Source organism: Botrytis fragariae (genome assembly GCF_013461495.1).
Source record: "Botrytis fragariae strain BVB16 chromosome Unknown tig00000075, whole genome shotgun sequence".
NCBI classification, from domain to species: domain Eukaryota; kingdom Fungi; phylum Ascomycota; class Leotiomycetes; order Helotiales; family Sclerotiniaceae; genus Botrytis; species Botrytis fragariae.
Genome location: NW_023500995.1, coordinates 42,556 through 155,567, shown reverse-complemented (window position 1 = coordinate 155,567; position 113,012 = coordinate 42,556). Strand labels below are relative to the sequence as shown.

The following is a 113,012-nucleotide window of genomic DNA, read 5'->3' as shown; positions in this document are numbered from 1 at the left end:
TTATCCTCCCGCTTGCTCGCCCCTTTGATTTCCAACGGAGGCATCTCCGTTGCTTTCAGCACCACAAGACGTATCTGTGCTACTAGACGTCCAATCACTTGTCAATTTCTTGACTGATAATCAGGGATTCCATCTACTAAAGCATAGGAGCAAACTCAAATTGGAAGATCTCGCCCATATCATATATACGATGGCAGGATTTGGCGGCGCAAATAAGACATTGAAATCGCGAGATCTTCAAGAAGAATTAGGTTCTAGACACATATGTCGGTCAAGGTTAGTGTGATCGTACAAAGATCACGGGACTATTGCAGATTGAGTTTGAACTAACCCTTGGATTTGGGTTCAGAGATCTTCTATCAGGGTACAGGTATGTTGAAAGCATTTAGAAGGAAGTGGTGCTTGTCACGGTCAATTCCCATAGGATCTTCGCACCAGAAGTAAGCCAACATGAAACAAGCTCCATTCACCTTAAAAAAACAAAAAAGCCTCAGGGTGGATATGATGTAAAGATCTTTTATTAAGAATTAAGTAATGCAAGGCTTACAACCAATTAAAATGCCCAGGCAGTATATAGTAGATAGATAGTAAAATTAATTTATTCTTTCATCTCATCTCATCTCGTCGATCTCCTCGTCATTCCCATCTAATCCATACTCAACTCTCTACCGAGCGAGATCTCTCATTCCCTTCCCATTAAGATCTCGCGATACCATACAGATGTGTACCCCGTAATTCCACAAAAAATCAAAACCTTGCTTTAGTCCAAATCCCGCAAAATGTATCCAGCATATCCATCCGACCCTCCCAAACCAAGCCACATCAGACCCAAACAAAAGAATGAAAAACACGGATTTTTTGGTGACCGAACAACTCCTCTCCTATGCGAACCTATAATGCCCACTGCGGCTTGGCCCCTACCGCCCTTGTGTCCAGTCCAATACAAATGGAAAGTGATTGATCCGCTAGCTATATAAACCCCGAATGACAAATAAAACTTAAAGGAAATTGATATAAATGAAAGGAAAACAAATTGATGTCTCAACTAATTCGACGAACTCGCTCAAATGGTATCTAATAACGATAAAGATATATCTCTCCTCAACACCTCCGCTACGCAGCAGAATGCAGAGCAAATCAAAGCAGGCTAAGTGGTAATAGACAAGTTGTAAAGGAACCAGAAGACTCAAGATCTGTTCTGGCTAGATCAGAGATAAAGCGGCAGCGAAGATGAACCGTGACAAATCTGCAAGCCCACCCTCTTATCGTAAAGAGCTGACTGTGGAGCAATAAAGCCGATCTATCGATGGACTTTCAAAGTAATGATAGCTCGTTATTGACGAGAACACAAGAGTTACGCATGGGCGTTCTTGTGTCCAATGTATTGCAGAGTATGGTATATTGGCCAATCCACGCGAAATAGGCTAAAATCCGTGATGCTCGGGAGTTATTCGCATGCAAGCAATATGCACAATGCAATGCAAGCGGTGCATACTTCTCCAAATCGTGCAAAGATATGCCAAGCAAGCAAGGGTAGGTTCCATAGCTAGGGATGATTTCCAAGATAGGTAGGTAGGTCTTGTTCATTTGATATGCGTGCCGGTGATGATGCCATATGATGATATGAAACAAGATCTTTTCGGAATGCCAGAAAAGCCATCGAATAAAGCATATGTAGCACTGATACGAATAACAAGTCCAAAGCAAGAAAATAGGGAAAAAACGCAAGGTAAGTGGCCAAAGGGAATATTGGTATATGCTAGTAGGATAAGATGCAGTAGATAGCAACTGGATTGATAAACGCCACACCACCAATGATTTTTAATAAGTCCAGCCAGAGCCATCCGTTTCGCCCCCTCCCGTCCAGAAAAACCATACGCAATGAAGTCTAAATTAAGTATTGAGAGAATATTCGAATCCGGGTGTGGTAGTGTCGTAGTGCATCAGGTGATACACGAGTAAGATAGATAAGGAATCTGAAGATAGATAGTCATGCATGTAAACAGTAAGAAACAAGAAAATAAGCGGGTGGCGGTAACATGGTGGTATGGTGGCTGTGTTATAGAACGAAGATGATTGCGTAGAGTGGGATGAATGGATTTGAAGAGGGTGTGGAGGATGAATGTAGCCATCAAAGGATCCAGCTGTATATCGGTATAACAAGGTAGTAGAATTGTGGAAGCTGTAGGTAATAGTGGATATTAAAGTCGTAGCAAGCCATGGTAGCATGCTTGGATCCATCGAAAGCAAGTATCATCGAAAGTAACGAATGAACAAAAGTGTTTCGTGAGACGCAGGTCGCTTAGAGAAGCAAGTATAACGACAAAACAACCAAGATGTATTTTTGTATACCTTGAATGTAGATAATAGTCGTTTCGAAGGTAATGAATATGTTGATAGGTCGATTTGTCGATTAGAGATAAATTGATGTGCAGCAAGGGTTGTCAGGGTGGTAGTGCATGGATTTGTGCAAGGTATGTTGATGCATGAATGTGCATGTGAGGGTAATACGAGATAACTTCTGCCGAATGAGCATCCATCATCTTGCGCTAACCCACTTTCATGCCCCATGTTAAAAGAGAAACAACACCCCATGACCAATGGATTCCATCGCTCGAGAAACGGTAGAGAAAGAATAAAAAGCACCACAGCACAAGACACCCACTCAACGCTCTCATACACACCCACGGAATCCCAGGTTCCCTATCAGATGTGATGCAATGAGCCCATAATTTGACTTCATCAGCTTACATCTCCCATCCAATAGGACCGCGTAATCGATTCACGATTCAAGTACGCGGTATCTGCTGACTCTGCTGTTGATGTTGAAGCGAAGATAAAGCGCGATTTCCATTACCCCCACCAGCCATTGAAGCATCTACAACGTTTCTCGGCGTCTGATGTTGTTGACCTTGACCTTGATAATCAACCCCTGTACCCGAAGTGCCGGCGGCAGTCGCGGAACTATTTTCAAGATAATTCGATAAGTCCCATGAGCTTCTAGCGCTTGCTGCTACGGCTGCCGCATTTCCAAGTTGTGCTTGATATTGTTGTTGTGGTGTAGGCATGTGATGTGCAGTTCCTTGTGGCCAATGACTCGATTCTTGTGCACCATGTGGTACTGCAATTCTTAGATCAGGGGGACCACCCTGATAACCTATTGATTTTTGACTTTGCGGTGAAATTGCTCTTTGTGCGGGAATGTTGGAATTGTAAGATGTAGAAGTGGTTGATCCTGATATTGATCGGGGTGAGATTCCTCCATGATGATCACTTGTGTACGGTAAGCCTGCAGTCGAAGCTTCCGTAGCGTAACCAGTGGAGCTAACAGGTGTCAGAAGGGCAGGAACATGTGTGGGTGGAAGAGTTGAAGCAGGACTGGCGGACTACAATTCATTGTTAGTATTCAGTTCGGACCAAGAATTAATTATATCGTGATGCGTGCTTACATATTTGCTGATAATTTTCTTCAAAGCGGGACCTAAATCCTTCCAGTGAAAGACCTTGACATCCTTTTCAATGTTACGAGGCTTAGGGTTAGGGAACGCCATGATGACTTTGAAAAATTCCTCGCTGTCAGGCTTTCCTTTGGATACAGTTGCAGGTCGGAAACCTTCCAGATTTCTCCGTATCCTGTTCTTTTCCTCCACTGTAAACTTGGCCGCGACTAGTGATTCCAGTAGAGTAATGGTATCCACGCTTGTGACATAACAATCATTCTTTTCTTCCCAGTATATGCAGCTGATTACAACGGATTGAGGCGGTCGTTCATCGGCTGAGATAGCGTTGAAAGTTGTCGTAATCGTGCAACCAGATTGTGATCGTTTGAATTGAACAAGTCGCCTCTTTGATTCCCATTCTTCTGCACTCCAATTATTTACCATCATATCACCCAAATCTCCACTAATCTCCAATTTCGCCTTATTTGCGTACATTGGATAAGGGTTGTATGTGTGGCCTGCATGAGGTGTGGCACCCGGACTTGAAGATTGCAAGGTCGAAGTTCTTATCAAGGCTGGGTTGCCAGGAGATGGCAAGGATGACATATTTGATCGCTGCATTGAGTTGGATGGCAATCCAGGGCTTCGCGCCATACTTGAACCAATCGTTGCGTAGCCAGAATTCCAAGAAGATACGTGCGGAGAATGAGCTTTTAGGGTGGGTGGTGACGCTGTTGAAGAACTTCCATATCCATAACCCATATTCCTGGGCGCTGACTGGGTTGAGTAGGCCCCGGATCTATTATACTGAGGCATCATGTTACTGTAGGCAGAACTTGCTTGAAGGTATGGTGAGTATGAGGATGGCGAGCCATCGCTTGAAGAGAATGCATAAGGAAATTCCTCCTTTGGCTTTAGCTGTTGGGAGTTTCGTTTGGGTGGGCTCCTCATCAATTCCGCGGATTCAGTCGAAATTTTCCGCTTCCTAGTTCCCTCAAGTGAGTGTACATCACTTTCGAAAGTGAAATCCCCGACATCAACCTTGGAAATAACATCTCCGTCACCTTCCATGAACATTGAAACTGGTACTCTAGAAGAGGACCAATTTGTAGATGCGAATTGAGGAACTTCACAGGCCACAATATAACTGCAGACCCCTCCTGACTGATTCATTTTTCTGACTGAGGCCTGGCATTTTTGTTGTCCAAACACCAGATAAAAGGTCGGCGAGTTCGAGGTTAACAGCTCGTACAAAGTCGTTATGTAGACGCTCACTGGAGTACCCTGACTTCCCCGCTGGGGCGAGAACGATGTAACTTCGGGTATCGGCGTAGACCCAACATTCAAGTAAGGTCCCGATTGCTCATCGTAAGTAGTACGTGTGCTACCCGATCCATAACCTAGTGGAGTCATCTGCCCGGCATTATGGTAAACTGGTGCCGGAGTAGATGTTGGAATTGAAGATTGCGTTACATAAGAAGGGGTTTGGTATGGAAATGCATTCTCTGGATATGATCGAGCAGTTTCGTAGCCTACTTCAATGTTAGTGATTTCATCGTTCGCATAACTATTTTTCAAGGTATGAAGCTGTTCTTCGCTGTACTAACCATGAAGCTGAGGTGGTTGCGGCTTCCCGTAGGCAGACATTGACAGGATATCTGTCGGGGAATCCGCCCGGGGCACAAGGGCTCCCTCGTACCCTCCTTCGTGTAAGGCTGTAGTCTCTGGTGATGGATAAGTTTCGTCAATTATTATCGGTCTACCAGAAGATAGGTGTTCGGACTGTATGGAAAGCATTGTATTAGCAGGAAGAATATCTTTGACAGTGTAAAGTTATGGAATACACGTACGTCGAACAAGGTGTAAGTTGAGTAGGCCAGTTTGGCGGTGGGAGGGGAATAAGGCTAAAAGATGCTATCGACACCACAAGAACACTGAGTAGAAGCTTTCACGAATTGAGAAGTTCTACTGTTGATTATCGAGAATATTGTAGAAGGCTTGGTCCATAGAAATTGTAGAAAACTTAAAGTGATGAAGTTGTGAAGTCGAGCGAGAACTTGAGTGTTGTTACGCTGCGTATCTATATGAAGATTCGAGGAAATGGATTATAATCGGTCAGAGAACTCTCGATGGAAGTGGAGTATCTTGAAAGATAGACTTAGGTGACAAAGTATTGGGTGGATAGTGGTAGTCTGTTAGATAGATCTTGGTACCCTAGATCTCTTAGGTAGAGTGGCTCCTTTTCTGTTTCCGTTATTGGGAAGAATTAAAGTTCGATCGACAACGACTTAAAACGATTAATGATGAGATGCCGAGTTTAAGTAATAGAACTTGAGTAGAACAGGCTAGTCGAAGAAATAGTTTCAGAGCTGAATGCTTTTTCAACAACGCTTGTTTTCCAAGATCTTGACTAGCGATCTTAAGTTCCCGCACTCTAGATATAACTAGGGCAGAGGCGTAAATCGTCTGAACAAAGTCTCGGGAGCATGAAACTAAAATAGTAAGTGTCGATAACGATTCTAAAGGAAACTCTGTGGGTCAATCAGCCTGAGTAACTTTACAAATGATGAGGAGAACAACAGTATTCTCAAGACGGCTTGACGAGGGCGTTCATAGCTTAGTCGCATTCATAGTGAGGGTAGGGTGCAGGCACGTACAGGACAAAGAATTTGAAGTTTCTTGGATGTTCGATAGGATTTACGGATTGCCAGAAGATATGCAGCCACCCGAATGGTCGAACCTTTTAACAGAACCTGTTCGTTGCGAGGCAAATGTCAGTCTTCGTATATCAGAAGCAAGCCGTCATGATGAATGTGCTGGTGACAAGTTGTTAAGAAGGTGGTGTAGTAGTGAGTAGGTAGTAAGTAGCATGTGCACATCAACGAGTGTATACCAAGGGTATAACGATAGTCTAGTGGTAAGGTTGCGTGGTGATTGAGGTGGAGGTTATGAATTCACCATCCTAGTCCCGTATATAGAATAGCACATATGACTTCCCAGATGCAAGGATGAGGATGGTGTGAAAATAAGAATAAATAAAAAGGGTAAAGCGTGAAATACATACAAATGGTGGGTCTAGAAGGCACTTGCAGGTTTTATGAGTAACTTAAGTAACTTGTACTGGGCAAAGAAGAATGGCAGTAGTCAGCTAAAAAGGTAAAGCGTGCGTGTGGCCTTTTTCTTGATTGCTCAGATCTCGTGTATGGTGCAAAGGCGGCTGATGGATGGCTGATCTGCTGAATGTGGTCACACCAATTTCAACGATTCAGGGAAATGCTTCAAACGCCTGGAAAAGGCTGGGCCGAATCCAAGGCTTTCTAACTGGTTTGTTTACTCTCCACGGAAGAGAACGCGATCAAGTCCGTTGATCGGATCCTCGGTATAGTTTCGAACCTTTGATATACTATTTTCCGGCTCTAAATTTTATCCGATTGTGTATTGTATAATTCAAAAAAACGGTTGACGTGTTGTTTGGGATTAAAATGAAGGCTTCGAACGGCAGGATTCGGATGCAGGCTAGACACGTTCTTGATATTGGTAGTTGAGTGTGGCTGCTGCCTTCAGAGGATTGGGAATGAGGCACTGGTGCTTCGTTGACTCCGAGTCCGGGCAAGATAACTTTGTAAAGGTTGAGAAGATGCGGTCGATATTTTGGTGCAATGCTGCGCAGTTTTGGGTGCTTGCTAAATTCTTGAAACTGTAGGTTAAGACGTAGTGGGGAGAAAAGGGCTGATTTGAATTTTAAAGGCTGTAAAAAAGATATATTCTTAACGCAGAAAGGAATATATGTAAATGGTATGGTATAGTAAAGAGCGTGTCGGAAGTGAAGTGGTAGTGATCACCAATTAGTATTTTTATCGAAGGTTGAATCTGATGGGCGAGATATGAAAGATGCGAAGTATGCAAAGCTTTTTCTTGTTTTAGAAAAAAAGAAACCAAAAACGTCGAGATTTGTGCATATGTGTGAAGACCGAGGTGCACAGTATAGGATCAGAGTAGGAACATTAGAGTTTGGCTGAGAGCTTTTCTCGAATCCGATGCTGACTTCGAATATGGCTTGGGTAAGGGAGAAGAGTGTTGTTGTTTGAACTGAGATGTAGGATGAGTACTAAATCTATGACATGCATTCCCTGATGGAGGGGATAACGAATACGTTTTCTTGCATACGACCGGGTTTCTTTCTAGGAGGAGTAAAGACGTGGAGTGGATTTTGGACGTAGGAAAATGATGATTTCCTTAGGTTTGAGGAATATGAGAGCTAAGGTCAAATCTAATCGGGTTTGATCGTGTGCTTCATTCGATGAAAGTAGATATCGATACTGTAGGTCGGCGACTGCGGCTTGAATTGATGATGAGATCGAAATGTGAATTGTACTGTATGCCGATTTGTTCAGAATGTGGAGGGGCTTTCGACATCCAGCTTCGGATTAGATTGGACAGAAATTTGCTTGCTTTTTTCTCTTTCTTTTCTTTTTTTCGTTCTTGGGATCGTGGTGGTATGAATTAAAAAAAATTGATAATTAATATTATTTATTATTTATTTTTGAGGGAAAAAACAAGACTGGTACACAATTCACAGGAAAAACAATGGTGTACCAAAAATTCATGATGGGAATGTAAATGACGGAACTTTACTCTAAGAGGCGGTGACATTTTTCCCTAGGGAGGTAGTGGAATGAAGACAAGCCTACAAGGAAAGCAAGCCCACTCAAGCTCAGGGTTACAAGTTCGAATAGAATTCTAACGAGGACCCTTGCTCGGAAGAGGATTATGCTTTGGGTATAGGAGAATTTCCGCTTTTCGGATGAGTTTCCTCTTTCTTACAAGTCCTTGTCGAAAGATCTTTTTATTTTCCTTGAGCTTACAGGGAATTATATGGGGGTGATCGTTCTATTACAAGGGTAATCGAAATTTCGAAAAGGAACTTCTACCCTGTTCATCATTTGCTACTTGACACTTCCAAGCTTGGCTACTTGATAGAAGTATTTCGGTAATCAACTCTACATGGAATAGATCCACGGGTGAGATGGATGGCCGCGAGATGAGATGTTATTGTCGTACAACGTGCCTAGGTCGTTGCTGCCCCTGCTAGGCCCATCGACTCAATTGCGGCGAAGCTATTTAGTGGATCAAATAGGGCCACGACTAATATAAAAATAGTGACAAATTAGAGGCTTTTCTGTCTCTATAAGCCTTTTGAAAGCCAATGACAAGTTGAGGGATCCCTTCTAACTCCCTAGAGCTCTACCCTGTAAACTCTCTTTTCTTCCCTGAGCTTCCCTTGTTTAGAAGCTATTTAGAAGCCACGGGTACAAGAGAATCCACTGTCCGGAATCCCCCAGAACCTTGAAATAATATCCTGCTCCTCCGCTTTCGTAGAATGATCGAATGAGATGCATGGGAATTTTATAGTAGAAAGATAGTAGAACGAAAATCGAATGGATTGATGATGATTGAGGGGCAGTCGTTTCATACTTTACTTCGTTTCCAATTAGGGCTCAGGAATTATTACTTTTTGTTTGGGTCGATGAAGGGGCATTCTCGGTTGAGCAAATGGTGTTTAATCTTGTTCTCAGCATAACACAAACAAGTACAGTAGAAATCAATAGCGTTACTCTTCGTTATTGCGACTACACGTATATACATCATTTCCATTTAATTATATTCAATCTTTCTACTGCATTTCCTATCCTATACACATTCACCATATTCCGCATCGAAACTCGTGGGAAATTAAAGAAGTGTGAGTACCTAGCGTAGGTAGGTACTTGGACTCGAAAGCCCACGTAGTTCCACTTACACTATTCAGAACTGTACAATAAATGTTCTTCGTACAAAGAATACCAAAAGTGCGGTACGTACCGTTCATTCATGCCCAAATGAAATATTCCGAAGAAATTATCATCTGCCCTTTGGCAACTTGCATCTTGCGTACAATGCTTGCATAAATGAGCGACACTAGACTTTGTACATACTGTATAAAAGCACCCTTCATTAATATTCATGCTTGGTCAATTGTGAAACTTATTCCCTTCCTTTGCTCGGCACTTGAGAAGATCATTCATTTATCTGAGAGACTACTTTGCTACCTTGTTAATAACTCATCCCTGGCTATCAATTCCCATTTTTCGATATAGCATCTCGGGTCTATCGATTACTATCTAAGTCCGACGATCTCATCATCTGGATCCGATTTTAGTTTCTGGTGAGCTCATCGGAATCGTCAATTTGAACTTCATTTACTACTCTCTCCCGTAGTGCTGGGTCTGCTTACTATCGGTCGTAGTATAGGTATGGACAGTCCCCTCGGGATAGACGCTAATACCGAGAAAGTTTTTGCGCAATATTGTACAGCAGCTCGAGTTTTTCGACATATTCTCCTGGCAACACAAGCACAAATGACCACTTCGTCGGAGAAAAAATTCCTGCTCTTCTTTGTTCGTTTTCATCGCTTTCGTCGGGTTCGGTCCAGAGCTGGTAAGGCCAGCGGGATGGGCGTGGGAGGCTCGACTCTTTCAGGAATTGATGGCTGTCACTTCTCATGCTGAAATGCTTGGAGCGAGAAATGGTGTTTTAAGAGGCAATATTACTGCTGAACTATTTAATCACGACGTGGATTTTCCCGACCAAGTTTAGATGGTTCTAATTGAGATTTTTTGATGAATACATTTTCCATCATCAGTGTAGTTGAAGATGCCCTTAATGATGAATAGGCGTTGGGGTTTTAGTTGACGAATCACGGCAGCAGTGTGAAGTTGCTGCAGACAGAAGATCGACACTTGGATGTTCGGGAGTGTCATAATGTAGATGACCTGAGCGAGTGCTATGCCTAGGTAGGTGTGCATATTGTGCATGTTAAACAGGGCTAGAAGAGTAGAGTCACTAGGCACTGGACGCCACAAACGACAGGCCTATTCGGAAAGGAAATCCGAATTCTCATTTCAACGAACAATACGTACCTCTTTTCCCTTTTTGTGCCCGGTGTAGCCAGATTGATATTCTGACTCTTTCCTTGTTTAGTTAGAGAGCTGGGATAGATACTGGGGAATTCATATCGACTGTTGCTCAACCATGGAAAGCTTTTCGCAACCTTACGAGAAAACCGCAAGCCTCCCGTCGTGACCGTCGGAGCACAGATTAAAATCGTATTCACCGCTGCTGTGAAATCAAAGAAAGGGAGGAATAATTACACTACCCCGTATTTTAGTCCTCCTGGCACTGCAGTGCTTTCTCTTCCTCGTTACACTCATGTAGATTTACTTCTTTTCCTATCCAAAGGAAGCAAAGAGGAATGCGCACTACAATGGTCAAAATACTTGCGACCGCCTCTTCAATCCTCGTACCTCATCATCCGTATACCTAACCCGAGTTATTTCGTCTGCTATTCAATCATGTGAACTATTTATAGAAGGAGGACCATCACAACAAATAGCTCGATCTTTGTGGTGAAATTTATGAAAATATAATATCGATACATTTTCTGACATAATAATGAGATAACTGACCAGATCATGCGGAAATTCTCCCAAAGTAACCCCGAACTAATCCTAGTCAAGTAGTAAATTCAGGAGATGTGGATGATGCTCCCTTTGGTCGTTTAGATAACTGAATTGTACGATTGGATGAACACCCTTGATATCAGTCGTGGCTGTGCTTGTTTGGAAATGATTGACTCCTCTGGTGTGGTTGAATAGATGGGATTGGACAGCTGCTTATAGATATCAGCATTACAAGGGCAAAAGAGTACGAGTACGTGATTAGTCACGAAAAATACTCAGGTATGAAGTAGAAGAGAGATGAAAGGCTGCTTTTACATAAAATAAAAAAAGAACCCAATCTTACCTCCTGTTCGAACTCTTGGTCGTACTGTACATATGAAGCGATCAACAATCTAAGTAGAAATGTTGTCATTTGGGATGTAAAGTCAATCTGCCCAGTTTCATATATTCCGTTTCAGGGGAGGTATCATCTTGCTAAAGAATATTCCCTCACTCCTCTCAAATTTTGAAATGGATAATCTACTTTGTACTCTATCTATTAAGCCTATCTCTAAAGTGGCAACAATATAGGGCTTTTCACATAAGAACATCAAGATGCAGCCACTATCAAGGTACTTACTTGACTTATTTTTCTTTTACTTCCTATCTCATTCCCTTGCTCGCCATCTTCATGCATTAACTTGAGAAGTCTTCAAACATTTGTCAATCACTTCAGTATCTATCATATTTTTCCAACAAAAAAACGACGGGTTTCCAGGTACCAAGGAATAATAAGCTTTACTTCATATGACAGCTCGCGAGTTAATTATAATCCCAAAACTAGGGACTAACATAGATAACATTTCACTCTTCCTTGAGGTGTGGCTTCAATAGTTTGAGTTGCTAAAGAGGCCCCCAAGCAGAATCATTAAAATAACAATATTTCGAGTGTTTCCTTGCTTCATCTCATAATCAATATCAATCATTTCATAATCACTGGGCATGAGAATCCGTGACTCCATCGTTGTAGTACACGATATTGTCGAACCCATCCCATTGTTGTACTTCGTCCTACCTCATGCAAGGTCCCATACTCATACCTCATTACCGACTTGCCTCGAAAGCTAGATTGGCCTTTCGGGTGTGATGTGAAATAAAGTTACGATCATCTACTAGGTTTTCCTGTACTACCTACGCTTGTATTCCATTATATGCCAGGGAGCAGGCCAGGGCTATACTCGTCGCTTGCGGCACCGAATCACTGGACCAACACCACACCACACACAACAACGTTGACGAGTGGTCCAATGAATCAGATGGAGCCACGATACCAAACTTAATAAGGCTCACATAACCTTCAGTCAGACCAAATATCAGTCTTTATTGCGCCACCCAACTTTTGGCTGACAGTTCTCAATTATTTTAAGCTCCTCTTTCTACTCTATCTTTATTTTCTATGTAATGCGTAGCTCGTTCAACTAAGCGCGCCTTCTTAAGATACTTCGATTACTACGCCACCAAGGGAAACTCCGTGCAATTTCCCATATGGCTACCTGCATGACCTACTGCCTTGCACAAGACTTTTCATTTTTGAGAAAAGTCGGTCGGCACCATCCGGGCCTCAAAATATTTCTGGTAAATTTGCCAAGAATTGCCATATATCGATTCTCATTTTCAGCTGATCTCGTTGATATCCATCAGCATCATTTCCATCAGCTGCTATTTTTTTAATCTTCTCGTTGCATGATCTAGTTGTTGCAATAATGCCTCTTTTTAATATGACTGTATTGATACTTACCAGCAAAGAATATAAAACTCAGAAGGCTTACTTTCCATCTTTGGTTCTATTTGTGTGTTTTCTTCCATGCATGGACAGGTAACAGGGCCTTACATCCTTGTATCACAGCAACATCTTACCAACCACGGTTCTGGATCCTTATTTGATCTTTTTACCCTTGGCTTGCTGCATGAAGCTGAATTTCGGTTCCTGGTCGTCGGGTTGATCACAATTTCATGTACGCGCCTGTTGGCAAAGTGTTGGCCTAGACTACCATTGTGCTGCATAACATCTAAAACAGCAAGCTGGACTAACGAACGACCTTGCATTGAAAACGATCAAAGGCTAAACTGTTTGCGAGAGGAAAGAAGCAAAAGAAAGAACGCTTACCCTGTCCTGTACAAAGACTCCACGTGGCGAGGACGGAAATGGAAATTTGATGACGATAGAATATGGATGTGTTCCCGCGCTCGCCACGTGGATTTAAAGCAATATCGAGATATCAGCAATTCTTTCAGGCCGCTCCGGACGAAATCACAACGGGAAAAGGGCGGTATACGAGAGATAATTTCGAGAGGCGGTATGGGTACACGGTATGTGATCACCCTTTTCTTTCCTGTCCACTTGGCATGTGCATAGATGATCGATCCACGAAGCATAACCGTCTTCACGGGAAGGGAATAGGGCTTTGGGCTTACAAATGATAGAGTGCCACCAATATCCCTATGGACATTACGGGTGATTCATATTTCCTTCCCCGTGGGGAATCACTCGGCTTGCTGCGACTGCGACGGGAGGTGAAGATGGAATAAAGGTATCACAAATTATCAAGGCTCTCAGCGACGACGGGGCATTGAGAGCATCGGAGCGTATCACGCTTGCGAATTCTGTAAGATCATTTCAGTAGGTGCCACATAATTATCAAGTCAAAAATTTACTTGACCGCGCACCTCCAAGTACAAGTCTTTTAAACAAGTGTAAGGCTCAAGGGAGGAAAGTGCAATCCACAGCAGAAAGCAAGTCAATGACATATTGCACACGTACCTACGATGTACTCTATACAAGTGATGTACTTCATACATCACATATTCATTCCTGCGCATGATGGGGAGATCTCAATTCACTGCTATAAGATGGATTTCAAAGCTGTGAATTCCAAATGTGCAACCAAAGGTCTCACTCTTGACTCTACCGGCTCAATCTTCTAGGTATAGTGAATTGACTTCCGTTTCCGCTTCATACTATCTATTCATAAAACAGGAACGGATCGGCGAGGATATTTGGGGAGGTCTCGCCATGATATTATCTCATCTTACTTCAAAACTACTTATCGTACTTCGGACTTCTTGCCTCGGTATAGACGAGCGAATGCGAAATAGATCTGGTGTAGGTAAACTCACAGTACTTCTTCGGGATGAAGTTTCATTTCCCACAAGCATGCCATCAATACTTTCACCAATATGCCTCGTGTGAGATTCTGCCGCGGAGTCTTTTCACGGTTGCTTTAAAAATTTGATTGTCAGCTAGCGTAAAAGAATAGTTTTGGATTAATGATCTTTGTCGCTCTCATGCTCACTTTTCCACTCTTCTAAAAGAGTCGGCGACGATGAAAAGTCTTGAAAGCTAGGTGAAAGAAATACTACCAGGTGAACAGCGAATTGCACTTGAAATTACAGGGAGATCTGACTGTCATTGCATCATCTAAAATGCATGTGATGACAGAATTTATAAAACTCTTTAATTCATCAATCTCCTTCCCTCATCATTACCCCAATCAAATCAAATATCGAACAATTCTCACCCACAAAATGCAATACAACCTCAGCTCTCGGCACCACGGTTCCCCAATCCCACCCCCTGACCACCCACCCCCATCAGCAAAAATTTCCCGAGAAGATGCACGAACCGCACGCAACCACGGAACGTAAGATGTGATAGCGGAGTGCAGGAATCGGAATCTCACTCCGTGGAATTATTCATTTGTTTATTATTTGTCGATCACAGTCGTAGTCACTATCACATTGCATGTGCAGATAATATATGTGTGTGAGTGAAAGAACATGGTTTAGACGTGGAGTCCGGGGGCAGTTTCTCCTTTGGGATAGCATCGCCGTGGGGGCTGGAATTGCGGGGATCGTGGTAGGGGCGGGGAGACGACATGTTGTGATGTACTTTTTGATATCTTGGCAGAGGGGAGCGGGATTGTGTCTTTTTATTAGCTGTTGATGCTAGCACATATTGCTGAACGGTGTTTGAGGTTGAGTAAATATAGTTTATTCTTTACCACCCCATGAAAGAAGTGACATTACCTACTATTCTTGAATGCTTTTCTCACCCAATCCAACCTCAAAGTCACATAGGCTTGAGAGATTTTAGTCTGGGGTTTGTGTAAACTATCGAAATCACTACGGTCCCCCTTCAAAATATGCAACTCCGTTTCATTCCCCGCGTCCATCAATCTCGTCGCATATTCCATGACTTGGCCCCTAAACACTTCCTCCCTGCCGACATCAATCCATGTTGGTGGTAAGTCATACAAATTTGGCGCACAGGCAGGTGTTACATATTTCAGATGCTGTGACCGATGATATGTTCTCCAAAGTTTTTCTTTCCGAAGAGCTCCTGAAAGAATTCTTTTGTCACTCGGATCAGCGTCTACTATAAGCTGGAGGTCGCCATCATAGTCTGGAATGCTATTAGGGTCCCGCAGATAATAATCCCATACAGTTTTCTTCCAGACTTCGGAGGTCCAGAACTCCACTTCGTCCTGGCGATTTCGATCTACTTCCAAAACCAAGCGATCATCGACTATGGGACAGATCAAGCATTGTGCCATTAACTTTCCCCCTCCATGTAATCCCATATCGACTCCATCACGAGCCATAATTGCAGTTGCGGCAGCAAGTCCTCCACCTAAGAACTGCCCAGCTATCATTATCTTTGTAGGATCAATGCGCAAATTCTTGGCTTCTTTGAAAACATATTGAAGACCACGATAGCAATCTGTTAGTGGAGTGGGGCACCAATACTTGTCCAGAAGGCGATAATCAATTGTCAACAGTACGAGGTCAAGTTGTTTGATCAGATTAAAAAAGCCGGATATACCATCAAGTGGTCCATCAGCCATGAAAGGGTCACCGTGAATGAAATATATTGCCGGTCTAAGGTTCAAAGATGTGGCGGTTTTGAGTTGTAAGATGACAACTTTGATATCTCCATAAGTGTTTGGAATTTCTGGATACTTTGAAACGACCACTTTAGTGGCAGATATATCTGGGTCGTCGGCAAGAACAGCATCTGCGGAAGTTTTCGGTCGGGATTGCCAGTGACGAAGCATGGTGGTTGTTTCTTTTGTGAACCAAGAGTCGGTGCGTCTCATAGACCTGTCTTTCCGAGCTTTCTCGTGTTCAAGGGTATCTGGTAGTATATGAAAAGGCTTTGAAGGAAGGTCTTTTGAGAAGGGATGTTGTAACATGATGATAATTACTTCCGTTGACGTAATATTCAATTTTGAACTTAGAATATGCTACTGTGCCAATGAATTTTGAAGATATCTCGAGTCTGTATCACAGTTTGAGAAGAGAATAGCAAAAATGATTCCAAAAATTCTGAACTTTGTCAAGCTCTGAGGTTGTCATGAGGTTCAGAGGCCACTGGGGGGGATTTAACTTGAGGTTACCTACCCATAATTGAATTGCGTTCTTGCCCTGAGATTATAGTAAGACGCACCAGTACGAGCACAGAGGAGGAGGTGCGATGTGGCTAAGGTTAGACACTCGGAAATGCTCAGGTTAGTAGAGCTATTAGATCTAGAGACGTGCTGAAAACTCAATATTGTATGCCACGAGATGCTTTGTGAAAATGAACGACAGGTACTCATAATTACAATTCTGTCTAGAACATTTGTGCATTCTCACTTAATCAATCAAAGGAGGAAGGAACGACAGTCAGCTAGTGATTACATAGTATTTCTGTTTATTTCTCCATTCTTCATGTATGAAATCATCTGGAACGATCAGGATGGAAGTGACTCATTGTATGATATCGATTTGCCAAGTTCAGGTTTCTCAATTTGCTTGAAGTGAAGCTATTGTAGCTGTATCCACGTTGAAGAACGTACCTACCTAGTGTATTTCTGTCGTAAGAAGCTGTCCTTTTTGTGGAATGATGTATGATGGAGAGTGAAATTTGATGATCGAAGTGAAACATGTACGATAGTAAAATATACATCCTTTCAATTCCTCAACAACCTAAGCCGGGTATAGTACTACTCTAAAAATGACTCCCCCTAATCTCGTCACCTTCTCTAGAGACAACGTGTCCGATTTTGATGTGATCTTTCATTATTTGAAAAGCTCTTAATATTCAGACTGAATCCAGAATCTCAAACAACATCAACTTTCCAATGGGATTGAACAGTTGAAGGTTCAGCTGCTGGGTTATATCCGGACTATCTAAATCCCTCAATCCACCTCCTAACCATTTCACAATCCCACCTATCAGATCTCTTCTCAGCTAGCATCCCCTTAATCCCCTCTGCCATCTCATGATTCTCAAATCCTGCCGGATATTTACCTGATTTGATATTATTCAATACAATGTGACGCTCGGTGCGGGTAGTAAAGGGAGTGATTAGCTCAAACGCTATAATTCCCAAGGCATAAACGTCCAATTTAGGACAGACAATAGCGGACTTTCCTGGAGGCATATAAAGCTTTGTGCCTGCTTGCTTTGACCCGAGACGAGACAGCTGCGTTGAGGGATTAAGCTCTATAGCTCTAGTAGATGGTCCAGCAGCAGGGGTAGCTGTAGTTTCAGCAAGTTTGACTGCTAGTCCAAGATCGCCAATGCACGGCGTAATATAAGCTTTGTTTTGATCGGCAGATCCAGTACATGTAGGACAGGCGCTTCTGCTGACATCTATAAGGTCGTGCGAGGGAACGAATGCTTCCAGGTCCTTCTTGGCAGATAAGAAAATATTGGCGGGCTTCAGATCTCTATGGATCAGGCGTTTTGCGTGAAGATATTGGACTCCATTGAGAATGGCACCTAGTATTCGAATTGTGGGAAGTGTATGAAAGCAGTGACGGATGGGAAACTCGTGACCTGGTTGTGGTGTATCTGTTGAGATATATTCCTCCAATGTAAGAGGATATACAGTAAATCGGATGTATAGAATCCGAGCTCTATTGTCTTGTGGAGTGATGGTGTTGCCATTGTTGTTACTTTCATATTCTTCCTCTTCATCTTCGCTTTCCTCTGACCACTTCCCGCTGGATCTTGTCGCGGTTGCATTTGAAACATCAAAAACGACACCACCATCACCACTATTTGTGAGCACCTGATCGCTGCTGGTTTTACCCCGTCTTCTGTTGTCTTTCTCAAGTTCTTTCTCCATGTCCAAACGCAAATCGTTCATGCCGAAAGTGGGGTCTTGCTGCATTCCAAGCTCATCTTCTGATTGTTCCACCTCACTCATAGACATTGAGAGATAGCTTGACTCATCTTCAGCATCCATTAAACGCCGTGTTGACGGAACAATTACATTCCCCATCTCAATCCAGCAGCCATAGTAGTTGACAATATTGGGGTGTTTGTGTTCAGCTAGTGCTTTTACCTCAGACAATAGTGCCGCGGTGTCAACCTTGCGTAGCTGGTCTGGTGTAATGATGACCTACAGGAAGTCAGCAAGAGAAGATTCTTAGCCACTTGAATCGATCGGGATAGTTAATAAAATTGAGGTTCTTAACACTAGAACAACGACAGATGCTATGTTCAAGGGGCATAAATTATTCTTACTCACCTTCTTGATAGCGCATTCTAGGTCATCAACTCTGTGTTTCACTTTATAGACTGCACCAAATCCTCCTTTGCCTAGCAAGCTAATCTGCTCCCATTCTCTGTTGTAAATTGACCTATATTGAAAAGGATTTGCGGTCAAAGCAGCTGACGAGAAAGGGTTCTTGGGGATCATTGCAAGATTGAGATTTTGCGGCTGGTCGAAATAGGAGATTCCAATCGATGAATTAGACGTTAATGGAAGGATGGAGTTTTGGCTAAAGGTCGAAGTCTGTACACGCTGCAGTGCACTTTGAGAGAGAATGGAATCGAATGTTGAGAGATAGCCCTCGCGTAGAGTTGCAAATTGTCGACCTGCAAGCTCGTCTGCTCTGGGAAGTACGCCTGACCTGCGAAGCTCACCCGCCATATCGCTAAAGAGCACTTGAGCTAAACGTTGGATATCTGGATGATTCTCTGGCAATTGATCATCTGGACCACGACCAGAGTTTAAGGTGGTCAAAGCTTGTGCTTTACATCTTGCCTCAATTAAGGAGAGGTAAAAAAGAGTGGATTGCTGGCTGTTTGATTGTCCAATTGGCAATTGTACATCGCCAAATCTCGTCAGAGCTGTAGAAGGAGATTGGGGAGGAAGGTGTATATCCTCGGTGGATGAATCATATTGAGACTTTTCATCCGTTGTCTCCTCGTCACTAGAGAAGGTTCTTTTGTTGCCAGTAGTAGAAGACATGATATTCCTCTCCTATTTTGTCCTTGGACGACTTTCAATATCGAACTGAGGTCTGAACATTGAATTGCTGATATATAACAAACGAAGAAATTGGAGGATAAGCGCAGTATAGAACTGGCACGAGAGTCAAGTATGCTTTATGTCTTTCTTATACGTGTCAAATTGGCTTTTGATTGCGATTTCTCCTTTATTGGTACCCTGTCAAGTGAAGGGCTCGAAGGATAGAGTGTAGGCTACAGGATATGAATATGCCCTGAGCTCTAGAACAGTCATCGAAGCTTCTGTCCAATTCTGGAGAGTTGCGCCCTGTAAAAGTGGGTCCGTGGCTCATACAAGGCACGTGATACGGTCATCCAGAAAACTCAGATGATTCATGGCGGTGAAACGCGTCAATATCAGAATCACGATTTCCTTATCACAAGGAAGAGATGTCTCGGATATTTCATATTGAAAGATTGCAATACAAAGACTTTAGCTGATGTCAAATAAAGGTTGAATTGCGAGAATACTACGGGAAGTATCAAGCTAGTTAACTTTAACTATCCTTTCCTCCCAGATCAGATATCACTGGCTTTTCTCTTTGCGGCAGTGTTGTTCGCGTGTTGTGACAGACAGAACGCATATGGCTGCATCAAGTGGTTTGCCTTTCATTTGAGGACTGCGATCGGAGAACTAGAGACGGTGATCTAGTTATTGGCCATTAACAGGCTCGACAAGAACCTATCAAGAAAGCACTCGTGGTGAATGCATTTCTTGACGACAGGCCGCATTGCATTATCGTCTCATCTTACAACACTCTTCAGACGATCCCGCTACACCCAATCCAGTGTCTGCTGAAGCTTTGGTTTGGTCACTCAAAGTCTTTCTACCAGGAAAAGTTTTCTGCGCGCAGGAAACGCCGCGCTGAAGGTTGGTGGTGAGGGCACACGGACGACTTCATGACATCCCACCCACTGAATACTTTGATGTTGCTTGATGATATCAACAAGCAATTATACCAACTATCGACAGTAGATAGAGCATCTCGTTGCGTTATTCTTCATATTCACGCCGCTGCACTCGGTACATGAGAATCGCTTTCGTTACGATATCCATTTGAATAGCTTGGCGCGTGGTCATTTCTCTGACTGAAGGTTCAAAGTTGAAACCGATTGAAACACCTAGGACGAATGATCATTCACTTCTTGCTTATCGAATCCTATCTTCGCAAAGAGACTCCGTTCCCGCCATTCTGTTGACGGCCTTATTAAATTTTTGAACAAAGAACGAATTTATACAAACTATTGTCGGCAATGAAATTAGTCGTGTACCCAATATTATCCACGTCCACTTTTAGTTTATCTTGCAAAAAGACCCGGTCTTCCACTTATCTTATTTATTCACCGTAATTACCAAGGGCAGCATCTCTAATTTTCAAGGCTTGGTCCCACGTCAAATATTACGATTCTCATCAAATCATGAGAACACTTCCATGGAAGAAAAAGAATGGTTCGACTACACTAACCATTCCAAAGAAAACCATTGCGTCGGTCGGCAGGTCTATAAAGCGCCCTCGTGTTGAAGCTTCTCCTTCTGACAGCGATAATGGTTCCAACCATCCACCTAAGCAGATCAAAGCCATAAGCCATAGTTTGTACCCTTATAGGCAGTGCTCTAATTCTCTCGCTGATTTTGATCAAGGTCGTGAGCCATCTACATCGCCTCCACCGGAACCTCCCACTGAAAGGTTTGTTCAATTTTATGATCTAAACGTTTGTGTCTAACCATTAGTAGTTTCATGGAGGAAGGTCGAGAGCATGACGATAAATACCGTATTGTCGAAGACGAATTTTTGACGGTTGCAAAGTCGTTCACTGTACATCTACACACAGCCGAATATAAAAGACTTGAAAAAATGGCCAAAACACGAAATGCTGATGCTATCAATTCGATCTCAAGGCCTGTGGTCGGTAGAATGCCAGATGCAACAAGACGTAAAGCCGAAGAAGTTGCAAGGTCGAAAGATCAGCGAAACGTTCTAGAGAAACTAGTTGGCGAAAAGGAAGATGGCCTGTCTGGTGATAGTGATGAAGAAACTTTGCCCTTTGTTGGAACATCACTTTATGGTCTGATGACAAGTCCGAAGAAAAGAGGTATATCACTCGTGAATATTTCTTCTCCAACCAAAACTACAAGAGCAGCTGCGGGATTTCGCAATCCCACTAAATTTAAAGTTTCACAGCGCGTGTCCTCTCCGACTATCAAAAGTAAGACTCAGGCTGTGGATCTAGATCTAGATGCTACAGCTTCCGAAGACGATGATGATCTAGATGCACCTGTTTCGACTCCAAAATTCTCATTCTCTGGACCCATTAATGGGAAAGATGCTGTGAATACAAATTCAAAAGCCAGATTACCGAAAATATCAACAACAGCAACTCCTAATAAGCTACCAAAGTCGAGGATCCCTGTGACTCTTGATGCTAGTGTTTATAAATCTACCAAAGCTCCGATGGCTGGTCCGTCCTCTCATTCATCTACCACTCAAGATAGGATAGCAAGACGAATTGCCCAGACGAAACTTGGAAGGAAACAGGAGGAGGAAGACAAAAAGAAACTCGACATCATACCGACATTCTTATGATTGATCAACAACCATATGTTAAAGTTATCATCACGATTTCTTATATTACGCATGACTCACGGCCCTCGTTGAAAGCTTTATTCATGAAATTTGAATTGAATGGTTTATTGCGGTCATCGCCACTACATGAAATATGTGCACATTATGATGCCTTGAAAGGCGTCTCGTATGGTGCTTCAGCTTGTGGTGTGAGACGCGCGAGATGTCTGCGTGCTCCACCTGACCAATCAACAAGAGCAGTATGAGTCGCCACTCTGTTGTCCCAAACAACTACAGTTTTTGGTGCCCACTTGACTCTTACGTGAAAGTCGGCACCTAGTGCAATGTGGTCATACAGGAAATTCTACGAAACGATTAGATAATCGTCGATATATTTCAAACATTGGGGAGGACATTACCAATAGTACATCGCTTTCTTCTTGTTTCAACCCTACGATTTTTCGAGTGACTTGGAGACAGGTCAGTGACGAACCAACTGAGTGGGGACCGCGTATACTTACATTGTTTGTTAACATACAATGCCTTTTCTCCAGTTACAGGATGCGTTCGGATGATCGGATGAACGTTCACGACAGGCTCCCTGCGAGCAATGCCATTCCTATAACGAGAGGCGTTCACTTGCTCAATACCTGAATGTGTCGCAGAAAGTCCATGCAGACGTTCTTTAAATGCATCACTGAGACGATTATATGCTTCAACACCATTAGCAAAGAGAGTATCCCCTCCGGTTTCTGGGACGTCAAGAACATATAAGAAAGTTGTTCCCGGTGGCTGCTTCTCATATGTGATATCAGAGTGCCATGCTACACTATTTGTTCGAGTCTCGAAAAAGCTATCAGCTGTTTTGTCACCAGCTGCTCTGTGTACTAGGTGAACCTCAGGATGATTCAGTGGGGCTCCTGATGTTGGATGGATATGAGGTCGTCCGAAATAACTGCCATATTTAACAGCGTCTGCGATCGGTAGATCTGCAAAATCTTGATCTCTGAAAGCTACGACCTTTCTCTCTGCGACAAATCGAGCCAATTGGTCTTTGCCAGCATTGCTCAACTTGCTTAGTTGTACACCTTTGATTTCTGTGCCCATTGCGGGTGTCAATTCAACTGCCTCCACTCCCGATGCAAGTAGTTCTGGATAGGTTGTATCGGCATCCAATCCATGGTCTCTGTGCTCAAAAGATTCGAGAGGTGGGTATGTAGTATCGTCCCAAGTTGGAAGATAATGTGGATACTGAGTCTGGGTATTAGAATAATGTTGTTACACGCAATGAACTATGGAGAACACATACCGACGCAGCAGCAAATTTGCCAAGACCTTTCTCTTCGGCTTCTTTATCGAACGACGTGGGAGCAAGCTCTTTATAGTTTCCAAGCTCATCGCAACTGAATCTATCAGTTACAGACTTCTTTACTTGAGTTGGAAGAGCAACTGTTTCTGTTGCTGAAGGCGCCATTTTGTTTAAGGTGGTTGTTATTATAAGATTTCAGTTGTTGGATGTAGATGTTTAACTCATGCTTTCTTAATCAAGCGGGAATTTGAAGGACTTAAATACATCTGGGCATAATGCATGTTCGCAACTTCAATATAACGCATTCGCCAAACCTACCACATTCAACCTGTCGACTCTTCATAACGACATCACACAAGGTTCTTATTGGAGCTTGCTCCTCAATTGCCACTCCGCAAGATCTAATCATAGATAACAATCAGATCGTAACACGCTCGGGATGCCCAATACGCAAGCAAAGACAGATGGCACGCAATTCGGTATAGTTGATCGTTGAGATATTAGAGTGGTTATTGGTCAATGAATGATGGTGCAATTGTGCTCAGCGATCACGAATGTTGTTTGGGAAATGTGATAACAGAGTGGATATATCGGGAATCGAGAAATAGATAGTTACGTTTATTACCCGTCACTTTTAGAAACAATTTCCACCTGAATCAAGACCAACATTCCAGATATTCAGCACCCCATCCCCAGACTTCTCCTACCAGAGAGGAGTTGATGTCACACGTGATTTACAGCTGATATAAGTCACGTGTATTCTCAAACCAAGCTCTCAGCTCATCTCAACATGCATTGGACAGATTTCAAAGTTCAAACTTGAACTCTTTGATTTGCAGAAAGACAGACTTTTGAATTGCCTTTGATCACTCATCATTATGGCTCATAATCCCTGTGAGCCTGAGTGCTGAGAAATCAATTGCCAATATGGTCGCTGAGACTATCCGTACTAATCGGTCCAGCCTAGCGTGCCTAGCGGCGTCATTCTCTATCGTTTATCTCTGCGGGGCAACTTTTTTCTCTTTTATCAAAATCCCACCATCAAAAGAAAAAATACAAGAAAAAGCCCGCCATCATGTCTGCTATGGATGTTGACGACGCGCCGGTATCTATTGCCTCCAGATTCCAGGCACAAGAACCAAAAACTGGTGCTACGTAAGTTTCTTCTCAGGAATTTTCTCCAAGTCCCTATCGCTGATAGTTTCGAAGTATTCTCTGCTGCAACTGTGGCGCTCCTATCGATGGAACGACTTCCGCCGGCGCTCTCTGCTATGATTGCGTAAAGCTTACCGTCGATGTATCGCAAGGTATTCAAAGAGAAGCCACTGTACACTTCTGTCGAGATTGCGAAAGATGGTTGCTCCCACCTCAAACCTGGATCCAAGCCTCCCTCGAATCTCGAGAACTCCTTGCCCTTTGCTTAAAGAAACTTCGGGGTTTACACAAAGTTCGAATCATCGATGCGAGTTTTATCTGGACGGAACCTCATTCTCGAAGAATCAAGGTCAAGCTTACTATACAAGATTCGGTATCGGAAGGCGTCGTCTTGCAACAATCATTCGAGGTCGAATATGTGGTTGCCTATCAGCAATGTCCCGATTGTGCGAAATCTTATACCGCGAATACATGGAGAGCTTGTGTGCAAGTTAGACAAAAGGTTCCTCACAAGAGAACCTTTTTGTACCTCGAACAATTGATCTTGAAGCATGGTGCACACAAGGATACTATTAACATCAAGGAAGTCAAGGATGGTTTAGATTTTTTCTTCGCAGCACGAAATTCGGCGGAAAAGTTTGTCGACTTCTTGAACTCGGTTGCCCCTATTACAGCAAAGAAGTCTCAAGAACTTATCTCCATGGACATTCACACATCTACCAAATCCTACAAGTTCTCCTTTTCTGTCGAGTTGGTACCAATTTGTAAGGATGATTTGGTTGCGCTTCCAATTAAGTTAGCAAAGTCAGCTGGAAACATTTCCCCTCTTGGTCTTTGCTACCGAATTGGTAATTCTATCAACATCCTTGACCCACAATCCCTTCAGACCGCGGAAATCAGTTGCCCTATATACTGGCGTGCACCATTCAAACCTTTGGCTGATGTTCAGGAATTGGTGGAATTCATCATTATGGACATTGAGCCCTTGGGTCCTACAAAGGGACGATGGGCTCTTGCTGAGGCCACCGTTGCTCGTGCATCTGACCTCGGATCAAATGACAAAACCTTCTACACAAGAACACATCTCGGAAATGTTGTCCATCCTGGAGACTCTGTCATGGGATATATGATGACTGGTACTAATTTCAACAACCCCCAATACGACGCCCTCGAAGAATCAAATAACTACGCATCGAAAATTCCTGATGTAATGCTTGTCAAGAAATTGTACGCAAGAAAGAAGAAGTCTAAGAACAGGAATTGGCGTCTCAAGCGTATGGGTAAAGAAGAAGGAGAAGTCTTACCCAGGAAGCAAGATCAAGAAAAGATGGATAGAGATTATGAGATGTTCTTACAGGATGTTGAGGAGGATCCTGAGCTCAGACAGACACTTGCTTTGTACAAGGCTCAACAAGCTCAGAAGGAAGCGGATGCTATGAGTGTGGCTGAGACGAGTGATGGCGAAGATGAGACACCAAAGATTGATATGAATGAGTTGCTAGACGAGTTTGATGAACTCAACATGAACGACCAACAATGAGTTTAATGATTCTCTGATGGTATTTCTCTTATATCCTTGGGCGGCGTTGGTTGGAAACGGCGTTTGAATGTTGTTTGCACAACTTAAAATGGTTACGAGGTTGGGAGGCATGCAGGGGAAAGAGCATCTGGCTAAGCTCGAGGTAGTAAAGTGGTTAGATCAAACCCTACATGCTAGTGCACCATCATTCAAGATTCATTTTCTGGATTGCTTAAAATGTAAATAAATCTCTAACAAAATACAAATTGAATATCCAGCAGACTTTTTTTTTATACTTGATTATTTTAAGAACCAACTTCTCTACTCTATGAGCCAATGATTTGTATATATAAAATTCCGCCTTTTGATCTTCTCCAGGGAGCTTGAGCTCATTCTCCTTCTCTTTATCCATGCTTGGACGGTTAGTGCTATGCGCCGATCCATGAAATGCAGAGTTTCATAAAAAATATCAAATTTCTCATGGTGCAAATCATGTGCTTTCTTTGGTAAAGGATGGTTGCACAAAATCATGCCCACTATGTTCAGCGGTCCCCATCAAATACATAACAAGCAGCAATGTTGCGAATGCGATGGGCGAGGTGAATTGGTGGTGATACTATGAAGAGAGATCGAGGACGAGTAATGTAACTAAACCCTAGCTGGAGAAGGACATTGAAGATACATAACACGAATGCATGTTTAATGCAATGCCATGTTTCGGAGATAGTCAGATGACGTTGGGGTTTGCCTTGTTTCTGGTGACGTGCGGAGAAGGAAGAGGAGAGGAGAGATAGGAGGTGTTACAGGGGAATCAGAATCCGGCGATCATGGTCGCGATGCTGATTCCCGGCTCGAGCTTCCAGGTTGGCTGGGAGCGGTAGAGAGATTCGCATAGTTGCGTAAAGGATTGGTGGGAGATGGGTGGATGGGCCCGAAGATGTAAGATTTGCTTGACAAATCTGACAGGAGCGATTCAATACACCTAGTATTCTGTACGAGGGGACAAATTTACGTATTGAAGGGTGTAGATGGTATAGATCGTTTTTTACACATAAGACGACCAATTGAACTCTTTTCGATTGGATGAATTCTGGCGAACATTGATGCACCAAATTCTCAAGCCATCTAGACACTCGAAGTGGCAGATGAAAATGCCCTAACAGTGCGAAAAATGCACTTCCAATCACGTTCGAATCCTTCTCACGGCGACGGGTAGACGCATGAAGGTGCATTCCCCCGCCCCCCCCAGATTCAGTGGTTTGTTTGTACCGGTTGAGCGAACCTAATGTCCCAGACTTTGGCCAATCATAAGATCATGAAAATGGCTCATTTTCATCCAGCTTTCTCTTGTGTACGACGTCGTTGTCAATCGAGTTTAAGTATAGATCTACCAATTTGAGTATCAACATGAAGATAACATTCCATGGGAAATATTCTTGATAATTTCTCCAGAATCCAGCTTTTGCTACAGCGCTCGCAGTAAAAAAGGCCTGAGATTTTACCACGACATTGGAATGTTCCCTTTGATTCGATGAATACTTGTAGGAGCATTGCGGAGTGAAGCAAAGTAGAATTTTGCAATGCAACCCTCTTGCATATAGCAGGCATGATAAATTGAGAAGTATCTAGGCATTCAGGAAGCCTTAGATCAAGAATTGAAGCTCAGGGGAACATATCAAACGAAGCACCCTCAGTATTATTTGATGGAAGGTATCTCCTCGTTAACCCCGCACCAATTTCCTATCTTAGAAGGTAGCCGGTGCGAAGCTGCACCTAAGCGCTTCTCAGCACAAGTAATGCATAATTTGATCGAAAACAGCCAGCTTTTGAACTGAGCAGCTCTTTGCATTGACTTACATGGATTCCTTTTTCTTGCAGTCTGCAATCCCAACAGGTTCCATTTCAAACGGTATGCCTTGCAATATAAGTCGAAGGTCTCCTCCGAGTTCAGATAAAGTTTTTCCACCTTTTCGAACTAAAGCAAAATAAATCCTTTACCGAATTTTATCAAGTCATTCCAAGATGTACGGTGCACGCACATCTAGTCGACACTCCAGACCAAATCCTCGATATCCAAGAGACACACGCTCTCGGCTTCGTAGACCTCAATGGCATGGTAAGGAATATCGCGAAGGTAGATATATGACGGTCTTTCAATTGCATCGATCCTGTTCTTCTGGTCGTGGGTAAGTGCGGCAAACTCAATCTCTAGACCGCACCAAGGTTGTTGCTGAGCCGCGTTCTATAGATTCAGTCGTTACTTTGAGTCCTTTGAGTCAGCAAACACGCATGATCTCCTCGATGGCCTTGAGAGTGAGTAAATCTACTGATACTATGAACGAACTTTAAAGAAACTAAATACTGATCACAAATTCATATAGATGCATTATCAAGGGAATATGAATTGCCGGAGAATTTACACTTCGAGTTTTTTCTTCTCAGAACACAGATCATAGGTGAAGATGCGTTAGTCGGAAGCGTGTTTGATGGAGGAGAATCAGTGTATGCTAAGTTGTTTGACGACGAGGGGATTTAATTCGTCTGCAGTGGACTTTTTGACAACATATGGCAGACGAAGGAAAGGAGGGGTGGGCGATGAGATTCAATGTCGAGCTGTGTGGGCTGGATGGACTGGGCCGTAACGAGATGGTGTTAGGGTGAATCGGAGTCGGAACCCTAAACGATTCAATTCACAGTTTGTAATTTGTAAGTTAAGGAAGTTTTGAGTTCGTATTCAAATGTCCCAGCCGAGTTTGAAAATCATGAAACTGACCGAAATTCTTGGTTAATACAAACACCCGAATCTCATGGCATACCCCTCTTTTCTCTATTTCTTCTCGCTTCCCGGAATAGACCACTGAGTTGATCGATCCCTTGGATTCAATTGACCGACTCGCGTGGATTACGAAGTTGTAAATTTTCCTGCCAGAAAATCAAGCACTTGATCGCAGTTACCTTATGATACGTTATCAATTATCCTGCTAGCATCGTACCAACTATTATGAGCACTTTCCATGTTAATATCAAAAACACGGACAAGAAAAATTGCTACCCCCAACCACCAGACAGAAATAACTCTATATCATTCTAGAAACATAAATCAAAAACACTCTCATCTACCAGACCAACATAACCTTTTAGCCCACTCCTATCCAAAGGGAATCACGGGCAATGGGTTCTGATTCCAAAATTTCAATCGGCTTTAGTCCACGAGATTCTAATGACTCTGATGCTACGATTCCCATGATCTCAGATCTTAGTCCTCCAGGATTTAACAGATCTGATACTACACTATCCAGGACCTCGGATCTTAGTTTTCCAGATTTCAATAAGTCTGATACTATACTTTCCAAGACCTCAGATTTTAGTTTTCCAGATTCCAATCGGTCTGATTTTACACTTCCTAGGTTGCCGAATCTTAGTCGTCCACATTCCAATACCTCTAATTTTACACTTCCCGGGTTCTCAAATCCTCTGGCTCCCAATAACTCTAGTACTCAGCTTCGAAACTATCCCAATCCTTTGGTTCCCAATAATTTCAGACCTCCAGCTCCTTACAACTTTGGCCCTATAGTTGAGAATTACTCTGGTGTTACAGATCCGAGAAATCTTCGTCTTTCAATCCCAGATGGATACACACTTAACTCTGGCCCGCCATTCCCCCCCAAACTGATTCTCTCGCAACCATGCCTTTCCTGCAGCCGTGATTCTCCTCTTGGTCCACCATGTAATAATGTCCAGCCTTGCTTTGAATGTGTCAAGTCAAACAAGTTCTGCTCGTTTCCAAGAAGTGCTTATTTAGTTGAACCAGGTTCGATTCTACATTCACTCCTTACAAATATACTGGCTGCTAACAATTGTATTAATCTGGAGATCTCCTCTATATTCCAGTGTATCTACCTTATTACCAGTAAGTCAATTGTGCATCTTAGCTGTGGTTAAAATCAACTAACGCGATCACGATAGATCTTGGGAGTGCAGTAGAGATCCATCTAATAGACAAAATATCGTAATGGCAGTCCAGAGCACAAAGACGACGGCGAAATGTATTGAAGAGTTACGGTGTAATATCCTATATCACACACTGTACCTGAGCACGAGCTGACAGACCAAGTAGCTGCAGCATTAATGGCGATTCCATCAGTCCCGAATTACATCTTTTTCCGGTATTACTTCCGAGGCAGGGAGGTGTGGTCGAATGATTATGCGTTCGTAAGAGACCTGAAGTGGGAAAATGACGATTATATGGAATTGCGTGCCTTCAGTCTTCACACGCGACTTGAGTATCATGGATGTATGGTAGGATGGTATCAAAAGAGTGTATGAGAACATGGGGAAAAGGAACATGTTTTGTTATTTGCACTATGCACCCACAGCGATAATTTGAGGACTCGAATGGTTGTCCAGCGAAAGATTGAATAACCACAACTTTCTTTACTCTCATTTCTTCTTATAAACTTATAAAGTAGGCGAGGTGGCTGATCCGATTCCAGCGAGAAAAGACCGGAAGACGAAATCTTGAGCTCAAAAGACTGTTTGGTTTAAAAAATTTGAAATCGTCATAACGGGTGTCACGAAAATTAGATCTTTCAAGTTGATTGCGCGATCTGTTGCGACTACTACGGCGTGGTTACTGAAAACAACACGTGATTATCACGTTTACTTTTAACCGAGTCCTTCATGTCTGAGTCTTTGCATTGTCATAAATAACAAATAAAACAAATGTATATCTCGTATAATACGAGAGGAAAATGTAGAGTTTATTTTACAAATCACTTATAAAGCAAAAAGATCGAGTATATTTCATCGATGTGACGAGAATATACAAGGTATCGACAATCTAAAACCACTGACGTCGTTGATTAGATTAACGACTTAACAATATGACGTAGATGTCTTTATCGATCGTGATTCTTCCCCGCGCTTAACATTTCGATATAAGAATACCATACTTTCGACATCTATTTTCTCTTTTGCATATTAACTTAAAAACTACAACATAATCAATCAAATTACTTAATTCAATATGGCTCTTAGTCAAGCAGCAGCTCTCCTCGAGAAAGTCGTCGGACATGATATCAATGCTGTCACCGAACAAGACGTAACAAATCCAGCACGGGATCGTCAAAAGTATGCGGATCCAAGTGGCGAGACTATGAAAGCTCTATGCTGGATGGGAAAAAATACCGTCAAGATGCGTAAGTTTCTCCCATCGATAATATCATCATCACACATCTAATATCTCTCTTCGATAAATAGAAGAAGTACCAAAACCAAGAGTCGTTGAAGATAGAGATGTGATTTTAAAAGTTACCGGAAGTACTGTTTGCGGAAGCGATCTTCATTTACTTCATGGCTCGGTTGTAGAGTTGGAGAAGGGAGATATTCTCGGTCATGAGTTTTGTGGTGAAGTTGAGTCCATGGGCCCAGCTGTTAAGGGGTTGAAGAAGGGTGATCGTGTGGTTGCCAGTTTCCAGATTGCTTGTGGCGATTGTTACTATTGTGAGAAGAAACAATCATCACAATGTGAAAAGACGAATAGTAATACTATTGAAAATGGAATGGTATGTTCAGATGTTGGTCATCTAAAGGATATCAGGTGCTAACTTTGATAGTATGGAGGAAGAACAGCAGGAATGTTTGGCTACTCTCATTTCACTGGTGGATTTGCAGGTGGTCAAGCAGAATATGTTAGAGTTCCATTCGGGGATGTCAATCTTCTCAAGCTTCCATCAAATGTTCCAGATGAGAAGGGTCTCTTCTTATCAGATGTCATCTGTACATCTTGGAACTGCGTTGTCGACACCGGAGTCGAAAAAGGAGACGTAGTTGCTATTTGGGGTGCTGGTAAGTATTTATTATCAACCAATCAGTCAATCATTCTAACCATATCTAGGCCCAATTGGACAGATGTGTGCAGAATTTGCTTTCATGAACGGTGCATCACGAGTGATCATGATTGACAGTAACTGGAGATTAGACTTTGTCAAGTCTAAAATCCCCAAGGTCGAACTTCTCGATTATAGTAAGCTTCCTCGGGGAACCTCAGTCACCTCCAAACTAAAGGAGATGGTTCCTCGAGGACCCGATGTCGCACTCGAGTGCGTAGCAGGTGAATATGCCAAAGGCTGGGCCCACTACTTCGAGATGATGCTCGGCATGGAAACAGACACATCCGAGATTATCAACGAAATGATCACATCCGTCAAGAACTTCGGTCGATGTGGTATCACCGGTGTGTATGTCGGCTACACTAACCACTTCAATATCGGATCCTTGATGGAGCGTGGTATCCGACTTATTGGTAATGGACAAGCCCCAGTACATATGTATTGGGAAAAACTTCTCGAAATGATTGAGAAGAATGAATTTGATCCTTTGCAAATGGTATCTCATCGGGTTTCATTGGATGAACTTGATGATGTCTACTACAAGTTTGAGAATAAGGAAGATGGAATGCAGAAAGTTTTTGTGCAGACGAAGTTTTCTGCACCAGCAGCCCCGGGTACTCCAAGTCTTACAACGTATAAGAAGTGAGGGATGAGTGGATGAATGGAATGCTTAATGAAGGTTGATAATGATCATGAAAACATGTATTTTTAGCAAAAAAGCAATATATCAATATCTTATTACGAAACAAGGATGGATCATACAGATATCATATCTTATATCATAAATAGTCAATCGTGTCAATGAGTCATTGGAACATAATTTCTAGGCAAAATTGTTACCATTTTTGTAAATCCCTTGTGATTTTCCACTCCTCACGTCTGCCCTCAGTCAGATCTCTAGTAAATAAATTGAACATGAACACCATAACTCCTGAGCCATCGGCCATATCAAATCATCTCACTTCCGCTCCCTCCCACTGTAACTTCAATTCCTTAGATTCTGTCCTGCTACTCTCATTTCGTTTCATCGTAAATCATCTCAAGCTCGGCCACATATATACATTCACCCCTTCATTTAACCGAAAAAATGCTAGTCATCTAACAAGTAGCCATCATAGTAACCAATGCTGCCTTCTCCGCACTTGTGACCGTAAGTTTATAAACAGATTTAACCTTGATCCACATCTTTGCATATGTGCACCAGTATGTAGCTATTGAATCTGTTAGTATCCTTCTATTCATCTAAATCTCGCTTGTTTCTCCGCTTTTTCCTTCTATGCAGCTCCGAATCCATGCGTGTCGGATAAGACGACAACGGAAACAACCCCTCACACGAATGGCCAGGACAAGAAAAGAACTTACTCAAAGAAGGCTTAAAATCCTCTGGTCCACTGTCTCCCTTACTCTCGTTGACATTGTCGGTAACAGCCAACAATTGCGGGTTGACGAGATCATTGGCAAAAGCCTGGCGTTGAGCTGTAGTCCATGCAGAAGCACCTGATTTCCAAGCGTTACTCAAGGGAACAAGATGATCGATATCGAGATCGGAGGCGGCAGTCCAGGTTGCACCATCGTATGGAGATACCCAGGTTCCCGATGTGGCAGCACAGGCGGAATCAACGACGACATTTGTGCCATCGCGCTTCAAAACGGTCTCACGTGTGTTGCAAGTGCCGGAGATAGTGATCCACTAGAGATAAGTGTATTAGATTGGGTTTTGGGTAAATTGGGGAGGTATGTGAGTAGGCTGGACAAGGTGGAGGAGAGAGAAAGAGGATGGTGAAATGCAAGGAATGAGATGAGGAGGTGATTGAATGAACAAAGGAACATACAGTAGGGAACAAATCTCTCGCATAGCCATCTTGACTTCCGGCCACAGCCACAGTCAAACTAGCAAGTTCGGTATTAGCAGTAGCTGTGGTTGGTACTCCGGTTGGTGCGGGCATTGGAACTGGAGTTGCTTGGACAAGAAGTCCCGTTGCTAGAACAGTGAGGAAAAGACCTTTAAGCATGATGAAATGAAGTTTAACTGTGAGAGTATACTTGTATTATTGAATTGAGAAGAAGGGTGAAGATAAGAACATGAGATGGCAACACCAGTCTTTTATAACTTCATGCTGATCAGAACAATGGGATATATCAAAATATCCCCATCTTAATTTCTGGGGCCGATTTCTGGGCACGGCGGCATGCGAACACTGTTGCTTTCACTCCGGATTCTTTATCAAGAGGAATCATTTCTAATCGGCATTCACATGTTTATCGTCTCCTCCACCCCATTCATGTCACTTTTACCTTTTCCCAAATCCATTTTGCCTTTATCCTATCATACCTAATCTCACCCACACGCCTGTGAACCATAATCTTTACGATGGTGTTGAGCTTCCCAAAGAAGGCAATCGACCCCATTAACTCCATTTGCTGATTCTTGGCACGCATAAGGCTTGAAGACCCTTTTTCGTGACAGCGACATTGTCCTTTAGAGTTAAAGATAAAGTTGATAAGCATCAAATCATTTCGGCACATGGTCTTGGCTGCTTATATTTCATACCTTATGTGGAAGGTGGGGAATTGCTTGGCGTACGGACGCCGCCTAATGATTGCCGTGAACTTTCATGGAGAAGGTGCATTTGATGATGGTGGTGGATTGGAATATACTTGAAACGCACAACAATTAATACACGAATGAAGTTGTCAATGAAGGATAGTAAGATTTATACTATCATACTAAACCCTAACTCGAATTCGTCAATGCCGATCCAGCGTCTCCAATCTGCTGACATCCAATCAATTTCTCAATTTTTCTTTGTTGATGAAACCATTCTTCATCCATTCTCTCTCTGTTTCATTTACTTGAATCATCCAGGAACTCTGATAGAGCCAGTCATTCGGAGGTATTCAACCAAGCCCTCAACTTGCCCATCGAGATCTGGTTCCTTGTAGTCGTTTGTAAAGTATATAGGGTGAAAACATCTCAAGCGGCGAAGGATCTCTATCATATCCTCCCTCTTTTGCCTGAGTTCTAAATTGGCTGGGTCTGACATGATACTACCAAGGAATATTGGGTTTCCCTGATATGCAAATGCCCTATCAAACCTCCCGCGGGTGACAGACCCAAAGTGTTTCGCATAAAGCTCACCACTGCCTTAAGGTTTTGTATCTGTTTGTCTATATATTCTTCCAGGGACAAATCCTCCAAGTTTGGTGCCGTATCTATCAGCGGCTTGAACTCCGAGTGAAATGGAAGCACGGCATTCATTCCTATGAACCCTCCCATCCCACCACCTTGGTTCCCTTGACTAGCTAGAAACAAATGCAGTGCTGCAGTAGCGCCGTCTGCTAAACCGCCTATGAAGACATTCCGTATACCTACAAGATTCGATTCTCTGTCGACAAGTTGTCGGATGGGTTCCAGCATCTGCCCTAGCGTTTCGAGTATCTCCAATCGCTTTTCCATTTGAACGGTGTCTGAATATGCACTCCATAAATCGACCATGTCATCAGTCGCATCGCTCTTTTCGCTCTCTATATCCTGGACCAACCAGGGATAATAAATTTCAGGAAAGCACCAATTTGTTCCAGGAAAGATGGACATAATGGTTTCACCATTCAGTCTTGCTTCCATGAATTCTTTAGCCCAGCCAGCGGCATCATCAAAGACGTCATGAACAAGAATGACGGAACGGGTATGATAAGTCCCGATTTTTCGAGGAATGGTCACGGATCCGTCCGGATATAGTTTAGCCTCTGGACGAGTGGATTCTTCTGTCTTTATATCATCTGTGTCAACTTTTGAGTCTTTTCTCTCCTCCGAGGGCTGTTCATTCGGTTGTTTAGCGGCTGTATTCATTGCAATTCGAATTGAATCTTCAGAAGTCTGATCGATGTTTGAGAGGCTGATCAGTCGAATTCTGACAGTCGAAGATGTCGTTTTGTTGCGTCCAAAGCTTGTAATGCCAATGCTAGGTTAAAGATCGAAGAGGTAAAGATGCACTCGGAGCTCGATTATATTAATGTCTCTATTGAATGCTTGAGCAATTGTAATTGGGGTCGATTGTGCCAAAGCACAATTAAACAACATGAAGGATGAAGAGAATATAGTCTCATCCAGATGAAATGAAGTAGGTACCATGATTTGTGGTGTCGATACTTCCCAAGTAAACCTAATATTTGGATGGCAGCTTCGAACATGTTCAAATGCTAATCTGGTCAATGGATCTGACGAGATGAAGTTCATATCTGTTAACACTTGAGAACTTCTAGGTATTCAACATGAACGATCTTTCTCAATGTTGAAAGTGCCCATCTTATCCCAAACTGCTGCAAACCAGTGATAATCAAAATCATGTCCCCTGTGATGAAGGGAAGGGGTAGGCCATACATAAATGTTCCATTCCCTATCAAAGCTGCGTTGATTTCAATACTCTTCAAGACCTAGCCACCACAAATGGATTTGTACGATATACCCGTGTGATATTATAGAGGTCAAATGGTATCAACTCAACTCGGTAATATCGAGGTAATCTGAGGTATCAACAGTATCGACTCTTGGTATTGACGGCCCAAGCTTCCCCTAAGAAGTTCGGTATTCGGGATTCGGTATTGTCGTCAAATCACCAAGGTAATCTCATTTCGAACTTTTTAAACAAATAAAACATAAGAATCGAAGCAAATCCAGAAAATCTGTTTTTCTGTGAGACAATGAGTACTCTTTTGCTGAGAATTGTGTGAAAAGTATGAAGTATGAAGTATGAAAGTATCAAGGTTTGTGGGTGTTAAGGTCTCAGACTATCTGCTAGCTCCATAGACATCGTTTGCTGTGCTAAGCACACTCGAGTAGCTTCAAAGATTGTCACTGACAATCCATAGATGCGCAGAGAATGACGACGATACTGACAACTCAATAGCACCTTCAGGATTCTCGTAATTCCTTCCAGATTTCAACTTGATATATATCCATTCGATCCGCACATTATCGAGTCTTTCATTGCGATCCGCGAGCCTGTTCAATTGCCGATCCGATACTTTCTTCAAAGCTTTCTACCAAATAATTTCGAAGCCTGGACACTTTTACCTGGACGATGTCCTGACTCAATCTGGCGATTGTCTTGTTGTGCGCCGTGTGCTGTGTGCGTGGATTGCGATTCGTCAATTTGGACAAGGCTATATACCTACTTCGACGAAATCAAAGGATTACTAAACGATTCACTCAATATCCATACGCGTTATTCTCTCACCGATGCCTACGAATTTCGGAACTTACATACTTTGAGAAATGAATATCCGACATGCAGCCTGTTCCAATTTGCTTTATCCTACCAAGTACCGACCAGCTTCCCAATAATTTAAATATGCTTGAGTGGTCTGAGGTGGCAACTTGCAAGACGAATCGCCGGTGTGGATTCATGTCAAGGACTGTATTGGATTATGGGAGCGACACGGCAGTTATATCCGGTCCGTTGGGATTTCCAGCAGCAATTTTCTGCATGACAGGTAAGCAATTACTTCATATGGATAGACGACCGATTTCCACCACTATATGATAGCCAGCAAGGACTGGTGCAAGGGCAAAATCGAAATGCGAACCCGACAAGTGATTTCGATTGTCAGATACCAACAAATGAAAATCTCAGGGGATCTTCAGCATTGCAGTCAGTTGAACACATGAACTGTGAGCCGCATGCGCGTTTTCTTTGGATTTCAGTGGACTCTTTCGAATTTTGAATAGAAAGGAGTCGAAATTGGTGTCATGTACATCGTTCAATTCGGCAATGCGAGTGGGAACTTCGACAGGCAAAGTGACGGGGGCGGGTAAGCGGAGATACCGGAGAGGGATCATGTCTTCCCGCCCCACAAGTTGATGGACCAAGGTCCAATACCCAAGGGTGTTTGACGCATGGTTTTTACAGAAACAGAAGTTCGGTTTGTTTGCATGATTTTTTCAATTTTTCTATCACTTTCTCTGAATCATTTACGCCAGTACAGTCAGCACTATACTGCCATAATCGTTGTCCCCCACACTATCTCTTATCTAAGTTTTCACCTCCTTCATCATTAGCGAGTTTTCTCGGGAAAAATTGCTTCAAAATGGCACCCGTCTGTTTTTTACTTCATTCTTTGAGAGAACTCAATGTTACTTAAAGATACTAAGCGCTCCATGAACATAGCCATTACAGCCAATGTCAATTGAGGAAATATATCTGCATGGTTCTCCGCAGCTATTACTAGGGTATTTTACCATCGGCAAGACTTTCAACGAATGATGTTCTTCTCTACTGGGGTAATTGTGGGACTAAGCTTCATAATCATTACCGTCACAATGTACTGTGCCTCTTAAGGACTTTTAGCCCTGTACACTTTTGAGAAATTTGATATGGGTCCTTGTCTTATCTCACAATAATGGTTACCGCGAGGCGAGATCGTCTTCAAATCATTTCTGACGGGTAACCGTTATTCAAAATGTCTTGGCCGTCTTCTTTCTTATTGTTTTATTCTCTCTTAAAACAAAACTTTCTTTTTTCTTTGGTTTCGGCACATCACATCTCGACAAGCTATTTTCGTCACATTTCAAGCCATGGACGCCTTTACTCCAGCACAGGCAAGTTTATACACGTTTCAGAGCTTCACACATTCTCAACTAACATGTTTCGCACCAATAGACGACCGAGCTCGTCTCGCGCATCGGTGCCAAAAAAGCCCGTATGAGAATTGACAAAATGTTCATCAACTCTTTCATGGGAGGATGTCTCATTTCTTTTGGATGCGCTCTTTCTCTCTCCACCAATTCTTCCCCATGGTTTCAAACAAATGCTCCAGGTCTTATCCGTACCATCTCTGCGATGGTCTTCCCTGTTGGATTGATCATGGTTGTCCTGACGGGAGCCGATTTGTTCACAAGTTATTGCATGTACAGTGTGGTCGCTTTATTGCACAGACGTTGTAGCTTTTTGGATTTGTTGAAAACCTGGGTTGTCAGTTTCTTCGGAAATTTGGCGGGAGCTTTGTTTTTCATGGCTGTCCTTACTGGTTGTAAGTATCCGTGCTCAACTTTGTTCGGAACCGTGGATTATCGGATGCTAACAGACAATTAGACGGCGGCACATTCGAAACTGGAGCATACAAAGCGGAAGCTCTTTCATTTGCAAAGGGAAAGGCAGTTACCCCAGAATGGCATCAAATTTTCCTCAAGGCAATTATGTGTACGTTTGTCCTCTCCGGTGTAACATTTTAGTTCCACACGAACATGAACAATGCTTTAAGAATCTTTACTCACGATATCACACAGGTAATTGGCTCGTCTGTATGGCCGTATTCCTCGCCATCTCGTCCCGCGAAGTTCTCTCCAAAATTGTTGCTATCTGGTTTCCTGTAATGTGCTTCGTCGGTTTGGGAACTGATCACGTTATTGCTAATAGTTCGTATTCCATTTCCTTTCATTTTCTTTCCATGTGTAAAATATCGCATGTTGTGCAAGTGAACGAGACGCCAAGCATGATTCCCCTGCCAAGTTATTGGCACCAGCCCTACTAGTCCAAGCCACTAATGCGTCACCACTCACAGTGTACTTCATTCCCCTCGCTATCTTCCTTGGAGCACCTGCTCCCCTTACAGTAAACTACTACATCTGGAAATCATTGATCCCATCCCTCCTCGGTAACATCGTCGGCGGTGGCGTTTTCTGCGGTGGTGTATACTGGTATCTTTTCCTCGCACATGAAACGGTACCAATCCATTTCGATACCGTCGATGCCAACACCGCGGTATATGAACAAGGTGGTCCAATTCAAAGACAAGTTACAATTGAGGGAGCAGGAACAGGTTATGGACATGCCCAAAATCCCGAGGTAGTTCCAAACTCAGGAAACAACGGAAGAAGTGGAATTGCCAAGGAATTGCATCTTGGGGTAGTCGAGAGTTTAGGGAGAAAAAAGGAGGGGAGCGAGGGAAGCAGTGGAAGTGTTTAATTGAGGATAGTGTCGAGAGATAATGTCGAGACGGGAATTCCGGACAAGCGAAACGAAAACTAGTATGCTGAGGACTGGACTTGAAAAGGAGTTGGATGAATAGATTGAGATGCGGTGATACCATATTTTTTTTGGATACACAGCGGTACGTTTAGGTGGTGCGCTGTTGTATAATGATTTGAAGATTCTGCTATTCTGTGTATATTTCACTCTTTCAAAATTAGTATACGTATAATGATATCATAAATTTCTATTTACAAATGACTCGGTCAAATATAATCCTCAACATCCTTGACAATTCGATCTTGTGAATATGTCTACCAGTGAGTGTACGGACTGACAGGACATTGCAAAAATTGACTTGCAAATATCTCTTGGTATATTAAATCATATATCTTAAGAATTGTTACAATCATTCATTAGAAATGAAACAAAATTTGGAAAGTTGGGAAGTGTCTCATCAATCCACCCACCCACTGATGATCTCCTCCATGTAATAACATCAAACTCGAGAGGTGTCAAATGATTTGCCAAACGGAATCTCAAAAGTGTTTGTTTGGTATCAATTGTATATTCTTATACCTATATCATTACAGATCGAATGCCACACAGCCTGCAAGCCTTCCTTTCGCTCTTTCCCATTCTCATCTCATCTCTTACATATTCGTGCATCTTCATTCTTCCATGAATTCTCTGTATTCCTACAATCACCATATTCCTCTCACATCATACCACGTACATATCCACCATCTATACATCCCACCACCCCATTCACCAGTATTAATAGCACAAACAAGCCTTAAATTACATCTAAAACATCATAGCTTGTCGTCTCATCTTCTTCGCCACCCCGGATGCAGCATTACAAGCCGTCTCTTGCGTTTCACATTGTGCCACTCCACCAGCTAAACTCCCACTATTCGCTGCGCTCGCACAAGCATTATGTTGTACACTACAACTTCTTTGAAGTGCTGCTCCTTCACCCACAAATGAATCTCCATTAACCGAGAAAGGACGATCGCCTGCAGAGGACACAACTGGAGGAGGTGCTCCACCTAGTGTTCCGGTGAAAGTTTGGACGTTTGTTCCTGTGGCACTAGTTGTAGTAGATGAAGCAGCTGCAGCGGATGCAGAAGAGGCGACTGATGCAATTGAGGTTGCTGCAACGGAAGCAACGGAAGCGAGAGAGGCCATTGATGAACCCGTCGCGACGGCGGCAACGGCGGTAATTGTACTTGTTACTGCAGCGGCACATTCACTACCTGTAGAGTTTGAAGTTGAGTTACTCGATGAGATAGAAGTGGTGGTAGCGACAGAAGTGGAATTTGCCGAAACCCCTGCGACAGCCGCGGTGATTTCATCGGCAGTGGCATCATTAACGATAAGATTTTGTGTAAAGATGCAACCAGGTGAATCAGCTTCGTCGTCACAAGTGTTGCCAGCAGCAGTTGGGTCACCGAGAGTTCCTGGTGCGAATGTACCCGAAAGAAGAGCTTCTTGAGGATCTGCCCCAATAGAAGCAAGTTGTTTAGCGAGTGAAAGGACAATAGCTTTATTGGTAGCGGCAGCGTTTGGTGAGGCTGGATCTTGATGTTGTTGAACGGCTTGAATCTCGGGATTGACGGCAGTTTCGTTGCAAATGACAGATGCAACACCAACTGATGCTGTGTTTCTTTCAAGCGCTGCATACATCAATGCATCAGCCATACCGGTTACATTATTAGCAGCTTTTGCGTTGGTGAAAGCTTGGTCGGCGGTAGCTTGGTGAAGACAATCGGGGTTGGTGATTGTTCCAGCTCCGGTCATGGCGGCAGCATTACCCAAAAGACCAAATACTGGATCTTGGATCTTGTTTGGATTGTTGATGTTTAGATTGACACGAACACCATCGAGGAATCGATTGTGGGAATGTTCTTGAGGAACCTCACGTCCTCTTAGCATTCGCTTTGGTATCGATGGAAGAGTGAATGTGTTCTTTGGTTCTGCGACGGGAGCAGCAGATATAAAGCCAAGAACGGCGATCAAAAGTGTTGCGGTTTCGTACTTCATGATGATGATATTGGTAATTTAGGTTGATAGTGGTAGAAATTTGAAGTTTGTAGAAAGATGATAATAGACTAAAGTAAGTGTAAAAAGAAGGACCGGCCTAAGTTGAATGTAGAGTTATTGCAAAAGTTAAGATTTAAAGAATGTATAAGAGTTAAAGTTCTCAGAACTGAACAAGAAGAGAATGTAGATAGAGCTGAAAGAAAAGCTGCGAAGGTGATGAGGAAAAAGTGTCATTCACTTGGCGACTTGGTAGATCTTATATCTTGAATCATCAACACTTTAGTCACTCAATAAGATCTAGAAAACGAGGACGAGGGCGCATGCTTCCTCCCTATTACCCTGACTTTCCACACTTGTGGGTTTCTGAAATAATTCGTAGATCATACAGGGAGAAGAACATGGTCAAGGATTTAATTTCATCTGATGAATCCTGCTTGTTGAAGCAAGCGCCATTAAAAAAGCTTTGAGTACTGGACTAATATGTTATAGTATATCGAATGTAAGTCTGAAGTCTAGAAGATGTGTCTACCGGTGGCTGTCCGGACTGGCCATGGTACATGGGATGAAGTTGGTTCTTGCATGGTAAATAGCTCCCTTGACACTCAGATTTTTCACTACCAGTCTCAGATGATGATACGGGGTCATTCAACGGCCATTTTGACAACCATTCAGGTTCTAAATCCGACATATCTGAAGAAGATAAGATGAATGATGGCAGGACATTCGCGTCAAGTCAACCGCCATCAAAAGCTGGGACATCGAAAGCATGATATTCCTCTAACTGTCTCATCGCATCAAGATGTCAAGCTTCAAGAATTATCCGTGATTGGATGAATTGATATGATGGCGTTGATATGGGACGAGCCCTGTCGCAGATGTACGATCTGATTCCAAGCGATGTCTCCAGACCCTGTCTGGGGTAATCTCACGTGATCTATATCAATCTTTTGGCAAGCCTTCACACTGTGCCTTGCATTTTATCTGCCATGATGATGTCGCAGAGTTCAGATGCAACTGGTAATGAAACTCGTTCGCGTCCACTTTGGGTTGTAATATGGGTAGGGCAGTACTCTTAATTTATCTGAAGTGTTGATGGCACATCAATATCTTTAGTATGTACATCGTTTTGGTCAACCATACCTTCTTTACCCTGCATCGTCACTAATAAGCGGGAAAATAGAGTTAAATTGATTACAATCTAATCTTTGTGTCAATCTGGGTGTTAATGTCTCATAAGCTAGGATCTAGTGGAGATATTGATGATTTCAATGTCTCATATCAGATTGATGTTGGTTAGGTAGTGGACGATGGTCAAAAATCAAAGATTAACCTTTTAACATGACATGGCATGAACCATCAAGGGACCTTAGATTCATATCGGATGGTTGCAAAAGTATGGTATAACAACCGTCAACGAGTGTAACATCTCGTCCCATCTTCGTTTTCAACCCCTTTAGATGACGAATAGCCCTACAAAATTTGTGCCTACCACAATGCATGTTCTTGGCAACGGAATCAAGATCAAGAGGTAGAATGAGGATCGGATAGAAAAGCTTGATACCCCCTCGCGAACTAGGAGGAATAGCCGAACACCGGTGCTGTCCACTTCACCCTCCACCATTCAAGATGCCTTCGGATTTTAGAATGTACTTTTTCTTCTAATTTTCAAAATTCAAATCTCATAATCAAACAATCTCTAATCTCCTAGTCGTTCGGCCGAGTTTCTAGGCAAAAGAACCTAACGTCCTCTGGACCCTCTGGAGTTGTATCGTATACGACGTTGAAGTCACGCGGGATTCTCATATATCCCCAAACCCAATAATTTTGATGTCAATGACAATGACAAAGCGATTGCAATTGATGACAATTGTTGACAATCGTTGAATGCCGAACCACTTATTAACCGCTATCGTTCAATGACATACTCCATGGAGCAAACAAAGGTCAAGGATCACTCGCACGTCCATCACATCACATCAATTATATAGTGACATCATTGATAATTGCATCTTTCTGATGAGATTTCGATCTCTTCGATATCGAGATTTTACACCAATTGTAATTTCCTAGATTGTTATTGGCTTATTAGATAAATATCGTATTGGGGAAGTTCCCCTAACAGTGCCTGCCAAGAATGATCGATCATGTTGGATTTCCTTCTAGATTGTGAAAGTTTGATATGATTCTAGCCATTTCCAGGAGGCAATGTGAGATTTTTGTATTCTTGATTTCTAGCGACAATAGTAAACTCCTTCGAAATCTCGAGCTGTATTATTATCAAGAACATCCACATCTTCTCAACATCGATATCCCGCATCCGACAGCCATTTCGGATCACATAACCAAGATTCCAAAACACCAAAGCTAAAAATGGCGAATGATGAAGATGAGCAAGATACTCGTCCGGTGGGATTCTGGCATCGCGATTTAAACGTGACGAGGAAATACGTTGTTAAGAAGTGGATTATTACGAGTATGTTCCTTTTCGTTTTGGGCCTTTGAGTGTGTTTGTTGGATGCGTAGAAGTTGGGTATGCCGGGTTTCGACTGCTAGATTGTAGTTCAATCACATGAGAATCCAGGAGGGGTAGAGGATCTTAGTGATCGAAAGTCTTTGTGAAAATAACAGCATATGATTGCGTCTGTTCTGCTCTGCTATAAATCCAAGTTCTGTATCGCTGTGCCTTTTGACAACATGTGGTCTGATATCTTGCTCCCTCTCACTAACATCACCTAGCCGTCATCCTCTCCATAGCAATCCTATCCATTCTTTCTATTTACTGGAGCGTCCTCTTCCACGTCGAGAAAAACCTCTCGGCGCTAGTAGTCTGGGTAGTAGATTTCGATGCACAAGTTGCACCTTACACAGACACAACTCCAATAATTGGACCCGAGATTGTGAAGGCCGCCGAGGCACTAATTGCTCCTAAAGGTGCGCTGGGGTGGGGAAGTTTACCGGCGAGTGATTTTGGATATGATCCAATGGAGGTTAGGAGGAGAGTTTGGGAGTTTGGAGCTTGGGCTGTGAGTTGTGTGATTTCTTTATTTTGTTAGCGGCATGTAATCGGTGTCTGTATGCAGGTTAGCGACGTGAGAAGTTTGAGGATGTTGGGGTCATCTAGGATGTCAGAGTGACATTGAGCACTTCAGATGATCTAAGCATTCGCAAACATTCAAAAGTTTGAAATATCTCCATCAGGCTGTAGTCCAGACTGATGCTTAGACACATCCAACTCGTTCCGAGCACTAAAGACTTCTCAGAGTACTTGAAAGTTGAGATGTTTCCGTACTAACAATGCCCAGGCCGTAATAATCAATGCAAACGCAACAGCCCTCCTGCAAGATGCCGTCCGAAACGGCAATTCGACTTTTGATCCCATGGGAATTGCTCAAGTGGTCTACGTACAAGCACGAGACGAAACGACCTATGCCAACTATATCACCCCACAGCTACTTCAATTTCAATCCTCTGTAACCGCCATGTTTGGCCAGCAATGGGCTGCACAAGTAGCGGATCAAGCAGCTGCCAACCCAGCTATATTGTCGAATATACGAAATAGTCCCCAGGCAGTCTCACCCGCTATCGGGTTCTCGACCTTCAATCTTCGACCTTTTACTCCGCCTGTTGCTACGCCAGCTGTCAGCATCGGTCTCATTTATTTAATCATCATTTCTTTCTTCTCCTTCTCCTTCTACCTCCCTGTCCATACAAAATACATAACTCCTCAAGGTCATCGACCCCTTCATTTCTACCAAATGGTTATCTGGCGCTGGCTAGCCACCATCGTCGCCTACTTCTTCCTCTCTCTCTTCTACTCGTTGCTATCCCTCGCCTTCCAGATCCCCTTCTCAACAGGCCACAAATCGATAACTTCAGTCGAAAGCGCCACGGCCTATGGAAAAGGCACATTTGTAGTTTTCTGGATGCTCAATTGGGTAGGTATGGGCGCGTTAGGTATTGCCTGTGAGAATGTGACTATGATTATTGGACAGCCGTGGACCGCGCTTTGGTTGGTTTTTTGGGTTATCACAAACGTTTCGACGAGCTTTTACTCGATTGATTTGGCGCCAAAATTCTTCTATTGGGGTATGCTTGGCCATTGCATAATAGTGAGTTTATTTCTTTGTTTTTGTCTTTGGTCGTTAGGAGGGAAAATTACAATGTTCGATTGTACGGTTCGATAATAAGAGCACTGGACATTGAATTTGTTTGGTTCTCGAATTCATTTCGATGATGGCTTTCATTGTAGTATTGAAAGCCTTCAGGACATTGAAATATCCCCAAAATTCCACCTTCTTTCCTATCTTCCCTAGCAATTCAAACTCCTTATTCATACCACACACATATCACAATCAACCCAAGCGACAATCCCCCTTTCATACAAACACGCCCACACACCCACACACCCAACCCAACCCAACCCACAACTAACAAACCCACCCAACCCCAGTCGTCGAAGCCAGTCGCCAACTCCTCTTCGACCTACACTCCCGCATCGGTCTCAATTTTGGCGTCCTATTCGCCTGGGTCGCAATCAACACTCTCCTCTTCCCCTTCTGCTGTTATTTCATGCGCTGGCAAACATTAAAAGGTCAGGAAAAAACGATGGATAAGAGAGGGAATGCCAAGGAAGATTCTGAAAGTAAAGGGGTGGAAGAAGCTTGATAGGAAGTGATTATCGGATTTATATTTCGTTGTTTTAAGTCCGAGTTCAGAAATTTGGAAATCTATTGATTAATAGCTGTACATGAACGGAGAGATTCTTTTAGATCGCTATAAGCATTTCTGTATGTGTCAATGACATCGAAGATGTCGAATGAAGTATGATGGGGCGATGGAAGCTTGTACGTGTACAGATCAGATGAAACTACAATCTTGTATAAATAATGAAATACAGTAATAGCCAATAACTAACTTTGAAATTGGAGAGATCGGGTGAAGCAAAATAGCACCTAAGAAACTAAGCCTTTTGCCCTTAGATTGACGACCTGGCTCCCTGAAAAAATGGCAAATGCTCAGTTCAAGATTGTTCGCAGGCCAATGCCATGAATGATCATCTCGTTAAATTTTGTTTGCATTTGCTGTCATGGTATTCTCTATCCGCCTAAAGTCCTTCGTCTTGTGAAGAAAAAAAACACACACAAGATATTGAAGTATCCCATCCTGCCCCTAAACGGAATAATGCTGGCCACCAACCATAGCCGCTTTCTTCCCAAATCATAATAATAGTACTCATTTTTTGTAATCCACCATCCAGCGAGACGCTCCCATTCATAAATATCAGTTCTCTAGAGAGAGACCACTCAATGCTATACTTTCGTGATCGCCACGCAATAAAAACGCGGAAGCCTAATGTAATATACCACTATAATCAATACCAACACGCTCCTTTCATGTGGTTCCACCATCAAATATCATAGTAGAGAAGAAAAAAAAATTCGATATGCGTAAATGTTAAAAGAAATAAACCTCAATCCATCATTCATGCGAGTAACTCAACATCCAGTCCGATAGAACGCATGAAGAGGTTGACATTTGCGAGTCGTTGAATAGACATAGCTGGAGGTAATGTCTTTGCAAGCCCAACAGTTTCCATAACACGGTCCTTGACAGCCATAACTAGACGTTGTTGCTGTTCAGGATTGGCACCGATACCAATGGCTGCAAGAAATTGCCAAACGTATACATCTTCGCCGGTGTTGACGGTACCAGGGAAAATCTCTGGAAGGGTAGGCTCAAGAGCATCGAAGAATGCATTATGGGTGGACAACCTAAGGAACATGTTAGAATTATCCTAATACAGGGCAGGACATTACTCACCAGTCATTCCATCCACGTTCATCAACATCTCCAGCTTGCTTGGTGATCTCAGCCCGACTGAGTATCATAGTCAATAGACTTAGACCAATTCTAGTACGTGCAATCAAATCAATATTAAGATTAAGGATAAGTCCCAAAACACCAGTAGTGATTTGGAAATCAGCATCGTGGAGGAATCCAAAAAGGCTTGACATGACTGTGACTTGGAAGAGATCAATGTTTTCACGAGTCTCAGCACTGAGTTGAATTCCGTCAGGGCTAGGCACAGCCAATCGAACGACATCAAGTTTATCAAGATGAAGAATAATCATGGTCAAGATGGTAGCGCGTTGTTCATCAGAAATATGCCTGAAAACTCGAGGAATTGCCTTTTTGCCCTTATTGAATGAAAGGAAGGCAATGAAAGGATGAACAGTAGTTGCGCCAATTGGTTCATGAATCCTTAAATTACGCCATAATTGCCTGTTGAGGAATTCTTGGCGTTCATTCCAGTCTTGATTCAACCCGGCGATTTGTGGGTTGATCTCTTCATGGCCCAATGGTCTGGGTTTTGAGCGTTCATGGTCCTCCAGCTCCATTAATGTGTTGTACACATTCTCGATATCAGTCAATATAGACTTTCTATTGCTACCACTGACGAGGTTGGCCTTGCGAGGGTTAGGTGAATTTCCAGGTCTTGGTTCATTGCTATCAGTTCGTTTGATGTTCAACAGTGGCTTAGGTGTCTTTGCGTTGCTGAATGAGATCTTTCCTAAACTTCCTTCAATGACCAACTGCTTGTTCTTTGGCTTGTTCTTTGCTGCTTCCACAGCTCGTTGCACTTGCTGTTCCATACGTTGTACATGGTTGTCGCCACCACGAGCTTGTCTTCGCATGTTGTTATGACGATTGCCGGTTTGGAAAAGATATGTTTGTGCGAAGTTGCTCAGAGGTTGATGTGGGTTTTGGCGCGGTCCACCTCGAATCTGACTATGAACTTGATAATAGAAGTCCTCGGAAAGAGAAGAATCTATGCCGTGTTCATTTGGATTTCCAGTAGCGGTGACCAATTGCTGCAGTTGAATACGAGTAATAAAGTTTTTGTCTTGGGGCGTCATCAAGCCATTGTCCTTCGACAACAAAAATATCTTGTGATTACGCTTTGCCCTCTTGGCATCTTCCAACAAGAACGCGGCCCGCTCTTCTTCGGATAAGTTTACCAATTGTTGTGGGTGAGTGATAACATGTCGATTTCCAGAAGCGTGGGGATGATGGTGACCACGTTGCCCACCGTGGGGTTGGTTGGGAAAGCGGTTCATGTTTTGCATATGTGCCGGTTGGATTGGGATAGATGGAACATTTGTCTGGCTGGTTGGAACTTGGGGACGTTGCAAAATGTGAATTTGTTGCTCGACAGGAAGCTGGCGTTGTTCCGATTGAGGTGGTGCACTGGCTTGAATCGGGAATTGCTGCTGTTGCTGCTGTGGAGCTTGTTGGTGGAAGTTTTGATATTGTTGTGGCGGGGGCTGTTGATATTGTGGTTGAGATGGTGGCATTGGTTGTTGCTGAACAGGGACCTGAGGTTGCGATGGCTTCTTTGCTTGAGCTCTCATGGCTGCTTCAACCTCCTCCAAACTCATCATCTTTCGGTTCGGTGCAGATGTACCGGCAGCTGGGGGAGTGGCGGCTTTTGGAGCTTGTTTTGGTGCAACACCCCAAAGATTTGCATCCACCTGCATATCAGGAACATATTCCGACTCTTGATATCTCTCGTAGCCAGTTCTAGCGGGTCTTGACGTATGTTGTTGTTGAGAGTATGAAGATACGGCTGGAGTTGTCCTAGATACTACTGGTTGTTGGCGGGTGTATCGCATTTGTTCCTCATTGATAGCATCGGAGACCTTTGCCGTTTGCCCAAAAAAGTCAAAGTTGTTTCCAACTGGCTTGCTTGCAATAGAATCGCCTGCACCACCACCAAAGGTATCATCATTGAAATCATCACCGGTTTCTTGAAGCTGATCTCCTAAACCATCATATGTATCCTCGAAATCGAATCTGCAGGGTAGAAATATTAGCTTTTTGTTCTTGATCCAAGTCAAATGGAAGAATGTCCCAACAAAACGTACGCTTCATTATCGTTTCCTGTGCCAGAAAGACTTGCAAATGGATCCGCATGTTGACCAAAACCAGGAGCAGCAGTATTATGGCCCCTCTCATGAGGAGCTTGACTGGGATCAAATCCAAAGAACGACATGATTAAAGAAATCGCAAAGCCGTGGTTTCCATTAATAAGATACGAAAATCAAGAAAGTATTTGACGCGTGAAGTGGCAGTTCCAAAGATCAACGCTTTTCTTTGAATCTCGAAGAAAAGGGTAGATCAAAATAGATAGATAATACAAGCTCCAATGATTTGGTGAAACAAAATTGTTGGTGAGCAGTAAGTGAGGAGTAAGAAGTTGAATGGCACAACGAACACAAGAAAGAAAGAAAGAGAGTGGTCTTTTTTTATTTTTTGGAGGGATTCGTTGCGTTGGTGGGATGATTGAAGGTGACGAGATGGAAAGGTGGAGGAGGATGGGAGATGTTACTAGAAGGGAATAAAGCTTCAAAAATTAAGCGTGGGTGGTAGCTGATATGAGTGAAGGCCCAAGTGGGGTAGAGAAGACAGAAGAGAGAAGAGAGAAGTAAGAAAATTGATGCCTTGGTTGTAGCCTTGCGGTCGTTCGTGGGTCTAGATGAAGTGAATTCGAGCGCAGCGAGCTATGGGGGTTTGGGGGCTTGCCCTCATGATGGTACCTGGTACCTTTGTATTGTCAATGGTTCAAATCATCGATTACATGTGTAATTCATACACATATACTGGTAGATGATTTATCATGTAAACAAAGGAATGACGCTCCGCTGGCCCTCTGGGAGCCACTGCCGTGGAGGCAGACTAGACAGATTACAGGAAACTTTCAACTGACATCTCCTTGACAGATCATACTGCAATTATATATAGAATCATCAAAATGCTATAAATCTTATCAACGTCTTTAGACCTTTTATACTAATAAACGTGAGGGGCTAGAAGTCTCTCCTTATATAGGTACCCGAACAACACGAAAGCATCTATCATTGTTTGTCAGAATCGGCAGATAGTATAAAGTATATGTTATATTATATCAGATGGTTACTTGCATCAACATCCTGTTCTCTCCATTAGATCTTGAAGTCTTCTTATACTGTATAATTCAAAGGTACTCGTCGACCTCCTCCTCTGACCATACAATGATGATCCATCTGACTGTGCCACTCTTCCACCCTTCCCCCTTCCACCCTTCCACCCTTCCAAGGGCTTGATTGTCTCGTATTGACAAACTTTATCTGGGGGAAGCTAAAGGTCCTCAATAAGAACAGCAACTCACAAGGCAATTCCAAGCTGGCGGGACCTTTGCTTGGGTCACTTATTATCGTATCGTATCGCTCCTCGAAGCAAAAGGGAAATCCTCCCTTGCGTAATCCTTCCAGAAAAAGAATCTAACCAGGATAAATTTGGGCTAGAACGGATAAATCTTACTGGATTATAATTTACATGCTTTTCAGGTACTTACTTACTGTACACCAGAAAGATTGACCTCCTTTATTCATATTTACACGTACCTCTCTATCCTCTTCTCCCATCTCTCTTTCTCCCATCTTCAACTTCTTCTTCAACTTCTTCTACATTGTGTGTTTGTCATATCACACAATTTCTATCATTCGTTCCTTTTCTTCTTCTCCTTCTTCTTCTCCATCTTCTTTTTCTTTGGAATTTTAATTATATCTTCACAACATTGAAGGTTCAATTAAAAAAAAAGAGAAAAGACCACTTGCTTTCACGACATTCGATTCGTTTGCGGCTGAAGGGAGTCTATAACTGCTGAAGATTCCATTCGTGTCCAATTGGTTAGTGAAATAACTGTTGGATTTATGAAAGCCGCATCAACGAGAGTTTCAAAAATTTCAACATCATAAACTTATTTCATCATGGCTACTGGAACAGCCAGATATTTGAGATATATTCTCTTTGCATTCTTTGTAAGTATTTACCGGGGACATTGTTGGGATACCAGAAAGTCCTTTGGATCCACCTATTAACGACTTCTCTCCACAGGGTCTCGCCATCGTCTACTTTATATCATCTTCATCAGACCAAAGATTACAGACTGCGCAGCAAGTCTTCACTGATAAAACTGGTATTCCTACCAAGGCAGGCACTTCACCAGGACACTCTGCTGAAGACTCGACGACATCCGATGCTAAGACTTCTCCAAATACTCATGATCTTCCACCTGCGACCATCCCAGGAGAGCGTATGAATGCGACATTCGTCACTTTGGCAAGAAACTCGGATATTTGGGAAATCGCACGATCCATTCGTCAAGTTGAGGATAGATTTAACAAGAAATTCAATTACGACTGGGTTTTCTTGAACGACAAGCCATTTGATGCCACATTCAAGAAGGTTACCGCATCCCTTGTTTCCGGAAAGACTCATTATGGAGAGATCCCAGAGAAACATTGGTCATTCCCTGACCATATCGATACCGACAGGGCTCGCAAGGTCCGTGAAGATATGGCACAAAGAAAAATCATCTATGGTGATTCTGTTAGTTATCGCCACATGTGTCGCTTCGAATCTGGTTTCTTCTTCCAACAAGAATTGATGTTGAACTACGAATGGTACTGGAGAGTCGAGCCATCCATTGAACTTTTCTGCGATATTGACTATGATGCATTCAAATTCATGGCCGATAACAAGAAGAAGTACAGTTTCGTTTTGAGTCTTTACGAATATGTCGAGACTATTCCAACTTTGTGGGACAGTGTCAAGAAGTTTATCAAGGCCCACCCAGAGCACATTGCCGAAGGCAACTCAATGGGTTTCCTTAGTGACGATGGTGGTGAAACTTACAATCACTGCCACATGGTATGTTTTGGTCATACAATGATGAGTTGCGTGAATTTTTTACTAATATAGTGTTGCAGTGGTCTAACTTCGAAATTGGTAACCTCAATTGGCTTCGATCAAAGGCTTACACGGATTACTTCGAGCAACTCGACCAAGATGGAGGATTTTTCTATGAACGTTGGGGTGATGCACCAGTTCACTCCATCGCTGCAGGTCTTCTCTTGAAGAAAGAAGAAATTCATTTCTTCAACGATATTGCTTATTACCATGTTCCTTTCACCCATTGTCCAACAGGAGAGCAAACAAGACTCGATTTGAAGTGTCACTGCAATCCAAAGGATAACTTTGACTGGAAAGGATACTCATGTAAGTCTTCCTCTTCTTTCTAAAATATGACATTGTCCTAATTATCCAATAGGTACATCACGATTCTTCGATATCAATAAGATGGAGAAGCCAGAAGGATATGAGAACCAACAAGACTAGAGTTATAATCTAAATTCACTATAGTATTCGTTTTCGAATACATTTTCTAGGGAGTAGCATTGGTGGTTTGGGGATCGATGATATATCTACTAGGTACTATTTGGCATGATAGGAAAGGGGGTACGGGCGTTTGCATGGGGTAAAAATCCAATTGAAACGCTGTATATGTTAAGATGGCCTGGGATAGGATCTGGCTTGGGAAGTAACATCTCTTGGTTTCTCATCGGGTGGTAGACAAATTTTGAGATAGATTTTTACAATAAGGCAATGTCTGCATAGTGAGAGAAATTATATACTATTTTTGTATAATGTTCAAGTCCATGATTGTACATGCACCAGAATCACCCCTCCATGGTGAGATGTGGTTTCAGCCATATCACGTGATATAATCAGCCACATCGAAAGCTTTCTCTCCCCTCACCTTCTCGTCGTCGACGAACGCGATTATCCAACGATCCCCGCACTCAGTCCTCGCAATGGCCGCCTCAATACTACAAAGGTTCTTAATGCCGTCCATACGGTCAACAACCTCAATCTCTACCCCTCGTCCTACTACACAATCCATCACGAATCAGCTCAAATCAATCACAGTCTCCTCATCGCGGACATTCTCCTCAACCCCCTCCCACGCCGCAACATACAACCAAGTCCGTCGCGGCTGCCGCACTGCACAAGCTATGCGTAAATCTGTTTCACCTGCCTTGTCGACAGTCCAGGCTCCAGCACTAAAGGGTGTGGCATTGAAAGTCGGAATCACCAAGCCAAAGAAACCCAACTCGGCAGAACGTAAAACGGCTAGGGTTAGATTGAGTACGGGAAGAGTGGTTACATGTTATATTCCGGGTGAAGGACATAACGTGCAACAGCATAGTGTGGTATTGGTCAGAGGAGGAAGGAGTCAAGATTGTCCGGGTGTGAGATATCATTTGGTTAGAGGAGCGGGAGATTTGGTGAGTAGATTTGTTTTTCTTTGAGAGTTCTAGGAGGAGACTGGATTGGCATGCTGTGTATTTGGGGAGTCAAATGAAATGGAAAGAATGGAACAGGATGTCATGACGTCTTGGATCTATGCTAATGTATTCGCAATCATAGGGAGGTGTAGGAAATAGAGCAACATCACGGTCGAAATATGGAACGAAGAAACCAAAGAAGGCGACTGCATGAGAGTGTTGACGTAGGATCAGTCGGAGGTGAAAGATGAGATTTAGAGACACATTCACCCACCAAAGAGTCAGAGAATGAACGATAATATATCGAACGGGAGGAGAACCATAGCTACTGGAGTACATGGAGACATAAAATGAGCCTCTAGGTGGTTTACACAGGGTTTACAGCTTCGTGGTTTGGGGACATCGAGAGCGATTGTACATTACACAAAATTTCAACGAGCTATGCATAAATATGGATAAAATCAAATGTTCAGAGGAACACGCTGGGGAACAATGTTCCTCAATTGGTCATGAGTTAAGTGCTTATGGGAAGTTATGTTAACCCACTCAGAAGACCAATGAAATCTACAGATACTTGTGGCTTCAATGATTGACTCGCTTTTGGGTATTTGAATAACATCACATCACTTACTTTTATGCAGAACTTTCGCGCCATCGATCGGCATCTGATTCCGTATTCGAAATCAAGGAGCACTTCGGTCCGGAGAAACTTATTTTCTCTTTCCCTTCAGAATCTGATGCAAGGACATGAAGCTATACCACAAGCGTGTCTAAATGCTTCCGTCCGAATAATCCGGTTGGTGCGCAAGACATTGACCTTGTTTCTCCACCAAGATCAACATTTTTCTGGATTTCTGGCCTGGCGTCATTTCTACTTTGAATTATTTCATCAAAACTTTCCCGGGGCAGCTCGGTCGGGAAAATGTTATTGCTTTTAGCCAAATGAAGTGCTCCGTTATAATGAAGAATCTGGTTGGTTGTATGGGTAGAGTGACGATCGTGTACATTGTTTACCCCGCATGTTGTGGTTCGGAGTTGTACCTTTATATGTGCCTGTGCCTGGAGATTCCTCGTACTTGGCATATATCATGGGGTTAAGTAGAACAATTGATTTTCGCACTGCAGCGATGCGCACTTACACGGGGCATTGAAGTTTTCTATTCGGAGAATGTTATGCACGTCGGTGAGGGGGAAGATGACGAAAGTGGATAAACTTCTTCGTATCCATAGGTATTGTATATAAAGGTTACTTCCGGTGTATGTTAACATTGTTCTTGTCAAGATACTTTATCTTCCATTACATGTGTGTGTTGAAAACTGCAATTGCAATTGGGACATTGCAATCATGAGGTTTCTACATGCTTTTACGGCAATTGCCTGCGCGGCTCAAGCTGCAGCATTGTCAATTAATATTGGTGGTGAGAAAATGGTTGTTGAGAGAGATGCTGGACTTCAGGATGTTGTAAGTTTTGACATATGTTGGCATCCCTTCTTCACGAATTGGGTCAAATATTGGTCAATTGAGCGACCAATGCATATTACGAAAGCTAATTCAACAGGTCACATATGATGAGCACTCTCTCAAAGTATACGGAGAACGTATATTTGTTTTCGCGGGAGAATTCCATCCCTATCGACTCCCGGTCCCTGATCTATGGCTTGATATATTTCAGAAAGTGAAATCACTTGGATTCAATACAATTTCCTTTTATGTTGATTGGACATTACTAGAAGGAAACCCAGGACACTACACTGCAGATGGAGTGTTTGCTTTTGAGCCTTTCTTTGATGCCGCAAAGGAAGCGGGTATCTATCTCATTGCTCGTCCAGGTCCTGTGAGTTCATACCTCTATATCTTTCAACTCCAGTCTTGTGCTAATATATACCAATACAGTACATCAATGCTGAAGTTTCTGGAGGTGGATTCCCAGGATGGCTTCAACGTGTGAGTGGTGTTCTGCGATCTCGAGCTCCAGATTATCTGGAAGCAACCGACAACTATATGGCAAACATCGCCAGTATAATTGCCAAATACGAAATCACAAAAGGAGGACCAATCATTCTGTATCAACCAGAGAATGAATACTCAGGATACTCAGGATATGTTCCAGGTGGATGGCCAGATCCAGTTTACTTTGCATACGTGAAGAAACAGGCTAGGGACGCGGGTGTTACGGTGCCATTTATCAGTAATGACGCTTGTAGGTTATTGTTCTTTTCTCTCAAGTCATGCGACATCAACGAGGAAGAGAGAGGCTTTTGGTGGTGGTATTGACAGAGCTGACATTAAACAGATGCGGGTGGACATTTTGCACCAGGTGACGTGGTTAATGGAACTACCATCGGAGATGTTGATATCTACGGTCATGATTCTTATCCATTAGGATTTGATTGTGCTCATCCAACTACCTGGCCTGCTGGGAATTTACCGACTTATTTTGCGGCGAGTCATGAGCAACAAAGTCCAAGTACATTCTATTCCATCAACGAATTCCAAGGTGGTGCTTTTGATCCTTGGGGTGGCCTTGTGAGTCTCTTTTCTTGTGGATTACTTGCTGTCACTAAACTTTTATAGGGATTTCCAGCATGTGCTCAACTCTTGAATGAACAATTCGAGAGAGTCTTTAACAAGAATAATTTTGCTTCGGGTGTTGCTCTTTTGAGTCTATATATGATCTGTGAGTCTTTGATATTATGGCACATGAATAAATACTGATTGTCTCTCAGATGGTGGCACAAACTGGGGAAATCTTGGTCATGCCGGTAAGCAATGAAATTCCGTTTCATCATTAGCTATTGCTCACATTCATTCTTAGGTGGCTACACATCTTACGACTATGGCGCCGCCATTACCGAAAACCGTGAAATCACTCGTGAGAAGTACAGCGAGTTGAAGATAGAAGCCAACTTTTTGAAAGTCAGCCCTGCATATCTCACCACATCCGTTGGTGCAGCTGCCAATGGCACATATACCAGCAGTAATGCCATCACCACTACTCCGCTCCTTGGCAATGGAACCGTCACAAACTTCTATATTGTTCGCCATTCAGATTATCAAACTTTGGCTTCTACAAACTATAAGTTGACTGTTACTACAAGTCAAGGCGCTCTTACTATTCCTCAATTGAACTCAAGTCTTACTCTAAGTGGTAGAGATTCAAAATGGCATGTAACAGACTATGACATTGGAGGAACAACACTCCTTTACTCTACAGCAGAAATTTTCACCTGGAAGAAGTTTAATGATAAGACTGTTTTGGTCGTTTATGGTGGACCAGGAGAATCTCATGAATTGGCTGTAGTTACAAAGAGCTCAGCACAAGTTATTGAGGGCTCAGGTGTTACAAGCAAGAGCACCAATGGTTCGACGATTCTTAATTGGCAAACATCGACTACACGTAGAGTGGTCAAGGTCGGTGGCGTATTTGTCTACATTTTGGATCGAAACACTGCGTACAATTATTGGGTGCCAGACTTTGCCAGAACCGACAAATGGGGTGCATTGTAAGTGTTTGAATCTAGTTTTAGTCTCACATAGCCGCTAACACAAAATCAGTGCCTCAAGCATCAAAAACACAGCTTCCGTTATCGTAGAAGCAGGTTACCTCGTTCGATCCGTTTCAACCCAGGGCTCAGATCTCCATATCTACGGTGATCTTAACGCTACCGTCCCATTTAAAGTAATCGGTGCCCCTAAAGGAACTAAGAACCTTTACTTCAACTCCCAAAAGGTCTCTTACAAGACGGATTCTACAACTGGTGAACTCTCGTCAACACTCACCTACACAGCCCCCAAAATCTCCCTTCCAACCATCTCGACTCTCTCTTGGAAATACCTCGACAATCTCCCTGAGATCAAATCAAGTTACGACGACTCAGCCTGGACAGTCGCCAACAAAAACTCAACATCTAACCCCTACCTCACTCCTCTCCTAACCCCCACCGTCCTCAATGGTCCAGATTATGGTTACAGCTCCGGAGTCTTGATATTCCGCGGCCACTTCATCGCAACCGGCAATGAATCCACCCTTTACATCTCCACCCAAGGAGGTTCCGCCTTCGGCTCATCCGTCTGGCTCAACTCAACCTACATCGGTTCCTGGGTCGGCGCCGACTACGCCGAAGCCAAAAACTCTACTTACACTTTGCCCAACCTAAAAGCTGGCTCCAAGTACATCTTCACAGTCGTGATCGACAACAACGGACTCGATGAAAATTGGACCGTGGGAACCGAGGAAATGAAATCTCCACGAGGAATCCTAAATTACGCTCTTTCCGGCCACGCTCAAAATTCCATAACATGGAAACTCACGGGAAATCTCGGCGGAGAACAATACATCGATCAAGTGCGCGGTCCATTGAACGAAGGTGGTCTCTATGCCGAACGTCAAGGATACACACAGCCATCTCCTCCTTCTTCATCGTGGAGTTCTGGATCGCCTGTGCAAGGAATCAAGAGTGCAGGTGTAGGATTCTGGACAAGTACCTTCAGATTGGATTTGCCAAAGGGATATGATGTACCCCTTGCATTCAATTTCGGAAACTCGACGACCACGAATGGAACCAGTGATTACAGAGTGCAGCTTTGGGTTAACGGATGGCAGTTTGGAAAATATGTCAACAACGTTGGACCGCAAACGAGCTTCCCAGTGCCACAGGGTATGTCTTTCCACTTTTCTTCCCCATTCTTATCCTTCTCATATATACCAAGTTACTAACTCACACCTCTCCGCAGGAATCCTCAACTACAACGGTCAAAATACCCTCGCCATCGAACTCTGGGCTCAGCAATCCTCAGGCGCTGCGTTGACCGATTTCACATTGACGGCTGGAACACCCGTACTTACGAGTTTGAAGGCGCCTAGTTTGGTGGATAGTCCGGCTTGGAGTAAGAGGAAAGGTGCTTATTGATTTGAGAGTGGAATATTTGGTGGAGTAGGAGAAATGGAAAGGGGAAATACAAGGAATAGTCGTGTATGGAGGAGGTGTTAGGTATATATATACACGAGAAATTATACATATTCAGCCACTTGTGTACTCGTTGTCAATTCCCACCCACAGTCTCGTTTGTGCGGCGACTATCGCTTGTGAATAATCTAACATGGAGTACTATACGTAACAATCATGCAACCAGAAAAGAGACATGTCAAGCCTCAAACAACAGTCTTCGTAAGAGGTATCAAAATTGAGTATCTGGCTCTTTCGCTAATATGCTACACATCCTTTATATCGCCAGCACAAATGCACATGATAATGTACAAAAAATCTAACAAGATGCGATGATTTGTACAATTCCCTCATACTCCTTCTCGATCATTTGATTCAGAATCTATGAACGACGTATAATAAGAGTGAAGATGGCTCCTACAAGCACTGCTCCCCCAGCGGCACTTTCTAATGCTATGATCGTTATATCTCTTTTTGGTATCGAAATTTGTTGTGTACTCCATAAATCTATTGCCGCAGCTTTCCCGGCTTCCACTTTTTCTTTCCAAGATTCTATGTTTCGGTAATCGAATGCGGGTTTAGAATATGGTATGCTTAATTCTGCAGTATCCATTGCTGCTGCTGCTTCGCCAATTTCTGGGGCTGGCTCGTTATTTGATTCGTGATGTGATACTTCACCTTCCATTACGGCAGCTACTGCTTCTACCGCTGGCTCATCCAGGGCCTTTTCTCCGATTTCTTCTTCCAATTCTTGGACACCAGATGCGACGATCTCATCCAAGCTTACTTCTGAACCCTCTCCCCCACCAACTTCAGCACCTCGAATAGCTGTCGACATGGCAAAGATCTTCTCTTTCTCTAATGCCTCTCTCACTTTGTCTTCGAATCCTGCAACCAATCTCCTCCTTCTCCATGGTTCAAATACAAATTGGAATACCAAGAATAATAAGACGTTGACTCCCATTAATCCCCATGTTCCCCATGTACTCATCCTTCGAATCTTATCACTCCAAATCTGTTCCTCGTGATATCGGGATAAAATGCTACTACTCAATTCCCCCGCTGCTTTCTCAGCTTCGCGTTCTGCATCTGCGAGTCGAGTAGCTGCTTCCTGGACTGCTTGTTCGTTGGTATGATCCATACGGTATAGATGTGTAAAACGCTCGAGATCGGCAGGTGTCCATGTATCTTTCCTTGCTAGTAAAGTTGTAACCTCACGTTGAGAAGAAGCACGATCTGCGACAGTGGTTTTGTAGTGTAGTCGAGTACTTCGGACGAGGTCTTTGGAATTGGCAACTTGGGTTTCGAGATCGGTGATTTTGTTCTTGAGAGCTTCAATGCCGGAGTAGCCTGTGAGATCGTTGATCCGTTGAGATGCTATGAATATGTTGCCTTGCATATGATCCATGAGGTGGGATAGTTTCTTTGTGACTGCCAGGCGTCGACTTTCGAGTGTGGAAGGGAGCTCTCCATCTTTCTCGGGTTTGGGAGAGGGAGAGACATCTTGTTCGCTGGACTCCGGAGTAGGAGTAGGCTTTTCTTCGACTTGGGGTTTAGGTTCTTCAGGAGGAGGTGTCACCTTGGGTCGAAGATGAGGGGGTGGTTCTATTATAGGTCTTTGATCATCTGCGAAGTGTCGCCGCAGACTAGGAGAATAGATCCTACATTGTAGACAGATTGACGATTTGACAGAAGGCCGAGGAGAGATTCTTAAAGTTCTCGATATGGAGACTGAACCTGAGTCGATTGCAAACCGAGGAACGAGCCTTGTCAATGGTTGCATTGCAATTGACAATTGTCTTTCCTCTTTTTGGTGAGGAAGTTGAGTCGAGCTGAGGACTTTGTTACTCTCTTCCCTTGACCTTTTACCTTACATCAAGTGAGAAAAGAGAATATTCGGTCAAGATTCCCCAGTGGAGCTCTGACCCAATTGATGGTGTTGTGGGCTTCAATAACCCTGCTCGCCCTGCAAATAAAATGTTAGGGACCTTAGGGTGTCTTCAATGTATTTCTTCACCGCTTTTATGATGATGTAGAGTGAATTAATGATTGATAGAGGGGCAAACTCGGGGTATTACTACACTGATCGCATTTGAGATTGTAAATAAATTTATTCAACCCCACTACGATAACTTTATCATCATCATTATACAACCAACTTCAATACATTCATATACATTCATCAATACATTCAATACGCCGTGTTATTGGTATATAAAAGAATCCTCTTTATATTTCATTCTTGTGCTTATACATAAACTTTCGGAATCACTTCTTCCTATCAATGTAAGTTCGCAGTCCCAACAAAACTCAAACAATGGCGCTGTCTGTCTCATCTCAACTTCCTACCTTTCATCCTGACTGCCAACTGCCAACTGCCAACTGCCAACTGCCAACTGCCAATTGCCAACTTCCAGCTGTGCTGCCATTGATTCACGTTTCCAAGACAAGTCGACGAGAGCCAACATCAATCGCTAATAATATCACCCAGACCTCACTACTCTTTCAACCTATTCACAATGGGATCAACTACTCTCCCCGCCATGCAAACCTCCCCTAAATATATCTTCTTCACCGATTTCGATGGCACAATCACGACCCGCGATTCCAACGATTTCATGACAGACAATCTTGGATTTGGTCAAGAACTTCGCAAGCAAGGAAACAAAGATGTCCTCGATGGTACAAAGACCTTTCGCGATTCTTTCCAATCAATGATGGACAGCATCAAGACTCCATATAACAAGTGTATATCAACTCTTATCGAAAACATCAAATTAGATCCAGGATTCAAGGAGTTTTTCGAATGGGCAAGAGAGAACAATATGCCAGTTGTTATTTTGAGTGGTGGAATGGAACCAATTATTAGAGCATTATTGGAACATCTCTTGGGAAAGAAAGAAGCTGCCGAAATTCAGATCGTCAGCAACCAAGTTGAAGTTAGAGAAGGATTCAAGAGTCTTGATGAGGAGGGAGGTTGGAATATTGTCTACCATGACGAAAGGTATAGCCTTGGGCCCTAGGAAAAAACTCACTGATGGTAAAGCTAATTCAGAATAGTCATTTCGGACATGATAAATCCAGAGAGATTAGACCATATGCCGCACTTCCAGATGATCAAAGACCAACCATGTTTTACGCTGGAGATGGAGTGTCAGATCTCTCGGCTGCCAAGGAGACTGATCTTTTATTCGCCAAGAAGGGACATGATCTCATTACCTATTGTGTTAGAGAAAAGGTTCCATTCACAATCTTTGAGGATTGGACTTCTATTTTGTCAACAGTTAAGGATGTCGTTGCTGGTAAAACGACTGTTAAGGAAGTCTACGCTGCTGGTATCAAGGACTTCGAAAGCGAAAACAAGGCATAGACTATATTGGGCTCAAGATTTTGTCCATAGAACATAGACTGTTCAATAGAATTAGAATTATAGAGATATACATAAGAATATACAAATTGTATTCTCTCCTGTCACTTTCTCCGGCATAGTTGATAAATGATATTATATACTGGCTCACAGTTTTCTATTCCGCCTTCATTTTCTAGGCCTATAAACCATCTTTACGAACTCCTGTTTCTCATAGTCTCCCTCAGCAACTATGGGAACCCTTCCTAATTCCTCAAATCCAGAAGCAAGATACGTTGGCTCCCCCATTGAACTTGCCGCCAAAACCACAGGCGCATTATCACGTATCGACCTCTCAATGCCCCATTTCAAGAGCTGAGTAGCATAACCTCGACGCCGAAAGTCTGGATGAGTGCCTATCAAGTTGACATAAAATTCATCGCCATGGAACATCTCAGTAAATTCCTTTCGGGTATCACCAATAGCTTTTATAAAAGCTGCCTCATAACTGGGATCTATGTCTCTCCGGGTGTTTGCACCAGCTGCTTCCATTGCTTCTCCCGCTTGATGAAGTTAGGTTTAAGAGTTTGAACTTATCGGGGAAGAACCTTACGCGTTGGAGGATTGTATGTTTCTCCTTTTGCTTTATGTATCCGTCTATTCACATATGAAGCATCCCATATAGACAAAGCAGCGACTTTCCAAACCGAATCTTCTTCAACTTCCACAATCATAGTTAGGTAGTCTGGGTACTTTCCAGAAACCATGAGTTCAATGTAGAGACGAGAATACTTGTATAGATCTTCGGGGTGTTTATCACGATTGATGTATCGATATCGCCATGTTGGATCAGAGGTTAGGGAGGCAATCATGCCAATTCTGATGGCATCGATATCTTTGGGTTCTGCTTCACGAATGCGTGATTTCGCAATGGGTTTTGAAGGGGGTGTTGCCATTACAAGAGCTCGGACTTGACGCTGTCTCGCCAATGTGAAAGGGATAGAGTAGTCTGGTGGGAATTTTCGAGAGTTCACCTAACTTGTGGATTTATTATTGTGATAAAGATTTATAGGGAAATCAAGAACGGTTGTCTAACATGCTTATATTTTGGGAAACGTGTGACTCATCTGCAACCATTGCATTCATGTATAACGATGGATGCCTCGTTCATCCCACTTCTGAGAGATATAAATGGGCAAGTCGTAGTTGCTTCTGCTCGTATTTCAAATTCAAATTCAAAGGAAGCGTTCAAGTCCTCAAAACAGCTAAGGCCGAAGATAGCCTGATCGTTACGAATATCAGGGAGTCATCGTTTCGATATGGATGCTTATCGGAATGCATGGGCTGGAAGAGACACACATCCGCAAGACTCGGGTTGGTAGTAACCAAGACACAATCGATGGCAGAAGCTATACAGTCTCGATCCCGGACTCGAAGTAATTCAAGGCGGAGGAGCGGAATTTGCCTAGTGTATATGCTCGGGTCGGCGGGATTGTCCTTTCAACTACCCAAACGGTGATCTGAGCTGAAACACTTTGAAGTGGCTCAATTCATCTGATCTACCAATGATATGCTTACACGCAAAAATGTGCTTGATAGGAGTATCGCATGATAGTAATGCTATCATCGAAGTGAACATTACTTATGCTTGTTCAGTCACACTTATTAGCTCAGGTAGCTCAGGTAGCTCACGTACCGGAGGGTTTCTGTGTGGTCGAAAGGAGACCTACTTATGGAAATGGAAGGTTTGCCGACGTCATGTTGTGCGGGGTAATTTTTCCCCAGACCCCGAGACTCCTTCATTGTTTCAACTGTTGGCTTCTCTAGGAGACTAAACTCACAAGCACGACGGCGTCATGTGAGTACAAGAGAATTATGTACCCGTAGATCGAAATTACGCACGACAGTTCTATGTTACACAGATTACAAGTCGATATGCGTAGGAAGGTCTACCGAAAAGAGGAGTATTCGTTGATGATCATAAATGCGTTGTTGAACATATAAATATCCATTCATCACCTTGTAACTTTTAAATACACATCCTACTTCACACACTCCACTAATCCATACTCAAACTACTGTAACACGTCAAAATGGGAAGCATTGAAGTTGAAAATCCTATACCATCGTCCCAACGAGTCGAACCTGGCTCATTCCAATTACGACTCGCCAACCTCCCTAAATCTACAGCTGAGGAATCCATCGATACTGCAAAGGTTGCCTCAGATTTCGTTGATCGATTTAATCAAAATATCCATTCTGCTGATCGGTCGTCACTTTCTGCACTTTTTGTAGAAGAATCATATTGGCGCGATCAATTATGTCTTTCATGGGACTTTCACACTCTACATGGCCCTTCCAAAATTCTCGAACTCCTCAATAAGACAAAAGGCTCACGTCTAAAATCCATCGCACTTGATTCAAGCTCGGAGTTTCGATCACCAAAGCTAACGCCGCTTGATACTGATGGAAAGACGAATGTTATTCAGGCTTTCATAAAGGTTGAGACGGATGTTGGCAAGGGGGCTGGAATTGCTAGATTAGTAAATGATGAGGGGACGTGGAAAGCATTTACGCTCTATACTTTCCTCGAAAACTTGAATGGCTACGAAGAGAGTGTCGGAAAGAAGAGGCCTTATGGTGTGAAACATGGGGAGAAGACGGAGAAGGAAAATTGGTTGGATAGAAGAAATCTTGAGAAAGATTTTGGTAATGGAACTGAGCCGACAGTATTGATTCTTGGTAAGTATTCCCACTGTAGACGATTGAAGAGTTAACGTGCAATATTAATATTCTTCAGGTGCTGGACAAGGTGGTTTGACAGTAGCAGCAAGACTTAAAATGCTTGGTGTTACATCACTCATGGTTGATCGAGAAGAACGAATTGGTGACAATTGGAGAACAAGATATCATCAACTCGTTCTTCATGATCCTGTTTGGTTTGATCATCTCCCGTATCTACCTTTCCCTGAGAATTGGCCAGTGTTTACTCCCAAGGATAAATTAGGGGATTGGTTTGAAGCATACGTTAGTTTATTGGAACTTAATGCTTGGACTCAAACTACTATTACCAACACTTCATGGAGTGACCAAACCAAGCAATGGACAGTCACTCTAGAGAGAACCAGAAATGGACAGAAGGAGACGAGAATTGTTCATCCAAAAGTATGTCATTTTACAATAATCTCAGTGAATAGTTACTAATTCTTAATAGCACATCATACAAGCAACCGGTGCAAGTGGAGAACCAAACTTCCCTTCTCATCTCAAAGGAATCGATACTTTCAAAGGTCGAGTGGTCCATTCATCCAAATTTCCTGGAGCAACCGAATCTCGTGGCCAGAATAAAAAAGCAATTGTGGTTGGTTGTTGTAACTCTGGTCATGACATTGCTCAAGATTTATATGAACATGGCTATGAAGTGACCATCGTTCAAAGATCAACTACATATGTTATTGGCACAGAAACAAGTGCGGATGCTCAATCAAGTCTTTACGGAGAAAATGGTATTCCGACTTTTGATGCCGACATGGTCTTTCATAGTATGCCGAATCCGGTACTCAAGAAGTTGAGTGTTGAAGGTACCCAGCAAGTGGCTAAGATTGATGAGAAATTACTTCAAGGTCTCGAAAAGGCTGGATTCAAACTTGATAAAGGACCGGATGGAGCAGGTCTTTGGATGAAATATCTTCAACGTGGCGGTGGTTATTATATGGATGTTGGATGTTCTCAACTCATTATCGATGGGAAAATTAAAGTTAAGCAAGGTCAAGAAATTACGGGTATCAAAGAAAACGGTATGGAGTTCGCAGATGGGTCATTAATCGAAGCAGACGAAATTGTATTCGCAACAGGATACCTGAATATGAGAACACAATGCAGGAAGATCTTTGGAGATGAAGTGGCGGATAGAGTCAAGGATGTTTGGGGATTTGACGAAGAAGGAGAAGTTAGAACAATTTGGAGGAAGACTGGCCATGAAGGATTTTGGTTCATGGGTGGAAATTTGGCTTTGTGTAGATGGCAGAGTAAGAGGCTGGCGTTATTGATTAAGGGATTAGTGGAGGGTATTACGAAGTATGATGATATTTGAGTTATTCATGGCGACGGCGACCAGATACATAATGGAGTTGATAGCTTTAATTGATAGGGTATCAAATTATCAAACTAATCTAGAGATGACTTCTTTATTCCCTCGAACATTCCAGTTGTATACGTCGATGTGTTGGATGACTCCTTGTAGATGGCTTGAGATGCTCCTACAATTACTTATATTCTGGAAAGTGGCGGAGAATCTAAGGAGCCTCACATTTGAGAAGTTGATAACACCATGAACATTTATCAAGCTCATGTACCCGAGTATACTATAGAGACCCTACTTACGAGTTCTTGTTGGAGCCTCCCGCTCCCCGGCTAGAATTCTCTTGATATATCCCGAACCATCATATCAGAACAACAACAGATGACTCGCATGTCCCTTCCGTGCATTCCCGCGCCAAGCCAAATCATGCCCGACTAATGCATTCTATCCGCCTGTCCCGATATCGCCCCTCATACACACCATCCCGAATAAATTTTCATACAAGATCCCACTGCAATCACCACACAGCCCAGTAAACAAACTCGCTATATACACATATGAGCTGTATCCTTCCATCAAATAACCAGGTCGCTTAGCTCAGTTGGTTAGAGCGTGGTGCTAATATCTCATCTGATTCATCAGTAAGGTTTGGCACGCCAAGGTCGGCGGTTCGAAACCGCCAGTGATCATTTTTGTCATTTTTTGACATTCATGTTGACTTCCAGGGTTTGATTTTTGTAAAGTCTCTCTTGTGTTTGTATCTGTGAACTCGCCATTTTCCAGGGGAGAGCTCTATACTTGAACTGATCATCAAAACTTTTGTCCGTTAAGGCATTCATTACATTCGGTAGATTTCGGGTATATGTGAACTGCGAATCATTTTCTGGCAGTCTGTTTGACTCTCTCATTGATCAATTTCTTTTTGCCCTTTACATGAGGAGCATTTTGATTCTAAAGTAATTCAAGATAGTGAAGATTTGAAAGAGTTTGTGGTAAATCAAAATTTTAGAGGGGTAGTTTTGGGGGACTTGTGGTGGGGTGGTGAATCGAGTCAATAACATTCTACCCATTGAAAAAAAGAAGAGCCAAAATAATTTTCACCACCCATAAAATCTCCACATTAAAAACGAACAGAACTTCTTCCTTTTCTTTTTCTTTTGATCACGCAGGACAATAAATAGACCACCACAGCGAATTCAAAAAAGATTTGTTCTCAAGGATCGAGAGCAAAATGATACTCAAACTGACAAAACGACATGTGCAGGATTTGAACCTACGAGGCCGAAACCATAAGATAACCGAATTGTTCATTCAAGTCTTACCCATTAACCACTCTGGCAACATGCCCGAATCGAAGAAGTAATTTGCTCCATTTGATAGGAATGAACAAGTTGATTATTAATATATTAATATTAAATGCAGAGACTGAAATCTTTGAACCTCCGTTCTTCTTGAGTCGTCGACATGCGTCGGTTGGTTCTTCATAATGGTTGATGTGCTCTTCTCATATAGATCTTATTTGGGCAAGACCATCTCTCGTATCGAGAGAGTATGAGCTACACGCCTAATGTACCCTAACCCGCGTCTATAATGACTATCTTATTAGAAAGCTAAATAAATAAATAACACATAGACGATTCACAATTGACGATAGATACATCAGTGAACAATGGCGACTACTCTTTATATTTAATTGAATTTCTACTAATCCATCCTACATTCCGCTGCAGCGAACTATTCTCATCCAAAAGGGGAACAAAGGCACAGATATATTGTGCTGCCACACAACACAAGCCTCTTCCGAAAAGCGAAAAAGCGAATTTCTTGGATTTTTGGGATTTTTGGAATTGCTAACCAAGCAAAAATTGATCAAAAAGTACCAAGAATCAATCTCTCAGTGAAAAGAATGGGGGCTACATACACCCTACACCCCCCCCAAAGCGCTCTTACTTATTTATGCTTTTCAGTAGAAGAAAAATAAGACCTCTCCTCACACTTCGGAAGAGGCAAAACGTTATGCGAAGGGCCTAATCCGGGATCGAACCGGAGACCTCTTACAATTTAGATTGGACAACCCAAAGCAAGAATTCTACCACTGAACTATCAGGCCTGTTGATGTATGAGTGTGCCATCATTTTAATATATGTATCAATTGCAGACGAAAACTTAATGGTTAAGCGAATTGGTTGGTCAAAAACTTCTTGGTGGAGCTCACACGGGAGCGGGAGAACGACTCCACCTAAAATGCTTCTAGAAGCCTTCTAAATCGTTACATGATTTTCATCTGAAATGGCATCGTTGTTCTTAACAGGTTTTTCTTCCTGGAATAGTTTCAGTATTGTTGATTGAACTTAATTCACTAGCGAGTGCATCTCATTTTCTGTGCTCTACTGCTAGAAAGATCAATGCTAATGCTAATGCTAGTGATTGCTATTCATTATTTGCTTCTACCCTAAGATATGCGAGCTTTCCATTTCTATCAAGTTCTGCAATCATTTTGATCCTACTGCATTCATCGTCTCTAGCAATCCTCTTGTCAGGGCATCAAAACCCCTTTCGCGTTATATTTAATCGGGACTATTTGTGTTTATTTCAAATGACTGACTTCATCATTTTCGTTGTCTCGAAAGACACTGTCTTGCTCTTAAAAGCAACTGCACAATCGTGCGTACCTTGTGATAACCAAGTGGAATTACACCAATCAACCTTGATCTAAATACTGTGAAAGACTGGATTTAGCGCGTTCGAATAGATGATGTTCATTTGATGTTCAGGTTTTTCCAATGATCTGGACTTGCAGCATGGTCCAGAAAGTTGTATTATATTGTAGGTCTCTTCATGAAGCCTGTACTATTCAGACTGGACTATCTGGGCCCCGGATGGACTGCAGTCTATCGACTAAAAGGTCTGGATCATTCGGCTTCTTCCAACAAGCATTTATATCTTTTCAACCAAACAGTTTTTTTTAAATTGATTCAAAATAATGAATGCCTAAAGTCGATAACAATATCTTCCAAATCTCAAAACTAAAATCTTAAAATGGACTGCAGTCCGGACTGTTGGAAAGACTGATCTGGGAACAAGCTTCTCGCACATGGTTCAAACTTATTAGTGATTGATCTCTGATAATCACTGCGGTCATTAATACTCTACTATGATATTATATTGGATGCAAGTGAATTCGGCAAAGTTGTCATCGATAAATAGCTACTCTTCCTCCTCAGGAAAACTGGGCTGTACAGTTTGACCCTACGCGATTTTCATCTACACTTTGATCATACTATTTCGGCATAATATCATGGAAGGTCAAAAGTCAGATTCGAACGCTGTCAAGACACTGGCCATGCATTGACAATGACAATGACAATGCCCAGTATTTAAAGTTAACGGCAGCAATAAAGCGTTGTTGGATTTACGATTATCACCAAATCACTAGCTTATGTTTCATACTTTAACTTTAAGACTTCGAACCTACTTTATGTGATTGTTGACCTTGATTCTCGTATCAAAATAGCGACACAGGAACGGCCGACGAAAAAGGCCAGGAATGAATCGACAATATAGTACTTTCTCCAAAACAGAACACCTCTACTTGCATACCGGAACTCAATCCAGCTCAAGGTATCCGATACCGTCTCCATCAAGCATTGTCAAAACACGTTGACAATACTGTATCGTCTCAAAAATGACGTCCCGAGGGCGATAGGGTTATACTCTATCTCGATTACTGCTGCTTAGAAATTTATATTAGTGGATACGGTAAATATTTTGATGGATGGCTATCGAAAAAGGGATCAATCGTTCGTTGGGATACCAACATCGTAGGGCTCAAATAACTTGGCTTTGACCCATCAGATCCATCCATAATACGAATACCCGATTGAGAGAAAGAATATGCTTTTGTGAAAAGCTTAGGAAAGTTGGGGGTAAATGGCGAGAAAGAGAGAAAAGGTTCATTGGAGTACGAGGTGCTACGAATGATTGAAATAATACGGAGCCAACCGTTTACGAGCTGATAAATGTTTAGCTAGTGTGGTCAAGAGAAGACTGGTTGCTTGAAATCCAGTATGAACAGTATAGATAAACTGTTGATGTTAGGTGATCGATGATGACTACGGCAATGGAGAAGGTGTAAGATTACGGTAAAGGTACATAGGTATTCAGTGCTAGTGTTTACGAAGATCCAGATTTTCCGAGGAAATGTCGGTGCGGAAGTCACAATGGAACATTGTCGCGCCAATATGAATATCATTGCGGAAGATACTAAATTCGACAGGAGATACACATCTAGCCGGTGCCCGACAAGACATCCAGATTCAAGATACATGGCAGTTCTCTAAACAGTGTCTTGGTGTGGAGACACAAGGCTCAGCTTCTGCGGGAGCAAGGATTATATTCTTCTAGAAGTATTCTAAGCGTTGATCACCAGGCTGGTCAGGATGATCGTTCGCCGCAAATGCACAGAAATGGAAATGCCGCCACTACCTTACTAGGGAGTGTTCATTATACCTGTATGTCATTGGTTCTACAATCACTTCGTGATAGTTTTCGAAATTCGAGTAATATTTTCTACCCCGCAACCCATAATAAACTTGCTAGCCTTGCATCTCCATTCTCTCTTGTTTTCTTCCCGGCAAGCGATATCCGTATTCCAAGACATCAGCACCACATTACACTTCTGAAGTATTCACCATCTCCAGTCTTGTTTGTGACGTAAACTTAATCAGGCAGAGTATAATATTTCTTGGCTTCATGTATGGTGACGTCGATTTGATTCGCTGAGCCTTGTGATAAACATTTACATGCAACCATGGTGTATGAGTTGAAGAACAGTATTTATATTAAAGTCGTAAAATTCCCAAAATAACCTTAGAATAGCATCAAGACAGATGACAGTTTTTAACTTCAAGTATCACGATGGCGGCACAGGAATATTATAATCACTCTCCACAAGCAATACCAGGTCCAGGTATATTGAAACGAACTGCTGAATATCCCACATCGACATATCATCAACAAGCACAAAATGATATTGCAATAAGTGAACGATCAGCATATCCGACACCTGCCGTCTACAATCCACAAAATTATTCACAACAACAACCATATTACCCACCTCCACCTCCATCACAAGCTATGGACTACAATTCTACTCAACCCCCAGCTTACGGGTATCAACCTCCACCTCAACAGCCTCATCAAAGGGATGGACGTCATCAATACCAGGCCGTAGAACCACACTCTTATCGAAACCTCCCCCCTCATCTTCGTCCCCGACGTTCCATATCTGAACCACCCGATCCCCATTATCTCGCTCAGCACATCCCCGGCTATCATCACCGCGGACGTTCGACATCTTCTTCTTACTCTTCCTCACCAGAAAGATTGCACTCACGATCCAGAAACCGAGCCCACTCACATTCTCGAACTCGATCTACAAGATCTATGAGTCGATCTCGTCATAGACAGTCGCATACACACTCACGAGCATCCACGACTCGAGCTCGGAATACTCATAAAGATAGAAATACATTTTTTGGAGCATTTGGTGGGGGGTTGATTGGGGATTTGATAATGCCTGGATTAGGAACGTTGGGGGGAGCGATATTGGGAGGGGTTGGAGGAAGGGAAGTTAGTAGGAGTGGACGTAAGAATGAGAAGGGTGAGAAACCGGAAAGGAGGAGGATCTTTGGAGGAAAAACATATGAGGAGGAATGGAGAGAGGGAAGGATTGCGAGGGGCGAGATAAGTGGCTGATGGATAGAGATGTGAGAGAACGGGGGATATGTGTAAATGAGTTAGAGATTCTTCCTTGATGTATTAATGAATTAATAAGATACCATTTGTCTTCACAATATTTTAGTCTCGAGATACCTGTATATCAAATTCTCGGCCGTCAGTCTACACTTTTTTTGTTAAATGCAGTGCGGATGTAGTTGTCATCCTGTCGGAGCGAGAGGATTACTTCCCATAACATATTATTCTTTTGCAAATTATCGAAGCCCAAATGAAGAAGAGATTTCTTATCAATGGACCAGCCTGTTGTAGTTCGAAGTAAAGAAAACATTAATAAAGTTGGAGATCTTCAAACTCCCGGACCTTGCGGGTGCCAACATTAGTTAGTTTCGCTTAGCCCAGAGCTAGCCCCTTCATTCTCCACCAGAGCGTCCAATTAATGCCCATCTCATCTCCACTCACACCCTCTACGAAATTCTCAGATTGGATTACGCAGAAATTATTTCCGTTGATCAAGAGAGACAGACTTAGCAAATCGAGATTTATTTATCACCAGTATCAAAAATGAATAGTAAAAAATAGCATTTCAATGGACCCCACATCCACCCAGATCCCACTCAAGCAACCTGCAACTTCACAACGTTACTATCTATCTGTCAGATCTTGACTGATTCATATTAATTGTTAGAATAAAAACGAAGCTCTTGAGCGGAGCAAAAACAAATTGATCACTGGCGGTTTCGAACCGCCGACCTTGGCGTGCCAAACCTTGCTGATGAATCAGATGAGATATTAGCACCACGCTCTAACCAACTGAGCTAAGCGACCGAATTAATGGTTAATTTGATGGAAGACAGAAGTTTAAGAAAATATATGATCAAGACTTTGAAGAAGCCATACAGAAGAGATGAGAACGGGGTGGAGGTGGTGTGGAGAAAGTGGGTGGTGGGGAGTGAGTGGATGTAGACGAAGAAGTTGATGTAATGGAAATAGGACTGACTTGGAGGTCGCATCGTGATATCCTGAAATCCAATTGTCCATACATCAGCTACCATAGACATAGAAGCTGTTTCACTCACACAGAATGAAAACCAAGATGATGTGAACAGCTAGACAGACGTTCATGATAAAGTGTAATATCCATTTTTGAATGACTGCTACTGCAGCGAGAGCAAATCAACAATAATGATACATGCTTCGTCATATAAAATAAAGAGAGAATGCTCCCCAAGATGGAGCCCCAATAAGCAAAGAGTAGTAAACAGACGCTCCAAAATACAAATTCGTATACTCATCCTATTCCATTCCAAAACCAGTGAGCGCAATTGTGTGATACCTTATGCGCCAATGCTATTTCCGTTCAACACTGCATAGAAGAAGAATAAATGATAAGTGAAACTTTCACTTTTTGGCCTTTCTGCCACGTTTCTTGGGCTCTGGCTTTTTCTCCTCTGGCTCTGGTTTTGCTTGTTGCTTTTTTTCTTCCTCTTCGCTTGGTTCGTCAGACTTTGGCTCCTCTAAAGTTGGTTCCTCATTTTTGGATTTCTTTGCCGCAGGTTTCTCTTCTTCTTCAGTCGCTTCATCATCCTCATCCGCTGCCTCATCACTAACGTTTTTCCTCTTTTCTGCTGCGGGCTTTGGATCTAACTTTTCTTGTTGTCGAGCGCTACTTCGCGTTCCTTGTCTTTGTACCTTCTTTTCCTTCTTTGGTGCAGCTTGTTTCTTTTGAACGGGTGCCTTCTTCCCGACTTCTTTATCCTCTGTCTTGTCGTCCGATCCATTTGCTTTTTCATCAGCGGTTTCCTTGCCATGACCATTCTTCTCCTTCTCGGAATCTTTCAGTTCAGCAGCTTTCTCCTCCTCGGATTTCTTCTCAGGTGTTCCTTTCGTGGGCTTGTCTTTGGATCCGGGTTCATTTTCGTAATCACCTCCTTCAGCTTCATATTCTTGACCGATCTTTTTGGCCTGGAGTAATAGTATGTAGTTAGTATATGGCACCACGTAAGAAGAGTGTGAGATGAAATCAATGAAGGTTTAAACCTCGGAATACTGTCCGCTATGGGATCAGATGACTTACTTTCCATGCAGCCATCTTTCCTTTACCGCTACCATCTTTATTCGTTTCTTGTTTTACTTCTGTTTTGGTAGATGTTAAGAAAGGATCGGACACAATCAAAGGTAAGGGGGATTTCAAAGGGGTCTTAGGATCACGAGGGGGAAAAGAAAAAGAAAGTTCTTTACTTTCAGTAATGTCCTTCTTGAGCTTGGGATCAGTTGGCTTCCCTTTAGCAGAAGGCATGTTTGCGATGGCGGTGATGTGAATCCAAAGTTTTAAATAGAGAAATTGTCGATGATAAATGCGTTGATGAATGGGAATTCTATGCACATGAAGATATCCTTAATTTTAATCACAGATGAAAGATAGATGGAATTTTGTGGAAAAGGCATAAACAATGAGATCGGGAAAGAACGAGGTTGGGAAAGAGGAGAACCAAAATCAATGTCGTCAGTGTATGGCGCCTGCCCTGCAAGGGAGCGGGATAAATATAATAGGGGCTAAATATAGGCTTGTGTTTGTTTTAACGACGTGATGGGATTGCGTGTGGTCCAATATTCAATTCATGCTAAGTCAAATACAACTTGTTCCTTGTGTACATTATTTACATGCAAGTAAAGAGAAACGTGAATTGCTCTGCCCAGATGTTCTCTACCAAGTACAATTAAGTGTCAATGGTTGAGGCATAGATGTTCCTGTATTTGACATTGAACAGATGGGCTGAAGCCTAGCACCTTCCACCACCATTCCTTACTGGGTTCAACTCGAAGTGCTTGGATTAGACGGGAGTTTGAAGTTACTAGATGGATCCCTCTCATTGACTTAGGCCACCCACGCTTGAGGTCCGTTAGTTGGAAGGACTCTGATTATCGAATCGCTGTCAAATCCTGTTCCTCGAGTGAGAAATCATACGGGGGAGAATGTGGTTACATACCTACCTTGAATGCTGAGAAACCGTTGCGGTAAAGGGAGCATTGCAGTACAAGCAAGAAGACAATATCAGAGAGAGCTGCCATGGAATCGAGGTGCACTGCATGAGATGTACTGGATAATAGAATTGCGATAGCTATATGTGTTGACTGACCTAGTGGTTCGGAGAAGCTCTCCTCGCATGTTTACCATACACTGATTCCTACATCCAGACTTCTCTGGCAATTTTCATTAACTTTAGTCCGATAAAAGTTTGTTGAGCTATACATCACATTCGACAAAGGGAAATGCATTTGGAACGTGCTGGATATATTATGATTCTTAAAGACCCTCCCAGGATAAATATCCATAGAATGTCATTCACCAAAGACAGTGTAATGAGTTTCTATCCCACCACATACTTCACTGTGAGAACACCAGATTAGATTGAAAAATAATTCCAAGCGCCTCGGCGCGGTACAGCGCGTCTCCAAAAATATCGACGCGTACAACACTTTAGTCTACGTGATTGATAGCTATCTCTAGATAACTTTAATGGTACAACTGCAAGCACGGCGAGGAAAAAGTAACATCAAGACCGTGTTAATCAACACAAGATGACGCATCGACTTCAGTCAGAGTCGGCAAAGAAAAGGATGTCAACGGTCAAAAATGTCAAGCCACAGCCATCGTACGAAGAGTAGGTTCTCTCAACAATCTCACATGTTACATATCAATATTGCCTTATACATTAGAATATTACATCTAACAAAAATCCAACAGCATGCTCGATAGTCCCATAATAGACCTCTACATCGGACCCAAACGCAAAAAATTCAGCATCCACCGCGGACTCCTCTGCGCCAAATCCCCCTTCTTCGCAGACATCTTCCTAAACAATGACGAACTCAGCGAAGAAAAAGAAGACCACTATCTACCCAAAATTAGCGCGGAACATTTCTCCATCATAATGAAATGGCTATACCGCGGTACTCTGGACGCCGGATTCGAAAACGAAGGAAATAAACCAAGTTGTGCAGCAATAGAAGTCTACGCGTTGACGCATCAATTGGGAATGACGGAGATGATGGATAAAGTATTGACTGGCTTAGGAAGAAGATATGTGGAGAAGAGATTTACACCGAATGTCTTTGCAATTGAGTTGGCGTTTGAGTTAACGGAACCGGTGGGCCCAAAGGATCGGGATTGTGGACTGAGGAGATGGATGGCAAGGTGGTATGCCATTATGCTACTTTTTCCAGAAGGAGTTTCGTCTACGGCTGGGAATAGTATCTCGGAGGATAGCTTGGCTGATTTAGGGTTGAGATATCCGTCTCTGTATAAAAGTGTGGTTGGACTTTTGAGAGGGGCGGAAGGATGGAAGGATGTTAGGACCAAGTTTTATGATGAAAAAGTATGTTCTTTTCATGAGCATGGAGCTGGGGATAGAAGTTGTGAAGATGTTGGAAAGTTTTGGGGCATTTTCAAAAGTAAGGAGACTGAGGCTGGGTGGATGTCAGTGAGTAGAGGAAAAGTTTAAGAGGAATTTGTATGGATGTAGGGTTATGATTTTTGACGGCGCATTGGGTGGGAGGATGGCGTACAAATTAATATCGAGCATGACACCCGTTTGGAGTTTGAGCCCTGGATATGTAAGAGTTGGGGGCACGACTCCTACAAAAAATTAAGATACTAATTTCTTAAAATCCATTTGCCCGAATACAGTGAAGGTTATATATGTAGATAGCTATATGGAATTTACGTCACCCAGTGTCTGTAGCCAAGTGGGGGGCTACGAAGATACATTCCAATTCCAGACAAAAGTATGCTCGCTTGCACGGCGCCGAAAGAAGCTTGTAAGTCAACTACGATTGTTCCTGTAGATTATTTTTGGGAGGAAGTATTTGACGCCTAGTGTAGGTCGCTCATATCAAATAGTGCTTGTTTGAAAAGACATGGAAGAATTTCACCAATTAGAAAAACAAACAATGTCGTAAATCGTCCTTTGTTGAAAGTGCAAACCTTGATCTATGAACAGGTGCATTATCCCACTGATATAGACTGCACAAACCGCACTGATATCGATTCCAAAAAGCGCAAAGAGGGGAGAGTTCCGCAGTCGCAGTAACACCACCAAATACAAAGCATCTCCATGTCGTAACATTTAGAAATTGACCACCACAAGCCAATTGATCACACATAATAGTTATGATCCCTTGAATATCCTGCCTCCTCTCAAGCCGTAGTTCTTCACCTCTCCATCTCTCCTTTACTTCTTGGCTGGGTACTTGGTCTTGAAAAGGTACGAGCTCAAGTAATAATCTCCAACAGCCAAAGCACCCACAACACCAGCCCACGCACCCACGACCTTCCATGTCAACTCTCCCTTGGCGTATTTCGAATATGCTCCGAATCCCAATCCAGTGCTCAATGCTGCGACGGCGATCGCGTTTCCAATCACGACTGGGTTATCACTGTTCTCTTGAACACGGCTCTTGCCCTTCTTTGATTTCTTGGAAGCGGCATCCTTTGCAGCGCGAAGCTTAGCCTCAATCTGTTCAGCTTCTTGCTCAAGACGGTTGGCTTGTGTCTCGGTTTGGACTGGCTGTGATTGGAAGTCTGAAGGAACAGTGTGCACGGAATCGGTGTCGACGTCAATTAAGGAGGAGGTGGAGGCACTTTCGGTGGGGATGACAGATGGTGGGGCAGGAGCACGTTTCTGTGGTGGGATGATTAGTTCTTGACCTGAATGAGTAGTAAATATCGTCGGAGGTAGAAGGGATTCCTTTGACGACGATGAGAAAGGAGACACGGGTTGAGAGGATACAAAGTAAATGTAGAGGAGTTTAAGAGAAATTCAAACATACCTCCTCATCAGTCTGCTGTGGACCTGAAGCTGCTGCTTGTGCGTAAGACATCTTTTATATGATATGGGTGGGTGTGATGGATGGAAAGATGTATGTGTAATATGAGAATTTGCGGGTGTCTTTCGAGAGGATGTGAATATATCAAGATGGACGTTTTAAGTTGACGAGAAGTAGAAGTATTGTAAACGATAAAATGTCGTGTGCGAACAAGGGAAACATGTGAGAAACCGGGAAAGATTTCAATGAAGGTGTGGCTGTGGCTTGTGGATGTGGATGTGGATGTGGATGTGGCGTAAGCTGGATCTTCTCGCTTAAAGTGGGTTTTCATCTGTTGACGTAGGCGGCTCAAATGGTGGAATGGAATGAGAGAGATTCTAGGTTCTAGACTCTCTTGACTCTTGAAAGCACTTATTCATACATAGGTACAACACAATCACCAACAAGGAAAATATCGTAGCACAAGCGATACAAACATACATCAACATTTCGATATAAGTTGTCGGCGATATTTAGAATGATAGCAATAGCAGTTTTGTATAAAATAATAGAAGGCTCGTGTCATCAAAGCTTTCCAAGTCTGGGAAAGGAAGATTCGCAACACTGCATAGGTACATCTACATCTACATCTAATACGTAGGTACAAATCAACACCATTCAAACTATCATGAGTTGAGTTGAGTATTCATATATCATACATACAAAATAACAACACTGCCCGCTGGTTTCTTCTTTTTTTTTGGTATTACATTTGTACAATAAAATTACAGTCTAAAGGACTTATTTCTTTGTTGTAGCATCATGGGCAGCTCTTGGTAATAATTCTCCCCCCTCATCCCCCGAATTTTGTGTAGACTCAGGTGTTGTGCTGTTTCGGCTATCCCTATGTTTCTCTTCCGTAGAATCCGAATTGGACTCGATAGCTTTTGGTGCAGTTGGCTTCGCTGGCTCTGATTTTCCTTCAGGCTTCTTCTCCGATTTTTCTTCGGGTTTTCCTGATACTGCGGCCTTTTGAGACAACGGTTCCGAGCCACCCTCTTCTGATCCATTTGCCGCTTCTCTTGCTCGAAGCTCCTCCTCTATCTCATCCTCCTCGTTCTCCAATTCTGATGCATACATCTCTGGATGAGCTCGGAAGCAATCTTGCATTCCCCTAAACATTATTAGTCCTGATCTATCGTCGATGTTCCAGACCTGCAGACTCACTTGAACTTTTCTATACATTCAACACCCTTTGGCTCTTCAGTAGAGTGAACGAAACAGCTAAACGCAGCTTTGAACTCCTCCCCACAAGGTCCATGTGCCATTCCTCCCAAACAAGGACAATCCCAATTGATTTCACCAGTTTCCGGATTGAATGCGCCTTGTTCGCCAGCTTCATCTTCTAGTCCTTCCATCTCTCCTTCCTCCTCAGCTCCATCTTCTGCAGCAACTGCTTTCGCGGCCGACTCGTGTTCCCTTTTCTCTTGTTCTGCTGCTAATTCGGCTTGTCGTTTTCGCTTTTCTTCAATTACCGCATCGAGAGTGGGCAAGTCTGATTCTCGAACTCTGTGTATTGATTCATCTAATTTTTTAATTGCTGTTGTGCCAATCAGCATCTCTTTGAGATTCGCTTCCTAGCTGCTAGTATTCTCATACCTTCTGGTTCTTCGGCGAAAACATTGCTCGTATTATACCAGTATACTCCTGCGCCTGCCAATGTCCATCTTGCAGCGCTGCTTTTCCAACTTCGGGACTTTTGTGAGGGCGGTGCTGTACTTAAGAATCGTCGAGCAGGAGTGGCATTAATGACAGATTTAGACTGTGGTCGTGAGCATTTCGGCGCAACTCTCAAAACTGATTTGAACATGCTGGGCTAAATTTGTGAAAAAGACTGTGGAGATGAAAAGACTCGAACGAAATATTAGGAATCTCAAAGAATAGCAGACTCGAATGTGAACGCCGTGTTTGTAAGCATCTCTGGATTTTCCGAATCACCGAATCGAGAAAATATCTGGATCATGTGATTGATGATAAGATAAGATATCGGTCGCAAGTGTTAGGTTCTCAACTTTCTCCTCCCACCAAGCAGAATGTTTGTGTGTTCACCTGCTTCCTTGTTGTAGCCCCCCATGATAACAGCGTTAAGTAGTTTACACTGCTGGAGATAGTATATCTTTCTTCTCCTCTTGCTAGGACTTTACAAGCTGAAAGGTTAATGGTCAAATTCGTCTCAGCATCTATACACCTTCCCCTAGAACCTTCACCAACGCTATAAGATTATGGGATCCCAAGATTTTGTCACCTGGCATCCTGCTGATATATTCTCTGATCATCCAGCCGATCATAAAGAGTTCGCGCTCGTTGTCCTAAACCAGCCTCTGGAGCTGCCTTCTAACATCTACAAGAAGTTATGGGATAATGCTGTCTATCACATCGCAGCTGATGGTGGCGCAAACCAAGTTTATAACAGGAATCATAAAAAGCCATTCGATGGGAATTCATTAGACCCAGCCCTCCAAGATGAAAGAAAGGCTGAAACCCATCTTGACATTGATACTATCATTGGCGACTTCGATTCCATGTCTCCCAATCTCTTCAAATATTTTGAGGATAATGGCACCGAAATCATCAGAGATGGCGATCAGTATTCCACAGACTTTACCAAAGCAGTGCGATATGTCAAAAGTTTTGAGCAACCTGTTGACTCGGAAAGGACTCCTCCATGTTCCCATCGTCAGAAGAAACTCGATCAACTCAAGCAATTACCCAGACCTCTCGATATCATTTGCCTGGGAGGTTTGGGTGGAAGAGTTGATCAGGCTCTTTCACAACTTCATCATCTTTATATGTTTCAGCAAGAACCAAACTATTCCAAGGGCAAGATGTACCTGGTTTCTAGTGAAGCTATAACTTTTGTTCTTAAGGCTGGAAAACACAAAATCAAGATCAAGGAAGAGGGCAAATTGCTGAAATTGGGAAAGCACATTGGAATATTACCGGTCAAGGAACCTTCGATCATAACCACGCAAGGCTTAGAGTGGGATGTAACAGATTGGAAGACAGAGTTTGGAGGTGATATAAGTACTAGCAACCATGCGAGGGAGGATTGGGCGACCATTGAAACGACGAAGGATGTTGTCTTCACCATCGATTTTGTTCTCAACAAGATGGATGAATAAGATCAACTTCGCCTGGATGGGCGATTCGATGATCCCAGGGCCTGAAAATAGAGGATTGAACATGATTCCACTGCCCACACCCTTAATTTTCCGAATACTCTTTCAAGAAGATGTTCGCAAAGTGGGATCAATCTTGTTTAAATTATCTACGCTCCTCATTGTTCAGGGTGAGCAATGAGGTGAGACCAGTGTGCTTTAGTCTTGGGCGCTATTGTTGCCCATCAGTCTCACGCGGCTATATGCGCTTCTCCTAGATACCCGTCTTGTCCATTAGATTCCTAGAACATAAAGTCTTACTTTTTGTATCTCTCTCTTTACCTTTGGTGACAAATTAGCCCGTCACCATTAACTATATGGACAAAAGGTTTCTAGAAAATCTGTAGTAATTGAGTCAAAACCCAACTTGACAAGATTGTTGAGTGTTTATACATATACACACACATGCACACACACACACACACACACACACACACACACACACACACACACACACACATATATTTTAGAATAATTCTTGATTTATACTGTCAGACGGTACTTGATCAAATGTCTGGTAGATCTCTCTTCTCTCTTTCTCCACGAAAAACCCCATGTTGCCAATGGCCCATTGCCCCTCCCTAAACTATTCTTAGCTTAGCTCCTTCCGATAAGGTTAAGCCCACCATCCCGATAAGCATGCAACAACCAAATTTTTCTTCTTCCCGATATTTTTCCTTCAGAGTCATATTCGACTGATTCCAACCTTCACAACCCATATTCTTTTTATTCAATCTTCACCCTCGCTCTCCCATATATCCTCACATCTTCTCACAATCTCCTAACAATAATTCAAAATGGCTTCTACAGCTGCGGAGATTGAACCTCACAAGGTTTATGACACTATTCTTACTCTGGATTTTGGATCCCAATACACTCATCTTATTACCAGACGTTTGCGCGAACTCAATGTCTACTCTGAAATGCTTCCATGTACCCAAAAGCTTGCAGATCTCGAATGGAAGCCAAAAGGTATCATTTTGTCCGGAGGACCATACTCAGTTTATGAAGAGGGTGCACCACACGTTGACCCCGCATTCTTCGAACTTGGAGTTCCTATTCTCGGTATATGCTATGGAATGCAAGAGATTGCTTATAGAATTAGCAAAGACAACGTCATTGCTGGCACAGCCCGCGAATTTGGACATGCTGATTTGAAAGCGAAGAAAATTGATAATGGACGTGTCGACCAATTATTCGCAGGATTAGAGGACGATGTTAAAGTCTGGATGAGTCATGGTGATAAGTTGGGTGCATTGCCAGATGGATTTCATACTATTGCTACAACTGCAAACTCTGAATACGCAGCAATTGCACACGAGAGTCAACATATCTATGGTACGGGAATTTAGATCTATCTATTTGGAGAATCTTCCCGCCCTGAACCAAAGCTAATTAGACTCTAGGTCTCCAATTCCACCCCGAAGTTACCCACACCGAAAATGGAATTCAACTCCTCAAGAACTTCGCCGTCGGTATCTGCGGAGCTCGAACAAACTGGACTATGGCAAAATTCGTGGATCAAGAGATCGCTAGAATCCGTACATTGGTTGGAGAGAAGGGTCAAGTTTTGGGTGCTGTCAGTGGAGGTGTTGATTCAACTGTCGCTGCGAAATTAATGCACGAGGCTATTGGAGACCGATTCCATGCCGTTCTCGTCAACAACGGTGTTATGAGATTGAATGAGTGCGAACAAGTACGAAAGACATTGACAGAAAATCTCGGCATCAATTTGATTGTCGCAGATGCCTCTGAAGATTTCCTCGATGGCCTCGCCGGACTTGATGAGCCAGAAGCAAAGAGAAAATTCATTGGAGGAAAATTCATTGATATTTTCGAAGCCGAAGCCAAAAAGATTGAAGACGCAGCAGCCAACTCCGACAAAGCAGGCAAGATTGAGTTCTTCTTGCAAGGAACATTATACCCAGATGTTATTGAAAGTATTTCATTCAAGGGCCCTTCCGCGACTATCAAAACTCATCACAACGTTGGTGGTCTTCCAAAACGCATGACAGAGGGTCAAGGACTCAAACTTATCGAACCCTTGAGAGAATTGTTCAAGGACGAAGTTAGACAACTGGGAAGAGAGTTGGGCATTGCCCATGAACTCGTTATGCGCCATCCTTTTCCAGGTCCAGGTATTGCCATTCGTGTCTTGGGAGAAGTTACTCGTGAACGTGTCGAAATGGCCAGAAAGGCCGACCATATCTTTATCTCTATGATCAGAGAGGCAGGCCTCTATGACAACATTGGACAAGCTTTTGCAGCTGTTGATCCAAGCAGAGCTGTTGGTGTTATGGGTGACAAGAGAATGTATGGAAATATCATTATCCTGAGAGCAGTTCAAACAACCGATTTCATGACTGCCATCGCGTATCCTTTCGAGAATGCATTCTTGTCCCGGGTTTCTACAAGAATTATCAACGAAGTTCACGGTGTTTGCAGAGTCGTGTATGATTACACTAGCAAGCCTCCTGGAACTATCGAGTTGGAATAAATATCAAGTTTTGTGTTTTAGGCGTTACCTTGGTACATGCATACCTTTAGATTATAGATACTCCAAATTGGTATTAAGAATGAAAAAAAATCAGAAATTATAGTTCAAGAATCTCAACATCATGTGAGTTTGTAAGTGTGCATGATGAGCAGTTGATGTAAGATAATGGAGCATGAAGATGTATTTTGGAGCAAACGTCTGCGTCTGCGTCTGCGTCTGTGTCTAAAAGGAATCGATCCTACCTGTCGTTACCGCTGGTTCTGCAACGAGCATGTAGGGCTATGAACATATCTTGGACATCTCGAATATTAGGAACCTTAAGGTTTGATGATTCATTATGGCTTGAGGAAGAATTCGCGTCCGACCAATCATGGAGACAAGATACAGCCGAATCCAAAGGTCCTCAGGTGTAAGTAGGTAGTTAGTCACGAGCCCTTGTAAATACAAAGACAATGTGGATGGCCAGGATAGTTTTATGGTTACCAAATATAGATACCTATGCATTGCCCTAAGACGATGATATATTAAAGAATGATTACCTAATTTTTCAAGATAAAGTTCAATTATTATAGATACAAAACATGAAATCATATATTCATTCAGTCTTATCCTTGGTGAATGTTTGATTGTTTCCTTTCCATACATCTCCATTTTTTCCTATGCACAGCCTCCTCTCCATAAATCCTCCCAGCCCATTTGATCATCTCCCATCTCCCATCTCCCATCTCCCATCTCCCAACACCCAAAACAGTAGCTCGACATCTATGCGCCTCTATTATGCTACTTTATACAACAAAGACCGGGAACGATTATCTAAAAAGAAAAGAGAAAAAGACTCTATTGATGAGGAGCCATTCCAAGGGAGTTGTTTCCTCCGTTGAATGCGACGAATTGAGACTTGAACATAATGTCACCGTAAATTTGAAGGTTGGAGGTAGTGGCTTGGAGACCTCCGAAACAGGCTGTGAGCAATTAATGTTAGCATATTGTTCAAGAAGAAAGAAGATCAGGTCATAACTCACTGGTGCCAGTGTTGTCAACAGGAGCATAGTTGATATCAGAACCACGGACAGTAGCCATGTAGGTTCCTCCAACATCGATAGCCAAGTCTGGTAAAGTGGCAGCGCAAGGGAATGTAACACCACCGACAGTCTGGTTGTTGACAGCACCTTGAACCTTGCTATAGTAACCGTTGACGATGTTGGCATCAGCCAACATGAGAGTGGTTCCGGTATCAGCGATAGCTTGTCCGTTTGGTACAGCGGTCTCGGGACCTCCTCCAACGGAAAATTTACCGGAGCTGAATTGCCAGAATCCTTGAGTGGTGTTAACAGCAGCCCAGGTGAGGGATCCGTTGAATTTGGTAGAATCAATGTTTCCGAATTCGTAAGATCCAGCAGCGGCTTTGCGGAGATCGGCAGTGAAAACTGGCTGAGCGAGACCTTGGGACATGGCGTTATCGAAGAAGGTCTTCTGTTGAGCGGGCTTGACAGTGTTGAGTTTAGAGAATGCGAGACCGACAAGTCCGTTAGATTGGGTATCGGAGACAAAGGATGCGGAGACTGCGGTGGCCATCTCAATTGCTTGTCCAGTGACAGTGGCTCCTCCAATGTTGACAGTGTCTGTACCAACGTTACCAGCAGCTCCAGATCCATCACCGTATGAGATGGACCAAGTAGCACCTTGAATTGCCTTGAAGCTTGTTGATTTAGAGGCATCAAAGTTCTGGTGACCAGATTGGGAAGCGGTTGCGAGTTGAGTGCTGAAAACCCAGAGATCGGACGATCCACTATCGAAGTCCATATTCATAACTTGTCCACCAATGTTGACTGGCGACAAGTACTCAACATCTCCACTCTCTGGTGTAGCAGTAACAAGACCAGTTCCTGCAGCTGCGCTACCACTACCGCTTGCGGCTGCGGCTACTGCCGTTGTGCTTCCAGTGGCGGCTTTGGAGTTTCCTTCTGGGAAGGCAGGGTTGGCACCTGAGTTCATGGCCGCGACCAATGATGCTGGGAGAGTCATGGAATGCTTGTTGTATGCTTTGATGAGAGCTCTTGTACCGGCACCAGCTGTTCGACCGACATAATTAGGATTTGCGACTCGCTCGACTTTGAAGCTTCGCTTTTGTGCTGGGTGTGGAGCGGCGAGGACCAAGTTGATGAGTGCGAGGACATAGAATGCTTGAAGTAATGAAGGCATCTTGAATGATTGGTAGAGCCACGCCAGGTGGTTGTATAAAAAGAAAAGGGTGGTTGGCTTGTGTGAATGAAAGACTAATGCTACTGCTTGAGATAGACCAGACCACAAGAGAAAAGAAGATCGCTGGAAAATATGAACTGAGAAAGAAAAATGGATGCCGGCCCCGATATTATTATGAAGGAAATGTAAATAGATATATGAACGATGACTGGAAATGCAACTATAAAAAAACAAGCCAAGAAACCTGGAGTGTTCCGGGTATGGAGATGGATAGAGATAGAGAGAGTAATGGAAACTAAAACGAAAACACGCGGCTTTTCACGAAGAATAAGTAGAAGAAATATGAAGTTTGCGCATGAAGCTTTAAGACTGCTTGATATGCAAGTTTGAAGACAAGGTTCAAACGCCAAAGCTGGATGCCAGACACAAGCTGCGGCATAATGGTGGAGAATGATACTTATTCAGGAAAAGTCCCTAACGTCTTGAGTAGCTGGGTATGCGTGTTTGATCTTTCTCCTGGCCTTCATGGCGTTGTCTGTGCTTCGAGGAAGGCTCTGGGATTGACATGACTTTCTACTTGACCCTTGTTCTTGATTGTACAGTATGGTGGGGATTTTGGTATGAAAAAAGATTTTAAAGGTACGGGGTTGTGAGAAAAGGTTACAGATATTCAATGACTATACCTAGATTAGAATAGTCATATCCGGTCAAGTCTGAATACGGAGAGTTTGGTAGATTTTTTGGGCAATCTGAAATTGGAGACAGCTCATAATTGGATCGTGTATGAAAAGCCCTGGAAAGTCACAACATGGTACACCCAAATTCATGAAGTAGAGTTGTACAAAGAGGCAAAATGATGGTTAGATTAGTAATGTTATGGACCCTGTGAGATTCAGGGGCCCTAAGATATTCTGGAGCTTGGCAATGTCACCGACGACGTTTTTCTTTGGCTGATGAGGATTTACTTTTAGAAGAGTAGTCTTTGAAAATCATTGAATTAGCCTCTCTGATTCGTACTCAAGTGGCTGTTGATTTTCCATAGGGATAGACTTAGCGTTGAGGCTGACGTTGACCTCGAATACACCAAACTTTTTGAGGGCGACGGACTCATCCATAGTTCAATACTAAAGGATATGAATGGAAGTGTTTAGCGATGAATGTCTTAGTACATATTGATTGGTTCCAAATTTGGCACCATCTACTTCCCCCTGAAAATAGGGCAGTTAGAGCGGTTTGGTAGATTGAAAATTTATTAGCCAATTGTATTTGAAGGATTCAATGGAAAGTCGTTTGAGATACCTAGAACTTCGAATATATTCTTCCGAAATCAATACCGGTCATTCGGGGATTCTATATTCTAGAGCACTGAATGTGCCGATACCAAGAGAATACCAAGAGAAAAGGCCTTTGTTTAAATCACGATCAACTATTTCCCCATAAACTTGTATGAAGTCTAACATCTATGTTCACATCAGTATCACTTTGAATGCCCAGCAAGTACTAATTCTCGCTCCAATATAACTTTTTGCTTGGTCAAATCCATTTTCAGATCTCTTCCGTAATGATTTACAGATTCAACCATGTCTTCCGTGTAATCACAATAAAGGCTACCCGACTGTGAACAATTAACTCAAATGATGCTAAGCTTTTCGATACAACTCCATTTTTGAATTCTCAGATGAATGCAAAACGATGGAGGCGCCTATTGTTATCCAAGTTGACTCGGATGCGTTTCTTCATTCTCGGATTATCTGAATGTGATTGTGCAATGTTTCGAAATGTCAGAATATACGGTAGGAATTTGATCCGCACGCCACTGCCGTGATCAGATCTAGAAACATCATTTGTATCGATTGGATTGTTCTGGCTATGGAAGGATTCTTGAAGCCATTATAGTGTATTTGTATACAAAGCAGAATGTGTCATCCTTCAAGAATTAAAAAAGACTTGTATTCGTGTCATCTCATCATCACCTTCGCGTACCTCCTTCATCACATCTTAAATTTTGGCGCCTCGTTAACTTAATATGCTTGTGGCCGCGACGTAGCGGCCAGTACTTTTGAAATTTATAAAAGACAAGGATTATTAGATCTCATCGGTTGACGAATTAAGTCTAAAGGATCATAAAGTGAAAGCATCCCCCCGCCATCCAAGCTTGAAACTACATGTACTATAATCTGAAACGTCAGCTCTTGGCCACAATGATCAAATCGGAGCGTGTATCTGAAAGGGGTTTGCGAATTCTTGGAAATGTCTCGCGTTAATTGGATATCGGATAATTTTTTCTTTTCCCGTATTCTTTCTTCATGAGCGGAAAAAATACACAGTCATTACTAAAAGATATGTAGATCCTTCGATTCAATTCTTTCTTTCGCTGTACGAACTCACATGGAGGAAGTTCTATATGATTTCATGAGACCTTGTATTGTAGGGACCTGTTCGAACAATGGTATCATGGTACTGCGGTATTTCCTTTCGTGATTTTTGATTTGCATTGTTCATGACTTGTCTGACTTGCTTGCTTATTTGATTTTGAAGTCGTACCCAAACAGTCCCCTCCTCGTCATGTTTTCTACTTTCTTTGATTCTATTATTCCTTTAAATCCTTCGCTCCAGATTGGTAAAGTTGCCATCATGCCTTTATGATGATATGATCCTATCTACCCAAAGATCTTTCATACAGAACTAGCCACTCACTCTAGCCACTTTACTCCGTCTTCGTTGTGCTCCTAGTGTGCATTTGGAAGAGAGATTACGTTGCGCGTGCGTGCGTGCGTTCGCTTCGGAGGCCCGGACAGGCCACCATCTCACCAAATTATTGTCAAACCGTTATCGTCTCTAAATACCTACACCCCATAACCACCCACGATGACCATCATACAAATGCCACGAAGCATGCGTATCCTTGACTAAATCTAAGATTTGAATTTTGAAAAGGCAGATCTATTGAGATGGGATGAGATCAAACGTTCGAGTGTCGAGGTATATCCTCGTGCATTCACGCGTCAAACATAGCCTTCTATTGAAACAATAACACAGCTTGAATCCGCAACTGCTATGGCTGTGCAAACTAATGATGAAGTTGATATGAATCAAAAGCTTGTTTGGAACTTTATCTTGGTACCAGAGAGCAGGAGAATCGTGTTACTATCGTTCGACACTGATCAAGAAGTATCACACAGCAGCTCCTTGGGTGTTTGTGTTGAGTGAGGGTCTGTTTCGTACCTTTGAGGCTTGAATGCTCTGGTTCGTCCGAGGACAAACTTATCTTCTCAATTAACGTTTCATTGTTGTTGGCACTTCAGCGGCAGAAGTGTTCTGCATAAGTTATTTCTGTTTCGAAAGCTGGAAGAGGCTCCAAGTTCTGACTTCTCAATCATCATGGCTCGGATGAATCACAAAACATGACTCTATCGATGCATTACCGTTCGATGCGTGAGCATAAACCACCTTGAGAAAATTTCTGATTGCGTAGTCTTAATCCAAAAGGGTCCTCCGAAAGTCTTCTCGTTACTAAAATGTATGTCCATATCAACCATCAAGTAAATAATGGGTATCAAATAACTGTTGTTACATCGGCGCAGATTTTTTCACGAATCCACCCCCGCAAAGCTTGATTGGGGTGGCGTAGGCATCTACCACTCGTATACGGTCTGAATTTTGATTACAGAGGTAATGATCTCTGCCTCACTTAATTGTATTAATTACCCGGGTATCATGAGGGTCGGGTCATATGTCGAGGGGTCTAGTTTTGGGATTCGGAGAGAAACGGCGCGCGCGGATTTTATGAATGACTTCCGTCTCATTAACAGTTTCTTTGAACATGAAGGTTCCTTTTGAGCTGTACGAGGAGGCCGAATAATTCCCATGGCGACAATCTAAATGTTGAGTAGAAAGTTTTCTATATTCCCGTGAACGACCATTTCACCAATCCAAGATTCGTCTTATGTTCGCAACGATGTAACCCACACTCTCTACTCTATCGAAATAAATTATTCATTTTACGCGCATGATTGGCCACCTTTGTTCTTGACAAGCTTTGTCTCCACATAGATTGTTAATCATACTTGTTTCTACAATATAGATCCGACCTCTGTATTCATTTGATTGATAAAATTTGCCTCAATCCCTTCAAAATACATCTGTTCCGACTGATATCCGTGTACTAAACTTTCTCGGCAATGTGAAGACTCTTCAGGGTATCAAGAGTATACGAGTAAGCACTTGCATATCTGAAGATCGTGTTGAAGAACCAAATTTATCGTTGGCTCATCGGTAATACCTCGTAAAATAAAAAGTTTTCTGTTGATGTACCATCTTACATTAGAAGTATGAATTGGACCAAGCATATCGCTGCTACCTTGATATGTAAATACTGTAATATGTAACATCGAAGTACGGCACAAGTATGAAGTTCCCTATCCGGACTTTGGGCTTTGTCACACAGAAAAGACTGCTCGTTAAGGATCGGCTATTGGCAACTAGAAGTTCAGTTCGTTTCCCATTTGTAACGTAGATGTTTTCTCGGTTGTAAACGTATCCGAGATCTTGTAACTTTACTGTTAGTGGTAAAACCATATTTGTTTCTATGTTTTGTTTCGCCAAGTTGTTCTGATGGCTTGATTCAAGACTCTGCCCTGCACTATGAGCCGGGGCATTATACGACCGTTACGATGGAGAAACAGAGTGTCCTTGGACACGGCATGTCTAGAGAAATTCGTTTGTCAAATTGCTACCAACATAAACTATTGCTATATCCTATCATAACAAGCTCTCCGCCTTATCTGATATAACACAACCATGTTCCGACACCTATGCATTAACCACCGTCTCTCCACTTGGAAATCCAGCCTCATATTGCAACACCAATTTGACACCTGCTCCCGGTGCCAACCTCACATTCCAAAGGACTTCTCCGCTCTTCTTCAATTCTGCATCGGCTGTTCCCCATGCATCGGATTTCTTGCTTCGACGAACAAGTTCACCTCCATTACTAGAAGTTCTCTCCCTATCCCTATCTCTTTCCCTCTCCCGACCTCCTTGAAGCATCTCATCATCCAAGTTCAAGCCCGTAGGAATTCTATCACCATCAGGTTTCAAACCTCGAGGGACCAAAACCTCGACTCGAAGTCTCTCTTCTTCGGAAACAGGCACCTGATCCATAACTAATAGACTAACACCTCGTTGCATTCTCGTGTTACGCAAGGACAAAGAACGTAAGAAGACATTGCTGTCTTCCTTTGAGAAGATCCCGCTCTGCGAGCGTCGTACCTCGGGCTTGTTATACACCACTTTGATAGCCGGATCAACACCAAGATTCAAGCTCAAGCTTTCACCAACAGAACATCTTGGGAAGGTAGCTTGACCCAGAAAGCTGCCATCCAAATTGAGTCCCACTGGGCCTGCTAACAGAGGAATTTTCGATGAATTTCGTAATTTGGCCTTGAGGAATGCAACCGTCCGAAGCTTAGGTATAACCACATGTTCAAATCCAATATTCTTAAACTCAATTTTCGCAATCTTGTGCTTAAGGACAGAGTTTGAAGGCATGAGGGTTTTAAGGCCAGGGAGATCATAGGTAGTAGACATGCCGGACTCTTCCCAAGCTCCTTCTTCAAATGTAAGGGTGGGTTTTGGTGAAAGAAGACGTTGAATTAGAGGGGTTTCGAAGGCGCCGGTAGGATCACCTATATCTGATCCAGGCGCGGAGACATTGGCGCTATGCTCTGAATGTATGAGAGGCTGGGCGCTACTAAGGAGAGGGTTACCTTGAGCTGGTTGGTTGCCAGAGTTCTCGGCAATAGACTCAGAGTTGTTAGCTGGAGATGGACGCAAGGACCCAAATAAACCACCGCTAGAGACAGGATTTTGGGATGGAGCAGGGGCCCCAAATAAGCCACCAGTAGAGGCAGGATTATGGGATGATACATTAGATCCAAACAGAGCACCGGTGCTGGGTCCTTGAGATGGTGCAGTAGATCCAAATCCCGCGACTGGTGGAAACAAATTTTGTTTATGGTGGGCTGGGGCGTTGCCAAACAAATTGTTACTCGGGAATCCACCTTTGTTTGCAAATAAATTGTTGGTCGGCTCGAATCCGAAGAGGAGGTATCGAGGTTGCTGGAGATGTTGATTATTTTTATCAGCCCATTCCGTTCTCTTGGCCGCAATTTCACTGGTACTGAAAAGAGCGGCTTCGGCATTTCTGCTCCCCCCTTTCAGTAGTCGCACGTTCCATGGGGGTAAGGTTGGTATCGATTCATTAAAACTAGTGATGGATGTCTGAGAAGTTGAGAGAAGAACTTTGGCATCGCGCCACGTTTCTGAAGTCATATTCTTTAGCTCGGCCGCATACTCTAATACACCGGTGCTAGTCAAGGTATTAAGGCTGAGATCGTAGCGTGGAGACCAAGACACTTCATATGTAATGTAAGAGATGGAGAGGCTGATGATATCTGTAGCTCGACGGCTAGAGACTTGGTAGTTGTTGACGGTCATGTCACTAGCTACCGAGCTAGGACGGGATGATCCAGATGTCATAGCAGAGCTCGTAGGCTCAATACTAATCGTGACACGATAAACTTTCTTTGGCCAGAACAAACTTCTCTCCGACTTGATACGTAATTTTTCCTTTGTCGACTCAGCATTCTTTCGAGATCTGGTCGCTTGAAGCTTAATCTTTTGCTTGAATGCTCTCCGTTGTGCCTTCGTTCGTGCTTTTGTTAATTTGCTTTTCTCTTTCATCAATCTAACAATTTCATCTTGCGTAACTTCCAAAGCAGCAGTTGCAGCTACGTGTTCAACATAAATCTTCTCACGTTCATCGCGATATGCTTTGATGAGTTTCTCGAACTGTTCGGGCGATGGGGGATTATCGCGAACTGTAGCACCATAATCCTCACAAATCTTCAGACGACTCGCAACAGAATTAATCTTTTCGGTTTCTTGGGCGAGTAAACGGTTCACTTGCTTGATTTTGGTATCGACAAGCTTCATCGATTCATCTTCAGAGTCGGAGGAATCATCATCTGTTTCTTCCTCAAACTCAGAATCGGATGAATAAACTTCTTCGTAAACGTCACGATTAGGTAGAAGATCAACGGATACTTCAGTGATGGTGGCTGAACCATTTCCTTCAACTTTGATGGAGTGTTCATCAATGGTCGGAGCAAGTCCATCGATGATGATTTGATTGGTTCCGGTCTAAACTCCGTCAGCACAACGAACCACGGTATGTATTCAATTTCTTACCTGTAATGTGATATCTCTGATATCACGAACAATCTGGGCTCTAGTTGGAAAGATCAAAACACTTCGAGTGCTTAAATCTCGAACACGGAATTCTTGTTTGCTTGACATTTCTACCCAATTTTCTGGGTTTGTTGTCGACGCGTGTTAACCAGTCGTAGAGTGGGGATTCCGCTGGGCATTCAGCTGCAGAAAATTTCACGGATAATGAGGAGAGTGTGATAATCGAATGTTGAGAGTAGATTTTGATGAAGAGTAGAGATGGAAAAAAAAGGATGAACAGAAATGAAAAGTTGCTTCTTCCCTCAAATCCTTATATTCCGTGCTATCGCCCGACGCTCAATATTGACGTCCGATGTTCATATTTTGGTAGAATTTAGGGTATCAGTGGATGTCAGGCAACTGAAAGCTTTACCTTTTGCCCCGCATATTGATGAACTTACGATTTTGTGTGGCCAATCAACAATTATATATCACGTTGGAAACCGCGGCTATGTTCCACTGCGAGGCAACACGAACAAGGAAATGAAGTAAAAATGGAAAATGTAAGACAGAATGATGAACTCTTTGGTTGAGTCATATTTACTTGGATAGGCATGAATAGATAATCAGCCTGAGTTTGAAAAGTATAGAAATTTAGAAGATTCAAAGCTGTAGAGGTGTATCTACTGTGTAGCTTTTATATCAAGATCTCTATGAAGTGCTCGAATAGCGGATAAGAAGAAGAGAGGGGAAAAAGCATTAGGTGTGGCGATGTCCTATTCGTTGTTTGTGGCGAGTAATGATCTAGTATGTTTGAAAGGCGGTGAATAATTTCGTCGTGGCAGATTATTCTCAATTCACTTCTCCGCTCATTTGGTTCAAATCCTCCTTTCTTAACCACTAGGTACCCCTTCTTCCCCTCGCTTGATTTATTCCGTGTTCTTTATTTATTCTCTTCAGGAAATGACGAGAACGTGAGTAAACCTCAGTTACCCTCCACAATACCTGTCAAAGTAATTCATGGTGAGTGCCAGGATTAACAAGTTGGATTGTGCCATCAATGTGAATTTATTATTGAAAAATAAGCCACAAGCCACCCCAAGCAAATTAACAATCTGAATCCAACGCTACCAATCAACATATGGGAACTTATCTATACAGTTGTGGAACGAGGAAACGACTCTTCTATGGTAAGATCGAGCCACAAGGATATCTGATTATCAAAAGCTCCCCTTCTCAGCCAATAAAATCACCGTTGACTACTTTCAGTAACATCAATCATAGACTATGGGGGAATATCCATTTCTAAGCACGACATTGCTGAATAATGGTTCGCAAGCAGAAATATTTCTAAGCAGTTCTCAATGTTGTATATACATACAGATCTATCTCCATCAACCTGGAAGAGCACCCGAAGAAGTCTTACAACAGTTCAATAAGTCTCATATCAGGTACTTCTTGGATATTCACCTCTAAGATTTAGGATATCTCTGTGATATAAACATCTCGCAGTGATATCAAATCCATTCTTAAGTCATCATGTCGAAAATTGTCCTCATTCTCGGCGGTGGACCCAATATTGGACTCAATATCGCTCGTGTTTTCTCATCGAAAGGATCATACAAGACCGTAATTGTATCGCGAAATCCTAAAGAGGAGCTCATCAAGGAAGCCGATCTTTCCCTCCAAGCCGACTTCACTGATCCCAAAAGCATCAAACGCATTTTTGACGAAGTGAAACAGAAATTCGGAGTTCCAAATGTTGTTGTATATAATGGTTAGTTTTTCTATTATAGGATCGGGGTCTTAGTGATTCAGACTACAACTCGATTATTCGAAACTACAAGAACTTTTAAGTTCCTTCATATGATAAATTCACACAAGATTGTTCGGCAGTCTGAAATATTGCACACCCCGAAGCCAAATCAATGAAACCTACTGATGAATAGAAAAGCCGCAGCGTTAACAGTCACTCCTGATCCTCTCTCTGTGCCATTGGAAAAGTTCAATGAAGACCTCAATGTAGTCATTACTTCAGCATATGCTGCTGCACATGAGGCTGTAGAGGGATTCAAAACTCTTCCTGAAGCTACTAATAAGACATTCATTTACACCGGGAATATACTGAATCGTCAAATCATCCCATCATTACTTGCGTTTGGCATTGGAAAGTCTGGTGCAGCTCATCTTATCCAAAGTGCTTCAGAAGTGCATAAAAAAGATGGATATAGGTGCGTGGAAATCAAACGGAATTGTGAATTTGAATTGACAGATCAAAGGTTCTATTGGGCGGACGAACGAACAACAGAGGGAGGGCCCAAAGGAAACGCAATTGATGGTGAAGCACATGGAGAGTTCTACTATGAATTGGCGACGAGTGAGGAGCCTTTGACTTGGGATGCCACTTTCGTGGCTGGAAAAGGCTATGTTGACTTCAATGGCAAACTGGAATGATTGAGGATAAATCTCAGAGAGCCTGAAAAAAACACAGTTATCATATCATTATTGTATGGTCTAAAAGGAAGCGCCGAACGAAAATCCTTACCATTTGTTGCTAGGATCTAGGAAAAATAATCACTTTTCATATTCGCAAATTTTATAGCGTCTTCAGGCTTACGGTCGCGTACAACTCTTTAGTAAATAGAATAATAGGTGTAGGTACCAATTATTATCGTTTTCATTAATCAGACGACCATTTGAATATGATATATAATGAGTACAATGGGTAGACCTCTTAACAGTCAATATCTTTCTTTTTCAATCACAATTGTGTGGAGTCTATCTAGTACCAAGGTCACCACCACGTTTCACAGGTTGAAACACATGCACGTGACTATCAACGTCATCGGCACGTGAAGAGATTGTACCAGATATGATGTTAGGCGATGAAAACTTTGAAGAAGCGCAACGCTTCACGAGGACATTAAGTATACAAACACACTATCCACACAAACACAATGAACGTTATTCAGCCCCCCCCCCAACATTGTAGACGTGGGACAACGAGATAGCATATTGACTATCGAAAGTAACTTCTCTATTGCAGTCCAAAGAGAGCAAATTACTTTCGAATGGACCAATCTGAAGAGGTTCTCAAAAGTATCAGAAATAAGGGTCTTCTGATAGAATCCAACCCTCCAATTTGCCACTTCTTGTCTCACGGATTGAATTCCATTTGCGACTTCCCCCATATGATATCATCTGAAGTGGAAGATGATTAGCTGTGTTTTACGGTACATGAGAGGATCCGGTTACGAATTTCCTGGTTTGCAGCACAATCGTTGAGTCTCATCTGGCTCGCTCAAATTTCAATGCCACCTGTCTTCAATTTTCTCTATAGTTGAGCGGCAAAAACTTGTTACACTGCTCCCGAGTTGCTATTGCAATCTGTTGAGAGGGTCCTAACCCATAAATTTTAAATTTCATACATTTGCATTTTATTCTACACTACTGTCTTTGCACCATAAACCCACGCAGGAGAGTATCCTCCAACTTTGAAGTATGGCTGGTACTACGGGTAGCTACTCATAGTGATTAGGTTCACCAAAAAATATCAAGGACTACATATCAGGATGATTATCAAGCCCCATTATGAACATTTCAAGTGCGGCAACTCTCTGCGCTTGTTACGATGGAAGGCTCAAACTTTAAACCAGTCGAAAATCATTCAGAGGTTTGAGTACGATATACCAATCTTTAATAAAGTCTCTTTATTGTTTCCAAATGGTATCTTTTAACGCCAATAACCTAGCCATATGCTCTACAAATTGTGTTATGTAAGATGCGGGTGAAATTATCCGGACATCCACTCGTGTTCAAGACAGTCCTCAACTGTCGACCATTCTTCAAAGTCTTTTTCCAACATTCTCACCAAAAGATCCACTACTTTTGACCGATAGGTTGACCCAGCGGGCCCCTCTCTATATCGAGGAACAATTTGTCGTTTTTGATCATCAAAATCGTATTTTTCTTCTTCTTTTCATCATCACCCGCTAGCTCAGCGCAATCAAAAGGAAGATAGCCTAGTAGACATTGGAAAAGGGAGACCCTAGCTGCCCAAACGTCTACCCCGAATCCTATACCAGTAAGTTGAAGTTGCTTACTGTGCATTCCGGTGCCATATTTTGATTAGTTAGCAAATGAACCGATAGCAAGTGTAGAGCCCTAGTTGGTAACCAAGTAGTACAGAGGCACGGGGGTTAGAGTAGGGTTCGATGGTTCAGACTCTCTATAATTAAGGGTCGTATCAATTTGAAATCTTAGATCCACTAGGACCGCCAACGTGCTCTCAAATATTGATATCTCCTCAAATATCGAGTTCAGATGGGATAAGATGGGAACTTACAAACAAGTGTTCCTTTTCTACGATAAAGTTAGCAAATAGTATTTGAGAGTTTGTATCGTATGTTGTACGCACCTTGAGGTCATCTTATTTCTTTTGCCACCTATCAAATTGTCTGCCAAGCCGAAGTCTGCTATCATAATACGACCACCCGAGCCGCGCCCAAGGATCATATTTCCTGGCTTTATATCGCGATGCAAGATATTTTTAGATTTCTATCAATGGAATTAGCACACTCTTTTCCACCGACTTCCGGACTGGCTTTCTTGAGTCGGGGTTCATACCAAGTATTCAAGCCCCAATAGGACCTCCTTGAAGTAAATCTTCATTCGAGTCTCCTCGATGTATCCTTTCTCAATAATCATGTTGGACATGGTCTTTCCCCCAAATCCATAACCATTCTGCTTCCTACTTCTATACATGCGTAGAAGTCATAAACACGAACGATCGATGTGTGATTTAACTTCTTGTGCAAATTCCACTCTTCTTGCAATGATTCCTTTTTTGCATATTTCAGTCCCTTCTTGACGGCAAATAACTTGTTTGTAGCCTTCTCTGTAATGGAACTTACACTTCCAAAAACGCCTTTACCAATAACTCTAAGAGTTCTATACTTTTCGTGGAATGGCTCTTTAAAAAGAAGACCTTGCTTGAAGGTAGTGAGAGGCGAACTTCGATGTAATTTAGCCTGTCTTCAGCGGCAGCGTCGAGTTGTTCCCTCAGAGGTTGAGGCTTGGATGCCGAGTTTAAACCGCCAACGTTAAGCGACAACTGGTTCGCGTCTACAATGTTGAGAAGTTAGTCTATTCCATAGACATCTGCAAAATTAGAGTAAATTGGTAGGATTAAATTTATGAAAGACAGAGAATGATATGCATAATTTCAATCAACAACTTGATGTGGAATGATGGAGGGAATAATACGAAGGGCAAGTTAGATTTGAAACTCACCAGTATTTGTTGTCAAAGAAGGAGCTGAAGTAGCTGGAGTATAAGACAAATCCTGACGTTTTATAGGTGTATAAGCTTTTTCTTCGATAGGCGAAGTATCCGTAGACGCATTTTGACAGTCCATTGCTTGATTTTCGATAACCATATTGAATGGAGTCTTGAAGATAAATGATGTCGGATTGTTCCGAACAAACATACTTGAGGCATGGAGGATATATATGTATGTTCTAGGAATTCCTATCTGGACTGCTCTCAACCACACTTGCCTCAATATTGATTAGGACTAAAGATCTACTCAGTTAATTCATGATGTTATGGTTGGAGCTAGTGCTTCTTAAGTCTCTTTAGTACTTTTTAATTCTACGCCCCGATGACTAGTCAGTCGCAATATGTCAAGCCAAAGAACATCAATTTGAAAACTCCCAATTGTCAATTTCTATTCGGATTGTACGTTGCAAGGACTTTGAGTATTATTTTATGATTAGATTGTTCATGTTAAAAGTTCCTTGTATATTCCTTAAACTTTCGCTCATTTGTCGATTGTCATGACTGATGGAGGCCCATAGTCAAGCATATATTAATGTTAAGGGAACCCCTAATCATGAGCCGGAACCGAATTTAGAAGAAAGCCACCTATTCCTCAGACAATCTTTTTATGGGGCTCCACGTTTGTCCAAGCATTTTTTTGCTTGCCATGGAATATGAGCTTCGTATCTGTGGAAGATGTTCGGTCCACCAAGGGGGTCTCACCAATCAATATTGTGAAGCAAGATGTACGTAGTTCTAGTATTCTCATTTAATGCTAAATGAATTATGTAATTATGATGGAAGAGCCATGCCATGTTCTGATTTCGAAGGATTGTATAAATATGTACAAGAATTATATAGAAACGAAAATATAGCACATGGATATTACCATAAACTCTAAACGGGAATGCGAAGGAATCTGTATAACGCAATGAACGAGCTAGATATAAAAGTTCATGGCTCCATACGGTCCTGTACCATGCCCCATCACCGAATTTTAACTCCTTGAACCCTTTGTCGTTCGCCGATCACCATACTGTACTCCTTGGCCGTGCGGTAAAGGTCCGCCTTGTAGATACAGGCGGCAATTTGTTAGATATTTTCAATGGCCCCATCACGACAAACTTCTGGCCCTTCTCTTGTTCATCGATTACACCTATAATTGAATCAATAATATCAGAATCCTGCGCCAAATCCTGGGGATGTAAAATCAAGGGATCTTGTTCCAAGGGTCTAGTCCTGCTAGCGTTTCTTGATTTTGGTGAGACGGGTCGGAATGACGATTTTGATGGGGTTGGTGGCACGCAAGGCGATGTTGGCGGGGTCAAAGGACGTCCCTTGGCAGCTGTGGATGGTTTGGAAGGGATAATCGGTATTGATACAGGAGTTGGAGATGCAATCGAATCCCCGAGATTTATTTTTGGTTCAGAAAACGGTGTAGGAGTTCTGTCGAATGAGGATCCCGACACGGAGGTATCGAGCTTTGCAGGGGGTTTAGTGGTAGGCGGTGTGTCAGAAACTTTAGATCTCTTCGTGCCGAGGGTGGAGAAATATGCATGGGGAGACATGGGCTCGACCGGGGAAACAGGTGTTACTGTGTTCAGTATTTCATCAATGCTGTTATTGGTACGTTTGGCCGTCTTATGTGGATCGATTGGATCAAGCTGTGGCAAAGCTCTGGATTCTGACTTTTTCGATTTATCGCCTAGTTTGGTTGGTGATTTGGGAGAATTAGTGTGAACGTGCTTGGAAAGGTCTGTGTCTGCCTTTTCAGGTAAAGGTGGCATCGGATCTGCAACGAGCTTGGCCTTCGGTCTGACATTGGTGTCGACAACAAGAAGCTCTTTCTCTCCACGACCAAGAAGGCCATAAACTTTGACCTCTCCACCGCAAATGCCTAGCACTGCACTGGTTCCAGTATATACAGCATCATCCTCAACTCCGGTTCGATTGGCGAATACGACAATAATCTCTCCCTTTTGCTCTTCTCGAATAATCGGTTCAAGCCTTGCTAGCCAGTAGGCGAGGGTATCCATATCTGGTTCCCTTGGCTGTCTGCTATAACTCCGAACGTCTTCTCGAGTTCGCCATGCCATAGAGAGTACGACAAGGTTGGCTTGCTTGTGCATAATATGGTACGCAAACTCCCATGCATTCCATGGAGCTTCAAATTTGTATGGACTGTAACTTGTTAATGTGGGCCGAAGAACAGGGAGAGAACAGAAAAGTCTTACTTGAGATCCATGCCTGAATTATTGTCAGTAAGCTATTTGTGACGTTGAATATTCTACTCACGTTCGAATGATTTAGTTGGCCACTTACAAATTCCGATAGCAACATTGCCTAGTCCTTCAATCTCACCATCAAAGAACCCGTCGGGGCCCTCCAGAGCCCATTTGGACTCGTTATAATACAAGAAGGACTTTCTATAATTCGAAACTGTTTCTCCATCTTTATTCACTGTAATTGCACTGTTGTAATATTCTGGGGAAGCTGGAGCGAAAGTCTATTAGCGAATCGATATGACATACGAAACAGGAGTCGGGCAGAGGGGTTCAGCCTACCTGGCCAGTTGGGACTGATGTCGACTTTCTCAGGATATCCAACAATGACTACACATTCATGTTTGAGGGCTGTGGTGCGGGCCCATAGTGAAGAAATACCCGACGTTGTCGGTTCGAGATAAGGGGAGATATGCTGGAGCGATTTAAAATTGTATCCTGCATCTAGTTAGCACCATGCATCTGTGACAACCAAATTGAGTAGAAATAGTAGAACGAAGGCAAAGAAGATTTGATGCAGGAAAAATATGTGTGATGCAACAACTTGATCCGAGTTCATCCCAGACCATGTGTAAGACGAATTCTAAATCTAGGTAGATCGCGAAAAGGATATCAAACATGACATGCCGAAAGTTTCTCGCGAGAACGTACACCGCGTAGATCAACTCGCCGCGCAGATTTCATATTTTTTCGATAATAACCCTAAAGGTTGGAAGGATTGGTACGGACAAGCTCGTGACCCAAACGGATAGTACCAGAATCTTGGGAAATCGATAGTGATGCGATTATTGCAAACGCAATCAATACAAAACAATTTGCGAAAGTCGGTAAGATTTGTACTTTGAATGAGTAGGCGAGTTCTTCATTTTGTAGGCCCGAATTGTCGTCGAGGATGATAATATTGTGGTGAAATGAAAGTAAAGCTTACCCGAAAATGCCAACTCGGGGAGTACAAGTAAGTCTAAATCCTGTACGTTGGCTTTGGCTAGGACTGCATCGGCTCGTGTTAAATTATTGTCAACATCGCCCAAGACCGGCGCAAATTGCAGACATGCGATCTTCATATTGAAGCTTCTCGGATTTTATTTCGTGAAGTAAAAAACAATAAGTTTTGGGTGACAAATTTGAAACTTAGGGATGAATGGTTCCACAAGAGTAGGATTACTGTCCATCATATATAAAAGCCTACCACTCCTATCATGCCTACCTACTAGTGGTATTATAAACGAAATCCTTCCGCCCTTGTAAACAAATCCTTGCGTTGTATGTATGCATGTTGATAAGCACACTGAGTGGCATGTGTTTTTCAGCCCACAGCCTACCAACTGTTGCTTCCCAAAACGATAAGTGCAGAGGCTGGTATTCATTGCTTTGCTGGTCAATCACACCTTCTGCCAATATGCATGGCAAAATAAATTCAGCCGAAGCCCAGTTCAACGGGCTAACTTAAAGAGAACGAAGAGAACACCTCGGGTCATCTCAAAGAAGGTGTGATACGATAAGTCCCACTTCGGATCAAATAAACGCTCGGGATGCGTCTAATACTCAATTGTTGGAAGCTTTTGTGCATGCGATAAGGAGTTTGATTGAATGGAGAAGTGGTTACACAGTTACCAATGTTGATCGTATACACCGAATATTGAATTTATTCGCGCCCGGTAAAATCAATTGATCTAGGAAATCGAGGGTTTTATTAACTAAACCCCGGTATCCAGTCCATCGACGTACCACACATAAAGGAACCATAACATAGTCCTCACGTCTTGTGTCTACTTTTCTCAAATATTATTCGCCATATTCCGTTGATCTTATCCACCTGCAAGGTTTTGTGCAGGAATATAGTAAATGAGATCCTCTTTGAGTAATGTAATTCGTTACCATTGTGTCGGGTCGGCGCTAAAGGATTGGACACGGATAGACGATGAGGAGTCCATCTGGTACCTTGGAGCCGGAATGTCCACACTCAATAATCTCCAAATGCAGCCATTAATTGTGTGAGTATACGGTCAAGTGCGGGGCCGTACGGGAGTTAACAATTCAACCTTCGATCGGACCGCAGATACGGCGTGGAAATATTAGCATTTCCACAGCAAGTTTTTTAGAGAGCACCAACGCTTATTTTTGAAGCTCACCTACAGATGTAGCAGAATTTGAGAAAAAGTAAGGATTCAGCTTAATCAACACATTTATCTACGGATGTGATTCCTCCATTTGCATCTCTTGGTTAATTCGGCTTCAACCGGCAACAAACTACTGTGAACAAACATCAAATATGACTTTCCAGGAGTATAAATCTACTCCTATAGATATACCAAGAAAGCGAAAGCACCATCACCAAGACGTATGCGTAAACCACCCCTGATAAAAGTTTCGAGACTAACGAAACATCGAAGCATGACGGCAGATCTGGTCAATGTAATCCTCGAATTTTTCGAGAAGATAAGGAAGACCACTCAGCGGGATTTTCAAAATACCGTAGCATCATGTATGAAGGGGATACAGCGGTAGAGAGTCGACTAAAGGAGACAAGTCTCGGGACTGAAACGCGCAGAACGAACGGCGAAAGGCTGGGCAGTGTAGAATTTGGTGGAAGTTTAAGTCTGGCGAAAGATATCTTGACTAGTATGGACAATGAGGAACTCGACGAAGGCATAATGGCGGATACCGAAGATATTAATGAATCAGCCTGGAGGAAACATCAATCGAGGTGGTGCAAAAACAAGCATAAATTGAAAGTGGCTAAGACGATTGAAGTGAGACCTGCAGTCATTACTGATATGGAGACATGTGGTTGAGGTATACTAGTATGTGAAAAGGATGCATTGAAGAGAAGCAGAGGTATGATGAGTGAGACAAGAACAAGGGACTGTATATGGACATTCCGTCTTTGGTTTATTGGGCATCTCATAACCCCAATCCGTGAACGTTGGCCAAACATAGGCAAGATCTTCCAAGGAAGTGCCAAAGACATTGACATAGCTAGGAAACTGTGTGTGAAACTTGGTTGAAGCCATTGATGAATTTCTCATTCGTTCTTCCTATCAAAATTGAGATGCTTGACGTTCGCTGTCGCACGAACAGCCGCCCCTTTTTGTGCCGAACCATACTCCAGACTCCACGCTTATAATACCAAGAAAATAACAGTTGCCCAATATTCATACACACTCCCAAACCTAAATTCATAAATATCAAGATAGCTCCTCCCGTATCAATGATGACCTGATTGCACTAAATACGTTACCTCAGGAAGTGTAAGACAGCCCAACAAAAGGCAAAAAATATCACCACCCCAATTCCAAAAATCCATTTGTCCTGCTTCGCACGCCTCTCAATCGTGCGGATAGTATCGCCAGATACGCCCAAGGTATTTGCCACACTATACAATCGTTTTTGTGTCCCTTTTAACATTTCTCTCTGTTGTCCCAAATCACCTAAAACTGCCTGTCCACGAGCTAGGTATTCATCCAACGCACTATGGGTATTCTGAAAGAAGGATTGTTCCCGTAAAGCATGTGTTTCTCTTGTATAATCCCCACTATTCATAGAAAGTTGACTTCCACCGGGTCCACCCTCGCGTCTCCATGGACTATCCCGAGCAGCGGTCGCACTCGTTGTATTTGCATAAGGATTTTCGGGTGTAGATGCATGATGTGGTCTTCTTCCAAGTAACTCACTTCTATCTATCTGTGTTTGATGATCTTCATTTTGCGATTTGAGAGTTGCAAACTGGGAGCGATAATCTTGTAGTTCAGAACGGAATGTAGTTAATCGTTCATAGGCCTTTTCCTTTTTGGAAGGATTGAGTTCAGCAGATTGAAGGGAAGCGTAAGAATCAAGAGTTCTTGAAAAGGAGGTTAGAGATGAAGATATTTGACCAAGCAGGGATGGAGTGAGGGGTTGCGATTCGGGTGGAGAGAGAGAGGAAAGATCTCGACGAAGGGAGGTGGATTGTTTGAGTGCGGTATTGAAGAGGGTGTTCTATGATTGTTAGATTGAAGTTCTGAAAGAAATCGAGACATAGATATACCTACCATGATGAAGGTTTTGATAAGTAAACGAAACGAAGGTCCTTGAGAGTAACTGGTCGTAGTCAAAAGAAGTGCGTGATGCGTGATGCGCTTTTCGAGTTACAGTTGCGCTGATTCAATAATGATAATGATGAGACTGAGACTAGTAGCCTTATTTGAAAGTTAAACGTGGCTACTCGAATTCTTTCAATGTGGCGGTGCTGATTGAGTTCAGAATGTGGCTCGAGTAGTATAAGGCTGAAGACGAGGCTGAGCAATGATCTTTTTAAACTTTGGCACTATTTTTATATAGACTTGTACAAAGTTTACCTAAGCTCTAGGCCCGTCGTCCGTGTACCCTAGGTGCCTTAGTACGTACTTGTAATCCGATCAATCAGACGAAAATCCTGAACATGAGGGGTCTTTCAATTTGACAGATGTGACAGAATTGAGGCTATTCGAGCAACGACAGCATATGCAGCGACAACGTATGCAACGACAACGTATACAACGACAGCATACGGAGTATATCATCAGACAATACGATCTGCTCATTAGGTAATACACACAAGCAAGCAAATACCGGCAAGAACCTGTACATCGTATACAATACTCAATACGCGTATCGAGCAAACCTCGGTCCATACAAACCACATGTTATTACTAAGGACTTATTATCCATCGGCGCATCTTAGAATACGAGCATGCATCAAATCCCACAATTGATTCATTTTATATTAAGTATTTTAAGTATTGCTATGTACAAACGACAAGACAATAGATTACGACAGGTATGTGCAACGGGAGAAAAAACGGTATTTTTCATCGGTATCTACCTATACAGTTAGGTCCTTCCAATATACTTGGTAATCTTTAAATGAATGGAATGCGCAAAATGGAGTTACTATGAGTTGATGTCTACTTGGAGATTGGCCATTACACACTTCCATGCCACCTACCTCGGGCCTACCTACTATCTTTCCCTTGCACATATATACACACATATACATATATACATACATTCACTTATTCTCTTCCTCCCTTCCTTCCATCTAGAGTCTACAAGCTATTTCTAGTCAAGTCCCCAAATCTCAAAAGTTGTACATATATAAGGTTATATATATATAAACCTAGGTATGTACTTTCCTTGATTTGAAAAGAAGAAATACCACCTACTTTACCTAGTACAATTGACTTATCTCCATCAATTGTACAACACCTCAACCTTCCTCCCTTCTCTTCTCTTCCACCCATCCATTCATCCATTCATTCATTTTCTTCCCTAGATATGGTATTGATTAAAATCCCATTCTTACAGACCTGTTAGATTCATTTGATTTTATTCAAACGGATGAGAATACAAAATACCTCTATACGATACCTTTTTTGTCGCCTAATCACATATCGCCAATTCCCTCTTGATCTTAGGATAGAGGGGTAGAAAAGCCAAACTTTCCAGTTACACACATCGCAAACATCGAAAGATCTGCTATATCCCTTCAATATCCTCTCACAAAACGAGTGAATACACTGGACCCATTCAGCTCCCGCTTGCACAACCCGAAAATTCTTTGCTTTTGCTTCGTCATTGGATCCTGATATTGTATAACGACGACACATTTCCCATTTTTGAGCACTTTAAGCCAAGAAGAGGTACTTGAGTGCGTGGGGCTTCCAATACGAGTGGTCGCAAAACGTATATTGATCCGGTTCCTTCTGAGAGAACTCAGCTGCCAACTTCTCCAAATTAGAGCCTCTCCCTCTATTTTCGAAATCAAAATGACGTTTCTCTCGACGACTTATCTCATACCCGGCATATTACTCAACCCCGCCTTCGTATTACACCTCATAAATACCTTCTTTTCGCATTTCTTACCACCTCCTCAGACAATGTCAACATCTCCACATCCGATCTTCGAAAGTCTTGGCCCACTACCAGGCTCGCAATGGGCACTTGATATGCATAAAGATGATGCATTGTGTTGGAGATATACAGCTATCATGGTGGTTATACAAATGTGGATATTTGGTCGGGTTAGTGGTAACAGGATCTCGATGAAAGATGCCAAAGCAGGCAGAACAGAGAGGGAACGAGCACGCAGAGAACGAAGTGCTATTATTGAGGCCGAGTCAACATCTGCGAGACTAACGGGTGGGCTGGATGGCATTTGCGAAGTAGAGAATGGAATGTTGGGAAAGGCAGACCTTCTTGGACGACATAACGAAGTATTGGAAGCTAGTGATGGCAATACGACGGAAACGAGCGAAGAGGAGATCATTGTATAATGATGAAAACTTTTACGAACATGGCTGGTATGGCGTTTTTGGAAGGGACGTAATAGATGGAAACTGCAAAACGAGGCAAAATTATTGGATTGGTAGAAATGATTGTTACGATTCTTACGATTTCATGACGGGTTGGTGTTGTTGTTTCTTCGGTTGAAGGGAATATGCATTGGGAGTTAATTGGAGCTGATACCTAAGAATAAAGCATGGCCTATCACATTCAATTCATATCGATATTTTTTGTCTTTCTGATGCGATCGTCTTGTTGGACAGTGAATGGCATTCTTTGCCGAAAACTATGGTTGACATATATGCCAAATCTAGATGGACTAACGATTTCAAGAATTCAATGACTGAATATATTGACCGGAAAAAGACATAAAATCTCTTGAGCCTGAATGATCAATGCGGCGACATGCAGACTTTTGATTGGTTTTGACTATTCTGAATTCGAGACTAGGCTCTCGGTGATTTGGGCCTTTGAACGGGCTACCAGTTCCTGAGCAAGTGTTTGGGTCGTCACATAGCTTGTCAGCACATTGGACACTATTTCAAGGGCGAACTGTCCCTCATCTTTCCCGAATATTCTGGATCAATTTTCCTTTTCCAAGTTACCTTAGAAACTGGCCTGACTCAAGGTACCAGTACGGCAGTGTGAATCATTCTCTGTCCATCCATTTGAGATCCACTCACAACATTCCACTCTTGTCACAAAGTGCTCTTCTAGGAGAAAAGTTGAGGGGTGACGTTGAGACTTTTGAAGATGCAGCAAGGCATTAGCGATAGGAACGCAACTTAAGAGTCGATTCTATTTGTTTAGTTGAATTAATTATTATGGATTGGCAACTCCCACCCAGATCTTAGTAATGGAAATACTTTTGAATCTCGCGTGTTGTCCCAAGGACGAGCACAGTGAGTACTTTGGAATATTTACGATCTCCCAGTTAATCTATCTCAATCTTCTACCGTCTACTCTCTCGCTTCTCAGAAATTGCTCCTTCAATACGCTGGTCTTGTATGTATTCTGTGTAGTGTTATGAAACGCTGTGTTGTAGTCAATGCCAGACAGGCGTGGTCGGGAATAGGTGCTTCATCACTGCCCGAGGATAGGCACGTTCAAGAGTCAAGCTGAATACTTATCTGGCCAATCTCCGACGTCTGCCTATCTAGGATGTCTTTCCCAATTTCAGATCGATCTCTCTATGGCCGCGGTGAAAAGGACGAGCTCTTATAATACTGCCACTTATTAGCCACATTGCATTCGACGAAGAGGTTCTAAGCTGCAATGAAGGCTCCAATTCAGATTAAGCAAAAGCCATCGATGAGTCTCAGAATGATCAAATGGTATGCTATTCTTCAGGGTGAAGATTGAGAATGAGTGATTCATTAATCGTATCTCTTGTTTCTATCTAGCTTTTGGCGGCAACGCATGCCAATTGAGAAACCACCTCGCATCTCTCTGTTCTTTGAGGGCGTTGATAAATCCTCTTACGCCAATATGCTTTCTTCATCTGTTTCAGAAGATAATCCAATGAGTTATTCAGCATACATAATATCCGTAATTACAGTCGGCTTTGCGGGCAATGGCAGAGTTGCATTTACCCGCCCAATTTATCCAAAGAGCCTTGATATTGCTATCAGTTCTACCTAGGCAATACAATCCTTATATTATAGGGTCTAATCTACTTTAATAGGTAAGAATTGATCGTTTCACTGCATTGCGGGGTGCATGATTGACGCAGTACCCAAAACACTAATATCTTGTGACTAGCAAGCTTAAAAAAGGTTACCGTCGATGATTCTTACCTGCGGGGAACATGCAATAACGCCTATATCCAATTTCGTTCGGACAAATGGACTGGGCATAATATCACCCAATTCGTTCATTCATGAATGAAGTCACATTTATTATCTACTGGGCTGATAGTTCGCCCCCGTCGCCGATTTTCATAATGTATAAAGCAAGATGATTCCTCCATTAAGTCCATGGCTCAACATCAACCATTCGAACCTTTCAATCATCACAATACTGGTCTTCATATTCATCATGGTATCATACAAAGCCCTTCTCACTACTCTTGCTGTTTTGACGAGAGTCTTGGCATATCCAGCCAACTCAAGTCTTGAGCTTGTCGATCGAAGTGGGACACCTAGCTCTACTGGAACTAGTGGTTCGTATCCCTATTGCCCCCGAGTAATTCTTTTTATGTTGATCTCACTGATTAGGTGGATACTACTATTCCTTCTGGACAGACGGTGGTGCAGATGTCACTTACACAAATGGTGCTGGTGGCGAGTACAAACTCCAATGGTCAGGAAATGGCAATCTTGTTGGCGGAAAGGGCTGGAATCCTGGAAGTGCTATGTTGGTTCAAATCTTTACTTGCTGTTCCATCACGATTATTAATATTGCATTTGTTGACATTCTTCTCAATTACCCATAGGGCTGTTACCTATAGTGGCACGTACAGTCCAAATGGCAACAGCTATCTTTCCCTCTATGGCTGGACAACATCACCTCTTATCGAATATTATGTCGTCGAGAATTTCGGTACATACGATCCAAGCACTGGAGCTACCTTGAAAGGTACCGTGGTTAGTGACGGAGCAACTTGTAAGTCAATATTATCTCATACCTAGCCACGCAGTGACTGATTATGACGACTTCCAGATAAAATCTATCAGACCCAACGCGTCAATCAACCATCTATTATTGGTACTGCTACCTTTTATCAATATTGGTCTGTCCGACAATCAAAGCGAACTGGTGGTACCGTAACGACCGGAAATCATTTTAATGCTTGGAAAGCACTAGGAATGAACATGGGTACTTTTGATTACATGATAGTTGCAACAGAAGGTTACTTCTCCAGTGGATCATCCGATATAACTGTCGGAAGTTCAACAGGAGGTGGTGGGAGTGGAACTACTACCACGGCTCCTGCTTCTTCTCCTACAACATCACCAGGTGGCACCGTAAGTTTAATCTTGATTGGAACTTTGAGAATGTCAAAGATTTTCTACTGACACACTATGTCTTTAGTGCGGTGCTCTATACAGCCAATGTGGTGGAGTTGGGTTTACGGGTTCTCAATGCTGTGCATCCGGGACTTGCAAGTATGCAAATTCTTATTATTCACAATGCTTGTGAGATATGGTATTTTCGTGTTTTAGCCTCGAAATCCTCAGTGGTGGATTTGAAGAAGAGGTTCGCAACCCCTACTGTCCTGTCTAGAAATTGGTCGGTACATATTGGCGCGGAATAGAGTTGAAAATTATGTGGAGATATTTGTTCATTTTATCATGTCTGTCTAAGGGCCAATAAATATCAAATCTTTTTTTCTGGAACATTTAGTGTCTTTTAATGCACTCCAGTTAAGAGAAAAGCAGCACAACTTGCCGCTGTGCCCTGTATGACAAGTCTGATAATCATCACCATTAATTTTGTGAATTGCCCAAGCTTTGTATTCAATGCTACCAAAATGACCTCACTAGCGGTCTCTCGTGAATTTTCTCATTTGTCTCAATGTTTCATCCCGGGATGCGTTATGCATTCTATTTTTAAATCGAATTAATGTATTCGTTATTGTCAGGGCAGACTTATGAATCACATGTCATGGTTCATCGAGCAATTTGTGATAGCAAGCGAGATGGGAAGTTAGTCAACATTCATCTACAAGCTGCCCAAGCCAACTGATTCAAATCCACCAAGTAATCCATTTCGTTGATAGTCCTACTTTACTTGTCCCATACCGAACGAAATACACCTTCAATCTGAGAATGAAAAATAAAACCCCGTGTTCAGGCCCAGCATCCGCCGAATCCATTCTTAATCATCAAGATATCGATGTATTGCAGCCACTAATAAACTGCAGAACAATGAGCAAATTTCACACAAGTCTGAAAAGAATGAAATCTTACTTTAGAAGCAATATGGGATTCCTGAAATGTAGTTGCAGTAATGAGGGCATGGACCACTACCAATCTGCACAATCTGCCCGCTTATAGCACATTGTGACTACATTTTCGTCAGCATTTGATGACATATCAAGGAAAGGCATAGTCTGGGTATGACTGAATAAAACTTACGATACTATTGCCCGGAAATCCGCTGACACGAGGACCCGAACAGACATATTGACCAAACGGAATACTGCCTCCATTGAAAGAGCATCTTCTAACTTGCGCAGTGGCACTGCTGGCAAGCAAGGCCAAAATAACTGGTATGTAGAATTGCATTGTGAATTTAGAGCTGAGCTTCTAATGAATGGCTTTTGATATGAATTGTGTGATTGAGGTCAAGGATTGTGTGATTGATTGCTGGAAAAAGTGGAAAGCTTGCAACATATATAGGGGAAACCAGTTTGCTATCCCTTAACTCGTGAAATTAAAACATTCTTTTCTCGTGTTCTGAGATTTCTGCATTCTTTGTGTTTTGCTCACGAGAATACCACATTCTTCTCCCCTTTTTCCGAGATCACGACGGCTACAGATCTCGTGCTGAGAAAGCGCTTTCTTTGTTCATTGAGAACTTAGCTTAGAGCTGATCTCATTTTAAAAACAGTCAATAATGAGCCACAGAAATGCTTCCAGTAGGGCCATGAGTACCATATGCAATTGATGACGGTTTGTAGTGATATGTTTCAACATGAACCACTTACTATTCACGGAACTATAGGATCGTTGTCGATGAAGTCATCTCGAATGAGCCAAAGGAGGTAGTGTAAGATCGAAAAATATCTCCAGCTTGGCGTAAGAATGGTCTCTCTTCATCTTTCATCGAACGTTTCAAAGACTTTGATGCATTCCTAATGCCAACCTCCAGATCCAAGGAATGTCTGAATTTTCTACTATACATGCAAGGACTTCACAATGGAGCCAGTGAACACCGAGTCATGGAATGTATACGAATGATCAGTTCTCTTTTCTTGTACTCATTCACAGAATTGATATGCGCTGCTCCAGAAAGTACTTCTAATGTGATTGCAGGCAAGTTTTTTTGATCTTCAACATAAAAATGAATCAAGATTCCCCGCATTTGACTGTAATTGAGTACCTGGGTAGTTTCAGCTATATCACTGAGATTGTATTGTGTATCCTTTCCATCTCTGTGATGGACTACCTTTATTGATTTAATCTTTACCAAAAAAAGAAAAAGGGAGATTGTGATGCAGCTGTTGCGGTGATCTAGCCAGTAGCGAATTAGTAGGAACATGCTGCGAGTGCCCATCTTGATTCATAATGACTGACTAAGATCTTGTCAATAACCATAGATTCTGATCACCATAGATGTGCACGTGGGGGTGAAGTGGTGAAGGGATATTATGATAGGAAGGAATGCTTGCAAAAATTACTGATTTTTGTCTCCGGGGAAATTATGTATCGACTGGTGTTGAAAGACAACGTCCCAGTAGGAGTGCAACTCATGTACTCAAGGTTGTCTTTTATTCCTGAAAAGTCCATGTTTCGTTGTGTGGTACACGGAGAGCTACTGTTCAATCGTGGACGGAGGAGAAGTGATACTCATAACAGGCTAAATAGAGAAGACCAAGGTATTTAACAAAGAGTCCACATTGAACTCACCAAACACCTCGTCCTCGAAGAAGACGTCTTTCAATTAAGCCTCTAGATTCCGACTTTCTATGGTGGTGTGGACTTTCTGTAAATCTTCAATCAAGTGATGGCTGTAGGCAACGGGGTGGCCTGACAAATTTGATCCCAGGATTTCCTATACTTTAATGGCAAAGCTTTCCTCTCCGTCCTTCATCCAAGGGCTAATAATATCGCAGGGAATCATTTCAATAGTTTGCTTATTCATAACATATTAAATAATAAAGCAAGCAAGATATTACCTTCGACAAAATTCAATGTCTTTGCTTTGTTACTGCTTCGGTTTTCCTCTACACTTCTCTTTCCGTACCTATTATTCACCCCCCTTTTCTCGACTTTTTCTCAGGGGGTTCTCAGCATTTGTCTAGCACCACGTTATTTTCCCCTTATTTACAAATATTTACCCGCAATGTCATATCAATCTTTATACTCTATCTTAACTCAAGATTTCATTAATAATTTCTTTTCAATCAGGTTAAGTAATGTGTTTCGCTAGTAAGCGGACCACATCAGAAACTTTATTCAGATCATCAAAATGCTCGCTTAAAGAATTGAAATAT

General features: G+C 42.6%; 41 protein-coding genes across 41 annotated transcripts; 22 read left to right on the top strand and 19 right to left on the bottom strand.

The window, feature by feature from the left end:
• Positions 1-2,789: 2,789 nt before the first annotated feature.
• On the bottom strand, positions 2,790-5,237 carry Bfra_005541 (putative transcriptional regulator medusa protein; the record flags this gene model as incomplete). Its single annotated transcript, XM_037335923.1, has 3 exons — positions 2,790-3,386; positions 3,450-4,972; positions 5,048-5,237. 3 exons carry the CDS (start codon positions 5,235-5,237, stop codon positions 2,790-2,792), a joined length of 2,310 nt encoding a protein of 769 aa, XP_037191133.1.
• A 9,763-nt stretch (positions 5,238-15,000) lies between these two features.
• Positions 15,001-16,170, bottom strand: Bfra_005540 (putative alpha beta hydrolase fold protein; the record flags this gene model as incomplete). The annotated part of the gene is made up of 1 exon (XM_037335922.1): positions 15,001-16,170. One exon carries the CDS (start codon positions 16,168-16,170, stop codon positions 15,001-15,003), a length of 1,170 nt encoding a protein of 389 aa, XP_037191132.1.
• Positions 16,171-17,145: 975 nt separating this feature from the next.
• On the bottom strand, positions 17,146-19,224 carry Bfra_005539 (putative protein kinase protein; the record flags this gene model as incomplete). Its single annotated transcript, XM_037335921.1, has 2 exons — positions 17,146-18,369; positions 18,499-19,224. The coding sequence occupies 2 exons, from the start codon at positions 19,222-19,224 to the stop codon at positions 17,146-17,148; spliced, it is 1,950 nt and encodes a 649-aa protein (XP_037191131.1).
• A 1,457-nt stretch (positions 19,225-20,681) lies between these two features.
• Positions 20,682-21,847, top strand: Bfra_005538 (uncharacterized protein; the record flags this gene model as incomplete). Its single annotated transcript, XM_037335920.1, has 2 exons — positions 20,682-20,950; positions 20,995-21,847. 2 exons carry the CDS (start codon positions 20,682-20,684, stop codon positions 21,845-21,847), a joined length of 1,122 nt encoding a protein of 373 aa, XP_037191130.1.
• Positions 21,848-21,989: 142 nt separating this feature from the next.
• On the bottom strand, positions 21,990-23,300 carry Bfra_005537 (putative alpha-ketoglutarate-dependent taurine dioxygenase protein; the record flags this gene model as incomplete). Its single annotated transcript, XM_037335919.1, has 4 exons — positions 21,990-22,190; positions 22,246-22,295; positions 22,348-23,083; positions 23,136-23,300. 4 exons carry the CDS (start codon positions 23,298-23,300, stop codon positions 21,990-21,992), a joined length of 1,152 nt encoding a protein of 383 aa, XP_037191129.1.
• A 910-nt stretch (positions 23,301-24,210) lies between these two features.
• On the top strand, positions 24,211-25,830 carry Bfra_005536 (putative nonsense-mediated mrna decay protein 3 protein; the record flags this gene model as incomplete). The annotated part of the gene is made up of 2 exons (XM_037335918.1): positions 24,211-24,290; positions 24,345-25,830. The coding sequence occupies 2 exons, from the start codon at positions 24,211-24,213 to the stop codon at positions 25,828-25,830; spliced, it is 1,566 nt and encodes a 521-aa protein (XP_037191128.1).
• A 2,001-nt stretch (positions 25,831-27,831) lies between these two features.
• Bfra_005535 (uncharacterized protein) lies at positions 27,832-30,135 on the top strand (the record flags this gene model as incomplete). The annotated part of the gene is made up of 7 exons (XM_037335917.1): positions 27,832-27,995; positions 28,058-28,122; positions 28,191-28,311; positions 28,382-28,424; positions 28,951-29,723; positions 29,776-29,873; positions 29,927-30,135. The coding sequence occupies 7 exons, from the start codon at positions 27,832-27,834 to the stop codon at positions 30,133-30,135; spliced, it is 1,473 nt and encodes a 490-aa protein (XP_037191127.1).
• A 683-nt stretch (positions 30,136-30,818) lies between these two features.
• Positions 30,819-32,346, top strand: Bfra_005534 (putative alcohol dehydrogenase protein; the record flags this gene model as incomplete). Its single annotated transcript, XM_037335916.1, has 4 exons — positions 30,819-31,007; positions 31,069-31,373; positions 31,425-31,656; positions 31,706-32,346. Exons 1-4 carry the CDS (start codon positions 30,836-30,838, stop codon positions 32,344-32,346), a joined length of 1,350 nt encoding a protein of 449 aa, XP_037191126.1. The 5' UTR covers positions 30,819-30,835.
• A 452-nt stretch (positions 32,347-32,798) lies between these two features.
• Positions 32,799-33,712, bottom strand: Bfra_005533 (uncharacterized protein; the record flags this gene model as incomplete). Its single annotated transcript, XM_037335915.1, has 3 exons — positions 32,799-32,911; positions 33,063-33,390; positions 33,533-33,712. The coding sequence occupies 3 exons, from the start codon at positions 33,710-33,712 to the stop codon at positions 32,799-32,801; spliced, it is 621 nt and encodes a 206-aa protein (XP_037191125.1).
• Positions 33,713-34,558: 846 nt separating this feature from the next.
• Bfra_005532 (uncharacterized protein) lies at positions 34,559-35,550 on the bottom strand (the record flags this gene model as incomplete). Its single annotated transcript, XM_037335914.1, has 2 exons — positions 34,559-34,771; positions 34,840-35,550. The coding sequence occupies 2 exons, from the start codon at positions 35,548-35,550 to the stop codon at positions 34,559-34,561; spliced, it is 924 nt and encodes a 307-aa protein (XP_037191124.1).
• Positions 35,551-37,051: 1,501 nt separating this feature from the next.
• Positions 37,052-37,424, top strand: Bfra_005531 (uncharacterized protein; the record flags this gene model as incomplete). The annotated part of the gene is made up of 2 exons (XM_037335913.1): positions 37,052-37,193; positions 37,219-37,424. The coding sequence occupies 2 exons, from the start codon at positions 37,052-37,054 to the stop codon at positions 37,422-37,424; spliced, it is 348 nt and encodes a 115-aa protein (XP_037191123.1).
• An 850-nt stretch (positions 37,425-38,274) lies between these two features.
• Positions 38,275-39,664, top strand: Bfra_005530 (putative formate nitrite protein; the record flags this gene model as incomplete). The annotated part of the gene is made up of 5 exons (XM_037335912.1): positions 38,275-38,298; positions 38,360-38,729; positions 38,792-38,899; positions 38,986-39,114; positions 39,261-39,664. The coding sequence occupies 5 exons, from the start codon at positions 38,275-38,277 to the stop codon at positions 39,662-39,664; spliced, it is 1,035 nt and encodes a 344-aa protein (XP_037191122.1).
• An 810-nt stretch (positions 39,665-40,474) lies between these two features.
• Bfra_005529 (uncharacterized protein) lies at positions 40,475-41,713 on the bottom strand (the record flags this gene model as incomplete). Its single annotated transcript, XM_037335911.1, has 1 exon — positions 40,475-41,713. The coding sequence occupies one exon, from the start codon at positions 41,711-41,713 to the stop codon at positions 40,475-40,477; it is 1,239 nt and encodes a 412-aa protein (XP_037191121.1).
• A 519-nt stretch (positions 41,714-42,232) lies between these two features.
• Bfra_005528 (uncharacterized protein) lies at positions 42,233-42,483 on the top strand (the record flags this gene model as incomplete). The annotated part of the gene is made up of 2 exons (XM_037335910.1): positions 42,233-42,284; positions 42,335-42,483. The coding sequence occupies 2 exons, from the start codon at positions 42,233-42,235 to the stop codon at positions 42,481-42,483; spliced, it is 201 nt and encodes a 66-aa protein (XP_037191120.1).
• A 1,600-nt stretch (positions 42,484-44,083) lies between these two features.
• Positions 44,084-46,378, top strand: Bfra_005527 (putative mnng and nitrosoguanidine resistance protein; the record flags this gene model as incomplete). Its single annotated transcript, XM_037335909.1, has 4 exons — positions 44,084-44,186; positions 44,450-44,736; positions 45,016-45,799; positions 46,164-46,378. The coding sequence occupies 4 exons, from the start codon at positions 44,084-44,086 to the stop codon at positions 46,376-46,378; spliced, it is 1,389 nt and encodes a 462-aa protein (XP_037191119.1).
• An 817-nt stretch (positions 46,379-47,195) lies between these two features.
• Bfra_005526 (putative topoisomerase ii-associated protein pat1 protein) lies at positions 47,196-49,766 on the bottom strand (the record flags this gene model as incomplete). The annotated part of the gene is made up of 3 exons (XM_037335908.1): positions 47,196-47,484; positions 47,534-49,567; positions 49,639-49,766. 3 exons carry the CDS (start codon positions 49,764-49,766, stop codon positions 47,196-47,198), a joined length of 2,451 nt encoding a protein of 816 aa, XP_037191118.1.
• Positions 49,767-51,514: 1,748 nt separating this feature from the next.
• Bfra_005525 (putative glycolipid 2-alpha-mannosyltransferase protein) lies at positions 51,515-53,092 on the top strand. Its single transcript, XM_037335907.1, has 4 exons — positions 51,515-51,573; positions 51,650-52,465; positions 52,525-52,813; positions 52,866-53,092. The coding sequence occupies exons 1-4, from the start codon at positions 51,523-51,525 to the stop codon at positions 52,931-52,933; spliced, it is 1,224 nt and encodes a 407-aa protein (XP_037191117.1). The 5' UTR covers positions 51,515-51,522; the 3' UTR covers positions 52,934-53,092.
• A 317-nt stretch (positions 53,093-53,409) lies between these two features.
• On the top strand, positions 53,410-54,097 carry Bfra_005524 (putative mitochondrial 37s ribosomal protein mrps12 protein; the record flags this gene model as incomplete). Its single annotated transcript, XM_037335906.1, has 2 exons — positions 53,410-53,883; positions 54,026-54,097. The coding sequence occupies 2 exons, from the start codon at positions 53,410-53,412 to the stop codon at positions 54,095-54,097; spliced, it is 546 nt and encodes a 181-aa protein (XP_037191116.1).
• Positions 54,098-55,228: 1,131 nt separating this feature from the next.
• On the top strand, positions 55,229-58,794 carry Bfra_005523 (putative beta-galactosidase protein; the record flags this gene model as incomplete). Its single annotated transcript, XM_037335905.1, has 9 exons — positions 55,229-55,345; positions 55,443-55,718; positions 55,778-56,084; positions 56,178-56,410; positions 56,459-56,561; positions 56,611-56,646; positions 56,700-57,387; positions 57,440-58,542; positions 58,619-58,794. The coding sequence occupies 9 exons, from the start codon at positions 55,229-55,231 to the stop codon at positions 58,792-58,794; spliced, it is 3,039 nt and encodes a 1,012-aa protein (XP_037191115.1).
• A 418-nt stretch (positions 58,795-59,212) lies between these two features.
• Bfra_005522 (putative mitochondrion biogenesis protein) lies at positions 59,213-60,613 on the bottom strand (the record flags this gene model as incomplete). Its single annotated transcript, XM_037335904.1, has 1 exon — positions 59,213-60,613. One exon carries the CDS (start codon positions 60,611-60,613, stop codon positions 59,213-59,215), a length of 1,401 nt encoding a protein of 466 aa, XP_037191114.1.
• A 736-nt stretch (positions 60,614-61,349) lies between these two features.
• Bfra_005521ca (putative phosphoserine phosphatase protein) lies at positions 61,350-62,200 on the top strand (the record flags this gene model as incomplete). The annotated part of the gene is made up of 2 exons (XM_037335903.1): positions 61,350-61,834; positions 61,891-62,200. 2 exons carry the CDS (start codon positions 61,350-61,352, stop codon positions 62,198-62,200), a joined length of 795 nt encoding a protein of 264 aa, XP_037191113.1.
• A 165-nt stretch (positions 62,201-62,365) lies between these two features.
• Positions 62,366-63,132, bottom strand: Bfra_005520 (putative acyl- n-acyltransferase protein; the record flags this gene model as incomplete). Its single annotated transcript, XM_037335902.1, has 2 exons — positions 62,366-62,739; positions 62,790-63,132. The coding sequence occupies 2 exons, from the start codon at positions 63,130-63,132 to the stop codon at positions 62,366-62,368; spliced, it is 717 nt and encodes a 238-aa protein (XP_037191112.1).
• A 1,137-nt stretch (positions 63,133-64,269) lies between these two features.
• Bfra_005519 (putative flavin-binding monooxygenase-like protein) lies at positions 64,270-66,269 on the top strand (the record flags this gene model as incomplete). Its single annotated transcript, XM_037335901.1, has 3 exons — positions 64,270-64,918; positions 64,977-65,341; positions 65,391-66,269. 3 exons carry the CDS (start codon positions 64,270-64,272, stop codon positions 66,267-66,269), a joined length of 1,893 nt encoding a protein of 630 aa, XP_037191111.1.
• Positions 66,270-70,028: 3,759 nt separating this feature from the next.
• Bfra_005518 (uncharacterized protein) lies at positions 70,029-70,974 on the top strand (the record flags this gene model as incomplete). Its single annotated transcript, XM_037335900.1, has 2 exons — positions 70,029-70,057; positions 70,602-70,974. 2 exons carry the CDS (start codon positions 70,029-70,031, stop codon positions 70,972-70,974), a joined length of 402 nt encoding a protein of 133 aa, XP_037191110.1.
• Positions 70,975-71,174: 200 nt separating this feature from the next.
• Positions 71,175-72,014, top strand: Bfra_005517 (uncharacterized protein; the record flags this gene model as incomplete). The annotated part of the gene is made up of 1 exon (XM_037335899.1): positions 71,175-72,014. One exon carries the CDS (start codon positions 71,175-71,177, stop codon positions 72,012-72,014), a length of 840 nt encoding a protein of 279 aa, XP_037191109.1.
• A 1,380-nt stretch (positions 72,015-73,394) lies between these two features.
• Positions 73,395-74,292, bottom strand: Bfra_005516 (uncharacterized protein; the record flags this gene model as incomplete). Its single annotated transcript, XM_037335898.1, has 2 exons — positions 73,395-73,958; positions 74,071-74,292. 2 exons carry the CDS (start codon positions 74,290-74,292, stop codon positions 73,395-73,397), a joined length of 786 nt encoding a protein of 261 aa, XP_037191108.1.
• A 1,283-nt stretch (positions 74,293-75,575) lies between these two features.
• On the top strand, positions 75,576-76,498 carry Bfra_005515 (uncharacterized protein; the record flags this gene model as incomplete). The annotated part of the gene is made up of 2 exons (XM_037335897.1): positions 75,576-75,658; positions 75,742-76,498. 2 exons carry the CDS (start codon positions 75,576-75,578, stop codon positions 76,496-76,498), a joined length of 840 nt encoding a protein of 279 aa, XP_037191107.1.
• A 462-nt stretch (positions 76,499-76,960) lies between these two features.
• Bfra_005514 (putative pyruvate dehydrogenase dihydrolipoamide acetyltransferase component protein) lies at positions 76,961-77,938 on the bottom strand. Its single transcript, XM_037335896.1, has 2 exons — positions 77,826-77,938; positions 76,961-77,677 (listed from the first exon to the last, which is right to left on the bottom strand). Exons 1-2 carry the CDS (start codon positions 77,874-77,876, stop codon positions 77,228-77,230), a joined length of 501 nt encoding a protein of 166 aa, XP_037191106.1. The 5' UTR covers positions 77,877-77,938; the 3' UTR covers positions 76,961-77,227.
• Positions 77,939-78,559: 621 nt separating this feature from the next.
• On the bottom strand, positions 78,560-79,671 carry Bfra_005513 (putative mitochondrial intermembrane space protein mia40 protein; the record flags this gene model as incomplete). Its single annotated transcript, XM_037335895.1, has 3 exons — positions 78,560-78,975; positions 79,029-79,401; positions 79,461-79,671. The coding sequence occupies 3 exons, from the start codon at positions 79,669-79,671 to the stop codon at positions 78,603-78,605; spliced, it is 957 nt and encodes a 318-aa protein (XP_037191105.1). The 3' UTR covers positions 78,560-78,602.
• Positions 79,672-80,083: 412 nt separating this feature from the next.
• Positions 80,084-80,983, top strand: Bfra_005512 (putative thiamine pyrophosphokinase protein; the record flags this gene model as incomplete). Its single annotated transcript, XM_037335894.1, has 1 exon — positions 80,084-80,983. One exon carries the CDS (start codon positions 80,084-80,086, stop codon positions 80,981-80,983), a length of 900 nt encoding a protein of 299 aa, XP_037191104.1.
• Positions 80,984-81,816: 833 nt separating this feature from the next.
• Bfra_005511 (putative gmp synthase protein) lies at positions 81,817-83,516 on the top strand (the record flags this gene model as incomplete). The annotated part of the gene is made up of 2 exons (XM_037335893.1): positions 81,817-82,357; positions 82,426-83,516. The coding sequence occupies 2 exons, from the start codon at positions 81,817-81,819 to the stop codon at positions 83,514-83,516; spliced, it is 1,632 nt and encodes a 543-aa protein (XP_037191103.1).
• An 837-nt stretch (positions 83,517-84,353) lies between these two features.
• On the bottom strand, positions 84,354-85,718 carry Bfra_005510 (putative aspartyl protein; the record flags this gene model as incomplete). Its single annotated transcript, XM_037335892.1, has 2 exons — positions 84,354-84,478; positions 84,539-85,718. The coding sequence occupies 2 exons, from the start codon at positions 85,716-85,718 to the stop codon at positions 84,354-84,356; spliced, it is 1,305 nt and encodes a 434-aa protein (XP_037191102.1).
• Positions 85,719-90,530: 4,812 nt separating this feature from the next.
• On the bottom strand, positions 90,531-93,077 carry Bfra_005509 (putative mucoidy inhibitor-like protein; the record flags this gene model as incomplete). Its single annotated transcript, XM_037335891.1, has 2 exons — positions 90,531-92,921; positions 92,970-93,077. The coding sequence occupies 2 exons, from the start codon at positions 93,075-93,077 to the stop codon at positions 90,531-90,533; spliced, it is 2,499 nt and encodes an 832-aa protein (XP_037191101.1).
• Positions 93,078-94,487: 1,410 nt separating this feature from the next.
• Bfra_005508 (putative uncharacterized oxidoreductase protein) lies at positions 94,488-95,402 on the top strand (the record flags this gene model as incomplete). The annotated part of the gene is made up of 3 exons (XM_037335890.1): positions 94,488-94,725; positions 94,903-95,179; positions 95,228-95,402. The coding sequence occupies 3 exons, from the start codon at positions 94,488-94,490 to the stop codon at positions 95,400-95,402; spliced, it is 690 nt and encodes a 229-aa protein (XP_037191100.1).
• Positions 95,403-96,830: 1,428 nt separating this feature from the next.
• Positions 96,831-98,385, bottom strand: Bfra_005507ia (putative protein kinase domain containing protein; the record flags this gene model as incomplete). Its single annotated transcript, XM_037335889.1, has 6 exons — positions 96,831-96,970; positions 97,294-97,310; positions 97,366-97,505; positions 97,575-97,704; positions 97,862-98,072; positions 98,241-98,385. 6 exons carry the CDS (start codon positions 98,383-98,385, stop codon positions 96,831-96,833), a joined length of 783 nt encoding a protein of 260 aa, XP_037191099.1.
• Positions 98,386-99,295: 910 nt separating this feature from the next.
• On the bottom strand, positions 99,296-101,613 carry Bfra_005506 (putative carbon-nitrogen hydrolase protein; the record flags this gene model as incomplete). Its single annotated transcript, XM_037335888.1, has 4 exons — positions 99,296-100,514; positions 100,559-100,760; positions 100,832-100,987; positions 101,478-101,613. 4 exons carry the CDS (start codon positions 101,611-101,613, stop codon positions 99,296-99,298), a joined length of 1,713 nt encoding a protein of 570 aa, XP_037191098.1.
• Positions 101,614-102,821: 1,208 nt separating this feature from the next.
• On the top strand, positions 102,822-103,344 carry Bfra_005505 (uncharacterized protein; the record flags this gene model as incomplete). The annotated part of the gene is made up of 2 exons (XM_037335887.1): positions 102,822-102,890; positions 102,943-103,344. The coding sequence occupies 2 exons, from the start codon at positions 102,822-102,824 to the stop codon at positions 103,342-103,344; spliced, it is 471 nt and encodes a 156-aa protein (XP_037191097.1).
• A 442-nt stretch (positions 103,345-103,786) lies between these two features.
• On the bottom strand, positions 103,787-104,583 carry Bfra_005504 (putative v-snare protein; the record flags this gene model as incomplete). The annotated part of the gene is made up of 2 exons (XM_037335886.1): positions 103,787-104,527; positions 104,581-104,583. The coding sequence occupies 2 exons, from the start codon at positions 104,581-104,583 to the stop codon at positions 103,787-103,789; spliced, it is 744 nt and encodes a 247-aa protein (XP_037191096.1).
• Positions 104,584-106,335: 1,752 nt separating this feature from the next.
• Bfra_005503 (uncharacterized protein) lies at positions 106,336-106,842 on the top strand (the record flags this gene model as incomplete). Its single annotated transcript, XM_037335885.1, has 1 exon — positions 106,336-106,842. One exon carries the CDS (start codon positions 106,336-106,338, stop codon positions 106,840-106,842), a length of 507 nt encoding a protein of 168 aa, XP_037191095.1.
• A 2,047-nt stretch (positions 106,843-108,889) lies between these two features.
• Positions 108,890-109,993, top strand: Bfra_005502 (putative endo beta-xylanase protein; the record flags this gene model as incomplete). The annotated part of the gene is made up of 5 exons (XM_037335884.1): positions 108,890-109,013; positions 109,069-109,207; positions 109,287-109,456; positions 109,514-109,818; positions 109,886-109,993. The coding sequence occupies 5 exons, from the start codon at positions 108,890-108,892 to the stop codon at positions 109,991-109,993; spliced, it is 846 nt and encodes a 281-aa protein (XP_037191094.1).
• Positions 109,994-110,764: 771 nt separating this feature from the next.
• Positions 110,765-111,081, bottom strand: Bfra_005501 (uncharacterized protein; the record flags this gene model as incomplete). The annotated part of the gene is made up of 2 exons (XM_037335883.1): positions 110,765-110,860; positions 110,932-111,081. 2 exons carry the CDS (start codon positions 111,079-111,081, stop codon positions 110,765-110,767), a joined length of 246 nt encoding a protein of 81 aa, XP_037191093.1.
• Between the last annotated feature and the right edge of the window lie 1,931 nt (positions 111,082-113,012).

Bases quoted from the DNA above. Each gene is read 5' to 3' on its own strand.
- Bfra_005525 (XM_037335907.1), top strand. From the start codon at position 51,523: ATGGCTACTGGAACAGCCAGATATTTGAGATATATTCTCTTTGCATTC. The intron at 52,466-52,524 runs GTATGTTTTGGT...ATAGTGTTGCAG, and splicing joins CTTACAATCACTGCCACATG to TGGTCTAACTTCGAAATTGG. The intron at 52,814-52,865 runs GTAAGTCTTCCT...ATTATCCAATAG, and splicing joins TGACTGGAAAGGATACTCAT to GTACATCACGATTCTTCGAT.
- Bfra_005514 (XM_037335896.1), bottom strand. From the start codon at position 77,876: ATGTCTTACGCACAAGCAGCAGCTTCAGGTCCACAGCAGACTGATGAG. The intron at 77,678-77,825 runs GTATGTTTGAAT...ATCCCACCACAG, and splicing joins CACAGCAGACTGATGAGGAG to AAACGTGCTCCTGCCCCACC.